This window comes from Peromyscus eremicus, chromosome 7 (assembly GCF_949786415.1).
Source record: "Peromyscus eremicus chromosome 7, PerEre_H2_v1, whole genome shotgun sequence".
NCBI lineage: Eukaryota > Metazoa > Chordata > Mammalia > Rodentia > Cricetidae > Peromyscus > Peromyscus eremicus.
The window spans coordinates 68,992,045-69,136,223 of record NC_081422.1 but is presented as its reverse complement, the minus strand read 5'-3'; positions in this window follow the sequence as shown (position 1 = coordinate 69,136,223).

Below are 144,179 nucleotides of genomic sequence, written 5' to 3'. Positions count from 1 at the left end.
GTGAAGGCAGCTAATATTTTCTGAAAATCAAACATTGTACTGGGGTTAACTGCCCTTTTCTTTCATCCTTCCTTCCTCCTCTCCCTCCTCCTTCCCCCTCTTCTTCCTTCTGTCCCCCATCTCTTTCTTTCTTTAGACAGAGACTCAGGCTGACATTGGACTTGTTATATTGATGACTTTAGGATGACTCTGAACTTCTGATTTTCCTGGCTCCACCTCTTTAGTTCTGAGATTACAGGTGTGTACTACCATGCCTGGTTTATATGGCGCTGGGAATCTAACCCAGGCTTTGTGCATGCTAGGTGAGCAGCCTACCAACAAAGCCACACCCCTAATTCCTTAGTTGCTTTTTTTCCCCCCTGATGAGGGAAGGAAGGCTCAGAAAAACTGAGTGACTGCCTGAGGTCACAGTGTCAGTGATGGCTGATTGATTTCTCTTAGCGGATCTTGGGGGAAGACAGACCCTGTTTGGAAGGCTAGCAGTACAATGGGCCACATCTTGTCAGCATTTTCAGTTAAAGCATTTCAGAATGGGGATGGGCAAGCTGTCTGCCTGGGAGTTTGTGTGACCACATACAGCTTCAGTATGAGAAGATGCTCACGTCCCCTCCATTGTTTGGCCCCAGTAGGCTGTTTCTGCTTCTTGTTACCTCAGCTTCTGTCTCATTCCCTCTCCCAGGATCCATTGATTTGGGGGTGAGTGAGGTGGGTTTCCAGTCTCACCACTTGACGAGCCTGAGTCTCACTGGACACAGTGCTCCTGGGACACAGCAGAACTCTGCCTTTATCCTGCTACAGGGCCACCAATAGGTCCTGTTATTACTAGGCTCTCCAGAGCTCAGGCTCTGATTTAGGCAAATTGATTCACATTGTCTGGGGTTCTCAGGCTTTACCTGAACTACTGATTGCACTCTGTGCACTCACTCCATTTCAATAAAAGCAACATGGGTCATCTGGACACTGAAACATTTACTACCTTTGCGCCCTTGAATTTCAGATCCAGGGTAACTGGATCCACATGGCCATGTAAGGATTCCTTACTAATCTGGATCCCTGTCTGTTCCTCTTCCAAACTCATGAAGCATGTTTGGTTGCACAATCCATCTTATCTGTGGCTTGGGGTCTCTAGCAAAGCAAGACTGAAGCTGGGCAGGCTGGAAAGCCTGTGCCTTGACTGTCACCTGCTTTTCAAGTATGATGGAGCTTGCAGGGAGGGAGTAGGTGTGACAGCCTGCAGGGACCCAGAGGCTGGTCCTTGCTCTCCCTTAACTGCTGCACTCTTGCATGGCTCCAGGGATTGACCTGACTCAGATGGTGAGAGAATGAAGAAAGGCTGAACACACAGAAAAGGCTGGCATTGGGTGGTCTGGGCTCTCTGATGGAGAAGCCTCAGCACCATGGCCAGTTAGGTTATTTATTATAAACAGTTGAACAGGGTGGCAGGGTTATTGCATGCAGCTGAACAAGGAGGTGGAGCTATTATATACAGATAGACAAGGAGGCAGGTTTATTATATACAGCTGAACAGGAGGCCAGTTTAGTTAATCTTGGTAGGATCGGTCTCTGAGATAGATTAGTCTTCATGCCATCAACATACAGGGGGTGAAAGCTATGGTGTATATCTTCTGCAAACACTGTCAACATCTACATGTGAGCCCAGAGGGAAGGTTTTGGCATTTGCTGTGAGTATAAGGCATTGGGGTCAGTGACATGGCCATGCCCATGCCAACACACATTCACTCAGGTTTTCACTCACTCACTGTGGGAGTTTGAATGTAACTGGGCCTCATAATCTCATAGGGAGTGGCACTATTAGGAGGTGTGGCTTTGCTGGAGTAGATATGGCCTTGTTGGAGGAACTATGTCATTTAGGGGGTGGGCTTTGAGGTCTCATATATGGCCAAGCTATGTCCAGTGCTTGAGTCTTACTTCCTATGCCTTCAGATCAAGATGTAGCCAGCACCATGTCTGCCGCCATGCCGTCATGCTCCCGCCATGATGATAATGGACTGAACCTCTGAAACGGTAAGCTGTCACCTCAATTAAATGTTTTCCTTTATAAGAGTTGCTGTGTCTCTTCACAGCAATAGAAACCCTAACTAAGACACTCCCTATATGTGACATAGATGTTGAGTAGAGAGAAGGATAAGGCTCTAAGCAGTAGCATATATATCATGGCTTCCAGATGCTAGGCCAATCATGCTGGCTTGCTCTCATGTATTGATTTCTTTCGCCTTGTAGTTTAGAAATATATATCACTGGGCGAGTGGAGGCTTCTCTGGTATTCTCTGGGGGCAGCCACTCTTCCGATAGACTCATATTCTCCTCCATGATAGGTCTGTGTTCATGCTAGGAGATTTGGGACCTGGGTGAGGAAGAGAAAAACAAGATGGCAAGAATGCAGAATTTTAGGAGCACCCATCTCGAGCAGGTGCAAGAATAGGGTCAGTGGTTGCATGGCCCAGGGATGATCTCTTCCTTATATTTTGTACTCCGGGTCCTTCCCTTACCTCTCCCTTCTCCTGGCATTGCTAGGAATTTATAAATCATAGAAATGGCCCTCTGAAAAGGCACACATTTCATTAAGACAGGGAGAAAGCCCATAGCACTTTAGCTCGTTGACAAAGCCGGCCTGTTTCTGTTGTCCCTGGTATGGAAAATAAACCCTAATCATCTGCTCGGGTCCCATTGGAATGTATTAGTTCTCCTGAGGGACATGTCAGCAGGTACAACCCACATGCCAGGGACCGGGGAGGCAGCAGCGACGAGGCTAATTTGAAAATACTTCTGTGGCACTTAGCAGGGTGTGATTTTAATTCATTTTTTGTCCCTTGATAATCATAAAGTGCTCTCAGGCTGTGAATATCCATTTTGACCAGCATGCTCATACCTCATCTGGGGACGGCATTTAATGGCATGGCGATGATGGGATCCACAGGGGAATTGTGTAAGGAACAGGCGTTTACTTCATGGAGAGAACCACCATTGATACTAATTCACATGGCTATTTCATACAAAGACTTGTAGACCCAAATAATTGCTAATGTGAGAATATTGTTTGTACACTCACATTGAGCGAATATTTGCATGACGTTTTGAGTTCGGCCAAAGTTTGACTCCCGTGGTGTAGTAGCTACTTTTCTAATTTCTGTGATGAAATATCTGACAAAAAGCAACTTAATGGGGTGGGAGGGTATAACACAGATTTCTAAACGGTCTTATTAATAAAAAACCCAGAGCCAGATATTGGGGTGAAAACTGAGAGATCAGAGGAATAGAACAAGCCAAGCCACAAGTTCTTACTGCTAGGAAATCCTGAGTCCAAGAGAGAGCTACTTCTTGTATATTCACACCTATACACCTTTCTGTGCCCTGCCATCTTACTTCCTCTCTCTGCACAGCTACATCACTTCCTCTTTCTGCCCAGCTCCATCACTTCCTGTCTGTCTGTACAGACCTCCAGACCTCTATGGTTAACTAGTGCTGGGATTAAAGGCATGCGCCACCGTCTGACTCTGTTCCCAGTGTGGCCTTGAACTCACAGAGATCCGGATGAATCTCTGCCTCCCGATTGCTAGGATTAAGGGCGTGTGCTCCCACTGCCTGACTTCTATGTTTAATATAGTGGCTGGCTTTAGCCTCTGATCTCCAGGCACGCTTTATTTGTTAGAGCACAAATAAAATATCACCACGGGAAGGTAGAGTTTGGCTCCTGTTTTGAGGGAGCAGTCAGTCTAACCTGGCAGGAAAGGTATGGAGTCAGGGACAGGAGACAGCTGGTTACACTGAGTCCACCGTCAGGAAGCAGAGAGAGACGGAAGCTGGTGCTCAGCTTGCCCTCCTCTTGCCCATCCTGGACTCTGGCCCACAGGAGTGGTGCCCACCATGCTCAGAGTGAGTGTCCCCCCCCCCCATCAGCTAAATCTCTCTGGAAACACACTCACAGACACACCCAGAAGAGTGTTTCCATGTTGAATCTAAATCTAATCAAGCTGACAGTCAACAGGAAACTGCCTACTGTAGCAGAGGGAGCATAAATCATGTCGGACTGTTCAATTCTGCCCTAACCAGGTATGCCACCTCGCATACATTCATCTCTGAGTCTCAGTTTTCTCAGCTGTAAAGTGGGGGCCATCACACCTGCTTTCTAGGGCTGCTGGAGGATGCAATGGACAATATACATATACATATAATAACACAGGTACATGGGGGAGATTCACTAGCTGTCCGTTCATTCCTCACTGTCTCCAAGCTGAGGCTGGCATACTTTTCACCACAACCCATGTATCCCCGTCTTGTCGGCTCTGCCGGCTTTCTGACAGTGCTGATGGACTGAATCTCAAAGGGGGAAAACTGTCTGTCACTGATTTTGGTATGGATTGAGGTCTAGAGGTGTGGGAACGAGCCAGGCTAGGACAGGACTCCAATGTGCTAATCTAGGCTAGCTCCACCTTCCAACCAGCTGGTGCCTGGTCAGGCTCACTCAGACCGTTGGCGACTGTACGCTGTCTGAAAGCCCACTCTGCTTTCTGCGGCTCCTCCATCTGAACACAGCCCTCTTTGACTCTTGTTCACTTCTTCACCTCTTTCCTCTTGTCTCTTTTCTTGATAGACAGCTGGAAGCTGCTTCCTGGGAGCCTGGACTTTGCACTGGTGACCACCCTCCCCGCCAACTCTTAGAACTCACGGTTAGAAGCAATTTCTCATGGTCTGTCTCATAGCTTCACGAGTTGGGGAGCAATTGTGTAATTTTCCAGTGGGGGCCAGAGAAAATGATACAGATTTTACTATTAGACAGCTTTTTGCTTGGTGCCATCTCAAACCTAATAGGGATTTACTGTTTGCTCTGAGGGCTTCCTCACCCTCTAAGCAGTCCTGCCTTGATTCTGGCCAATGGGACTTAGAATCAGATCATCCAGTGTGTGTCTAGCTTGGCTTTGCTGTTCACACCCATTTACCTTATTGGAGCCTTGATTTTCTTCATGTGCAATATGGGGGAGACAATAACAAACTCTATAGGATTTTTAAAGAATTTATTTTTATTTATGTACATACATGTGTACATCTGTGTGAGTGAAAACCACATGCGTGCTGGTGCCCCGGGAGGCCAGAAGAGGCATCAGAAGCCTTGGAGCTGGAGTTACAGGTGGGTGCAAGCCTCCTGATACGGATACTGAGAGCCAAACTCTGGTCTTCTGGAAGAACAGGGCTCTTAACTGTGCAGCCGTCTTTCCAGGATGCTGCCTCCCCCCAATTTTTATTTTAAATGAATAAAGAAAGAAGGGAGATAAAAAGCTTCAGTACTGAAGTTGGGCCCATATGGAGCAGGGCTTCTGGCCAACGCCAGTGATTGCTGTTTTTCCCCCTGTGTGTGTGTGTTTAGGATATAGGTTGAAACCCTAATGTTTTCTTCAGTTGCTTTCAACTTTAATTTTTGAGAAAGGGTTTCTTACTGAACCTGGAGCCCACTGATGCAGTTAGATTTGTTGGCCAGAGATCCCCAGGGATCTGCCTGTCTCCTCCTTCCCAGAGCTGGGGTTACAGACTCTGGGGATCTGAACTCAGGTCCACGCGCTCGTGTGGTAAGCTCCTTACTGACTAAGCATCTCCCCAGACTCCCAGCAATTGCTTCTGGAAACGGCCAATTCAGGGACCCGGATCGGCTTCTTCTGTTCCTTCACGTTCCCTCCTCTGTCTCCGATTCCATCTCTTTCTCTCCCTGCCCACAGACATTTCTCTTACGCGTTGGAGACATAACATCTTTGGAAAAATGTAAACGAAGAGCAAGCAAGGCATCTCTTGATCCTGTAAACATGGCCGATGATTTAAATAAGGCTCCATTTATAGGTGAAATAAGAAGATGTAAATTATATCAGACTTTTTTGGTGACACAACTCAAAACCGCCGGCATATTTGGAAATAAATGCATTTTCCTTCATAGTATGACATGTTTTCGAAGTCGAGTAGCTATTACATATACACGCACATTTTTCCCCATTTGTCCCCCTTCAGAAGCATGGCCAAAACAGCAAAGAAATTGCCCTACCTTGACCTTTGTGTGATTTCCATGGCTGATCTGAGCCCTTAATGACTGGTCATTTGGGAGGGGTCAGTCCAGTCCCCTGCTGCTGTAGGGGTAAAAGGACAAGCTGAGAAGCCATTTGTATCATTTTACAGAGAAAAGGGTTATCGATGGCAAAGTAGAGGGCCTTTTAAAGACAGCTCCCAGGAAGATTAGGACCCTGAATATCTGGCCTGGCCCATGACTCAAAACCTCACCGGCTACCCTCTTCTCATGACAATTGGTGCCCGCTGAATACTCCTTTAAAGCGATCATTTTGTAGCTTGGGTTTTTCTCTCACCTTTGTGTCATCCCACATCTGCATTTCTGCAGCATCCGACCTTTCCTCAGCTTTCTCTCACATTCCTGGGGCCAGTGGATGGATGCAGCTTCCCTGGATTTGACCTTTGGTGTGCTGCTATTGGGCTTGTCCTCCAGGTCTCTCTTGTCCTGGTGGGTCTGATCACATGATCCAAACCCCCCCCATCCCCTCAATAGGCTGGTCAGAGAGTAGGGATGCTATTATCAACCATCTCCATTAATTAATTAGTTTATTTAGTGGTGACCAGAGGCCCGCTCGTCTCGAAGCTCACAGAGGACTTTAATGATGAGTGATGGCCCATCTGTATTCCAGTTTGCCTTTGTGTGTATGCATGCACATGTTCATGTGTGCACTTAACTATATATGTGTTCATGTGCAGTGCGTGTGTATGTGTGCATGTTGGAGCCAATGGTTGACATCAGTCAGGTGTCTTCCACAATCATTTTACATCCTGCTTTTTGAAATAGGGTCTCTCACTGAGCCTGGGGCTCTCTGCCTGTTCAGCCCGACTGGCTTGCCAGCCAACACTGTTTCTGCCTTCTCTCCACAGTGCTGGATTACAGGCAAGAGGCACCATTCTGGTGACTTCTGGGAATAGGAACTCAGGTCCTCATGCCCGTGTGATAGGAAGTACATGGCCGACTGAGCCATCTCCCAAGGTTCCTCAGTTTACTTTCTTTTTGTGCCATGTTGCAATCTGACAGGCTCGTGACAAGGACGAGTTGGCCCAAACTGGCTCCTGCTAATAGCTACGAGGTGAGATCTAATAGCTCAGAGATCCAGCAACACAGATCTCAACTTCCTGTTCTGTGTTTCCTCCCGCTGTTTTGCGAGGGTCTCTGGATCAATCAGTGAGGTGTTTGCAAAGCTGTCCTCTTGCCGAGGTGACAGGCCATAGGTTGTAATGTGGAACTGGCCTTCCTGGCTCTTCTGGGTCAGAAGGAACAGATTCAGTTGTGATTTGTCACCTTGCTGCAAAGCCTTTACACTGTGGCGGAGAGTGGTTCCTCATTATTTAAAACCCTCCCAATTCTGTCAACTAATGTGTGTCCCTGCAAACCTCACACAAGCCAGTTGTGTTCCTGGGAAAATGAACCAGGGAACTTCTTGCTCAACTATTGTGGCATTAAAAAATATATCATAAGTGAGAAAGGAGAAAAATATTGTTTGCTAAAGGGCTGCTGGGTGAACTGCCTCTTGGCCTTTTGATAGTGTCTTTGAAATGGAAATGGCCAGCTGCTTGACCTTCTGTTCGGTGGCCCTTTTTGTACAAAGTCCGATTGCGGCAGCTTCACAGCAGCAATTCACCTATGGACACAAACACCATTTCCATTTTTTCCTACACCTCCCCAATTGTTACGACGAACATTTTTTTTCAGTATTTGCATGCAAAACATCATGCTTAAAAAAAAATAAAATGCATCGAGACATTTGTAACTCATAGTGATTTCAAAATATCGGTGACTTGTCTGTCTTCAGGTCTGCTCTCTGAGTCTTTAGAATGTAGTGTAATGTGAAAGAGCCCAGGGAAAGATAATTATTCATAAATGGAGCTAGGGGGATACTCAGGTTCTCATTCTCTTGCACTTGAAAGGGGAGAGGGGAGAAATCTCCCCCTTTATTGTGAATGAAAGGACAAACAGGGAGTAGACTCTATTTTATGTATTAGGAATGGGAGAAAACAAATAACTGCCTTTATGCACTCCTCTCGGTGGAGGAATTCTAAATTGGAATTAAGGGTCTTTCAACAAAAGGAATTAGTGCTAGGATGTGCTGCACGCTGGACTGGGCTGAAGCCTGTGGCTCAAGAGACCACACTGGAAAGAGCAAGCCTTGGGGCTACCCCTCCCCATGCTGTTCTCTCTTCCTGTGCTCTCTCTGCCCTAGTGGACAATACAGAATATCTCACAAAAGACTGGAGTTGAGCTGAGAGAAAGTTCAGGACTGTGTTTAGGGAAGTGGCTGGGCATCCAGATGCTGCCCTGCCATGGGTACTGCTGCTTTGCTGGGCTACAGGGCCATGAAGCAGAAAGCCTGGCTTCTTATCCCCTGACCCACACGTGTGTGTCTGTGCTTCGTGCCGAGATGGGGCAAAAGGGCACTAAGTGGCAAGTGGGCAAGGGAGTGGAAGAAAGAGCTATGGATCAGAGGGCTGTGATGGGAGTAGGTACTGAGGTTCTGACCCTGTGCCTGCCTGCCTGGTTAGCCATTCTATTTTATTATGTTTTTAGTGAAGAAGTTTTAGGGTCAGTGATAGGGCTCAGTAGGTAAAGGTACTTGCTGTTAAGCCCGATGACCTGCTTTTGATTCCCAGGTCCTACGTGGTGGAAGGAGAGAAATGACTCCCACAAGTTGTTCTCTGATCTCCACATGTGGGTTGTGGCATGCGTGAGTTTCCTTGTGTGCATGTGTATGTGCACACATGACCCCCCCATTGTAATAAAATGTATGTATTGTATCTGTAGAGTATGGATGTGGATATGCGTGTGCATGCATGTGTGTGCATCTAGGTTAAGTCTTTCTTTGATTGCTCTCCATGTTTTTTTTGAGACAGGCTCTCTCAAAAGACCTGAAACAATCCAGCCATGCTGGCAGGCAATGAACTTCAAGGATTTCCTGTCCTCCCTGCTCCCCATGCCCCGACTGTTGGGGTCATAGGCATGTACCACCACATCCAGATTTTTTTCTGTCAATTCTGAGGATTCAGCCCAGATCCTCACTCTTGCATGACGTTGTACCCACTAAGCTGCTTGCCCAGCCAACCAGTTGCTTTAATCCCAGACTAGTTCCATGGGGCTGGATGCGGAGATTGACAGGAACAGGTTCTGGGCATGGGCAATCCTAGCTTTAGATTCTGGCTCAGCAGTTTACTAGGGAGCCATTCTGCTGCAGACACAGGGTTTTAAAGTCTGGAAGTCTCACTATAAACTGAAGGTTGCTATGGGGATGATCAGAAATGATGAGCTCGGCACAGTGGGTGCTCAGGCTACCACACTCCTCCTCCTTTCCACTTACCAGAAAAGGAAAGTCAGGAAACGACCAGATTCAGACTTAATTTAGCTTTTCTTCCCTTCCCAATGGTAAGTTCATGGCCCTGCAATGTTTCCCTACGCAAACAGGGACTCAATGGTGCTAATTACCCCTTGTGAAGATTTCTTCACTACTCAGGCTTCAAGTCCATGTCTTCTGTTTCGATCCTAGCTGTGACTGGAAAATGAGGACAACAGACGGAAGAAACAGTGTTAGCATCCCAGCTGACGCCTGCTCTACTGAGCCACTGTTTTCTAACATACTGGGTTTATACCTGTCAAAGCATAATTAAGAGACCCTTTAGCAAATCACAATAAAAAATCCTGATTTTCCTAACCATCAGTGTTTTCACTTCAGTTTAATACACGTGCAAGCAGTGTTTATCTCACTGAATGCAAATCTATTTTGACAAATCACAAAGCACATGATATAACCATTTACACACATGTGCTGGGTGTCTTGTATGTGTGTATACATGTTAATGTGTGCATACGCATGAACACATGTTGAGGCCAGAGGTTGATGCTCAGTTTCTCTTTTTTTGAGACAGGGTCTCTCACTGAACCTGGAGCTCACAGGTCCAGTTGGACTGGTTGGGCAGCAAGGTCCAAGAATCCTCCTGGGTCTGTCTCCCCAGGACTGGAACTGTAAGCCTGCGCCTCCATACCTGGCTTTTTACACTGGTTTTGAGGATTGAACTCAGGTCCTCATATTTACACAACACACACTTTACCAACAACTGTGCCTTCACCCAAGCCCAGCATTTCTATTTATAAAACAAATCCAAATCCATAATTACTCTCAGCTAAATGGAAGAGTTAATAGCAAGTCCCTTCATTTATGTTTTTTTTTTTCCTCCCAGGGATTCACCCACTCGTTTAACAAACACAAATTGTGCATCTATCACATATTAGGCACAAGGCCAAAAATAAAGGTTGACATAAACGCAGACATTAGTGAATCCAAGGACCGGAGCAAAGGGTCGGGCAGCTGACACGTGCAGTTTTGCAAATCCAATCAGAGTTGTGGAAATTAAAAACAAGCAAGCAAACCAGCCCACCCACCCACCAAAGGTAGACTCCAAAGATCCATAGAAGAATTCATTTCCATCAGATGACCTGTCATCATGAAGTCAGAGGAGGCACAGCGGCCCAAGAAGCAATCAGGATTCGATTTTAACCGAGGGCAAGAGCACACAGTATGTTTGACTCGGGCCTCTTTCTGCCAGGCTTCCCCACACGGGATCAGAGAGATTGTGTTCCACCAGTAACAATGGCCCTGCCTCACCAAGGTCGGAGATTTAGTTCAGAGAGGCCTCGGAAAGCTCAGATCTCTATCAGGAGCAGCCCAGCGTGTTTGAGGCCCTTTGATATCTGGTTATCAGGATGAAAACAGGACTTCTGGTACTAGATACTGCTGATGAACCCGAGTGTGCCAGGAGTCTTTACTGCTATTCTGCCTGGAGTCAGCTTTGAAAAAGCTTAATAAAAGAGAAGTGCAAAGGAAAAAGATTAGCCGGGGCTTTCCTAAGCCTTACCATTCTGGTTTGTGTTTTGCACAAACTTCAGGTTCTTTGCTTCTGTTAAGGCCCCTGCCTGGGACGCTGGACTAAGTTAGGATGAAAGGCAAATTGCAGCGTTCATACTTCTCCAAGTGTGTTGTTTTTTTAAAATACTTATTTTTATTTTTATTTTATTTTATTTATTTATTTATTATGTATACAGCATGTATCCCTGCAGGCCAGAAGAGGGCACCAGATCTCATTACAGATGGTTGTGAGCCACCATGTGGTTGCTGGGAATTGAACTCAGGACCTCTGGAAGAGCAGTCAGTGCTCTTAACCTCTGAGCCATCTCTCCAGCCCCTTATTTTGATTTTTAATTATGCATATTTGTGGGTGTTTGTGTGGATGTATGTGCTCTCTCTCTCTCTCTCTCTCTCTCTCTCTCTCTCTCTCTCTCTCTCTGTGTGTGTGTGTGTGTGTGTGTGTGTGTGTGTGTGTGTGCATACCTGCAGAGGCCAGAAGATGGTGTCAGATCCCTGGGAACTGGAGTTACAAGTGATTGTATCCCACCTGATTTGGGTGCTGGGAATTGAACTCCAGTCCCTTGGCAGAGCAGGAAGTACTCTTAACCACTGAGCCATCTCTCCACCCCCTGCTTCAAATGCTTTTAATCTTTTCCATCTGTACAGACTCCTTCCATGAATTGGGGAACAAACAGGTAATTTTATCACATAAAATAAATGTGATATTTTGCAGTCATGAAAATTATTTTTGAGGTGTAGAGAACAACACAAAGATCTTATGATATATCATTAATAAGACAATGGAACCTGAAGTCCTGCTGCTATTTCCTTACAAGTGCAAGGACCAAGTTGAACCCCCAAACTTACCTCAAAAACATCATGCTTATAATCCCAGCACTGGAACAGTGGAGACAGAACCCTGAGGCTTGCTGGCCATCCAGTGTAGCCTAATTGGTGAACCCCACACCAGTGAGGGACCAGGTCTCAGAAAAACAATGTGGGGACTAGAGGGATGGCTCAGTGGTTAAGAACATGTACTGCTTTTGCATAGGACCCAAGTTTGGTTCTCAACACCCATGTCACACAGCTCATAGAAAGCTCCAGGGGCTTGGACACCCTCTTTGGGCCTCCACAGGCACCTGTATTCATGTGCACATACCCCTACATACACATGCAGGCATATACACAATTAAAATCTTAAAAAATGTAACATGGATACTGTCTGAGGACCAACATCCAAGGCTGACCCCTGACCTCCACATGCACACCACCACACATGTACACACAACTGCATACACATGTGCTCCCTCACACATGACTATGTGCTCATATTTAAGTGGAAAAATTACTGAAAAAAATGGAAGCCTATAGATTTAAATCTCAACTAGTTTACTATGTGAAATGGACAAGATATCTTTTTTGTCATTTAAAAATGTTTTCATTCATTCTTAGAAAACTTCACACAATATATTATGATTGTATTCACTCCAACTTCTCCCCTAAACTCCTCTAAGCTCTGTATTCTCCTCCTTACTGTCCCCCCCAAACTTTGTGTCCTCTTTTTAATAACACTTAACAATCCATTGTCTTCTTTGGTTTCCATCTTTGTGATCTTGTTTGGTTTCTATTTTTGTGATAGACACCACGACCAAAAGCGACATGGGGAGGAAAGGGTTTATTTCATCTTACAGCTTATAGTCCACCATGAAGGGAAGCCAAGGCAAGTATTCTATCTAGCAGGAATCTGAGCAGGAACTGAAGCAGAAGCCATGGAGGAGTGTTGCTTACTTCTTTACTCTCCTGGCTTACTCAGTATGATATATATATATATATATATGTATACACTCCAGGGCCACCTTCTTGGGAGAGTTCTGCCTGCAGTGGGCTGGACTGCATGAATCATTAATCAAAAAAATGCTCCACAGGTTGGCTGCAGGACAATATAATAGGGACCTTTTCTTGTTTGAGATTCCCTCTTCTCAGATGACTAGCTTGTGTCAAGTTGATAAAAACTAACCAATACACCCACTGGCTCCAGTTTGTTCTGCCTGCATACTCGTGGTCACGGGGCCAGCCACCAGAGCATAGTCAACCTACCAGGGGCCACTAAAGAAAACTGACTCTCCCTTCTCTGGAAGCCATCAGTTGTCCATATTTAGTTCTCTCCTAATTCGCTCATTTTTTATATTTGTAAAACGAGGCCAGAGTGGGCAAGGTATCGCTTGGGTGCTCTTCTCCCACATCTGGCTTCTGCCCTGTGCAGGTTGCTGTACCCCAGCTCATCTCTACAGTGACTATCAGTTTCTTTTCCTTCTAGATAAAATGCTGCTGTGGTTGCAGGATCAAGTGTCACAGCACCAAGCATGTGCAACAGCCACAAGTTCAAGTGTTCTTGGTGTAGGTAGGTGTTTGGGTCAATATCAGTACTTTTGTAGGGGACTCATGTCTGGCCTGGCCTGGCCTGGGGAAATCTTCTGGTCTTCTCTTCTCTTGGCAGTCTTGGGTGGTGGTGGGCTTTTGGGAATGTGTTCAGGCATTGATTACATCAGCAAGATTGATTTTGGAGTTTGTTATTTCATCTTTAATTTGGATCCTTGTTACTATAAATCTGACTAACATTCTTATTTGAATTTTCACCTGTAGAAATCTGAAACCAAACCAAAATATAACTGGTCTTTTACAAAATGCTTTATTTTTTATTTCAGTGTATGTGCATATCTGTGTGAGTATATGTCATGTGTGCGGGTACTTGTGGAAGCCAGAAGAAGGCTTCAGATTCCTGGAACTGTAGATACAGGTGGTTGTGAGCTGCCTTACATGGGAACTGGGAACTGAACCCAGGTTCTCTGGAAGAGCAGCAGATGCTCTTAACCTCTGAGCCATCTCACTAGCCTTAGCTGGTATTTTTTGATGTCTGTTGTCTCAGTTCATGCCAGAACTGTTTACCTGGAAGGTTAAGCCAAAACTCTAGGAGTCATCCTTGAACTTTCAGTTCAAGTGCTTGTCATGGTGACATAAGTTTCTGTATTTCTTCTGCTTCCCTACTCTCCAAGCTACCTCCTTAGTCTGCGCCTACAGCTTTCCTCCAAAGCATGGTGGTAGCATCCAATCTGCTCTTTTGATATCTATGTATATGGCCACAGGAGACAGTGGCTGTATTTTTTAGGTTAGAGAGTGATAATTTCTCCCACCTTGATTGATCTTTCTATGTTGAACTATGGAACTTTGGATCTTGATTACAATTCTTACTCTAGTCTAAAAATCTTAGGCAGCCTGCCTTTTCCTGCATGACCTCGTGGGTCTTCTCTGATGGATCCTGCTTCCTCCTGTGTGGAGAGAGTGTCATCATTTCCACCTACATCTCAGACCTGATGCTGTCTAGGAAAGCCTTACCTCTCTTTAGATCTGGACATGCCTCTCCTCCTCTTAAGCTCTTATAGGCACTTGTGCTTTTCTTCTGAAGAGGAGATGGAGAAACCGAGGCTCATAAAACCTTATTCAACATGAATCAGTTACTTAATAACCAGCAAAGCTGGAATCCAGAGCCCCAAGGCTCTTAATGAAAAGACTGGCATTTAGAACCATGTCTGATTCTAAACCCTTTGCTGCTAACTGTATACCAGAGACATGCAGTAAGATATCCCTCTCATGGAGATTTTGACTGACAGTCCAACCTGTGGTACTGCGACAAAAAGGATTCTGAGTTGCATCCTTGATTAGTGGAGAAGTGTTAAGTGACTGACTAGTGATACCTGCCAAAGGTAAAGGGTTGGAGAAGGAAAGTACACAGGATTGTGTCCTATGTTAATGCTGCAGTGCCCAAGATTATAGTGCTCATCCACTCTTAAAAAACCAAAAGCAGAACCTTCTTACAGATCAGAGCAGTCAAAGGCAGAGTCAAGGTCTCCTTAAATTGACAGGTTCCCTAAGACTAAGATCCCTAAGGATCTAGAAGGTGCCAAATTGAACAATAATAAAAATCATGTCTGGTCTAGTAACAGTCTCCTTTACTCTGTCAAAAACTTTGATTGATGAGCCACCGGGTATCAGAAGCAGATGGTGAAGGTGGCGTTTCCTCTGACGTCACCGCCATGATTGGAACACACTGGAAACCCTGCCTACTGTTTACAGTCATTAGCATTCCAGGAAGGTGTGAGCAGAGGGCAAGACTTTCTCACATCTCAGTGCCAGATGTTTGGAGTCTTGGCACTTTCTCTTCAAATCTACTGGGCTGAAATTTATTTGAAGATCTGAGATTGGTCCTCCACATCTCTGCACCTCCCCTGTAACACCTAACGAAGGGCTTGGCTCCTGATATTTATGATGGCTGGGTCTACTTTACCTGCCAAAGGCCCCACTTGCCTGAGGCAAAGTCATTGCTTGATCCTGCATCCAACCAGCTCTTTCCCTGTTTTTTGTCTGTGACTGTGGTTGGGCATTAGGTATTCTAAGGACCGGACAGGGAGAGGTATACCTCTTTCTATGGCTTCTGCTTGTGGTTACCCTGCAGAAGAAGACAGGAGCTAAAGCTTTCAGATTCTGTGCTGTGGTTTAAGGTTCCATGTTCTTGGTTTGAGGTTTTGCTTGCTATTTGTGTTTTGGTTCATCCCTTAAGTTTTTTTTAAATTGTGTGTGTGTGTGTGTGTGTGTGTGTGTGTGTGTGTGTGTGCATGTATGTGTGCATTTATGCACAAAAGTACAGAGGGTGCCTATGGAGGCCACAGGCATCAGATTCCTCTGGAGCTGGAGTTACCGGCAATTGTGAGCCACCTGACAGGTGCTGGAAACGGAACTTGGGTCCTTGGCAAAAGAAGCACATGTGCTCTGGCTTTTAACTGCTGCATCATTTCTCCATACAATAAATGGGTCCCAAGCCTGTTTTTAAGAAATGATTTTTATTTTCTTCAGGGGTCTCATTGTAGCCCTGGATGGCCTTGGACTCAATATATAGACCAGGCTAGCCTCAAATTCAGAGATCTGCCTGCCCCTGCCTCACAAAAATTGGGATTAAAGGAACGCACTACCATACCCCCTGCTCATCTCTTTAAATTTGCATTGCCAAGAATGATGTGTGGACTTATAGTCAGTATCTTGTTGTACTATAAACCCTGGTATGTCCTGGGGTGATGTGTGATGTTGTGCTTTATGTTGTGAGTATATGTTGCTCTGATTGGTTGATAAATAAAGCTGTTTGTATGTTGGATCATCTGGGCCTCTCAGGGGCTCTTCTTTATATTTTATTTTATTTTTCTTAATTAAGAAATTTTCTACTCCTCATGCTATCCACAGACCTACCCTCCTCCTTCCTCCCACCCCCAGCCTTCTTTCCCAAGCCACCCCGCATCCCCACATCCCCCAAATTGAGGTCTCCCATGGGGAGGCAGCAGAGCCCAGCTCACTGAGCCTAGGCAGGTCCAAGCCCCTTCCCACTGCACCAAGGCTGTGCAAGGTGTCACACCACAGTCACGGGATTCCCAGAAGCCTGCCCATGCACCAGGGACAGATCTCAGGGGGTCTTCTTGATCAAACCATATTAGCCTGGAAGCAATTCATAGGTTCTAATTTTCTGTGGAAACAAAAGCAGAACTTCTTTTCCAAAGCAACGTATCCTTAGACATAGATTTTGGAATCAAGATATCTTTAAAATGTATATATTGATTTAATTCAGCAGCTTTTACAATCAAATGTCTTTCTGCAGTTAAAAATCCCAAAGACAACATAATCCAGATTCTTTGTGTGATATCCATCTTCATGTGGCTTATTTTTTTTATATTACTTTTACTTTCTGTGTCTGCTATCCCAGTATTCCTGTACGGAGATGAGACCCAGAGACAGGAGAGTCCCTAGGAGCAATGGTGGATAGTGAGGACCAGCACCCATCCTCCAGACCTTCATACATGCTGTGGCCTCCATGTGATGTGGTGTGGCATGTGAGCACCACATCCACAGGCATGAGTGTGTGTGTGTGTGTGTGTGTGTGTGTGTCTGCGCGTGCGCGCGCGTGCGTGCGCGCACAAAGGAGGTGGGGGGACCTTGCAGACTGAAGAATTAACCTAAGTGAAAACGTATTACTAGAAACAATCTACAGCTTCAGTGTTAATTCTCATTGAAATTCTTACAACAGTTTTCACAGAAATAGAAGAGAATTGCAGAAGTCACGGGGATCCATAAAAGATGACAAATAACCGGAAAGCAATGTTGAGCAGAAAGAGGTTTTAAAATTAAACAAGAGTTTATAAGAAATCTGTGTAGTCCAGTAGCCAGTAATGCATCTCTGAATCAGTAACTAAGAAGTCCCCCAACAAAGGAAAACACAGGGTTAGATAGAGTCACTGCTGAATTTTGCCCAACATTTGTTCTGAGGATAGCTAGGCATTCGCATTCTTTCATGATTTTTAAGAAGGAGTTGACATGCTGAAAATACCATGTTTGGGACAATCTCTGTACGGTCCCTGCTAGAATTATAGTCCCTGACCGCATTGTGAAGTACTTTTGCTATTACATACTGAAGTACCGAACTCTAGAATATTCTAGGTGTCAAAAGATTGTTCATTAACAGGTGTGGTGGTGCATGCCTTTAATCCCAGCACCTGGGAGGCAGAGGCAGGTGGATCTCTGAATTCGAGGCTGGCCTGGTCTATAAAGTGACTTCCAGGATAGCCAGGGGTGTTACACAGATAAACCCTGTCTCAGAAAGACAAAACCAAAAACAAAACAAAAGAAAGATTGTTCATTAGATGCAAATGGGGGAAGAAGCTGAGTCTGGAAGGGCTGAGAGGCAGACCCTGTAGGCGCTATTTATTGCCCTAGTTTCCACACACTGCTGTGATACGACACTCTGGTGGGATGGCCACACGTATCCAGTTCTTCAGCTGTGGCTTTGACTTGAATAGTAACATGCATGCTCAGCATACAGACACACTTGTATGCGAGTCTTCTCTGGAACTCATAATTACCACATAATTCAATCTGAAGTTTTCTCCCACAAGGAATCAGTATTCTAGTCAGTAGCCACCCAGTTTCTAAACAGTGAAATCTCACCATCAACAGCTTGATTGAATGACCCACCTGGAATTGCTTATACTTCATTAACGCTTTCCATAAATCATGGGTTTGACAGGCTACTGGCATGGACTTCCCAAATCTCATAATTGTGTTTTGTTTTTCTCTGGCTTCATCAGTTTCTTTTTGGAGGCTGACAGCTTAGCAAATGTTCTTTTTTTTTTTTAAGTTTATTTTTATTTTATGTGTACGGGTATTTTGCTTGTATGTATGTCTGTGCAACATACGCATGCTTTATTCCTGAGGAGGCCAGAAAAGGGAGTCAGATCCCCTGGGATTGGAGTTACAGACAGTTGTGAGCTGCTATGTGAGTGCTGGGAGTTGAATCTGGGTCCTCTGAAAGAACAGCAATCTCTCTTATCTGCTGAGCCATCTTACCAGCTCTGCAAAAGTTCTGAATACTATTCCCTACTCTAGTGACTTCTGCTGGGAGTGCCTGTTGTATGTCAAAACTACCCTGAGTGTCTCAACACCTGGATTGTATGTGACCTTGGCGTTGCTGTGTGTGGGTGTGCGGCCCTGTCAGGTCTCTGCTACCATATCTGAAAGGAAAAGAAAGAGGTCTGATCCTAAAGGGGGCCGTTGGGATGCCATGAAAAATACAGGTAAAGAATTCAGCACAGAGTTTGGCAGGCACTAAACATAATGTTAGTGATACCGTTTTTTTTTTTTTTTTTCTAATAGTGAGACCCAAGAATACTTGAGTAGATACAGGCTGGAGGGCTCCCCAAAGATCAGTTGGGAAGTCACAGGGTACTACCACATGCCCACCCATGAGAGCAAAGTTTGGGGGGAAAAGAAAGAACTCCATATCTAGTATTACATGAATTCTTTATCTCACTTGGTCAGGAAGCCAGCTCAAGCTTCTGGGTGCTAAGGAAGGAGTGGCATTTCCCATCGCAGGATCAGCGCCATCAGAGCCCTGTGGGGGCTTGTTTTAACATTATCAGGACCTAGGACAGAAACAGTCTTGAATGGATGAAAGGACAGAGAAATGAGGTAAAAGCAGGAAAGAATTCCATTGTGTTTAGTATGCTATACTATATATTATATACATTATTATAACCATTTATCCACACAGTACTTATACACTTTCAGATTATAAAAATAATGTAAAGGGCTGGAGGGGTGCCTTAGTGTTTAAGAGTATTTGCTAAGGGACTGAGTTCAGGTCCTAACATCCATGTTGAGCGGCTCACAACTCCTTGTAATTCCAGGGCTTCGTATGCCCTTGGCCTTTGCAGACATATGCACTCACATAGGAATGCCTGCCCCATAAACATAATTAAAAAATAATAAGGTAATTTTTATTATGTGTAAGAAATAAATTTCTTGTAAGAAATTAGACGGAACTGGGTGTGGCAACATGTGCTTGTAATCCAAGCACTCGTGAAGCTGAGGCAGAAGGATCACAAATTTGAAACTCCTTGGGGCTGCATGATGAGTTCAAGGCCAGCTTCAGCTACACTGAGACCCTTTACAAACAGACAATCCCAAAATCAGTGAAGAAGAAAATTGTCCCCTCAAGTTCCAGCCCTAGAGATAAGTGTTGCTAAGAATTTGCTGTCTACCTTCTCTGATCATCATCATTATCATCATCATTGTCATCGTCATCTTCGTCATCGTTGTTGTCATCATCAACAGCGGCAGCAACTACAAAAACAGCAGCAGCAGCAACATCAGCAACAACATCAACATCAGCAGCAGCAGCAGCAACAGCAGCAGCAGCAACAACAACAACACACACATTCTAACTTGTGCATGTTATCAAAATAGGTTCATCCCATTCAATCTGTAACAATTTGTTTCTAAATTTAGATACAGCTCAAATATTTTCCTGAACCCGCTCACGTAGATCTACATTTGTTTACTAGGGCTGCACGGTTTCTTTCACAAGTTCTCATTGTGTATTATTTATCCGTTCTCTTGGTAAATGCCCAGATTGGTTCTACTTTCTGTATGCTCTGATACCTATGTGATATTTCAGGAAGTGTCACATGCGTATCATTGTCTTCTTGGGTTCCTTCTAACCCTGGGATTGCTAGGTGACATAGGAACACATTAAAAATATCTCATGTTACACGGCCCTTTGAATTTGGAAACGTGCCCTCCCCCAGCACAGTGGTTCCCCTCCCCCGAACCAGAGAAGCAGAACCAGCCACTTACCTGGAGTTTCTCCACTGAAGCCGTAGACAAGGTTGCTGACTGTGGGCTCACCAGCGGTTTATGAACTGGAGCTTCAGAACGTTCCTTTCCCGGGCAGCTCATCCTAGGCAGACTATGTAGTGGTTTTATGGGGTGAATCACCACAGAGGGAGAAAGGAGAGGCCCATCAGGTGTCAAATAAGATGATAGGCAAAGGAGTAACTATGATATGCTGGTGTGGTGACTAGTTTCCATGATGTGTTGATATGAGTGAGGGTCGGGAAATGGAAAAGACCGTTTCCATTTGTGGGGCAAAATAATTCTGAGCTGAGCCACAAAGCCTCAGCATCCTTTCCTACTCACTCGGACCCCAGCCCAAGGCTGTAAAGTTTTATGCCCCGAAGAACAAACACTGCACAAAATCATTACGAACCTGAACATCAGAGGCCTGCCTGCTGGGGTGAGGACGGAAGGGTGAGGAGAAAGGCTTGAGTCAGGCTGGCTCTGCGACTCCGTGGAGCAGGCAGGGATTTTCAGGGTGATTTACTGGGGATTGATTTGCAGTTCGTTCGGCGGCCATTGTTTGTAATGTGCCTTGCCAGCTCATGTATTCTGAACCTTAATTGTTCTAAATTAAACTATAGGGACCAGACAGCACACATTTCCATCAGAAGAACAAAATATTGTACCCAAATCCCACAGGGACGCACCAGTCCCTGCCGGGAAAGGCTTGAACTTGAGGGAATTGTCAGAAGGAACGCACAGCAGGGCAGTGCGTGCGTGCGTGCGTGCGTGCGTGCATGTGTGTGTCTGCTTGCATGCACGTGCACATGTACTCGAGTATAAGTACACACGGATGTGCCTGTGGGGTCAGAGTTTACACTGGGTGTCTTTCCCTACCACATTCTACCCTATGTTTTGAGACAGAATCTCTCAATGCTCTTGGAGCTCACTGATTTTAATAGGCTGGCTGGTCAGAGAGCCTCAGGGATCTGGCTTCCCCATGCATACACATCTATGCACCAGCACAGGCTTGTGTGACTACGCACACGTGAACATGCCTACATACATGTGCACATACCACACACCGACACGAATGCAGAAAATGGACCAGGTTCAGTGATAAAGTTACGTAGGGAAGAATATGGAACAGTATTCACCATTGTAAAACAGAAAGATAGGATCACACATTTAGATTCACACAGTAAAACAAAGACATGTTAATAGCAAAAGTCAATGCTAACCTTAGGGTAATGGTTGTCTAGAGTGGCAAAGGAAGATGAGTCAGATTTGGAATGAAAGCAGGCTTTTCAACTGTCCCTGCAGAATTTTATTTCTTTAAAAGGATGTAATCAAGCAAGGCAAAATATTTCTATCCAGCAGATATGAGTGGTGGGCACACTGATGTACTTCAAACACACAGCACCTTTCATTATTCTCTGCAAGTTTGAGTTTGAAGAATTTAATAAAAAGAACGAGCAGGGGCTCACTGGGTGGATAAGCCTGGGTTACATGTGCTTGTTGTAAAGATATTTGCCATTGTAGATTAATCTGTGTGGATTTGGTGGATTTTTGCATTCTCCCTGATCTTGTACAAGATTTCCTTTCTTCTTCCCAGGCATCCTTGGATCCTTTTTTTTTCTCTTTCATTTGAGCATTCTTTATTCTTTGAGAATTTTATATGTGAACAGGTGTACTTTGCATATCCACCCCATATGTCTTATCTCCATCTCCTCCTGGGCTGCCTCCAATATACCCTTTCCCTCCCCCAGCTTGGTGAACTTCATGTCTTTTTTTTTTTCAATCATACTGAATTCAAATTCAGGTAGAATTGCCTACACACATATGGTTGTGGGGCCATCCACTCAGAACTGTTACTTTTTAATTTTTAAAATCTGAGAGAGGGGTCATTTCTTTTGAGTAACATCTGTGGTTTTAAATTTGCTTTAGGGTCCCTTTGAGACCATACAGAATCTTTTCATGAGTCCCTGCTGAGGTTGGAGGAGGGGATTCAATGAGTTAAATATTCCTACCTGGATGCTCCTTGACTCACAATGAGGTTTTGTTGTGATAAATCCATTATAAGTTGAAAACACCATAAGCCGAAATGTGTTGAATACATCAGACGTGCAGAACATCACAGCTTAGCAACAAGATCCAGGCATTCCTCTGAATCTGAAGGGGACAGGCTCCAGGACCGAGCATGGACACCACAGTCCCTGTATATCCTTTATCTAAAATGACACAGTATTGGCATGTAACCTGCTCACACTCTCCTGTATTCTATGCCTTAAGTCAGCTGCAGGTGGTTGATGATACATTGTAAACACTATGGACATTATTGTTTCCAGATGAGTGCAATGAAAGTCTGCAGATGTTCAATAACGATACAATTGCATGTCCTGTCTGCACCATTGTAAGAGTTGGGAAAACTGTAAGTCAAGGCATTGCAAGTACTGGGTTTGTTTGCATATTTGTGTTCTGAGGCTAAAGAAGAATTTGAGAAAACTGACTTAGCAACCCCTTGCCTGGGTAGGTGTTTTCCATCTTTTGACTCTGCTGCAATGGACTCCACATTGCACTGTGGAAATGGCTACCTCGGTCTGTTCTTCTGAGCTCTTCTAGTTTGGCATGCTCAGCTGGTCTGTATCACAGAAGTGGTCTCATCTCAGGGACAAAACAAGCAAAATCACCCTCCACTGCTGGCCATCTGTGCTCTTTCTCCAGTGCTCTGTCTGTCCCCACCTGCTCTTGCTAATCTGCAGAATGACCTTCCTGCTTCTGGCTCTTGCTTTTTATTATCTGTTGACCCCACTCTTGCAGAGCTGTTTCGTTTAAGTGTGTGTTCCCATCTAAAAACTATCAACCATTTTCATCTCCGAAATAAAATTTTGTTCAGAACAGTGCCTCGACTAGTCTCATTGTCTACACCATGCCTTCTTGATCTGTTTATCTATTTCATTCTCCTTTAGAAGCTTAGCTTTGTCTTTTATTTAACATCCAGCAATTTGTTCTGTGACAGGTGGATTCTTGTACAGCATTGACTGAGCCTCCTGTATCTGTGTGTCTGCTAAACTATATTCTGATATTTGCCACACAATGCTCTTACATTCAGAGGATATTGAATTAGTAATTTAATTAAATTGTTGTTCACAGTTAGCCATTACACCATTGTATACTCTTTTGTCTGTATGCATGCAGCCTACTTAGATCATAATCTCTTCAGTGTTGGATAGCAACGATCATGTTCTGAGGGCCATTTGCTTGCGGGGACTCAATAAGCAGTTCAAGTAGTGAAAATTCATATTGTGCGTGAATTTTGCTGCTCTTCAAAGTCTTAGAGCTCCCATTGAATCCCAAGAATCAGAAAATGATGCCTCAGAGTTCACATAAGATAAACACAAATGTTCCATTGCCTGTGAGTGATTGTAGCAGGCTTTTTCTTTTGGGCCACCAACCAGCTCCCAAATCATGACATGGAGACTTCTTATTAGTCATGAATGCTCAGCCTTATCTTATGCTTGTCCCACTAGCTCTTACAACTTAGCCTGTTCTCTTCATCTATGTTTTGCATGGAAGGGCTTTTTACATTTCTTTCCATCTGTATATCTTACTTTCATTGTTTCTTGTGTCTGTCTGTCTGGCGGCTTCCTGGCTTCTGGCCCCAGGTATGTCCCTGTCTTTCACCCTTGTTCTCTCCTTCCTTTCTTCTTTTCTCTCTCTCTAGCTTAGATTTTTCCTCCTACTTATTCTCTTTGCCTGCAACCCCACTTATCCCTCTCCTGTCTAGCTATTGGCCATGGAGCTTTTTATTAGACCAATCAGGTGCCTTAGGCAGGCAAGGAGAAACAAATGCAGCACATCTTTACATAATTAAACAAAAGCAGCACAAACAAATGTAACACATCCTTACATCATTAAACAAATGTAACACTCCTTCACATAATTAAAGTAATATTCCATAGCATAAACAAATGTAACACATCTTTGCCTAGTTAAAATAATATTCCACAACAAGTGATTTGACTATTTCTCTAATGAATGAAGCAGGTGATGAGATTTGGGCTACTTTTAAATTTTTTTCTAAGCATTTAATAGTTGCTGCTTAAGTTACAGGTTACAAAAATTGCATTATGTTTTCATATTTAGTGACTGGAGTATGTGGTCCATTGGCCCCCAGGAAAGACTCCACATCTGCATGATTGGTAAGTTAGGAGTCTTAAAAAGGGATGTGGGTCTTTCTTTCTTTCTTTCTTTCTTTCTTTCTTTCTTTCTTTCTTTCTTTCTTTCTTTTTTCTAGACAGGGTTTCTCTGTGTAGTTTTGGTGCCTTTTCTGGATCTCGCTCTGTAGACCAGGCTGGCCTCAAAATCACAGAGTGCTGGGGTTAAAGGCAGGCATGTGCTACCGCTGCCCAGCAGGATGTGGGTTTCTATCAAGCACCATGTAGAACAAACTTTATGGCTAGCATTTGTATATTCCTTAGTGACCAGATGGTCCATCTACAGGCGTACTTTACATCAGTCATGCACATCAGGCCCTTTCTTCCCATGTCCTACCCTCTTCATTCTCTTTCCCATTAGGCAAAGAGGAAGAGTTTGAGCATCGTGCTTTTTTTTTTTTTTCATTTCATAAACATGCATTTTATCTTATGGATAAATGAAGTGGTGTTGAAGCCTTCGGGTTTGACTGTGGTTTTCAGTCTCTTCATCAATGACCACTGGCATAGGTGCTGTGGAGGAGATTTTGGTGAGACTCTGTCTTAACAAACCCAGACACACAACAAAGTCCAAAACAAGTTCTGTGCACATACGTGTGTACACATATAGTCAGATGGGAAGAGATCCTGACCAAATAGGATTCCTCTTGGGGAATGGAAGGGAATCAAGTTTTCTCTTAGCATCTGATCCAGAACACACTCATTCCCTTTCAATGTAGACATGTCTAAGGTTTCAGTATGTGGGTGTTTATTACCCACAACCTCACACATATATGTTTTTTCTCTTTCATTTTTTTCCAGCTGCAGTGGATCTTTGCCTGTACCCAGAGTCAATTTTCCTCCAACAGTCTCATGTTCTTGTTTCCCTGGGCACAAAGGAAAGAAGACTCTGAGCTGGATTTCATGATCTTTTTGTAGGTGGAGTATTCCGTCTTTTTTAGGTCTGCATAATAGAGAGTGTTTTTCTCTCGTCTCTTGCTTCACCCCTTGTAGAACACTCAGTAGGAACCTTTAACAACTGTGAATGGGTATTAGCCTTTCACTCCTGTGACGGAATGCCTGAGATGGGTCCTTTAAGGGAATGAAGGTCCTTTCAAGCTCACTGTTTCATAGGTTACTTGGCTCTGTGTTCCTGAGCCTGCGGCAAGGCATAGAAATGTGGGGAAGAGGAGAATGATAGAAGCTGAGCTGCTGGCCTCATGGAGTCCAGGAAGCAGAAAGCAAATGAAGAATGGTTTAGGACAATCCCACCTTTGAGAGGCGGGTCCTTAGTGACCTACTTCCTCCAATAGCCTCATCTTCTTTTTTAAAATTTAAATTCTTTGGTGTGTAGAGGTCAGAGGATGACTTGTGGGAGTTCGCTCTCTCCTGTAATGTGGGTTCCAGGAATCAAACTCAGATTGTCAGTCTTGGCAGCAAACACCTTCACCCACTGAGCCCTCTTACCAGCTTGAGGCCCCACCTTGTTATAATCAATTCAGCTATGAATTTATCAATGGAGGAAACCATTGATGAAACCAGAGCCCCCATGATCCAGTCATCCCTCATAAGCCCTCCGAATTAAAAACCATCAGGGACATCTTTCAATTCAAACCACAGCAGGAGGTCTGGATTTCCCTTTATGTAAGCCTGTAGGGTCCTTGTATTGCACATGTGTTTCCCCTCACCATTTAGGAATTGTTTAAGATTTTAGGTAAATTCTTTTTACAGTTTGCTGGTGCCCTGTGTCTGTGCCAGGGGAACCAGTGGCACGCTCTCCTTCTTGGCAGCCCCTGTTTTTCCTGAGGCTTCAGGTTGCTCATTTGCTTTGCATACTTCAGCAGACTCAGGGGTTCCGGAAGAATTACGATTCTAATTATGTACAATAATATAATTTTATTTTTGTAATAGAAAAATTATGATTCAAATGATTAAATATTATCTTTTTATTTTCATTTTAAGCCTGGTGAGAATGTTCTTTTTAGCTTGCTACATCTTCAATGTATGCTGGATTTCAGCAGATTTTATTGATGAAACTTCAAACTCTCTTCTATATAGCCCTTACTTAGTGCTAATTGCTCATACTTACTATAAAATTGTTTTAAGAATTTTGTGGCTTTCTTGCTAAGAGAGCCAAAATTCAATCAATCTACAGAAATGGATTAAAGCACAAATGTGTCTTTATTAAAGTATTAGGTAGTGGATTTTAAACTCAAAGCCATTTCCATCTGATTGGATGTTGTTGGCTGAAATGTTGTGTTGAAAAAGATTAGGAATCAAATTTGAATCTGGCGTTTGATTGGTGATGTCTGTCATGAGCACAGCATGGTCAAGAGGGCGCTCTGATGGCAAATATCGGAATGGGGACAGTCAGGGAGAAGAAGGGAGAAATTTCTGTAGAGCAACAATAGCTAATACTTACCATCCCAAACCTTTGTAGTCTACCTGGAACAATGTGAATCAGTGAAAGTGGTGGGTAACAGACCCTACAAGTTCAAAGGATGGTACTGGTGAGATATTTGGGAAAGGGAAGCCTTGAGGGCTTTGGTGGTCTTAGAAGACATATTTTCTTAGGGAAAGCCAGGAGCTCCCCTGTACCCTGGAGAGTGTGCAGCTTTGGGTGAAGGAGCAACTATCAGTAGCTATTTCCTATGCAAGGGAAGGTCCCAAGAGGAGGGCTGTGCTCCCATTATTGTCAGACAATTGCAGATTAAGAGCCATGAGAGAGTCAGGCCTGGCAATACAGGGTTGTAATCCCAGCTGTTTGGGAGGCAGAAGGAGGAAGATTATAATTTCATAGCCTGCCTGGTCTGCATAGCGAGTTCAAGGCCAACATGGGAAGCTTAGTGTGTCCCCATTTCAAATCAAAAGGAGGACCCAGGATGTAGCTCAGTGGTAGCGTTCTTTCCCAGCAGCTATCAGGCTCTGGGTTCAATGCTCAGGCACCATCACCAAAAAGAGCGATATGGAGAGATGTGAGCAGTGAGGTGAGAAGTGTGGATGGAGAGTGAGGAGAGGTGCCTTGAGGAAGGGCAGGAGGGGCCGCTGGCAAAGCAGGCAGCAGAGGTGGCTGCATAGCAGTCGGCGTCACAAATCCCTGCTCATACTTCATGGCCGGGACATGCCGTGCTGTGTCTTTCCTTGGGGCAGGCTTGGTTTTTCTCCTCAGCTCCTCAGTGCTTTGCGCCATGCTTCCCTTACTGCATTAAGTCATAGTTTGTGGCATGTGCGTGTGCACACGTGTGCTGACTTGTTATTGAGTAAACAATCCGAGGCCTTGGCTTGCCTCTCTCACTGTTTGTCACCCTCGTGTTCCCTAGAGGTTTGCAGCCATGTATGTGGTGGCCAGGACGATGACCTGTAAGGGGTCAAGTGAGAAGTTTGCATTTGACGGGAAGGAAGTGAAGAGACTTTCAAGAGACCCGTCTCAGGACCGTGACGGAGAAAGCTGTGGCCTTCTGGTATGAAGCTTACGGATTTTAGAAGTCACAGCGAAGTGGCTACTGGTTTGAACCATCTCTCTGCCATCTCCCGACTAAAGTAAAGAGTATATACAACTGGATAGAAAGTGCTGCTGTTTAGCACACTAAGGGATTACAACTTTATCTTTAACAAGTGTGGAAAATTAAGACGTAACTTTTTTATGCTGTTATGAACAATACGGTGAAGATCCTTGAGAGTGAATTCCAGTGCATGACTGTGGAGGAGGCAATGTGCTCTGCTTGCCAGGACTGAGGGGAGCACAGGGCAGAGATGAAATGCTTTCTAAAGTTAGTTAAGCCCAGGAGTTTTCTCTTCTTTATAGTGGTTTCAGGGGAGATAATCCCATAGTAATGGGAAATAGAGAGAGCAAATTTTGAATCTCCTTTCTCTCCCACCTGTTGTCAGGTGAATCCTTTTTTCTTGGAGAGGATGAATCTCTGGGTTTCTGGGGCTCCTTTCCCTCCCTATTCCTCAGAAACTCAGTCTTATTCTTTTCCTTTGTGCGGACAGTCTTTCTGTGATGTTGACTCTTCACCCTCAAACTCACACATATCAAATTTCTTCCCATTTTGCTTTAAAAAAAAAATCTTTTTGACAGGGTCTTATGTGGTCTAGGATGGCCTCAAACACTTGTTAGAGTCAAGGATGACCTGAATCCTTTGATCCTCCTTCGTCTACCCCACCAGTGCTGGGATTACAAGTATACATTGCACACCTGTTTATGTGGTGTTCTGCCTTGAATCCAGGGCATTGTGTATGCCAGGCAAACACTCTACCAATTGAACCACACCTCTAGCTCTCTGAGCTTTCAAAACAAAAGCCCAGCCACCCCAGGTTTTCTTCCTCTATCACTTTTCCCCTTTCCTTGTCAGATTTTGGAAGGCATGGCCAACAAGTCTTCATTTTACGGGCTGGAGAATGCTGGGCACTGTACCTGAGCCTTATGAATGCCAAGCCAAAGTCTTCATTTTCAATGAGAAAAAAAAAAAGAAGTGCCAAGTACACACCTGTGATCCTAGAACTTGAGAAGCTGAGGCAGGAGGGTTGTGAGGGTATGATCAGGCCGGATTATCGAGTAAGGTCTGTGCAAAACCTGTATGAAACCAACAGACAGCCAACACAGGGGAAGCCTCATTGATTTCGGGTATTTATTCAAGTAAAACCAGTTTCTGGACAGCCATGGTTTGAATGTGAAGTTCTCCCATGTGTTTGAACACTTGATCCTCAGCCGTTGGTGTTGTCTTGGGAAGGTCGTCAGAACTCTGGGATGCAGAGCCTCCCTGAAGGACACAGACTTCTCAGAGCCAGGCTTTGAAGGTTATTCTTGTCTCCTAGTCTAACCATCCTGTCCAGTACAATGGGAGACTAGCAGTCACAGCCTCCTTACTGTCATGAGGTGCTTCCCCAATTCCTCTTCTGCCATGATGGCATGTCCCATTGGAACTGCGAGCCAAAGTAAATGTTCCCCCGTTATGTTGGGTCTGTAAGGAATTTTGTCATAGCAACAGGAAAAGTAATTAGTGCACTAGACCAAATAATCTCAGAGATGTTTGATTTTCACAGTTAACTGATTTTTATGTCTCTATTACGTGACATGAAATATTTGGATATGGAATGATTTTTTTATCAACAGATTCCCAACTTAGGTAGCAACAAAAGATCATCATGTATATTAAAATATGAAATTTCTAAAATTTGGCGGCTCCCTGCTGGTCTAGTTTCACAGCTGGAGCACTGCACCTAAATTCCATGTTCAGAACAGATGGACACCTGAGCGCACTTGGAAATCCTTAGGCTCAGGGCACGGCGTGGCTTAACAGAGTGCTATTGGCTTAAGATATTTACAATTAGGCCATTAAACTAAGAACTTGAGAAACTGCAGCTCTTATAAGTGAATTAATGTGGACAGCAAAAGGATATACAAGGAAATAAATAGAATTTGCATCTGGCTAAGTGATAGAGTGAGGCTGAGTATTGAAGGAAAAGCTGTTCGCTGCAAGTGCTTTCCAACTGAAAAATTGATGCTCTTTGGGCCTCAGAGAAGCACAGGTTGGTGTTTTTCAGGATCAGAAATGCTACTGCCGAGACTCGTTCAAAGACAGGGTGGCATAGGCAGAATACCATAGTCATGGGAAGACCCTTTTCTTAAGTTGTACAGAGTAATGGGCTCATTGTGACATATTATACCGAAAGGAGTGGGATACACACCCATGGGTTTTAGGAATGCTTGTCTCATTGCTGTGGCAAAAAAATCTGACCAGAGCAACTCAAGGAAGGAAGGGCTTATTTCGGCTCTCTGAGGGCAGAAGTCTGCCATCATGGCAAAGCCAAGAGTCTAACTTGCATAGACCACGATGACTGTAGTGTCTCTGGAATATTCAAGGTTGTGGCTTTGCAGAAAGCTGTGCAGTGAAGCCTCAGATGGAGGGTGGGCTCCTTAGGGTGGGCTGACACACACAGTAACAGAACAGAATTCAGCTCCTAATAGCTTCTTATGAGTTTAACTGTCAAGTGGAGGGACTCTGAAGGCTAATTGTCAACTCCATGCACATGCTTCTTGACAACTCAGCTGAGGAGGGTGGGAATCATCTTCAAGGCTGACCTCTAGCAGACTGCTATGCATGTGTTATAGCTTCAGTATTTATTTGCTGGTCATATACTACATGCCCACGGCCGTGTTAGCCATGTTTAGATCTCTCACTGAGGGGATACAGTACTTACGGTGTCATTGCTTCTAGAACTTGGAAAGTTGTAACAGAAGAATCACTGTTAAAATACAAGATTGGCACACGCCTTTAATCCCAGCACCCGGGAGGCAGAGGCAGGCGGATCTCTGTGAATTTGAGGCCAGCCTGGTCTACAGAGTGAGTTCTAGGAAAGGCATAGAAGTACACAGAGAAACCCTGTCTCGAAAAAAAACAAAACAAAACAAAACAACAAAGCCAAAAACTAAAAACAAACACACAAACAAAAAACAAAAAACAAACAAACGAAAAAAACAGAGTGAATGACCCAGTATGTCCTTTAGGGAATCAGAGACTTTGTCAACTGTAGGGAGCATTGAGGAAGCTGATATTTTGGGAGGAAGACATCTTCATTGGCCTTATAGCTTCAAATAATGGTAATGGTAAGAAACTCCTTCCACTGATAACAGAATTTTCTTCAGACTATAAATAGATGATGCCAATGTGTTTTGTAAACCACAAAATCTTACTGAAATAACAATATGATTCTCTTTAGGTCTTTTCTTGCCGCCCTTGCCTCTCTCTTCCAACTTTGATAACATAATGCATATGTGAATATGCTTGTGTTAAGTGTAAAAACTGAATATCAAGGGGCTAGGGAGGTGGCTCCATGGGTAAAGTGCTTGATGGGCAAACACAGAGACCTCCGTTTGGATCCCCCTGCACCCACATAAACACTGGGTGTAGCAGCATCCTTCTATAACACAGGCCTGTGGTAGGGGTGGGGGTCCTGGGTCAGCCAGTCCAGCTGAAATGGTGAGTTCTAGGATCAGTGAGAGACCCTGTGTCAAAAAACAAGGAGGAGAGTGACGGAGGAGGACACCTGACATCAACTTCTAGCTTTATGTGCATACACACATACACGCATAACCCCCTCCCCTGACAAATGTGTGCAGCTCACTGTTATCCGTAATGGCTGGGTTTTTTAAGGAGCACAATTAATGTCGATCTCCTCAGCATGCCTTGCAGAGATTATGTAGCTGCAGTGTGCTTCTCTTTTCAGGAGATGCCAAGTTGCTGAGTGGAGGCAGAGGACTTCTATCCCTCTGGATGCAGAGGGCTTGAGTGACCTCTACAAATCCTCCTGGTTAAACTCAGAGGTTTAATGGTTCTTTGGCTGAGGACCAAACTAACATAATGTCCACACCATAAGTCTCCGATGCTACTTTTAAATTTAGCTCAGACTTGTGGAGTCATTATCAGCCCTTCTTTCAATTCCTAAAGCACGGATGATACTCTGCTTGAGATGTAAGTCAGAAGTCCACGAAGCAGACAGGAATATAGTTTAGTATTTAATCAATAAGACAATCTCTGCTAGGTGTCATGCATGGCTCATACCTGTAATCCTAGCACTAGAGAGGCTGAGGCAGGAGGATTGTGAGTTCTAGGCCAGCTTGAGCTATAGAGTGACACCTTAATACAACCATTCAGGCAAAGAAGTAAAACCATCGAGTTAGAATTATTATGATGTGTTAGTTGATATGTTGGGTAGATGTCTTGAATTTGGAGTGCTCCTTTCTAAATAGTTAAACTATTTTTTTTAAAAAATAGTATTTCTTTCTTAAAAAAGATTGTAAGATCTATTTATATGTATGTGTCTGTGCATGTATATGCAAGGCTTACAAAGACCAAAAAAGGGTGTCAGATCCCATAGAGCTAGAGTTAGAGGTGGTTGTAAGCCTCGTGGTGAGGGTGCTGGGAACTGAACCTAGGTCCTCTGTATGAACAGCGAGCAATCTTAACCACTAAGCTGTCCCTCTGGCCTCTTGCTTTTTCCTGTTGATGGTTTTCTTGTCTAGACTTTGAAGCTGGAGAAAATGGCTTAATTTGTGATTTCATGGCTCACTGGCTTCATGGGGATAATAATGATTTTAGGAAGCTTATTGTGGGTCACTCAGCGAGATATGTGTTCTACATTCTATTTAACTTATTTCTCACTATGACTATGAGATGGGTCCTTTCATCATCCCTATTGTATATATGAAGAAAAGAAGGCCCTAAACCTGCCCCAACCCTTCTGCGACACTGGACTCTGACTGGAACACTCTCCATTCATTGCTTCTGGATAAGGACCAACACACACCACACAGAAGAGTTAAGGTCTTGGTGCCACACAGCCTCTGTTGACATCTTGTCTTAGCCACCTATTAGCTGGGAAAGTTGCTTGGATTCTTTTGGGCTTCGGTTTCCTGACCTGTACAACAGCAATGTTAAGAATGGTAGTGATTTTACCTCTGAGGGCAGCTGAGAGATTTAACAAAGAAACATTTACAATGTATACACCAAAACAGGACAACTACTACTAAGGTTGCAAACCACAAGTTGAGGATGATAGCTTCTGGGATTAACCACTAGGAGCTCTGCTTGGGCACGGACATTTATTTATTTACATTAAACTGTGAATGACTCGTGTGGAACTACCTGGATTGTTAGGCACCGAGTGAGTTGGGGCTCAAAGAAGGTGAAGTATTTTTTTTTCCAGCTTTGATGTATTTCTGTCCATTTTGTCCAGGACATGATTTGTCTGGTTTTTGCTTTCCCTGGGTTGAGTTTGCAGGCCTCCTTCTCCTATAAGCACGTGCTTGTAGAAGTGGGCACAGGAAGGTTGGAGTGTGCCTAACCAGGCTTGAGCCATTGCTTTCCAGCGTAGTGGACTGATCCCCCACTGTCTCTATGGTTTGTTTTTTGCATTGATGAAGGCACGGCCACCTGAGAAGGCTTCTGCTTTTTCTTTTGATCCTGTTTTCTCAAGTTTAGAAGGAAGGAAGGGACTGCAGGAGATCACAGGGACATAGGTGGGAAGGAAGCAGGAAGCAGGCTCCCAGAAGTGACAACATCTTGTTCCCAGAAGCCTCTGCAGGGAGAAATGGCAGGAAGGCATGGTGACGTGCATCTAAGCAGGACCAGAGGGGAAGGGCTCAGCTGGGCTTCTCCTAGATGACTCCCAGCACCCTGTCACAGAACCAGCACCAGAGGAGGCCTACAGCCCCGAAAGAATGACTCTCAGTTTTGTTCTTTATTCCCAGCATCCTTTTCTGAGGCTCTCTTCTCCTTAACTAGGTCCTGAAGACCCTTGGCTGAATCTTTTGGCTACTTTATTGAAAATGAAAGGGACTGTTGTGGGCTGGGGAGATGTCACAGTTGGTGAAGTATTTGACTAGTAAGCATGAAGACCTGAATTGATTCCTGGAACATGTGTTAAAAAAAAAAAAAAAAAAAAGCCGGGAGTGGTGATACCCAGTTCTAATCTCAACACTGGAGAGATGGAGACAGGTGGATTCTTGGGGCTTGCTGCCCAGCAAGATCAGTCTTATGGGTAAGCCTCAGGTTAGTTAGAGATTATGTCTCAAGAAACAAGGTGGACAGCTTACACACACACACACACACACACACACACACACACACACACACACACACTACTGGGGGTCTATCCTCAGCTACCTCTTTGTCTCTGGAGGCAGAAGTGAGGACAAGAAACACAGCCTGGAGGGAAGGAGCTGGCTTTCTTAAGACTGCAGCTTTCCCAAGGATGCTTCGGCTTTCATTGTGCATTTGTGGGGAGATGTGAGGTCCAGCCCAGGTGGCTGCTTGAATGTGGAGTATAGTGTGAAGCCTCTCAAATTTTCAGTGTCACCATGGACAAGGTGAATCTTTGTGGTGGGGGAAGTGCTGTCCTGGGCTGTGTGGGATTTTTAGCAGTCTCTCTGGTCTCCACCAGTTGAGGGTAGGCAGCACCACTAATGGTTGTAACCAACAAAGATGTCTCTAAACATTGTCGGATATTCCCTGGGGACAGGATTAGTTCTGTGGCTGAGAACTGGGGCACAGAGGGGTCCCACTGTCCTCCAGGAAGTGCTCTGGGGGCTTCTGTGGCTTATAAGAAAATGGGTGGGTTACCTTGGTCTGACATTGAAAGTTTACCCAATGAGTACTTATGAGTACTTATCTATAAGCTTTTCTTCTTGTGTGTGTGTGTGTTATCATGCTCTCTGGTAAGTACCACACATTTTCAGGCATTGCAACTTCAGGTAGTCTACTATCTGAAGCTGCTTTTTTTGTGTTAAATGTGGAAATACACTTGACTGGGCACCAAGTGGGCAGGTGCCAAGCCTGACTGCTTCCAGCAACTGTTGATTATGGCATCTGCTCTGGTTGGAGTACTGTCTGTCCCCTCAGAAAATCTGCACTGAAACTGAATCTCCATTTAATGTACTAAATGAGTAGGGACTTAATTTGACCTTTGGGGTGGGTGGTGGTTAAGATCATATAAAGTCACCGGGTAGAGTCCCAGCATTGAATACTGGTGGCTTTATAAGAACGAGGGAGACCATGATTCACATGTGCTTCCTGTATTTGCCTTGGGACTGTCACAGCAGGAAGGGCACCAGCAGATGTAGCTGCCTGACCTTAGGCCAGAACGTGAGCTAAATAAACCTCTTCTCGGCATAAACTTACTCAGTTAGTGGTGTTATGCTATTAGCAACTGGAAAGAAACTCAGCGTCTTTGCAAGGAAAACAGGACCATGGTCTCCCTGTAGCTTACACAGCTCCACCTCTGCTCCCAAAGTATACAGGGTAGTGATGGTGCAAAACCTTGGAATAAATATTTCAGTTGTCTTTGACAGTGTCTGTGCGTGGTCCAGGGTGTAGTGTGGCCAGGAAGTGGTACTGCCAACTGGGACTGAACCTATAGGGCTAATTTGTGCTTGTGGTTGTAGCTGGTACACTGTTGGGGAGGATCTGGTCTGAAGTGAGGAGGGGCTGCCACCTGAACAGCATCCTGGGAAGTGGTGGCAGCTATAAATGGAGGGAGCTTGAAGGAGAAGATAGAACTGTACTCAGGACCGATTGGGAGCTGCAAGATCAGACAACCACTCTGCCTTGGGTCTGCAGCTGGGATAGCTGTGGCAATGTTATTCTAAACTCAGAGACAGGAAGACCAGGCTTTACAGAGGAGCCAAGCAAAGTGGAGGAACAGAAAGTCTCTCACAATTCCTACCGAAAGCGACTCCTTGCTTGTGCAGCATGCTTGAATGTGGGTATGATGGTAGTAGAGGCCTTCTGGGAACCAAGAGATGGGCCAGGCAGACTGCACCTGGAGCAGAGGCTGGAGGTTTCTGCTGTGAGTTTTTAGGCCCCTTATCTTTATTCATTCATCCAGTCCTTCACCAAACATTTGGATGTCTACCAGATTGAAGCACAGAGCCAGGTCTGCAGGCAAGGGCAGCCGGGCTAAGCTGATGGAGTTCAGAGCTCATCCTTGATTCATGTGGACTGAAACAGACAGAGGGTCACGGTTCATGGGGCCATGCCTTATGGGTTTCAGTGGTTGGCTGTGGCCATCCAGGATGCACTTGCTCGCAACAACTCTTGAGGGCTTGCTGATGCTTTCTTAGAGACTGAGCTTGGGCTGGGCCTTAGTACGCACTTTCCTTGCCTGACTTTGGAGCCCCAGAACCCATGTAAGAAGCTGGGTGTAGCCGGGTGGTGGTGCCGGCGGCGGTGCACGCCTTTAATCCCAGCACTTGGGAGGCAGAAGCAGGAGGATCTCTGTGAGTTCGAGGCCAGCCTGGTCTACAGAGTGAGTTCCAGAACAGGCTCCAAAGCTACACAGTGAAACCCTGTCTTGAACCCCTCTCCCCAAAAAGGAGAGAAGCTGGGTGTAGTGGTCCACACTTGTAATCCCAGATGGGAGATGGGAGGCAAAAAGGCAAATCCCTAGGAGCTCTCAGACCAGTTAGCCTATCATACATGGCAAAGTTTAGGTCAATGAGAGACCTTGTCTCAAAAACAAAATGATGGAAAGTACATGAAGATAGACTCCTGAAGTTGTTCTCTATCTCCACACATACATGTGCACACACACCACAGGTAAACCTACACATACATGCACACACACATACCACATCTGCATGCACACCTGCACACACTCAATAAAAGACTGAGTTTCTCATTCAGTGGATCAACCCTCCCCCCCCATAAGGCCAGAGCTTGGGGGTCGATTGCAGTGTCTGCACAGAGACCTCCGTGTCTTTGAACATTCTGCCCCAGCCTCCTGCAGTGACAAAGACCTCCCCCCCCCCCCCCCCGGGAGCGTCTAAAGAATTTGATTCCATCCTTTCTCTCAGCCCTCACTCTTAATAGCGTTTGTCTAGACTTTCCCAAGCCATCTTTCCACAACATAACAAAAATATTGACAAAAATAATGGAAAAGATGGCTATTACCCTGCTTCCACCTCCCACCCTGTCTCAAGTTGTCAACACGGCAGATAAAGCTTATTTTATGGGACAGCGACCCACCCCTGCCATGTCTGAAGTAAAGTTTATTTGCACAGAAAAATAAAGGCAACTTTTTTAACCTGCCACGTTGCTGGGAGGAAATACAATCCCCTCCCCTTGTTTTGTATTAGCCTTCCTCTTCCTGGTGCGTTTCCACCCCACACTGTCTTGTTACTTCACGGAAATCACGTTCTGTGCTTTTGGCCTTCCCTCCCATTCTTGTAACATTCCAGTTTTCAGAAGCTCTGTCACTGTCTGTCATTTTAGGGGGGATGGAGGTGGAGACACAGTCACAGGCTGGAGTAACCATGGCTCTGGCCCATTTTTTTTTTTTTTTTAACAAGGCTCGTGGGCAGCTGGCTTTCCTGTGTGACAGTGGCTTGTCCCATAGCCACTCTTTCATGTGGCAGGGGCGCCAGCATTGATCAGTGGAAAGTTCAAGGTGGCTTCGACAGCGGGTTTCAGACAAGGTCTGCAGTAAATAAGGCTCAGTAACAAAGAGTCATACGTCCTTCCTTCGTGTGCACACCACCAGATCTAAATTTCAGAGTCTAGGCGTGGGTGTGATCTCCCTGCCCTGCATGCCAGACACAGGATGGCTTCTCTCTCTGAGAAGCTGCCTCAACATGCATCTGTAGCTGTCTTTTTCTTAGAAATAGTCTAGAAGTGATGGGGAATTGGCAGACTGGAAATATTTTGTTGACCGTTGATAATATTAAGGATGTGCTGGAATCTATTTCTCACGTATATTTTAATTGACTCAATCTCTCCTTCATACCACTTTCCCCTAGTAATAATTCTGAAATTTCTTTGTAAATATATATAGAGAACAATCTTTTGCTTTAAGTTATGAAGGGGACATTTTTTTTTTCCTTCTTCAAATGGCAGTGTGATAAACCACACACCCGATGAGTCCCTCCAAGATTATTGCTATTGATTTCTTTCTTGGAAACGTGGGAACGTTACCAGATGGGGTGTGAGGAATAGGTGTGTGGGTGCAAATGCAGTTTATTGCTTGTTGACTAAAAATCCGTGAGCGCCTTCACCATCTCTGTGTCTGTGCTGCATGCAAAGATGGATTTTGCTCCCAAACCTGTCCTTATCCAGGGAAAGTTTATCTTTGAAGGACATAAGCTTCACGGCAGATTCAAAATACGCATAGACCCCGAACGTTTATTCTGTCTGGTTTGTTGAGACCCGGTGGTATTTGGAGTTCATACCATCGATGGAATTTACTTACCACAACCAGACTTCTATTGTGTCTGTTTTCCTCTGCACACCATGGATGACGGCTCCTCCAGCTTCCCCCAGGTCCTTCTCAGCAAAGTGTTAATCAAGTCACTGCAGGTTGGAGGAAGCCAGCGCCTGGGCCTCGGGGAGGCGCCCATTAGGGAAAGAAGCTGACCTTCTGCCCGTCTCCTCCTCCTTTTAATGATTCCTTCTCGAACCTTCAGAGGAGATTTTTCATGCCCTTTGACCCCTGTTGGAAGAGGAAAAGCTTAAACAGCTAAAAGGACCTCAACATGGAGGCTTGTCTTTCAAGCTAAGCTCCACAGGCCTTTTAGCAAAGGCTGAAAGACGGAAGCCTCAGCTCTCAGTGCGTTAAGAAGGCAGATCCCGAGCCCAACACCATTTTCTCCGTTTATTTCAGAGACGAACCTGCGTTTCTGTGGTGAAACCCTCCCCCCACCCCCACCCCCACCTTGCCATCGCCTGTCAGCACTTTTGGCATCCACAGGTCTGCAATTGGCTTCTAATGACAGTCCTCGGCATGAGAACTGTGTGCTCTTTGAAAAGGAGCAAGGGGAGACTTATCTTAGCTGGGTCTCCAGTATGCCACTCTGGGGATCACAGACCCACTACAGTAAGCATAGAGAACTATGTCCGGGGAGGTTGCTGCTCTCCCCCGGACTGGTGAGATGTGGAGGGCTGACGTGCAGATTCGCACACGGGTTTTCTGTAGTCAAGATACGGAAATTAATGGTATCTAAAGAGCTTAGAGTGATTTTATTTTTCCTTCACCAAAAAGCTGACACACGGCCTTGGACTTGGTTCCATGTCAGGGGTGAAAGACTACCCAGTGTCTGCTGGAGGTAGCCACATCTAACTCAGGCACAGAACTAACGCGTGGCTTGCAGTCACTGAATGGTCTTTTTGTATGTATGCACACACTTAGTTTATTTTTTTATTTTTATTTTCTGCCACACTAGGCATTGAACCCAGGGTCTTGTGCACGCTGGGCAAACACTCTACCGTGGGGCTACACTGTTGACCCATTCTTTATTTTTTTCTTTTGAGACAGGATATTACTGAATTGCCAGTGGCAGTCTTAAGCTTATGCTGTAGCCTAGGCTGACTTTGAACTTGTGATCCTTCTGCCTCAGCCTCCCCAGTACTTGAGCTGATAGGTCTGTGTCAGCCTGCCTGGTTTAGCCGATTGTTCACTTCACATTATAAGGTTGAACATTTCTCTTTATCATTAATGCAGTCATTACTTGTTGATGGATTATGACTCTCTCACGGCAGAAAGCAACTGAATGGAGTTAGAACTGTCCTCTTTAGGGGTTCCAGAAGTTGGCTGTGTGCAGCTTAGCCAGTAGCAGCTGCTCAGATTTTCCTTCCTGATGGTTTTGAATGTGTTATGTATAGGCAGTGTATTAGTTACCTTTCTGTTGTCGTGGGTAAAATACCAGGGACAACGGCAACTTAAGGAAGAGAGGGTTTATTTTCACTTCCAGAGGGACAGAGTCCACCATGGCAGGGAAGGTATGGTAACAGACAGGAGCAGGAACATGGCCACCATATTTTCACCCATCACAGGAAGAGAAGAGAAGAGAAGAGGAGAGGAGAGGAGAGAAGAGAGAAAGAGAGAGAGAGAGAGAGAGAGAGAGAGAGAGAGAGAGAGAGAGAGAGAGAGATCTCAAAGCTTGCCTTTAGTGACATACTTCCTTTTCCAGGGCTCTACCTAATGGGTCCATTACTTCCCTAAACAACATCACCAACTGCGGACCAAGCCTTTGGGGGATGATTCTCACATCATTCAAACCACAACAGGCAGCATGTTATGTAGCAAGTGTCTTGAATTTTTTCATCATGTATAAATTTATAGTCATTGAAATAATTTTCCATTTCTTCCTTATGGCATCTCAAAGCAGCCACTGTTCTGTTTTCTGCCCTTGTAAGCACAATTATCTTAGATACTTCATGTAACTAGAGCTATGTAGTATTTATTGTTCTATGACTGATTTATCTTATTTAATACATTATTTTTCCCATCTATTAATCTTATTGGAAGGGGTCAGATTTTCCCTGTTCTAAAGACTGAATAATTTTTCTTTCTTTCTTTCTTTCTTTCTTTTTTTTTTTTTTTTCGAGACAGGGTTTCTCTGTGTAGCTTTGTGCCTTTCCTGGAACTCACTTGGTAGCCCAGGCTGGCCTCGAACTCACAGAGATCCGCCTGTCTCTGCCTCCCGAGTGCTGGGATTAAAGGCGTGGGCCACCACCGCCCGGCTAAATAATGTTTCATTGTGTGTATATACTGCAGTTTCTTACCCCATTTGTTGATGGACAGCTGGTTGTTTCTCTACTGTGATGGTTAATTTTAACTGCCAACTTGGCACAGCCTAGACTCGCCAGGGAAGAGAATTTTCATAAGAAATTATCTAGATCACGTTGGCTTGTGGGCACGTCTTGGGGGGTTGTCATGATTGTTAATTGTTGTAGAGAGACGGAGCCCATGGTGGGACCGTTCCCTCGGCGGGGGCTGGGGGGGGGGAGTTGAACAGTGAAAGAAAGAAGAAGACGGCTGTGCACAAGCAAACGGCATGTTTGCACTCAATTTTTTCTGCTGTTGGCTGTGGATGAGATATGACTAGCTGGTTTGAGTTTCTGCCTCAACTCCCTCTCAGTGGTGTTTTGTAACCCAGAACTGTAAGCTGAATAAACTCTTTCTCCCCTAATCGCTTTTTGTCCGTCCGTCACAGAGGCGGAAATGAAACTACAACACTCATCTTGGCTCTGGTGGCCAGTGCTGCAATGAACAGGGGAAGGCAGATATTCATTTGGGATCCCGGTGCCAGTTCTTTCGGATGTACATACAGAAGTGGATAGGATGGATCACCCGGGAGTTCTGTCTTCTGCTTTTTGAGGAACTCCCACATGGTTTTCCATGTTGTCTGTGCAGTCTTTTATTCTTGCTACCAGAGTGAAAAGGCTCCATTTCCTCACATCCGCTTGTTGCCTCGTTTGCTTGGCCAGGAGCTGCCATAATGTGTGTGTGAGGTGGTATCTCACTTGAGTTGTGATTTAGACTTTCCTATGCATTTGTAACCTGTGGCCATCTGTAGAGTCCACTGGAGAAGTGTCTACTTAAACCTTTGAATTTGTACATGAATAAGCATGTTATATATTTGCTATGGAACTGTAAGAATGCATTAACTCCTTATCAGGACTGGAGTGGGTGTTCTCCATTCTGTCAGCTGTTTTTTCCCCCTTTGTTGATTAACTTCTTTGTTACAGAGGCCACTTGATTTTTTTTGAGATGTTGTGTTTTTCTATTGTTGCATGTGTGTGTGTGTGTGTGTGTGTGTGTGTGTGTGTTTATGTGGTGTGTGTGTGTGTGTGTGTGTGTGTGTGTGTGATATTCAAGACTGACCAGTGTCATGAAGCTGTTCTCATGTATTTTTCTTCAAGGAATTTGATAGCTTCAGATTTACATTTAAGTCTTTAGTCCATTGTAAATTGAGGTTTTTAAAAAAAGATTTATTATTAGTTATGTATGTGTATTTGGGTGCAGCCTGCAGAGGCCAGAAGAAGATGTTAAAATGCCCTGAAGCTGGAGGTACAGGAAGTTATGAACCACCCCGTGTAGGTGATGGGAACCAAACTTGGGTCCTCCGAGGAGCCGTAGTCACTCATAACTGTTCAGCCACCTCATCCCTTTGTATCTGGATACATAGCTACTCATCTTCAGTTATTGAACAGGTTCTTCTGTCCAGTGTGTGTTCATTGCTGAAGATCAGCTACCAGTGTGTGAATTCATTTCTAGGTTCTTGTTAGTACTGGTTCATCTGTCTATAACGCTATTACCATGTATTGTTTTAATTATTTCTGTTTTGCAAAATAGTTTGAAGTTAGGATGCACACTTTGCATTTTTTTCTTTCTGAGGATTTTTGGGTATTATAAGTATTTTTATTTTTCATATGATTTTTTATAATTTTTTTGCAAAAGTCATTTCATAAAATACCATAGAAACACCGCACCACTTTTAGTCCATTTTAGTAATATTAATTCTTCCAGTCAGTGAACCTGAGATCCTTTGTCTTTTTCAATTTATTTCATCATTGTATCTTGGCTTTTAGTGTGCACATCTCTCATCTCTTTCATTAACTTTGTTACTAAGTATCTCATTATTTTTGATGCTATTATAAATGGGGCCATTTTCTCAATCTCATATAGTTCATTGTAAGTGCATAGAAATGCAACTGATTTGATTTTTGATGTTGACTTCATATCCTATAACTTTACTGAATTTGTGTTTTAAATATGAGTTTTGTGTGTGCACATGTTTTGGTGTGTGCACATATATGCATGAGTGTGCACACACCTGTGTACATATGCACATACATAGAGGCAAGGTGTCAAAATTGGGCATTTTCCTAAATTACTTTTCCATCTTATTTTCTGGGATGGGACTCTCACTGACGTGGTGCTTGATGATTGGCTGGGATGGCTCCAGTGAGCTTCAGGGATCCTTCCATCTCTGCTTCTCTAGTGCTGGGTTCACAAGAGGGTGCCACCATGCTGTTTTTTTCCCCCTGTGTTGGGGATTAAACTCAGATTCTTATGCTGCGTAGCAAGTACTTTACTGACTGACAGCCCTCTCCAGCCCCTGAGTGTGTGGTTTTACCTTGGTATGTCTGGAGAACCTGGTCATTCTTCCTGAAGCAATACAATATCCACTTTGGGAGTTTTATGTATCCGTGGACTCTGGAGACGGGACTATTAAACTCAGGGGCTGGTTTTGTGTCTTATTAGGTATGTACTGGTTCATTTTCCCAGTGCTGTGATAAGATACCCCGACAAAAAGCAACGCAAGGGCAAGAGGATTTATTATGGCTCACAGTTGGAGGCTACCGTCCATCATAGCATCCATCATAGCCGGGAAGTCCTGGCAGCAGCTGCTCGGGATAACTGGTTCAATGGCTTCTGCAGGGAGGAAGCCGAGAATGATGAAGGCCTGTGCCCAGCTCAGTTTCTCCTCTTCATTTAGTCCAGTATCCTAACCCAGGGACGGTGCTGTCCAAAGTGGGTGTGTTTTCCCACATCAGCTAATTAATCAAGATAATTCCCAGTTGTGTTGAGAGGCCCATCTCCCAGGTAATTCTAGATCTCATCAGATTGGCAATTGAGATTAACCAGGTCAGCATGCAATCTCTTTGTGCCTCAGTTTCTTTACCAGCTAAAAGCAGGGAGTATGTCTCCTTTTTGGGAGTTGTGGACATTAGATCAGATGGTACATATAAGAATACCCCAACACTGGGGCCTGGAGAGATGGCTTGGCAGTTAAGAGCACTTGCCAGTTTTTTATTTTATTTTATTTATTTGTTTTTTATTTTTATTTTTATTTTATAGAGGGCTCCAGTTAAGGTCGCAGCACCCACATTATGCATCCACAACTGCCTATAACTCCAGTTTCAGGGAAACTCTCTGGCCCCCAAGGGTACCTGCATACACATGGTGCACATAAACTGATGTAGATACACACACATACACATAAATAAAAATAGTAACTAACTAACTTACTAAATAAGAACATCCCAACAGAGTACTCAGGGAATGATAGTTTGACCCACCTCTCCTTTCCTTCCTTCATGTGCTAAATGAGTTCAAGGATGATTTCAGAACTCTATTTTAGACTTAGTATATTTAGGGCTGGGGCAGGAATTTGTTCTATTTGCTACTCACTTATGAATGAACCAAAATAAATCATTTTCCATGAAAGGCATGTTTGAATTCTGTGCTAAAGTGGTGAAGTATTTCTACTTGCTCATTGAATAATGAGCTACTTGTGTAGTAATAACTTCTGAGGTGTGTATATGTGTGTATGTGTTTATATGTGTGCATGTGTGTATCTGCATGTATGTGTGGTGTGTGTATGTGTACATGTGGTTATGTATGCATATGTATGTGTGTGCATGAGGGGAGTCAGAAGGCTAATATATGGAAATAAGTGCCCCACGAGTGATCCTTATCATTTAGACCAATTAGTGCTCTATGATTACCATGAAACTGGCAGGACACAGCACTCAAAAATCACTATGCAGATTACAGGCATGAGCAGGGCGGAAAGAGGTTAGTGAGAGTTCACGGTTGAGTAGCAAGAAGATGGACTGAATTCATTTGCATGCCAGAATCTGTCAGCACAGCTATGTTCTGCAATAATTCCTCTTTCTGAAAGTGAAGCATTCGGTCTCTAGGAGAGGAGGGAGTGGCCCTTACCCCGTCAACAGACCTCGGTTCATGCAGATTCTCTTGTCAGCCTCCAGTAGAGCTAAAGAGGTGGACATGTAAAGTTGATACTGAGTTCCATAAGTTGATGGGATGGAATTAAAATTCTGAAGGAGCCAATGAAAATGACATGCAAACACTGTGGCCATTTGTTATCATTATAAAATGTGATAATGTCATTGCTGACTTATGGAGATGATGACCTGAAAGGCCATGACATTATGACATTACATTTTATCAATAATGAAAAATTGCTGCCCTTGCATGGTGGTTGGTGCGGCTCAGGTGACCGTGGAAGGGGGCTGCAAGCTTTTCTGTTAATGCTAGGCTCAAACTGGAAGATGATCAGAAGTTAAAGACATGCTTGGTGGCCAACACACACACACACACACACACACACACACACACACACACACACACACGAGAGAGAGAGAGAGAGAGAGAGAGAGAGAGAGAGAGAGAGAGAGAGAGAGAGAGAGAGGTTTCCTTACCCTACCTGCCAGGGAAACAGGAGACCTAATCAACCCAAGAGGTTTAATAGTTATTAGTGAGAGGCTTACTTCCAAGTCATTGCAATGGGTGGCAAGGCTGCCTTCATAACATGTTTCCAGACGTGAGAGAAAACGAGTTAGCATTATTTTTGGAAAGGGTCCTGCGGCCTGGCAGATGGCTCTCAGTCCAGAAATGGGATGGGACACAGCTGATGTGGAGACCTCAATTAGCTTATTAGCTTGCTCTCTGATGAAACTACAGTAAAGGTTTCCTGGCTGCTGAGATATCCGTGCAGAGGACCTAACGTTCAGAGCACATATTGGGGCAAAAGGCTGTCCTGAATCGTTCAGGTCTGACATGCCCTTGCTGTACTTTTTTGACCACAAGGAGGGTTAAATATGGCACTTGTAGCTGGTGTGGGAGAAATGCAAGCCCAGGTACTGCAGCTGGAATGCTTGTCAAAGCTGTGGCTTCTAAAGCTTTCTTAGTAGATCACGCCAAGGTGGAGGCTTTTGTGTCTCAAGAAAGATGTTTTTCCACACAATGGGAGGATGGGACCATGTGGTAACTTGGCTTGTAATTTTCTCTCTCATTTGTTCTATTAGAGAGCTATAAAGGATGGACTATGTGTATAAAAATGCCGAGTCTTAGCCTTCATATAAAAACCTGGAAGGAATGTAAAATCTTGAGATTTGAGGTATAAAATAGATTTTCTTGCCTTTTCTATTTTATGCAGGTATTTCATGGCAGACACATAAAAATACCTATTTGCTGTGTTTTTCCTCTTTGCTCCATGTTTCTGCTTAGATTTGAAGGAATTCATGTCAATGTCAACATTTCTGGAGAGAAATAAACTGATCTCCCTGGATCCACTCCCTGTTTCTGAGGTGTGTGTATGTGTGCATTTGTGTATCTGTGTATGTATGTGTGGTGTATATTATGTGATTATGTATGTATATGTGTATATGTGTGTATATGTCTGTGTATTTATATGTACATGAATGTGTATATATGTATATTTGTATGTATGTGAACACATGCCCAGTGTATGTGCATCTATTTGTGCACATTTTGTGCATATACATGTGCATATGTTATGTGAATATGCATGTTTATATGTGTGTGCAAATGTATATATGTACATATATGTGTATTTGAGTGTGTAGGTGCTATTGTGTGTATGTGTGTGCATATTTGTATGTGTATATGCATCTATGCCTATGTACACGTGTGGTATGTGTATATGTGCATGTGTGTATGTGTGTACATGATATGTATATGTATGTATGTGTGTGTGTGTGTGTGTGTGTGTGTGTGTGTGTGTGCGCTCTTCTGCTCTCCCTTCTTGGTTCAGCATGGTGTATCCTTTTGGGCGCTGTCTTTCCAAGCTGGAAGCCATCTCCCTGTGCTGCTGCTGATGTGACCGTCTCATGGTGGGTGAGGTGGAGGTGCAGCAGGGTTGGAGTGGATGTGTAGAGGTTCCAGCCAAGCCTTCTTGCTGGTGCTCACACCTCAATCTGACCTCTCACTAGTAGGCAGTTTTTTCAAGGCCTCTGGGCAGCACTGACTCTCATGTAAGCTGTGGCTCTCAGCTCAAGTCTTAGCTGGATCGCGATACATTAATGTGTTTCTCTTGATGCTTGCCATAATGTCTGGTACGTTTTAGAACTTAATACATGTCAAGGCTGAGAGCAACTGCTGGACAAAAAATTGATAGTTCTCTAATTTAGTCCAAACATTTAGGGAAACTCAGGACATTCTTTCTTGGCTGGAGAAGAAACGGTGTTCTCAGAATGTGATCTGTGGACCAACAGCATCAGTGTTACCTGGGAACATGAAGAAACACAAAATCAGAAGCCCTGATTTGGGACTCAGCAGTCCATGCTGAAGGTCTCTGCAGGTCATTTTAGCAGGAGAGCCACTGGCTGAAGGGAACACTCAAATCTCTTCTTGTTAGTGTAGCAGCAATGGGGGAACTGTCAGCGAAGCTGTACTTAAAAATAGTTTCATTTTCTAACGGTTACAATTCTTATGCTTCGTACTTCTGAGAGAATCCAGAAGGAATGCAAAGGTAGTCTGAGGCTGGAGATTGCTCAGTCTTCCCTCAATCAGGCAGGACCCTGTAGGTGGGTAGACAGATGGTGATGTCATATAGTGAAGTTCAGATAGATCTAAAGCCCACTTTCCCCTCATCAGGTGCTGCCTGCTGTTCAGTGGTTGGCTTCTCACCTCTCTGGTTTAAGATAATATCTGATGGTGTGTTCTACCAGAAGGAGAAAGTGAGTTTTTCAATCAGCAACACACACACTGTTGAGTATGGGTCTATGGCAAAGTCTTGGTACAACAGGACTTACCAGTTAAGCTTCAGTGACTTGCAAGTGATCTTAAAGCTTCATGGTGCTTTGTTTCAGTACACAGTTGTGTAGAATGAAGTTTCTCAGTCCCGGGCAGCAGCTGTTTTTATAAAATAATCACTCAGAGGTTTAGTATTAATTACAAACTGTTTGGTCTATGGCTCAGGCTTATTGCTAGCTAGCTCTTACATCTTAACCCATTTCTATTAATCTATGTATTATCATGTGTTTTATGGCCTTATCTGTGTTCCATTACATCTTGTTCCCCTGGAGGCTCTCAGCATCTTTCCCACTCTTCCTTTCTTCTCCCTGTATCTTTGCTTGGATTTCCCTCCTGGCGATAACCTGCCCTGCCATAGGCCAGAGCAGCTTCTTTGTTAACCAATGGTAGCAACACATATTCACAGTGTACAGAAAGACCATCCCACAGCACAGTTGTATCTGATGGTTGATGTAGCTCTGGAGGATACCCAAGGTTTTTTATTTTATAAGCAACTTTCTTCCTTCCCTTCTCTTCCTCTTCTTTTTCCCTCCATTTCCTTCTTTTCTTCCATCTTTTCAGCTTTACCCCTCTTCTCCTCTACCCCTCCTCTTTCTAGTCATCATTATCACCACCACCACCATCATCATCATCTTCGTTAGTCTGCTATTTAAAAGGGAGGTAGGATAAAATGACATTGACCTAATGGGGTTTCTATGAAGATTAAGTGCCTTGGAAAGAACAATTATGTAGAAGGAGGCCAGATAAGGACATGATACACTTACAGTATCATTGTGACCGAGCTTCTCTTGCTCTTCTGGTGTGAACTCTGTGGTAGTCCTGACTGGGCAGTGGGATGAGAGAGAGTCTCTGTGCTGAAGCTGCATCTTGCTGGAGTGAGGTATGGTAGTCCTCTTCCAGCTCATCGGCAAATACAGCTTCTGCCAAAGGAAGTGTCAGATTTGAGGTGCACACAAATCCAAGTAGTGTCCAGGAATGCAGACTAGTGGGTTTTTAATTTTTATTTATTTTATTTTTAATTTTTATTTTTTGCAGTGGAGGGCCAGATAACAGGTATTTCTGCATAGTAGAGTTGAATAGTGAGATTGCACAGGAGTCTTTTGAAATCTTCAGAGCTCTTGTAGTGATGCTTAGCAAAGCTTGTTTCCTGGAGAAGCAGAATCTCAGGATGCCTGCCAAGATGTATTACTTAATGTCCTCCATTTCTCAAAGGCTCAGTAAGCAGAAGGGGTTATTCCGAGCAAGCCTCTTGGACGACGTCAGGAACAAACACCTCGATGTATAAATCCCAGACCTTTAACCCCTCGGCTGTCAAATTTCAATATTTCTGGTCACAATGTTAAATGCACTCCACTATCCACTTCAGACAACTCTGATAGCAAAACAAATGTGTGCTTCTGTATTTGGACGTGGTTAGGAGCAGTTAAAATCAGTGAGACCAGGTGACTGCTAGCAGGTTTTGCACTCCTGGCTTCCCACTCTCAGAATAATGGAACAGAACCCGTTTCTCCTGTGGCTTGTAACACACTCCAAACAACTGTTCCTGCAGCTCAGCGTCTCCTGCCTTTTAAAGATGATAAACACAGCATGTGAAGGTGACACTTACAGTCAGGACATAAAGGGAGTAGGGAAATACGGGCTAACGAGTGACTTTAAGGCCCCTTTGCTTGAAATCAAATGTATGTGTGTCCATGAAGGACGCAGTGTGTCATTGTCTCCATCACTCAGACATATGCAGAACCACCTAAGGCAGACTGTTGGAATGGAGAGCAGGGTCTGTGTTCTGTTAGGCGGATTCAGCATCGCCTTTTGGTAGCAGCACTAGTCTTTGTTTGGTTCTGTGCAATTCTGTAGACACGTCTTCCATCATAATGACCTTCCTGACAGCGGATGGGCGGGGGGAAAAATGGCTGGAGAAAACCATTTTCCTTTCTCCCAGTGAGTAATTATTACTTGAAGTAGCCAGGCTGATGGGGTGGGCATGGTTACCAAGGACTCACCCTGGAAACTTCCTGTGATTCTAGTTTGTGGTACCCTTTGTCAATGCACTGCAAAGGAGAAGGCTTAAATTTTTACCCTTTTAGAAATCTGTGGAGCTTCAGAATGAGGCAGTTTTACAGATGTTTTTAGGTTTCTTATGGGGATCTGTACACTAGATTGACCAGAGCCCAGGCAGGTTCTACTGATGTTCACTTGACACATTTCTCTGCCTGGCTGGGCACTGCAGCCACGACACCATGGAGAAGGCCACTATGGGCCATTGATGAGAGAGTGGACAGTGACAGAGGAAGCTGGGCTTCCTGTCAGGGCATGCATCACAGGGTCTGGGAATATGAGTAATGACCTTGTGCCTCTTGGGCCCCGGCAACTGAGTGCTCTTTATACACACAGAGTGTAGCACCTGCCTATGGCCATAGCCTAAGTTCATTTTCTTTGTGTAGGTCCAGCCCCAACGCTGGTAAACTGAACATTTAGGACAAAGATCAATGTGGAAAATATGTCCAAATCTCTGACAGTGGATATCACCTGCATGTATCAAGCTTCCTGTAGGGAGATGAGCATGGTGAGGGCTGCGTCTGAGGAAGGGTGCCTCTTCTCAGGGCTCTTCTTCTCTTTTAGATACAAACAGAGTTTGTGGAGGCTGGGAGATGACTTAGTGGATAAGGTGCTTGCCAAACAAGTGTGAGAGACTAGAATTCAGATCTCCAGCACACCTACAAGTGGGGTGGGCATGGCAGTCTAGAAAACCCAGCATTGGAGGGACAAAGACAAAAATCCTAGGAGCAAACAGTCTAGAGCTAGACTGAGTTGGTGGGTTCCAGGTTTAGTGAGAGACCCTGCCTCAGGGTGAGTAAGTAGAGTGATAGAGGAAGACATCAACCCTATGTCAACCTCTGCTCTACACACACACACACACACACACACACACACACACACAAATACATATACACGCACCCCTGACAAACACATATACACATATGCAAACACCACATACATGTACGTCTGCACTTGTGAACATACATGTATACCTACACACATGCATACCTCCACCCACAGCAAACAGCAACAATCTTCATAGTAGTTTATAGAAAAGACATCTTGGGATCAAAGCACACTCATGCTTTTCTAATAGACAATTTCATTCTGTTGTATGCTACTCTAGTAGAATACCCAAGACTGGGTAATTTACAAAGAATAAAGGAGAAGGTTCAGAGTTCTCAGAGGATGTGAAGGTCAAGGTGTTGGGAAGGTTGGATCTGGTGAGGGAGGCCTTTCTCTTGAATGGTTCCTTGAATGTTATGTCTTCCCAAGGGGAGGAATATTGGATTCTTGAATGGCAGGAAGTGAAAGAGCCCAGAGAGAAAGGAGCTGAATTTGTCCTTTTGTACTGACATTAATATCACTTATGAGGGCAGAGCCTGAGTGCACTACTCATCTCTAATGTATCACCTCTTCACACTGTGACAATAGCGTTGAAATTTCAATGTTACTATTTTAGGAAGCTCTATATTCATTCTAACAGTAGCACCCACGTGCTAGTTAGCTTTTGTCCACTTGACCCAGACTTAGACACACCTGGGAAGAAGGGAAGGTCAACTGATGAATTGCCTCCCTCAGACTGGCCTGTGGATATGTCTGAGGGACAATTTCTTCATTGTTGATTGATGTAGGATGGCCCAGCCCACTGTGGGTGGTACCATCCTTAGGCAGGTGGTCCTGGGTCATATAAGAAAGCAGGCTGAGCAAGCCCATTCCCCCAGGGCCTTGGCTTCAATTCCTGCCTTGGCTTCCCTCCACGATGGCCTGTAACCTGAAGCTAAATAAACCCTTTCTTCCAAGTTGGTTATGGTTAGTGTTTTATGACTGTAACATAAAGCACTGTAACAGAACAACCCTCAAATACCTTCCAGTCCATGCCGCAACTTCCTGGTGTACCAATCATAACAGCACACTACCTGCTTCTTTAGGCTAACCCTCCGTGTTGGCCCATTCTATTCCCTTGATAGAAAACACAGGGCTCTCCTTCATTTGCCTATACAAAGGGACGTCAGTCACCTTTTTCTTCAAATTCTTGCCCTGGCCTTGATCTGATCCAAATGTCTATACTCATAATCCTTGTTAGACCAGCTGCTTTTGAGAGCACTGGCAGTGGAGAACACTTAGCATCCACACTGCCAATCACATCAGGTTTAGTCCTGGGGGATAGACTTTAGATTTGTGCTTCATGGGCTTTAAACTGGTGTCTCAGATGCCAAGACATTTACGTGTTTAGTTAACTATAAAAATCCACACATGCATGAGAAGACATTCCTTCGTTATCAATGATCCGCTGTTGGTGAGTCTCTTCAAGACTTCAAGAACTAGGCATAAGGGTTGTGTAGATTGTCTTGATGCTAAGAGGGGAAAAAAGTGTCGCCTAGAATGGCCTTTTAGAGTTGTTTAGGAATTTCTTTCTAGCTCCATCAAACTTTTATATGACGATATTTAAGTGGGTTGTACAAATTACTTAGTGAAATTTCATTCAGATTTATCTCCCTCATGTGTGTATAACTCGGTGTCATGTTATTATGCATTTATTAGTCTTCCTTTGGTAGACACAGAACCCAGGGATATGGAGACTTACAGCTAAATATTCTTTTTGAAGGTTTATCTTAGGTATTTCTAAGCATGATAGTGCTTGGCACTTAGCTCATGTGTAATACACATTTGCTAAAATAACCAGGTTATAAGGAGGGCCCAAGAGGGGATGCATGGATCTCCCTGGGAAGGGGAAATAGAATAGATTTTGTGGTTACACTGGGGCAGATGGGTATGGGAATAGGATGGATTAGGTAGGGGAGGTGGAGGGAGAGAGTACTGGAAGAGACCTGGAACTGGGGACATTTTGGAGGCAAGGAAGAAATCTGGTCCAATGGAAACTCCCAGGAGTCTATGAGAGTAACACTAGCGAAGACTCTTAGTAATGGAGGATATGGAACCTGAACTGGCCATCTTCTGTAATTAGGCAAGGCTTCCAGTGGAGGAATTGTGTGACACCAACACAGCCCCCAAACCACTGACCTATAATTAGTCCTGCCTGCAAGACATGCTGGGGTAAAGGTAGCACAGAACTTGTGGGAGCTGCCAACCAATGACTGGTCCAACTTGAGACCCACATTACTAGAGGAATGAACAAATGTGTGCATGGGTACTCACCTTGCTTTCCTCACTCTCATACAGTTCAGAATCCCTGCCTAGGGGATGGTGCCATCCACAGTGGGTGAGTCTTCTCTCCTCAATTAACCTAATCAAGACAACCTCACATAGACATTCTTAGCTCTGGCAGCACAGCTGGGAGCCCAGCTCCCACATTTTATGACAAAGTACTCTTGAGGAATGAGGGATAAGAGATATTAGATAGAAAAACAGAGGGGAGAGAAACAAATAGAAACACAGGATAGCCTCAGGAGGGCCTGGATCAATATCTACCAGCCCCTCCTGTCTCTTCTAGAGGGCTATTTATAGGAATGCCAAGGGGTGGAGCAAAAGACCTCCCCCAGCTCAGTCAAGTGTAGACCTTTCTAATCACCTAGTAACAATGCACATGGTCAAGCAATCCTCTAATGCAGCTCTGCTGGGTGAAGCAAGCTCAGATCTCACTAGAAAACTTTTGTGGGCCTCCACAATTCCTCCTTGATATAATAAATTCCCCTCCCTCTCGTCAGATATACTGTGCCTGTCTTAGGTCATTCATCTTGATTAATTTTACATACATGCATTTAGGAAGCTATTAAGAAAGTTGCCCATCTTTGGCTACCAGCCTCTGACAGGAGTGGGTACAGAGCTCTGATCCAGATTCCCTATAGAGCTTGTAAATATCCACAGTGATCTCCATAGCTGCCACTCCTCCCAGTAAAGGAGTAGAGGATAATAAAGATGGAATATCCTTTTTGGATTAGGTCTAAGATGACTACAGCAGTCTTAGCTGCACCAAGCCCTTTTCTAAATCAATACTCTCTCCTAGCAGATGTTCAATAAAATTTTCAAGAGACTATTTTGATTCCCAGGAGAAAACAGTCATTCCAAAACACTTCAAAGTATCCACTCAAGTAAACAAAAACCCATGCTAATTATAAAGACACTTTTAGCTGTTTAAGTAGCTCATATTCTAAACAGAAACAGAGGAGGAGGGGAAAATTTTAGGAATAAGACGGAAAAGCTCCCCTAATTATGACACCTTCACTTAAGCTTTCCAGGGGCCATTGAGAACATAAAATTATATTTTAAGCTATCGTAAAATGTGTTCAAATATATCTGAAGGTAAAAGAGTAATAAAAACTATTCTAGTATGAGCATCACTACTATACAATTCTCACAAACTTACATTCAACATTTACATTTTTTCCATTCATTATTTACTCTTTTTCCATTCAATATTTACACTTTTGACATATTTACAAATAGCATGAATATCACTATACATATTTACACTTTTTTTTACAAACTTTATTCAAAAGGAAACTCTACAGAACCATTTTACAAACTTTAGCCCATATCTAGAAGAGATTTCTTAAAATAAATATTTATATTATTTTCCAAGAAGACAGAGTTCACAAATCATGAGTAATTACCATACTGAGCTGCTGTAAAGCTCTTAGAAAAACTTCCTGCACAGCTATTAGGCCTCTGGAGGAGTGTCATTGGAGCTGATGTTCCTCTGTTCCACACTCCTCACCAAACTCAGACAGCCAGCAAGCTTCTGAGGGTACATTTTTCCCCTTCTTAATTTTTTGAAACTACATCTTAAGATTGCTATGAGCTCTTTTAATGATGCCAATGTTTTTCTCTCGCATTTCAAGTACAACCCATGTTTTTAATTTGCCCATAAGTTTTTTCCACACCCAAAACAACTTTCCAGTGTTTGGACTGCTTTTCCTTGCTTTCCAAAGGGTTTCAAAATGACTTGAGAAGTGTCATTAGCATCTTCATTGCCCTTTGACAGATATCACCTGTTTCTCGATTTTGGGAAGTAAAGCTAGCAGCACTTGGGAAAAAAAACCAAACAAACAATGTTTTTAGCTGAAGAAGCAGAGTTTTTTGGGCAGCATTTGAAAGTTTTTGTCTCAGTCTATCTGCCTTTTCTCCAGGCCTGCTTGTCTATGCCACCTCACTTTTATGAACTACATTTCCCAAGCTGCCTTTCGCTATAGCATCACACTACTACAAACTAAATTTCCCAAGCTGCCTTTTGGGTCTGCTACAGTCCCCTTTTCATTTACACAGTTTGTGTTCATACTGAAAATCAAGATCAAGTGAGCTTTTTCACCATGGGAGGATTCTGCTCTCCCTGAGCTGGCATTGACAGGTGTACTTCCTTCACCTGATATTTTTCCCAGAGTGAGCTGCACTCGCCCATACACGCACTTACAGATTGGCGCTTGTTTCCTGCCTTACCAGGTCAGTGAAAGAAAATGAAAGTACTTGAAATAAAAGCTTTTCAGAAAGATTTTTTTTTCCCTGATAGATCTCCTTTGTCCCTGCTTGTCCCTTCCCCCAAGATGCAGAGTTACTGATGCCTTAGCTCAGTTCCTCTGCTAACTGCTTTCTGTTCAGGGGGTAGGAGCTTGAGTCCCTGATCTAGGAACTTAGACACTGTCTTCCCCATTGCAGGGAGGATTTCAAAGCCCCCATTGCTGCCTTCATGCCAGCAGCCCCTCCCTGGGTCCCACACCACCTCTGCTGTGGTTCCACCCTGGATGAAGCTGTCCCTGCTGGGCTTTCTGCCTGCACTTTCTCAGGCATGTTTTTCTAATAATGGTTTGAAGTAGAGACAGGACTAACAGAGAGGATTCACCATATTCCAAGAGGTTTTTTGTTGTTTTTTTCCTAGGAAAATTACAGGTGATTTTCTCAGTCTGATAGATTTTCCAGGTGAGTTTAATTTTGCCTATGCAAGAAGAAAAAAATCTGAGGAAATACCTGAAAAGCTTTCTGTTTTTGAAAGAGAGACTACTAGGCTTTCCCTGAGACTTCTGTTCCCTAAACTCAGCTTTTTCTGAGAGGAAACTGACTCTGATAATATGATGCTATCAGCAAGTGTTTTCATCCAGTGGCACTAGAGTGGAGGGTTTTGTCTCATTTTTGTACACCTCAGGGAAAATTTTTTCCCCTGACACTCAGGGCTTAAAGCTAAGCTATCCACAGGCCAAAAGCTTCCACAGGAATCTTTTCTCTGCCTGTTTTCCTCAAGGTATTTTTCATGACTTCAATTCTTCCCCAGGAGTTCATAGTCCCATAGTTGGAAAATCAAGGACCTAGCTCCTCTGTCTTGTTGCCTAAGTTATTTCTTACCCAATATTTCTATGTTCTACATTACCCTAAGTTTTTTCTTATACTATATTCCTACATTATATTTCCCCCCTAATTTTTATAGATAGAAATTGAGAGAGAGAGAGAGAGAGAGAGAGAGAGAGAGAGAGAGAGAGAGAAACCTAGATAGGGAGAGATACTCGCTGCAGCCTCACTTTTAACTTTGGCATTCAGCCACCTTACTTTCAATCCTGAGAATAAAATACCATCACCTTTATTTTTAATTCATTATTAGGCATGGCCCCTGACACCCACAATGCCCTATAACCCTCCTTTTGCAAAGTCCCTGTCCCTGTTCCTGGTGCCATTTGTGGGAGCCCAGCTGGGAGTCCAGCTCCCACATTTTACAACAAAGTACTCTTGAGGAGTGAGGGATAAGAGGTATTAGATAGAAGGAGAGAGGGGAGAGAAACAGATAGAAACACAGGATAGCACTGGGAGGGTCTGGATCATTACCCACTGGTCACTCTTGTCTCTTCTAGAGGGCTATTTATAGGAATGCCAAAGTGTGGAGCAAAAGACCTCCCCAGCTCAGCCAAGTGTAGATCCTTCCAATCACCTAGCAACCATACACATGGTCAAGCAATCCTCTAACGCAGTTCTTCTGGATCTCACTAGGAAACCTTTGTGGGCCTCCTCACTTATCTAAGTGTAATATAGACCTGTATCCTAGACAATCCCTCACTGGTGTGCTCAGAGGCCTGCTTCCTAGGTGTTGACTTGACAACATTGACCATCATGCTCTTTGATGTCATTCCTTTCTCTGACCTACCACAAAACCTTCAGTGAGATGAGATCACTCCATGCTTGGTTTTGAGTGAACTGGGTGTGTACATGTACATTGGTTTCATGAAGGCTTACTTCTTGGATGATATATGAACTGAAACAAACAAAAAGTGGCACACGAAGCATCTTGTGCCTCTGCTGGATCACAGAGGGAGAGCAGTGCACGGTCAGGGACTCATTTGGAACACTCCTGATACAGGAGGTAAAGGACTGATGGAGCCAGCTTTCTGAGGGACAGTGAAGTACTTGATAGAGGGAGGGGCCTACATTTAAAGAGATCCTTTGAGAATGAATTCTTGACTGGCTTAAAACACAAATATAATGACTATGTAGTTCTTTTTCACTCTTTAGGACAAAGCTGGGGTTTGTCAGTGGTCTACAACATCCAATGCAATCCAGGGACAGTCTTCTGTCATATCCATCCTTGTCTCTGTCACTTCTCTTGCTTTCTGAGTTCCCACACATTGTCTCCCTTCTTATTTTCTATGTACTTTGAACATACCCACCCTCTGCCTTTGCATGAATATGTCTGTTGTGAGGCTCCTGAGAGTGATGCAGGGCTTGCTCCTTGCCCCCTGCAGTGATCTGTGCAAAAGGGCATTTTCCAGGAGCATCTTATTTGAAATAGCTATTTCTCACTGCCACCTTTTATTCTCTCTCCATATTACACTATAGTTTACTATCCATCCATCCATCCATCTATTTCATCTCTCTATCATCTGTCTATATCTATCTATCTATCTATCTATCTATCTATCTATCTATCTATCTATCTTCTATCTATCCATCCATCCATCCATCCATCCATCCATCCATCTATCTATCTATCTATCTATCTATCTATCTATCTATCTATCAATCTATCAATCATCTATCTATCTACCTATCATCTACCTATCTTCATCTACCTATTACCTATCTACTTGCCTAGCTGTTGTATAATTTCCTCCACTAAAGTTTTAGGTTTAGAAGAAAAGAAGTCTTGTTTCCATTGTCATAGCACTAGCACCTTGAATAATGCCTGATACAATCAGTACTTAATACACACTTTCTGAGTTAGTCAAATGATTTTAATCACACCGGTCATGGAATACAAAATTTAAGAGCTCAAGTACAATGTCCATCAAAGGGTGTATCTCTTGCAGCCAGTTCAACATTAGAAAGTTTTAATTCAAATGATGTTGGTGATCACTCACTCTGCCTTGATCCTGGCTTGCATTCCCTTCTGAGCATGGCTGGGTGAGCACTGAGAAAAGTTGGAAAATTAGAGTTGGGTAAGCCCTCCATATCGTTAATTTTAGGAGAGGAGGTCACTGAAAGTGAAGTTGAATGTCAGAATAGCTTTGTTCTTCACAGACCTGCAGCATCTAGAGAAGATGGATGGCTCCCATCCTTTTTTATTGTAAACTTGCTTTTTTATTTTGATACTCTTTTTTTTTATCAGTCTGGTAGAAAATGTCAGGCAGCAAATACCACTCCTGACAAGTTTCTTATGCACTGCACACCAGTCTGCTTGGTTGATGGAGAGGAATTGAAGCCCCTGGGATAGATTGAGGGTGTGGGAATAGATGAGAACTGAATGGAAGTGGGTTTGTACAGGGAAAGTTACTTCATCTCTCTGCCATTTATGCCTGATAGAGCTGCAAAATGAGAAGGAATTGCCTGAATTCTGTCCTCCTTTCTCATTCTCTGCCTGTTTCCAGCAGACAGTTGCTCAGTTCTTGCCGGTGGTTTCATGGTTCTCAGGCCCCAAGGCTCATGGAGAATCTCTGGCCACTTAGGAAGACTTGGTAATAGGAAGAATCTGGCAGCTTCAGGGAATCCACATCTTATTCACCACCTGGATGGACTGAGCTTGGAGTTAGGGCTCAGACATGGCAGGGCCTCCCTTCTCTTTTGTCCCTGTTCCCTAAATGTGTCAGAGGCCTGTCCATTAATTTTATCTGAGACTAGTTTCTGATTCTTCCTTGTGCTCATTAGATCAATATTCCTCAATGAATCTGGTCTTTATGAAAAATAGGAAAATGCTTTTCAGAGTAGTTTAACAAGTGTTTTTCAATATGTACTTCTGTTGTCAGAAGTTCTCATTCAAATGATTTTAGCAATTCAAGAGTCTCAGTCCATGAAAATCATAGCATTGGGGTGATCCACTTCAATTACTGAGATAGTGAAATTAACCTGAGTTTTTATTTTATTCAGCTATTATTTGTGAATAATATAATGGTTAGAATTTCAGTGTCCCAAAGTAATCTCATTTGGCATAGGGTCTCAAAAGCCTTATGAAACTCGCTGTGCTCTGTGATTTCTATCACTGAAGGGTTAATCATATCCCCTTTGTCCACCCGAGAATGCTCTCACCCATCCTCATGCCTCTGTTCTTCTTATTTCATGGTGCTTGGATTGCCCTTTCTCTCTCCTCTCTTCTGGCCTCCAACAGAGATATAAAAGCAGTCATTAAAATTGTATTTAGTTTCTCAAGAGTTGGCTCAAAAGCCACCTCCTCTGGGAAGTCTTTCCCAGTATTTCAAGTTGGTTATCTAACTAGAGGTGTTAGGACCAGTCCTTTAAGGGATATAGACAAATTGAAAGTGTGACAAAGTTGCCCAGTCAGTCATAGAAACCTCACTCTGTATCTTAAATGTATATAATATATAAAATCATTACTTTTCAAGGAGAACAAAGAGAAACAACCAAACATCGACTTTCTTGGGTAAAGATCAAGGCAGTTGCTACCTTTAGGCATCCTCTAAGGTCCAGAAATAGTTTAACTCTGCCCAGATTATGTCAACAGAGGTCAAGGTAGGCAGAGAGGATGTACAGTAGAGGTTGAGTAGGTGAACACTCACCTCTGAGGGCCTTCCCAATATCTCCACATGGGATGTGTCCTAATTAGTTTTTATTGTGACTATAACACAATCTAGAGCAGTGGTTCTCAGCCTTCCTAATGCTGTAGCCCTTTAATATGGTTTCTCATGTGGTGACTCCCAACTATAAAATTATTTTTTTGCTACTCCATAACTGTAATTTTGCTACTGTTATAAATTGTAATGTGAATATCTGTGTTTTCTGATGGTCTTTTGGGGTTCATGACCCACAGGTTGAGGACCATTGACCTAGAGTCACCTAGGAAGATACAAACTTCAACTGAAGAATAACATCAATCGGATTGGCCTGTGACCATGTCTGTGGAGCATTACCTTGATTGCTAATTGATGTAGGAGGGTCTGGGTCCACTGTAGGAGGTGTCATCACTAGGCGGGTGGACCTGGGCTGTAAAAGAAAGCTAGGTGAGCAAGGATGAGTGATCCAGTAGGCAGCATTCCTCCATGTTCTGCTTGAGTGCCTGCCTTCACTTTTCTCAACAATGGACTGTATAGTATGCAAGTGTGAACCAAATAAACCTCTTCCTCCTCAAGTTGCTTTTGGCCATAATACTTATCACAGCATCAGAAAGGAAACTAGAACAGGGTCTCACTCATCATGGTGGTCTGTGCTTCAGTCATAAGTCATTTCAGTTCCATCTTTATTATTGTGGATTGTAATTGCCTTGAGAAAAGGGACAGCCTCCTGAACTACTGCTTTGTTACTGGGTATCCTTGTTTGCTTTCTGTTGATGTCACAAAATGTTGACCCAAACCATCTTAGGGAGGAAAGGACTTACTTCATCTTACAGCTTATAGTCCATCATGAAGGCAAGTCAAAAGAGGAGCTCAAGGCAGGAAGCTGGGGGCAGGAACTGAAGTAGAGGCCATGGAGGAACATTGCCTACTGGCTTGCTCCCTATGTCTTACTCAGCATGCCTTCTTATGTATCCCAGGACCACTTGCCTAGGGATGGCACTGCCCATAGTGGACTGGGTCACCCACATCAATCATCAATCAAGAAAATGTCTCACAGGCTTGCCTACAGGCTAGTTTGATAGGTTATTTTCTCAATTGATATTTCTTCTCAGATGACTTTAACTTGTGTCAAGTTGACCAAAAACTGATTAACATACTGAGTTTCATTCCTAGTCGGTATTCAGGGTTGACTAGAAAGAATGTAACTACTGATAGCCAGGACCATATAGATTGCTGAGGTCCTTATATCCCTGCTGGATGGCTGAGTTCACCCCCTGGATTCCTGATCTGTTGTGGACTTGCCTGGTGTAGTGTTGAGGCAAGCTTATAAAATATATTAACTTCATATTTAGAAGCTTAGCTTCTGAGGTGTTTTTTTTTTCTTCAGAATTTGAGACTAGGCTCTGAATAGAACAGAGGCTCTGTGAAGAGTGAGAAAAATCAATGATCGAATCAAGCCTTAGAATAGACGCAGGACCATGGAATGAAGATGGGGTCTCAATGTAACCTTTTGGGCACATTTAATGTGGTAGTCCCAGTTTCATGGATCGATATGAGGAGACCCCTCCACAATAGCTAGAAGATGATGCCTGATTTCTTTGGTGACCTTGGACATCAAGATACCAAAGCTCAGGGCTTCTTTGGCCTATACAGTTATCAAGTTTGAATCAGTCACTTCTTCCTCTGCTCTTCCTTACACTGTGCAGCTCTGTCACAGACCTGAGGTTCACTTTCTATGCCCTTTCCCTCTCCTCCTCCACACCATTGCTTTTTAATTCTTATAATTGCCCCATTAACACAAGTCTGGGAAAAGCTTTTGTACAACTTACTGCTGGGAAGAAACATCTTATCTAAGGTCAGAAAACCAGACCTCAGATATGCGTACTCCCGAGCGTAGGCTTCTTTGACTTCTAGTATGGGATTTTGGGGGCGGGCTTTATTACTTTGCCTTTTTTTGAGACTGTGTCTTGCTAAGTGTGATGATTACTATTGATTGTCAACCTGACAGGGTCTAGAATCACCTAGGAGATGGGCATGTGTGGGAACTTCTAGATTGGGATCATCGATGCAGGAAGACTCGCCCTAAATGGCACTGCCCTACGGATTCTGGACCAAATGAAAATGAGAGGTCAGCTGGACACTAGCATTCATCTGCTTCCTGATTACGGATGCAGTTCGATCAACTGGTCCAAGCTCCTGCCAACTCACCTTCCCTGCCATGGCGTCCTGTGTATCCTAGAACTACAAGTCCAAATAAACCTTCCCTCACAAGGCTGCTTATGTCTGGCATTTGGCACAACAATGAGACACACATATACCTCATATTCTGAGCATCCTAGCCAGGTTTTGAACTGGCCATTTAGTTATTCACTTCTTTTCCAACTCCCGGCATTACAGGTATATCCCATCACGCCAGCTGACATGAATGTTCCTGAGGCTCCCATTGCCTATGGGGGCAGGGGGGGGCGTGTTTCAAGAATGGAGAGTTTTGAGTCTGCCTATGTATAATCACGTGGTTTGTGGCTTTGGATAAACTTTTGGGGTTATGTGTTGGAAAAGGAAGGCTGGATAGGGAACAATGCCTCTTCTAAAGGCCTACAGACTAGAGGTAAACGATTAAATTGAAATTTAACTTTGTAGAAAAAAAATTGTTTAATTAAAGCTCAGCTCTAAAAAAACCCTTGCAAACAGCAATTCATTTCATTAAAAGAACTTGCTGATTTTCAGTGTCTCAAGTTACTGCAACATAAACTTCCTTGTTCTGTTTTCACCCAGGATAAAACATTCCATTTTGCTTGAATAAGGTCATCTGGAGACTCAGGAAGGGCAGCATCACTGAAAAGGGCTTCATTTTGTCTGTGGGTTTTGCTTGTAGAGGAGGATAACCCCAAGGCAGAATTGCTTCCTGAGATCATGCAATTAGCTGGGAAGATGAATGCGTGGTTAGAGACCCTCTCCCACCTCTAGTTGAGAGCTTTTGTTAATGGTGTTCCAGGTGAGGGTCTTGTTGGCTTCATAGCTTTTCTTACTACTTAGTGAAATGGATGGCAGCTGTGTATTATCCATATGGAAAGAACATGATTTTTGTAATGAGGATTGTAACACGAATCTAAAGTGATCTTATTAATAAAAAACAAACCAGGAGCCAAATATTGGAGTGAATTCTGAAAGATCAGAGAAGCAGAACAAGCCACAGCTAACCTCACTTTGACCACTCCTCATCTGATCCTGTTTCCTTAAACTGGAAGCCTCTTGAGTCCTCATCCGAATGGATCTCAGCTGAACTGCTACTAAAAGCCTAAAAGCTTAAAAAGCCTAAATGCCTCTAGTTCCTGGTCTTCATACCTTATATACCTTTCTGCTTCCTGCCATCGCTTTCTGGGATTAAAGACATGTGTCTTTCCCAAGCAAGACATGAGATCTCAAGTGCTGGGATTAAAAGTGTGTGCCACCATGCCTGGCTGTTTCCAGTGTGGACTTGAACTCAGAGATCCAGATGGATCTCTGCCCCTGGAATGCTAGGATTAAAGGTGTGTGCTACCACTTCCTAACCTCTATGTTTAATATAGTGGCTGTTCAGTTCTCTGACCTCCAGATAAGTTTATTGGGGTGCACAATATATCATCCACAGAGGATATTTGGGACCAAGATGCATCTTCAATGCCCCTTTTCTTCCCTTTCCTGTGGTGATATATTTCATACCCGAATAAATTTGCCTGAAGATCAGAGAACAGAACAAGACACTTGATTAAACATAGAAGCCAAGCAGTGGTGGCACACACCTTTAATCCTAGCACTTGGGAGGCAGAGATCAGTCTGGATCTCTGTGAGTTCAGAGCCACCCTGGACTACATGAGATTGACTCAGTCTAGGAGAGAAGCAGAGCCAGGAAGTGGTGGCACACACTTTTAATTCCAATACTTGGGAGTCACACGCCTTTAATCCCAGCACTAGGAAAGTTGAGACAGGAAATGATATGGTAAGCAGAGAAAGGTATATAAGGCATGAGGAGACAGGAACTAAAGTCTTTCAGCTGAGGAGTCCTAGAGGTAGGAGGTGCTTGTTCCTTTGTCTCTCTGATCTTTCTGAGCATTCACCTCAATGTCTGGTACTTTTTTTTTTTTTTATTAAAAGACCTTTTAGAATTCAAGTTACACTTTTCTCCTTTAATGAGTGGTTCATTGGGTGGATTAGGCCAGCTCTTCAAGACCACCCATAAAATTATTCTGGAGCCAACGTTTGTACACATACCTACAGGTGCTGGTTGCGTCAGCAGCAAACTGGGGTCACAGGAGCTAAGCTTGTTCTCACATTTGACTTAGGGAAGGTAGAACATGTGGGTTCTGGGATGTTCTGAGTAGCTGGAATATCATTTCCTTTCCCACTTCCTGCAGTGCTTTCTTATTTAGCCTTTTCTTTTTGCTCTGGGGGCATTTTCACAAGTGACAAGTTTATTTTCAAGTGCAATTTTAGTGCGTGATAACCAGAAGCCCCTAAGAGGTTGAAAAATAGACGAAGAAAGAAGAAAATGAGCACAATGGACCTTGACTACATTGTATTTGTGTAAAAAACTATTTGCTTTCAGTCATTGCTGATTATTTGTGCCCTTGTTTTCCTTATTCAGTTGATATCTGTACTGATCAGTTTTAAATGTCTACTTTGTCACAACCCAGAAATGCCCGAGAATAGAGCCACAGTTGAGGAGTTGTGTGATCATGGGGTCTGTGGGTGTGTCTGTGGGGGATTGTCTTGACTGTTAATTGATATAAAAGACCCAGCTCATTGTGGGTGGCACAGTTTCAGGTGAACTATCTAGGATAAGAGGAAGCTAGCCGAACAAGAGGATTAAGAAAGCAAGCAGGCAGCATGGGCATATTCATTCATATTTATATTTCATTCATTTCTTTCTGCTCTTGACTGTGGATGTACTGTGACCAGCTGCTTGAGTTCCCACCTTGACTTCTCCTCAATGATAGACAATAATCTGGAAATATAAACCAAAATAAACCCTTTCCACTGATAAGTTGCTTTTAGTCAAAAGCTTTTTTTAATCAAAATGTATTAGTTACATTTCTATTGCTGTGATCAAGGCAACTTATAGAAGAGAGAGTTTATTTCAACTTACAGTTTCAGAAGGTTAGAGTCCGTGATGGCAGAGCAGAGGTAGCAGATGGGTGCTGGAACAGCAGCTGAGAGCTCATATCTTTCACTAAAAGCAGGAAGCAGAGAGGGTGAACTAGAGATGACATGTCTCTAAACTCTTGAAGTCTGTCCCCAGAGCTGTACTTCCTCCAACAAGGCCACACCTCCCCAAACAGTGCCTTTAACTGGGGACAAAGCACTCAAATGCCAGAGACTATGCAGGACATTTTCATTCAAACCACCACACAAGGTAACAAGGAATTGCCATTAATGCTTTTTAACTTTGTAGTCAGTTTTTCTGGAAGGAATGTTAGTCCTTCATGGGGAAGCTACTGTATTAATCTGTCAAACCAACAAGAAGTATGGTTTTGAACTAGATGTGGTTTTCATGATGGGAGGTGATGATGTTTAATGAAGTAATGGCCAAAATGTATAATAAGTTCTGGGATGATGAACAAGCATGAAAGTTATCATCCTGGTTTGGGGGTTCAAGGTGGGAGGCAGTGATCACATTTCTGAGGGGTAACCTTTTCATTGTTCACATTTCCTTTTTCATGGCTTTTCTTAACCCCTTCCTTTTGTGATGTGGAGGGCTGGAATCAAATGTGGACTCTCTGTTTCTTTTCTGAGGTCAACTAGCCTCAAGAGCCTCTTAGTCAAGTTGGAAATCTGTACATCAATTTGTTAGTTGATGGGTACTATGAGACAGTGGAAGGGGACATTTGGAGCCAGACAGCCAGGGAAAGGCTTTGTTCTAGATCACACTGTGACATCCTCAAAAATCTCTCAACCCTATAAGTATTTGCTATCATTGTCCTTTCCAGTATCAGTGTCAACATTTTTGGAGCCCAGTCTAGCCTAGAACACTCATCAAGACAAAGAACATCAACAGTCAAGAAGGAAAAGACATGGTTCAATTATATTCCACCTCCAGGATCTGAGCTAAGTGGCTGCCATGTCTTATTTTCAGCTTCCTCTCTGACCCCTGGTGATTAATCTCTGTGATTTAGTTGTTGTTTTTAACCCTTTGGCAGCCTGTGCTGCTATGATTAGTTTTGTTCTCTGGGTTATTCTACTTCGAGGATTTGGTGGACATTTTTCTTTCTTAGTTCCAAATAAGAACTTGCAATGATTAAAACAACATGGATATTATTATCTCATTATTCCCTCCTCAAAGTGCTTGTGGTAAGTTTGTATTTAGAAAAGTAGATGTGATGTAATTTCCCTTTATGTCAAGGTTGTTTTAACTATGTGTTCTTTTTCGTTTGTTTGTTTGAGGAAGGTAGGATTTCTCTGCACAGCTCTGGCTGTCCTGGATGCTGCTCTGCAGACCAAGCTGGCCTCCAATTCAGAGACCCACTTGCCTTTTGCCTTCTGAGTGCTGGGATTAAAGGAGTGTGCCACCATGCCTAGCTCTATGTATGCTTTCTTTTATTCATTTATTTTCTTGTTTTTGAGGAACAGTCTCTCATATAAGGCTGGTCTTGAACTTGATATTTAGCCAAGAATTGTTTTGAACTCCTGATTTTTCTGCCTCTACCTCCCAAGTGCCAGGAGTACAGATGTGTGCTGTGGGATGGTCTGTATGTCAAATTACTCTGATTGGTCAATAAATAAAACACTGATTGGCCAGTGACTAGGCAGGAAGTATAGGCGGGACTAACAGAGAGGAGAAAAGAAAGAACAGGAAGGCGGAAGGAAACACTGTCAGCCGCCACCATGACAAGCAGCATGTGAAGATGCCAGTAAGCCGAGCCACAAGGCAGGGTATAGATTTATAGAAATGGATTAATTTAAGATGTAAGAACAGTTAGCAAGAAGCCTGCCATGGCCATACAGTTTGTAAGCAATATAAGTCTCTGTGTTTACTTGGTTGGGTCTGAGTGGCTGTGGGACTGGTGGGTGAGAGAGATTTGTCCTGACTGTGGGCCAGGCAGGAAAACTCTAGCTACAAATGGCACCTAATGTGTTGGCAAGAGTTTCCACCTAAAACCTGAGAAAAAAGATTCTAAAATGAAGCTAAAAACAGTTCCTAGTTGTTTCTCTCAAGTTAGTGGCAGCCTGCGTGTTTGAGCTACTACGGTGGGTTCCTCATGTGTGTGCTTGACCTGCAGTATGGCAGGAATGAGGCCTCTGCAAGTGGCACATTAAGCTGCATCGTGGATTTAGCCTTTGCTAGTACAAAACAAAAAAAGAGGTTTCTGGGCTACATGCTGCTTGGATAAAAGCATAGATCCATGATGGCTCCCAGAGCCGGCAGTAAAAGTACCACCGCCATGTTGGGAAGCTGAGATGGGTGGAGCCAGCAGCCATAGCGCCTTTTCAGTCTTAGAATGCTGCAGTTTAAAGCAATAGGTTCAATTTAATATAAAAATAAGCCACGTAAAGATGGCTATCACACAGAGAATCTGGATTACGTTCTCTTTGATATTCGTAACTGAAGAAAAACTTTTGATTGTAAAAGCTGTTGAGTTATGCCAAAATGTATACTTTAAAGGTACCTTGACTTCAAAATTTGCATGTAAGGATATGTTGCTTTGGAAAGGAGACTCTGCTTTTGTTTCCATAGAAAGCCAGAGGCTATGGATTTGTTCCAGATTAAGATACATCAGGTTTAACCAGCCAAGACCCCCTGAAAGGTCTCGGATGACACCAAGGCCCAGATGATCCAACATCCAGAACCGTTTTAAGGCAACTGGCTCAGATGATACACCCTCACGGACTACTCCATAATCCTAAAATTTTCTTTGTGTCCCCATAAGATACAGCGCCCCCCTTCAGCAGGAAGTAGTAAGAGAAGCTACACCCAAATTCCCAAATATACCAAGCTGGCTTTGGAGATGTATAGAAGTTAAAACCTTCCTCTTTAAAAAAAAAAAGAAAAGGGGAAGTGCTGTGGGATGGTCTGTATGTCAAGTTACTCTGATTGGTCAATAAATAAAACACTGATTGGCCAGTGACTAGGCAGGAAGTATAGGCGGGACTAACAGAGAGGAGAAAAGAAAGAACAGGAAGGCGGAAGGAGACACTGTCAGCCGCCACCATGACAAGCAGCATGTGAAGATGCTGGTAAGCCACAAGCCATGTGGCAAGGTATAGATTTATAGAAATGGATTAATTTAAGATGTAAGAACAGTTAGCAAGAAGCCTGCCATGGCCATACAGTTTGTAAGCAATATAAGTCTCTGTGTTTACTTGGTTGGGTTTGAGTGGCTGTGGGACTGGCGGGTGAGAGAGATTTGTCCTAACTGTGGGCCAGGCAGGAAAACTCTAGCTACAGATGTGTGTCAATATTCCCAGTTTATGCAGTACTTGGGATTATGCCAAGGGTTTGGTGTGTTCTGTGCAAGCAAGCTACCAATTGAGCTGAGCCCCAGCCTCTGCTCCAGCTTCGCATTCTTGATTTAGAAAATTCAAATCTTTGAATTGTCAGTGGAAATGTCAATTTATTATGGATTCTTAAAATTATTTTCTACATACTCACATAACTGAGGCCCTCTATCAGAAGTGCCCTGGTTAAAGTAATTTCTGTACCTAAAAGCATAGCTGAGAATGTTGGCTGCTGCTTGTAATGCCTTCAATGTGCAACCTCAAACCATGCATTATTTTATTTTTTTCTTTAAGTTTTTTAAAAATTATTAATTCTTTGAGAATTTCACACAGTATGTTTTTGATCATTTTCACCTCCAATCCCTCCCTTTAACTCCTGCTAACTCCACTTTTATCTCTCTACTTTCTATCTTTGTGCTATTTAAAAACAATGAACAATAGACTCCAATTTGTCCTGTGCATATTTTCCTGGCTATGGGGCCAACCACTGGAGTGTGGTTGACCTTCCAGGAGCTACATCCTTAGAGAAAACTAATTCTTCTGCTCCTCAGTTAGGCATGTGGGCTTGTGGACCCTTTACTACTCCAAAGCTAGAGTTTTGACTGGCTTGGTCTTGTGTAGATCTCGTGCAGGCAACCATAGCTGCTGTGAGATCATGAGTGTAGCCGTCTTGTTCTGAGGATACTGTTTTACTCTGGTCCTTCCTGACTGCTGTCTCTTATGATTCTTTCATCCTGTCTTCCAAGATGATCCCTGAGGCTTGAGTGTCAAAGTACAGAAAATTGGTGTCAGTGGAACGTTAAACCCTACTTTAGACTTACAAAACATAATCTGCCTGATTCCCCCAGTGATAGATATTTTCATTAAACCATTAAACATCGGTTAAAATGCAATCACTTATAGCTGAAGATACAGGCATAAAGGAGGAAATGGCTGGGTTAGAGGGAAATTTGGAACTGAACTCAGCATCCCTGGTTCTCAATGGTGTATGTCCACACTGTTATTGCTTATTAGCTGGGATTTCAGAGAAAAACAATGAGTATAAACTGTGTTTAGTTCATTGAGTACTAATAACCATAAAATTTCTGCACTTAGCCAGTTCAGAGGATCCAGCCTATCACAGGTACATTGCAAGTACACATAGCTTTAAATACTACTTCTCATTAATCAAATCAACACTATGTCTGATCCAGTGTGACACAGAAACTTTTGCTAACACCAAAAGGAACTTTACCTCTGCAAAAGAAACCCCAGGCTAGACTCCACTTCTTACTATAAATTAATTCATTATCACCAGTGGGAAGCAAGCTCCAAAACTCTTGGGAGAGGGTGAATGGGGTCACCTGCCTGTCTGTGGGGTGGATTCCCTGAACTGAGCCCTGTAGGCTGAATGGTGGGCACAAGAGTAAAATGAGATTCTAGTTTTGGAATGAGCCTATGTCCTAACAGATATAAATAGTCCTCTCCAGCTTTGGTAGAGAATTCACAGGGTTAATGACTAAAGAATGGAGTTCTTGTAATCAATACAGTCCTCTGGCTTTATTGATTAGAATCACCTGCTTATTTTGCAGCTAAGATTTTTTTTTTATCCCATTCAAAACAAAGACACCCTAGGGGACCATTAAGTAAATAGGCATTTAAGACTTTTTTCATTGCTAAGAAAGTAGTTAATTATTATTAGTGCCTAAAAGTCTCAATTTAGACAGAACACCTGAATGAGCACACTGCCAAAACAGTAGCGACATGTCTCCCATGAATGGATGCCAATTTGTGGGTTAATGAAAAAAATTGATGCTTCCTTCTTGAGATTGCTAGGGAGGGGTGTGACTCCATATTTAACACCTGCAAAGCTTCCTTCTTGGGATGGTTGGGGAGGGGTGTGACTCCATATTTAACATCTGCAGAGAAAGGAGATTTGGCAGAATGCCTCCATGAAGGATCTGGGAGCATGCAGCCTTCCTCAATACTGCCTGTATCTGTACCTGGTGGACAGCATCGTTGTATCTAGCACACCAGAGGCTGTTTAAGGAGCTAGGTTGCCAGTATGGAAACCCTGAAAGACACAGGTAAATTTATTTCATTTCAGGAAAACATTCATTGTTCTGCTTCAGGAAAATAAATCAAACACAGATTCATGGTCTTCCTTGATTCTCTTGCTTCTGTTTGTCAGGAGGCAATGCTCAGGATCCTTAACACCACTTAATGATTTGTTTCTTTTCTCATTGTTTGATAATTATAGAAATCCTTCTGTGGGCTTGTGTTTCTTGAGCACCTACTGCGTGTGTGTGAAATGCCCTGTTTCTTGCTTTTGAAGTTTGATGCTATTGAGGGTTTACTCCAGCTTTAGTATGCATAGAGTACTATTCTTTGTTTTGTTGGCGTGTGTGTGTGTGTGTGTGTGTGTGTGTGTGTGTGTGTGTGTGTGGTGTTCACATATATAGGTGCACATGTGTTCATGTGTGTATGGTGGTCAGAGACTAAACTGGGTATAATTCTTTAGGAACTACCAATCTTTATGTTTTTCTACATTCTTATGAATTTCACACATGTAATCAATGAAACATGATCATATCCACACTCTCATTTATTCACTCCAACTCCCTCCCATATCTCCTCCAATGTATCCCCCTCCCAACTTCGTGTTTTGAGACAAGGTCTCTCTCTCACTGTTTGGAACTCACCCTCTAAGCTAGGCTGGCTGGCAGGCGAGCTCCGTATCTCTTCAAGTCTCTGTCTCTCCAGTGCCATGACTACGAGTGTGCACCATGCCAAGATTTAAAAAACAAAACAAAACACATGAATTCTGGAGATCTACCTCAGGTCCCCATCCTTGTATGGCAAGCACTTTACTGACCAAGCCTCATTGATTATTTTAATACTTGATCCCTATAACATCCCCCTGGGGTGCATTATTTTCTTATTATGTTTTGATAAGTGAACTTGAGAAAGTTCTGTGAAGCACAGAATTGCTTATGCCACCCAGCAGTCCCATTCCTAGGTATAGACCTAAGAGAACTGAAAACACATATTCACAAAAACAGGTGCATGCAGGTTTGCAACTGTGTTATTTCTAACACTCCCAGATGGAGGCAACCCAAATGGTAATTGATGAATTAATGGCTAAACAAAATGAGGTATATAGTGGGATCATGTTCAGCAATAAATAAGTATTGATTTAAGTTTCAGCATGGATGAACTTTGAAAGCATTGTAGTAAGTGAAAGAAGCCAGACACAAAAGGCACGCACTATATGACAACATTTGAATTGTTTAGAATAAGTAGATACACACAGAGAGAAAGAAGACAGATTTAGTGATCAGAAAGATGGAAGTGGGGTACTCAGGAGTGAATATGGAGCTTCTCTTCTGAAAGATGAAAACATCCTGGGATTTGGTAATAGTTTACAACCTTGGTGAGTGTTCTCAATTAAAAATAATTTTTAACAGTGTCTCACCCAGTGCCCATGTTTCAGAACACTAGACTTGTGTTCTGGTTTTGTGTTCAGGCTCAAGATTTAACACCGGATTGTAATTCTACTGTGTATAATTAGTAAATATTTTCTGAATTAAAATAGAGGTAGGGCATTTATCCTCAGGGAACTTGAATAATGAACATGAAACAAAAAACATGCCTTTATCTAAAGGCACCAGGCAATAAAGAGTGAATAATATGAATGCATGCCCTCAGAGCCAACTCCTAAGTAAGATCCCTAGGACTCACACCCAGAGGCTCCTGTCTTTGATGTATTCCCAGGACTCTGTAGTTTTAAAGGACTTTAGATGTAGAGAAGACTCATCCATAGCATGCTTTTTCTGCTCCTTGGGAAGTTTATGCTTCCTCAGTCCCTCTAGTTGACTGTGTCATGGGACTAGTTCTGGCTAGTGGGTGAAATGTAGAATGTATGCCTACTGCTCCAGGGTGGAAACATTTCATTACCCTGTCAGACCATCCAGCATTTTCTTCCATTGCTGTATCAATAGGGCAGGTCATGTGATCTGACAGTATAGGTGTAAGGCCTGGAGGCTCCATCATCCTGAGTCTTTAAGTCACTTTATGGAACAAATGGTTCAGATAAACTGCCTAGATGGGACAGTAACAAATAAACCTTTCATGTGTTAAACATTGAGATGTTGGGATGTTTGTTAGTGTGATGTAAATTAGTTCATCCCTCCAATCAAGTGATTATGATGGTTGGAAAGGCATGGGAAGCAATCAGCAGCAGAGACAATACATTTTCATGCGCTGGGAATGGGCTGTGGAGAATAGTCACAACTATCTGGATGGAAGATGTTCCACGAATTAAAACACTAAAACCCAGAATTCAACTAATTTTCTTCTCTCATCAACTCTCTGCCTTTCAGTTGGATAGAATGGAAGAGCAGTTCACCTGTAGGATCACCAGGCAGGTCCCATGTGGAGTCAGCTCCGTACTTCATTTGCTCTGATGGACAGATGTCCTGACTTTCCTATGCACAAGGCATGTTGGCACATCATCTTCAGTGAGGTCAGGGAATGGTCTCTGAGGGAAGACTCAGGTGCCAGACTCCTCACTACCATCTCTGGAGAAAACGCCATGTTTTCCCCTGGGTGCTCAGCACCAGATGATGTACTACCATCATGACTGATTTCCTCTTTGAAACAGTCACTTTCCCCGCGTGCAGGCTGGCACTCTTCACTTTTGCCCAACTGTCTTTCTTCCTTTCCTGTCTGCCTTTAGCTACTCTCCATCTTCCAGCCTCTAGGACAGGACTGGGAGGGATGGGGGAAGGGAACTTAGATTAACAAGGGCTCAGTGCACATCACACAAATACTCACCAGGTTCCTTCTCATTGATGAGAGGGCACCCTTCTCCCTGTTTTGAGAAGATGCCCAGGTTGTCAAATGGATTTCCTAGATGGACACAACTAGAAAACCGTGAGGCTTGTACTTACATTGATGACAGACACTCACGTTGTTAGAGACCACACTGCCCTCAATCCAAAGCATTGTAATTTATTAATCTGTTTTCCTTTGGACTAATACTGTAATATATATTTTTTTATTTTAAACATATATCTTTGTTGATTCTTTGGAAATATCACATCATGCACCCCAACTCCACTTACCTTCCAGTTCCTTCATATCTGCTCCTCACCCCTTAAGTATACCCCACAAATTAATTAAAAATAAAACAACCAAAAATAAAACACCAACCCCACCTCACTCCTCCATCTTTCCCACACCTCTTCATTCATCCTAGTGGCATTGGGAGCTGTGGCATGTCACACAGTATACCCCTTTTGTCCAATCAGCCCACCCACAAAATGTTCATTGCAATGAGTCATTGGTCTGGTTCAAGGCCTCTGGTTTCTGGTACACTATCATCACTGGGCTGGGCCCTCACTGAAACTCCTCTTGGATATGTTGTTGCCCTAAGTCATGGAGATTCTATGGTAATCGTTCTTCAGGACCAGTCCCTTTGCGCACTCCAGCAGGTCAAAGATGGGGCAGATGATGATGTAACAGTCTTAATTGGAAAGAAAGGGTAAGCTTTCCCGTCTCTTATACTCGCCAAGAAATTGTTATTTTACATAGTAAGAAGTTGCTCAAGGAAGAGGGATTACGAGCGAAGCTTGTTTCTGGTAAATCCTACTGGGGACTTTTCCTTTAGCGTGAATGAAGGAGTGTGAAGTTTTCAAATACTTTTTTCTCATTAAAAAAAAATCAGCTCTTTGAGACTTTCATACAATGTATTTTGATCATATTCAGACTCACACCACACATCCCAGATCCATCTCCCCTTCCCAACCCACTCAACTTTGTGTCCTCTACTTTTTATTTATTTTGCAACTCACTAAGTACAGTCGGTGCTGCCCATGTACTCTTGGATGTGTGCCCTTCTGCTGGAGTGTGGCTAGCCTGCCAGGGGCCACACCCTGAAAGAAAACTGACTCTCCCTCTTCCAGAAGCTATCAGTTGCCAATAGCTCCTCTCTCCATACTAGGATTTGGTCTGGCTTGAATTTGTACGACTGTTTGCACACTAAGTGCCTACAGGAAGCTGCTCTGCTGGATCCTGACAACATCATTTTCTTGTAGTCATCTACCATCTCTGGTCCTTAACAGCATTTCTGTCCCCTCTTCTGCACTGACACCGGAGCCTTCATAGGAGGGGATGTGATGTTTAAGCTGGGTATTTTCAGTCTCTTAGTCTTATACTCTGCACCTTTTAATTAAAGTGCTCTTACCCTGCTTGCAGTCTTGAAGAATTATAGTACAGATTTATTGTAAGTTTATAAAGGGCATTTTAGGTGAAGCAGAAATACTTTACAGATGATCAAGGACCACCACAGCACAACAAATACCAGAACAAATAAACTGTTCGGTGTTCACTTGTCTCACAAAAACCTTTCCTCAGTGGCCACATGTACCTGCTGCTGATCTCTGTGCTACTTAAAAATGAGACAAAGTCCTGGCTTCCACCAAGTTTTCAGCCTGTGGAGTAAGTTAGTGTTGTATGTGGTAAGTAGGCAGGATAATACTGCCCTCTAACCTGTCTATCCCCTAATTTCTGGGCCTGTGAACATGATCCTTATGTGCAAAATAGACTCTGCAAGTGTCTTTAAGTTAAGGAATTTAGTTTTATTCTTTCTTTGAAGATTTCATACATGTATACAATGTATCTCGATAATATCCACTTCCTCTTCCTCCCTCCAACTCCCCCTCAATCCCTCCTAAGGCATCTTCTGTTGGAGCCCATTTTTCCTAGTGGCTTTCCCCAGAAGGTCAGCATAAAGAGGATGATTGGACCATGGGCCTGAGTACAGGTGTGTGAGATGGTCTGCACTTGGCTGTTCTGGGGGGAGGTCTTTTGCTCCATCCCCTGGCATTTCTTTAAATACCCTAGGGCAGAGGCAGTTGAGGCTCAATGGATTAGGGTCAAGGCCCTCCCAAGTCTATCTCTAGCTAGAGTTCTATCTCGTATTTTCTATCTGTTTCTCTCTCCTCTATCCTGCCAACTAATATTTCCTGCTGCTTCTACTCAAGAGCACTCTGAGGAAATGTGGGAGTGAGGGATGGCCTCTCACAATCTTCCTCCTTACTTCATCTTTACTTAAAAAAATAGTTCTCTGAATCCAATTAATGCCGCTCAGGTGCACATGGGTATGGAGTCACCCACTGTGGCATGGACAACCTACCAACAGCTCTCTCCTCTGCCGAACTGACTTCCTCCTCCAGTGGCCACTGATTGCTAATAGCACCTCAGATGGAGTGGGGCCTTGGTAGCCTTTCTCTCATCCATGCTGGAATTGTGCCTGGCATGTTGTTATGCAGGTAGCTGTAGCTGCTGTGAGTTTATGGTGCAACAGCGATGCTTTGTCCGGATGACAGCATTTCACAGCTCTCCTTCTCATCTCTTGGCTCTTCCATTCCTTTTCCAGTACCGTTGAGATGAGATCATCCTAGAGGATCAAGGTGGAGCTAAGCTAATCACAGGGGTCCTTAAAGTGAGAATACTTCTTGAATGGGGCCAGAGGGAGATGCTACCATGAAAGAATGACTGGAGAAATGCAATACCTGGGGTTTTGAAGTTCGAGGCATAGGTCAAATGCCAAAGACTGTGAGTGGGTCCTGGAAGACACAAAAGGTTCTGAAATGAAGTCTTCACTAGAGTCTCCAGAAAGGAACTGATGCTCAAAGATACCATGGTTTGATTATAGCTAGAGTTACATCAAACTTCTGAACTATAAAACTAGGATAAGACTTGTGTTACATTCAAGCCATTAAGATTATGGTATTTGTCAAGGCAGTCTTTGAAAATAAACACATGATATAAATGTATTTTATGAGAGTGATAATTACTCTGAAGAAGGTAACAGAGGTATCTGGTGTCCCCTTGTGGGCAGCTCCTTTCCCTCTAACACAGAGTGGTCATGGAGGGCCACTCTGAGGATGTGATAACTGACAGAAACCTGATTAAGAGGAACCAGCCAGGAGGAAATCCAGGAAGAGGGTTGTAAGCAGAGGATACCAACTGGGTCTGGAGGGATCTGTCAAGAGTGTCATACTAGTGACGTGGTGTCAGAAGGGTTTGGTATGAACAAGTTCATCAGAAGCAAGGCATTCCTTCCCCTCTCCCCTCCCTCCCTCTTCCTCCTTCCCTCCTCCCTTCCCTCCCCCTCTCTCCCCCTTCCTTCCTTCTTTCCTTCTTTCCTTCTTTTCTTTTCTTTCTTTCTTTCTTTCTTTCTTTCTTTCTTTCTTTCTTTCTTTCTTTCTTTCTTTCTTTTATCATTCCTTACTAAGCAGATATTTATGGTGGCTCTGCTCTGCTAGGCATGGTTCCAGGCACTGGGGACACAGCATTGAACATACTGTGTGTACTGTGAGGTTTATCTTTGCTGGTGGAATTCTCTATTCCAGATGAAGGCTCCAGATGTTTTTGTCTTAAATGTTCCCTTACCTCCCTAGTGAGAGAATCCAGCCTGTTAAGATTTGTGGCAAACCTACCCAAAGCTGGGTATATTTCTCCTTCAGATGTGGGGTAACACTTAGGCAATTTTACCTCTAAAAGGACCTATTATAAGAATACTGGTTTGCATTTAAATTTTATGTTCATCTTTCTCCAGATACTTAGTTGCAGTAATCATATTAATGATGACCTTTCATTTATTTTAGGAACAATTTGCTTTTTGACACCTAACGTGCCTGGCAGACTGACTCTTTAGATGACTTGAAAGTTTCCTAAAGAGATATGAAATGATTTTTGTGGACACACACACACACACACACACACACACACACACACACACACAGTGAGCATTCTGATCAGTCTTCTTTGATGCCTATGATTCTATCCAGACATCTTCTGTCACCAAATCCCCAAAGTTTTTCTTTTTCTTGTCATCTTTGTTAAATTTACTAATTTAGCCAGTGAGAAAGATAAGCAGGGATGTATTGGAGAAGTCACCTATCTCTTCAGACAGCTGATGTCCCAGCAAATCAGAATTGATTTGAATTAAGGTGAATGATAACCGGGTGCTGTCGGGCCACCTCCTGAGAGCCTGTTGGGTGAGTTTTCAGGGTAAATTTTCTTTGTCCCCATGGCTTCAGACTGACTCTGCTTCTGCCTCTGTCTCCTCCCCAAAGCCAACTTCCTCTCCCTCTGCCTCATTCTCCTGACTTCATTCCTCTCTCTAGCTGTTGAGGTAAGTGGAAGCTGAGACTGGTTCATCCTCAGAGCCCTAGATGGGTCCTTTCTTCCAGATGCCCAGTTGGCCATTGCTAGAATTCCAGTAGCATGCTGAGCAAGGCTGAGTTTCTGGAGGGGGGGCAAAATCATGTGGTGGTCTGAATCCTTGAGATTCTGACCTGTGAGAGAGGGACTCTTCATGATGTTAGAGGAAGCAACTATAGGTTTTTGTCTAGTCTCTCTGGGGAGAAGGCACATGGTATGTGGCCCTTTCTCTTACACTTTCCTCTCAGGGATGCTTCAGCTAGCAATATTGTCACGTTTTTGAATTTCCTTCCCACTGTCTCAGAGGCCGTCTAGGATATGCACACATAAGAATAGTCTTGAAGGGAAAGGGCACATTCCCTAGATGCTTAGGCCCCACTGTCCTTCCTGCTCTTGCTGTATTGGCTTCAACTCCCTTTACCTCTTCATCCTGAGCTCAAAAGTTCAGCTCAGCTCAGATATGCCAAAGAGGCATTCAGGCCTTTGCCTCTCTCCGCAGATGGGATGGATATTTGAGACCCTCACACCCTTGGGCATGCCTCTGTCATAGTCATGTGACAGTAGCCCCTCCCTACTGGCTAAATCTTGATTTTTTTTTTTTTTTGGTATTTGTTTCTCCAGGATGGCAATGAGCTAGACCCTGACTCATGCAAGCTCACAAGGTCCTTATTGAATGAATGCACATTCCTCAAGGCCCAAGTGTAGAACTGAGCAGAGTAGTTTTTTGGCTCAAGTGATTGTAGATACCTACTTTAAATCAATCAGCAATCTAAGTACAGGGGAGTCTGGGATTAAGAAGCATGCTAACTTGATGTATGTGCTTTGTGTGAGGAAGAGCATTCATGAATCAGCCAGATCCCTTTCTGAAGAGCAGTGGGCACATTTTATACATATTAGCATTTCATCGGTCTTACCACATAGGCTTATAATTCTGGCTTAGTCATTGGGATGACATCATATGTAGAGAGTCAAATGAATTTTCAAAAGGGGGACTTTTCACTACACAAATGCAGAAAACCAGGAAGGGCCATTCAAACCACAAGTGGAGGAGCTATTGGTGGTTGATCGCTTCTGGGGTGGGGCAGAGTCAGTTTTCTTTAAGGGTGTGGCTTCATACCCATGAGTATATATGGAAAACACAAATGAAATGAGTATAAAAATAATAAAAAGTAATAAAGGGGCAATAAAAAGGGGATGGGACATGAAGCTGGGAGGGGATGGGAAGGTGAGTGGTGGATTTTAGAGGAGTTGGGGGAAGAAATGGGGTAAATAGGGTCAAAATGCATTGTATATATGAACGACATTCTCAAATAATTAATAAAAACATTCTACTTAAAAGGTTAGAAAACCTGTACCCTTTGGTCCATGATTTTAATTCTAGAAATATCTCCTACATTTACAGATTTTGTTAATAGAGGTTTTTTTTTAACCATCTTATATATTATAGCAAATAAACCAAGTACTATTAACAAAAAGCCAACCAAGAAACCAACTTCAAGTATTTATTCCATCTGGAGGGAGAGACATAGATGTCCTTTTTTTAAGATTTGAAAAACAAAATAAAGACCAGAGTTTTCTTGGGGACAATCTGAGAAAATCCATCAACAGCAAAGAAGAGTCTCACTTGCCCCTCTGGCCTCAGAGGGTACAGGGCAGAGATGCCAGCACTTCTGACTTCCGGAGCCTTACCTGCCCCCGGGGTTCCTGTACGCACACTTCCTGAAGCACAGAAAACTACAGGGGCTTTTCCTGATCTCCAAGTTAGGCCTTGACATCTCCAATTATAGATGCATCTGAGCACTTTAAGGCCAAGTATGCCACAATCAGCTAATTCTTAGCTGTAGTCATTTACACTGGAAAATAAAGAACTCTGTGGGTTTTTTTTTTTTTTTTTTTTTTTTTTTGGTAGAAGATCTTAAACAGATCCTGAGGGTTGGGATGCTGATGACTGACATTCAAATGAGTGTAGTTTATATGGGAGACACCAGAGCTGAATGAAAAGCTGGGTATCTCCAAAACTTTGACATTACAGAGAGATGCTGAGGTACCAAAAGTGTCCTGCACTACTTGGCATCATCACACGCCTGTCCAAAGTCAAGCTTGTTAGTTGTGCTTATCATATTTTCAAGTTTGGGGGACCTGGATTTGATGGGTTATAGAAACTATTTTTGATATTAATATATTCTTTGGGGCTTTAACTTGCATTGACCCTCATTTTTGTCTATTTTTTTTTTTTTTTTTTTTTTTTTTTTTTTTGTCAACAACACAAGCTAGGGTTATCTGGGAAGAAGGACCCTCCAATGAAGAGATACTTCCATCACATTGCCCTTGGGCATGTCTGAGGGTTATTTTCTTGATTAATAATTAATGCAGTGGGACAAAGACTATTGGTGGCAATGCCACCCCTGGGCAGGTGTGGTCCTGGGCTGTATAAGAATTTGGGATGAGTGAGCGATGGAGAGCAAGCAGTTAGCGGCTTTCCTTCATGGCTTTTGCTTCAGTCCATGTCTCCAGGTTCCGGCCTTGAGTTCCTACCTTGGCTCCCTCCTATGGATTGTGACTCAGCCTATGAAAGTCAAATAAACCCTCTTCTCTCCAGGTTGCTTTTGACCATGGTCTCTATCACAACAACAGAAGCCCTAACTAAAATACCTTATCTTCCTTCTCTGTGTCTCTCTCCTCTGTGCTGAGGATGGAACCCAGGACCTCAACTTACATTATAAATTATACATTAATGACCCATTACTTTGAGTTATTGATTGGGATTTGGCAGAATGGAAAACAAATAAGCACATACCTGAGTTTTGAATGGTTCAAAAATTGGCCATAGGAAGCGAGTCATTTTGTAGACAGATTTGTTTAAGTACAAACTGTTCCTGCAGATAGTTATACATACACTTGCTTACACATGCAAACACACACAAGTTATTATTGCTCAGATGCATAGAGGTTCATTTCTAAACTACATAGCTACAGTGAAGGATAATAATTATAATGCAGTAGTCTTTTGAGCATTGCTGTATGTGGAATGCCCACTAGGTAATAGTCTTCAGGGGGCAGGCAGCTGTGCTGTCTAGCAATGTATTTCTGTGCCAACCTTGGTAATGGCACATCTCACACCTCACATTTGTGATTCATATTTCATAAAAAGCCCCAGTTTCCACACCAGCTACTGACATGCAGCAACCAACTGAACCATCAAAAGTACCCATGGTCATTGTTACCATTTCCATTTTTCAGAATGAGGAAAGAAAGGTCAAGAAAGGCAGAGCCTGCTCAAGATGATGCTTTGTGATTAATGGAAGAGCAAGGATGAAAACCCAGGTCTCCTGATTTCCTGTATCAGAAATCTTTATTAACTATCCTACTGTCTCTGTGAATATGCACTCTTGTGTGTGCTGAAGATCAAATGCGGATTAATCTCTATCAACAAGGTACAGTTATCACCGAATTAATTACCAAAGGTCATATTTACACATCACAGCATGGTGTTATTTGTTTGAATGAAGATTTCCTCCATGTTTTTTTTTTTTTTTTTTTGTTCAGTCATTGCTGGCCCTCTAACAGGGATGACTCTGAATTTCACATCTGGGTGAAATTGCCCTTGTGTTTCTTAGCAAAGGTGGAGTCTCAGTCAACATTGTTATAGAAAGACTCTGCTATTGGAGACTCTGGGTGTTACTTAAGCTAATAAATGAATATTCATCAATACCAAATCACAAGTAAAACCCATTCATGAAGGTGGTCACTGTGACTCTTTGTTCACATTGTTGCTGTTCCCCAACTTTGGTCATTGGCTGGACTGTCTATGTCCCCAAGTGATTTACGAATCCAGAGCGAAATGGGGAAAACATAAAATTTATTTTTCTGCAATTTGAGGCATGAGCTTCCCTAGCATTTCAGAGCCCTCCATTTCTGTGATGGGCTTTGATTCAATCCAGCCTGAATGAAAGACATTTCATCACCCCAGAATGCATTTCTTTATTTGCCTTGGATCTATGATTCTGTCAGTATTGAGAGAAAAGAAAAATCAATGCGGCACTATAAACCCTGGGCCGCCTCTGGCCAACGTGGTCAGCATGGTGTGAGCAAAGGAAATGGCACGGGAAAAAATTGACCGCTCAGCAAGAGTGTGGCCAGTAACGGACACAGCTCAGGGCTAATAACAGCTTGCAATTACACATGGAAAAGCCAGAGCGTGTAGGGCACTCGGTACGAGGGGGATGTAATACAATTTATTGAACTGCCGGTTAGAGTTCTGTAGCTCCTCAGTAAAAAAAGAGTGTTGGACCTGCACTCCTTAAAATATGGACTTGCATGGTGCCAATAGGTGAAGGGGATTTTGGAGAAGTGGAAATCAGGTGTCTACCAGTGAGATTCGGTGTACGCATGGAGTTTTAGCATCTGTGGATCTGTCTGTCTCCATAGTATTCCAGTCTAAGATCAGGGTCTAACTATAGGGAAAAGCAGGGTAATGATAGTGAGCTGAACAAACAGATGCCAGGCATAGGTGTTTTGCAATAAAATGCTCAGGACACTGGCTTTGAGGAACACCAGACATGAAGAACCCCTGCTAATCAACCTTTCCTTGCTGTCTGTTTTCCCAGCTCTCCTCTGAAGGGCTCCTTTCTCGATGGCGATGGCCTTTAACTCAAAGTGTTGCAGAGGAACAGGGTAAGAGTGTCAGTGTGTTCTGATCGGCCATTGGGATCCCCCAAGGAAATAAAAGGGAAGCAGTTTTGGGTACCAGCCTGCTGAGTCCTGATTCCTTGGCTCAGATGGGGCTCATTGTCGGTACACATTGAATTCCCCAGCAGGAGATGTTCATGGCTGGTTCTGAAAGACTCCCAGGGCTTGGTGGCTGTGTTTCTTTATTTCTTTAGCTAAAAAATATTTTATTAATTCTTTGATAATTTCAGACAATATACTTAGATTGTATTTACCATCTCCCTCAACTCCTTAAAGAAAATGGACTCTTTTCCCAGCAGCTATCAATTGCCAATAGCTCCTCAGCTACCAGTGGGACTTGATGTCATCTCCTCACTCCATGCTTGGATTTTGTCTGGCTTGAGCATAAGGTGGTGGATAACTATAGTGGGCCAGTGTTCTTCAGCCATAACAAGCCTGTTGAACATATGAACTTGAAGTGGTTGTGACAGCGTTCACAACCTGGGTAAGCTCAAGGCAGACATTAAAAAAACAAACCACACTGATATTAAAGGCTTTACTTTAATAAACCAAACATACATATAATTTATACAAATGTTTAACTAATAAAAGTACAAAAATAATCTCAGGAGATGCGAAACCAAGAAACAAGTCCATTGGAGACATCACCACTCTATTTAGTACTCAATGCAAGGTGAACTGCAAGGAACAGAGAAGTCAGGTCCATTGGGCAAGGCCTGAACATGAGTGACAAGTGCCCCAGAGTGCGGAGGCAGGCAGCCACTTTGGCTCTTCCACCCCACCCCACGGCTTCTGTTCTTGGTGGGTGGACAGGTAACAGTTGATAGACTGTACATCTCCTCCTCCTAGACTTAGGGTAGTCCTGTGTCAAGGTTTGGAAACAGGGTTCTCTGGGTTCTTCTTCTTCTTCTTCTTCTTCTTCTTCTTCTTCTTCTTCTTCTTCTTCTTCTTCTTCTTCTTCTTCTTCTTCTTCTTCCTCTTCTTCTTCCTCTTCCTCTTCCTCTTCCTCTTCCTCTCCTTCTCCTCCACCTCTTTTTCCTCCTCCTCTTCTCCCTCCTCCTCTTCCTCCTCCTTCTTTAAAGCTAGGCCTTTACTATTCCTCCAAATTCAAAACATTTGACCAAATTCAACTGTAAATGTAAAACAATATGGTGTTTGTAGTAGATGATTTCACACACTGTAGCCTCTTTGTCTCCAGAACCAGTGACTATGTATTTATCATCCATAAATATGTCACAGCTAAGCACTAAAGATGATTCCTTGGCCTGGGTCACACTGGCTTGGTGACAGGTGTGTCAGGCATTGAGGAGGTGCGGTCTTGTCCAGGACTCACGAACCACTCAACACAATAAGTGAACTTTAGGGACAGCACACAGCTTTCATGGAGATGCAGAAGCTACTCAATAGGTTTGTTCATGCACATTGCTTCTGTGTTGCTGCACTCCAGGCCTACAGAGAGCCACTCCCCAGTGGGATAGCTTCTTATGGAGTTCCTCTCTTCCTTGCTCTGACCTCCCAAGGGTGACTCATGGAATCTTTTGAGTTCTGCTTTCTGAGATGAACACAGGAGGTTTGGGGGTTCTCAGGATAGCTCTGCAGCTGCTAAGCACCTGCCAAAATCGGACTGTCCTGAGTCCTAGGGTTTTCTTTTTCTTTCTTTAAAAATGTTTTATTTTATTTATTTTGGGGGATTCTCCAAGGCTTATTTGTTATTATAAAATTAATGTAATGTGTTATATTGCCAGAATACATATACATACATACACACATATATATTATGTGTATATTATATATACACATACACATATACATAAGACAGGGTCTCTCTAAGCCCTTCAACTCACTATGTAGAATTCAAGGCTGGCTTTGAACTCACATAGATCTACTTGCCTTTACCTTCCAAGTACTGGGATTAAGAGTACGCACTACCATACCTGGCATAGCAGAATATTTTTATAACATGATAATTTCAGTAAGGAAATAAAACATATATGATGAATTATTACATCTAATTATGATTTTTGTATTCCTTTTTTAATTCTAATTTTTTCTTTTATTCTACTCTCATACATTACATTCTGACCACAGTTTCCCCTCCCTCAATTCTTCCTAGTCTTCTCACTATCTCCTCTCTCCCTCAGATCTACTCCTATGTTTCCCTTCAAAGAAAGAGCAGGACTTCCAGGAATATCAACCAAACACGGCATAACAAGTTACAATAAGACCAGGCACAAACCCTCATATCAAGACCAGATGAGGGAACCCAGTAGAAGGAAAAGGGTCCAAAAGGGCAGGTAAAAGAGTCAGAGACATCCCCCGACTCCCACTGTTGGGAGTCTCACAAGAACACAAGCTACACAACCATAAGGTATATGCAGAGGGCCTAGCTTGAACTCATATGGGGTCAGGTATGTCACGTCAGTCTCCGTGAGCCCCTACGAGCCCTGCTTAGTGGATTCTGTGGGTTGTATTCTCATGGTGTCCTCAAACACTCTGGCTCCTGCATCCTTCCTCCCCCTCTTCTGCAGGATTTTCCTGGATCCTCCTCATGTTTGGCTGTGGGTCTCTGTTGCTCCCCTCAGTTTCTGGATAACACCTCTCTGATTTTTATTGAAAATAGATTTTTTTCCATATAATATATTCTGACCATGGTTTTCCTTCCCCTAAGTCCTCCCAGATTGTCCCCTTCTCCCCACTCACCCAAATCTATACCCTTTGTTTCTCTCTTATTAGAAAACAAACAAACAAACAAACAAACAAACAAGCTAACTAACCAGAATAGGACAAAACAAACTGAAAAGAAAGAGAACCAAAGAAAAAGCACAAGAAACACACAGGCACACACACACAGGTGCACACACAGGTAGAGAGAGAGAGAGAGAGAGAGAGAGAGAGAGAGAGAGAGAGAGAGAGAGAGAGAGAGAGAGATTCCATAAAACATAAAATCAGAAACAATAATATAAAATATATAAACAAAAGACTTGTAAGGTTGAAAAACTTCCCATTCAAAGCAATACGAGACAAAAACCCTACAAAAATACCTTTGAGTTTGTTTTGTATTGGTCATCTACTGCTGACTGTATTTTAAAATTATTTTTAAATTAGTATACAAAGAAATAAGTTTCTTTGACATTTTCATTTTTTAAAGCTTTAAAATCGCATTTATTTATTTCTTCATTTATGTTTATGTACGTGGCACGGCATGTAGGTGAGGTCAGAGGACACATAGGAAGCTGGTTTCTCTTTTTTACTGTGTGGGTCCTAGGGATTGACCTTAAACACCTTTACCTGCTGAGCCCTCTTGCTGGCCCCTCAAGGAATTTCATACTTAGTTTTGGTTGATCCTCCTCATTCCCTCCTCTCCATCATCTCCTCCTCCCCATCTCCTCCTCCCCATCTCCTCCTCCCCATCTCCTCCTCCCCATCTCCTCCTCCCCATCTCCTCCTCCCCATCTCCTCCTCCCCATCCCCGTCTCCTCCTCCCCATCTCCTCCTCCCCATCTCCTCCTCCCCATCTCCTCTTCCCCATCTCCTCCTCCCCATCTCCTCCTCCCCATCTCCTCCTCCCCATCTCCTCCTCCCCATCTCCTCCTCCCCATCTCCTCCTCCCCATCTCCTCCTCATCTCCTCCTCCCCATCTCCTCTTCCCCATCATCTCCTCCTCCCCATCTCCTCCTCCCCGTCTCCTCCTCCCCATCTCCTCTTCCCCATCTCCTCCTCCCCATCTCCTCCTCCCCATCTCCTCCTCCCCATCTCCTCCTCCCCATCTCCTCTTCCCCATCATCTCCTCCTCCCCAACTCCTCCTCCCCGTCTCCTCCTCCCCATCTCCTCCTCCCCATCTCCTCTTCCCCATCATCTCCTCCTCCCCATCTCCTCCTCCTCCCCATCTCCTCCTCCCCATCTCCTCCTCCCCATCTCCTCTTCCCCATCATCTCCTCCTCCCCATCTCCTCCTCCCCGTCTCCTCCTCCCCATCTCCTCCTCCCCATCTCCTCTTCCCCATCATCTCCTCCTCCCCATCTCCTCCTCCTCATCTCCTCCTCCCCATCTCCTCTTCCCCATCTCCTCCTCCCCATCTCCTCCTCCCCATCTCCTCCTCCCCATCTCCTCCTCCCCATCTCCTCTTCCCCATCTCCTCCTCCCCATCTCCTCCTCCCCATCTCCTCTTCCCCATCATCTCCTCCTCCCCATCTCCTCTTCCCCATCATCTCCTCCTCCCCATCTCCTCCTCCTCCCCATCTCCTCCTCCCCATCTCCTCCTCCCCATCTCCTCTTCCCCATCATCTCCTCCTCCCCATCTCCTCCTCCCCGTCTCCTCCTCCCCATCTCCTCCTCCCCATCTCCTCTTCCCCATCATCTCCTCCTCCCCATCTCCTCCTCCTCATCTCCTCCTCCCCATCTCCTCTTCCCCATCTCCTCCTCCCCATCTCCTCCTCCCCATCTCCTCCTCCCCATCTCCTCCTCCCCATCTCCTCTTCCCCATCTCCTCCTCCCCATCTCCTCCTCCCCATCTCCTCTTCCCCATCTCCTCCTCCCCATCTCCTCCTCCCCATCTCCTCTTCCCCATCATCTCCTCCTCCCCATCTCCTCCTCATCTCCTCCTCCCCATCTCCTCTTCCCCATCATCTCCTCCTCCCCATCTCCTCCTCCCCATCTCCTCCTCCCCATCTCCTCCTCCCCATCTCCTCCTCCCCATCTCCTCTTCCCCATCTCCTCCTCCCCATCTCCTCCTCCCCATCTCCTCTTCCCCATCATCTCCTCCTCCCCATCTCCTCCTCATCTCCTCCTCCCCATCTCCTCTTCCCCATCATCTCCTCTTCCCCATCTCCTCCTCCCCATCTCCTCCTCCCCATCTCCTCCTCCCCATCTCCTCCTCCCCATCTCCTCCTCCCCATCTCCTCCTCCCCGTCCCCGTCTCCTCCTCCCCATCTCCTCCTCCCCATCTCCTCTTCCCCATCTCCTCCTCCCCATCTCCTCCTCATCTCCTCCTCCCCATCTCCTCTTCCCCATCATCTCCTCCTCCCCATCTCCTCCTCCCCATCTCCTCCTCCCCGTCTCCTCCTCCCCATCTCCTCCTCCCCATCTCCTCCTCATCTCCTCCTCCCCATCTCCTCTTCCCCATCATCTCCTCCTCCCCATCTCCTCCTCCCCGTCTCCTCCTCCCCATCTCCTCTTCCCCATCTCCTCCTCCCCATCTCCTCCTCCCCATCTCCTCCTCCCCATCTCCTCCTCTCCATCTCCTCTTCCCCATCATCTCCTCCTCCCCGTCTCCTCCTCCCCGTCTCCTCCTCCCCATCTCCTCCTCCTCCCCATCTCCTCTTCCCCATCATCTCCTCCTCCCCATCTCCTCCTCCTCCCCATCTCCTCCTCCCCATCTCCTCCTCCCCATCTCCTCTTCCCCATCATCTCCTCCTCCCCATCTCCTCCTCCCCGTCTCCTCCTCCCCATCTCCTCCTCCCCATCTCCTCTTCCCCATCATCTCCTCCTCCCCATCTCCTCCTCCTCATCTCCTCCTCCCCATCTCCTCTTCCCCATCTCCTCCTCCCCATCTCCTCCTCCCCATCTCCTCCCCCCCATCTCCTCCTCATCTCCTCCTCCCCATCTCCTCTTCCCCATCATCTCCTCTTCCCCATCTCCTCCTCCCCATCTCCTCCTCCCCATCTCCTCCTCCCCATCTCCTCCTCCCCATCTCCTCCTCCCCATCTCCTCCTCCCCATCTCCTCCTCCCCATCCCCGTCTCCTCCTCCCCATCTCCTCCTCCCCATCTCCTCTTCCCCATCTCCTCCTCCCCATCTCCTCCTCCCCATCTCCTCCTCCCCATCTCCTCCTCCCCATCTCCTCCTCCCCATCTCCTCCTCCCCATCTCCTCCTCATCTCCTCCTCCCCATCTCCTCTTCCCCATCATCTCCTCCTCCCCATCTCCTCCTCCCTGTCTCCTCCTCCCCATCTCCTCTTCCCCATCTCCTCCTCCCCATCTCCTCCTCCCCATCTCCTCCTCCCCATCTCCTCCTCTCCATCTCCTCTTCCCCATCATCTCCTCCTCCCCATCTCCTCCTCCCCGTCTCCTCCTCCCCATCTCCTCCTCCCCATCTCCTCTTCCCCATCATCTCCTCCTCCCCATCTCCTCCTCCTCCCCATCTCCTCCTCCCCATCTCCTCTTCCCCATCATCTCCTCCTCCCCATCTCCTCCTCCCCGTCTCCTCCTCCCCATCTCCTCCTCCCCATCTCCTCTTCCCCATCATCTCCTCCTCCCCATCTCCTCCTCCTCATCTCCTCCTCCCCATCTCCTCTTCCCCATCTCCTCCTCCCCATCTCCTCCTCCCCATCTCCTCCTCCCCATCTCCTCCTCCCCATCTCCTCTTCCCCATCTCCTCCTCCCCATCTCCTCCTCCCCATCTCCTCTTCCCCATCATCTCCTCCTCCCCATCTCCTCTTCCCCATCATCTCCTCCTCCCCATCTCCTCTTCCCCATCATCTCCTCCTCCCCATCTCCTCCTCCCCGTCTCCTCCTCCCCATCTCCTCCTCCCCATCTCCTCTTCCCCATCATCTCCTCCTCCCCATCTCCTCCTCCTCATCTCCTCCTCCCCCATCTCCTCTTCCCCATCTCCTCCTCCCCATCTCCTCCTCCCCATCTCCTCCTCCCCATCTCCTCCTCCCCATCTCCTCTTCCCCATCTCCTCCTCCCCCATCTCCTCCTCCCCATCTCCTCCTCCCCATCTCCTCCTCCCCATCTCCTCCTCCCCATCTCCTCCTCCCCATCTCCTCCTCCCCATCATCTCCTCCTCCCCATCTCCTCCTCATCTCCTCCTCCCCATCTCCTCTTCCCCATCATCTCCTCCTCCCCATCTCCTCCTCCCCATCTCCTCCTCCCCATCTCCTCCTCCCCATCTCCTCCTCCCCATCTCCTCCTCCCCGTCTCCTCCTCCCCATCTCCTCCTCCCCATCTCCTCTTCCCCATCATCTCCTCCTCCCCATCTCCTCCTCCTCATCTCCTCCTCCCCATCTCCTCTTCCCCATCTCCTCCTCCCCATCTCCTCCTCCCCATCTCCTCCTCCTCATCTCCTCCTCCCCATCTCCTCTTCCCCATCTCCTCCTCCCCATCTCCTCTTCCCCATCATCTCCTCCTCCCCATCTCCTCCTCATCTCCTCCTCCCCATCTCCTCTTCCCCATCATCTCCTCCTCCCCATCTCCTCCTCCCCATCTCCTCCTCCCCATCTCCTCCTCCCCATCTCCTCCTCCCCATCTCCTCTTCCCCATCTCCTCCTCCCCATCTCCTCCTCCCCATCTCCTCTTCCCCATCATCTCCTCCTCCCCATCTCCTCCCCATCTCCTCTTCCCCATCATCTCCTCCTCCCCATCTCCTCCCATCTCCTCCTCCCCATCTCCTCTTCCCCATCATCTCCTCTTCCCCATCTCCTCCTCCCCATCTCCTCCTCCCCATCTCCTCTTCCCCATCATCTCCTCCTCCTCATCTCCTCCTCCCCATCTCCTCCTCCTCATCTCCTCCTCCTCATCTCCTCCTCCCCATCTCCTCCTCCTCATCTCCTCCTCCCCATCTCCTCCTCCCCATCTCCTCTTCCCCATCTCCTCCTCCCCATCTCCTCCTCCCCATCTCCTCCTCCCCATCTCCTCTTCCCCATCTCCTTCTCCCCATCTCCTCCTCCCCATCTCCTCTTCCCCATCATCTCCTCCTCCTCATCTCCTCCTCCCCATCTCCTCCTCCCCATCTCCTCCTCCTCATCTCCTCCTCCCCATCTCCTCCTCCTCATCTCCTCCTCCCCATCTCCTCCTCCCCATCTCCTCCTCCTCATCTCCTCCTCCCCATCTCCTCCTCCTCATCTCCTCCTCCTCATCTCCTCCTCCCCATCTCCTCCTTCCCATCTCCTCCTCCTCATCTCCTCCTCCCCATCTCCTCCTCCCCATCTCCTCCTCCTCATCTCCTCCTCCCCATCTCCTCCTCCTCATCTCCTCCTCCCCATCTCCTCCTCCTCATCTCCTCCTCCCCATCTCCTCTTCCCCATCTCCTCCTCCTCATCTCCTCCTCCTCATCTCCTCCTCCCCATCTCCTCCTCCCTATCTCCTCTTCCCCATCTCCTCCTCCCCATCTCCTCCTCCTCATCTCCTCCTCCCCATCTCCTCTTCCCCATCATCTCCTCCTCCCCATCTCCTCCTCATCTCCTCCTCCCCATCTCCTCCTCCCCATCTCCTCTTCCCCATCATCTCCTCCTCCCCGTCTCCTCCTCCCCATCTCCTCCTCCCCATCTCCTCCTCCCCATCTCCTCTTCCCCATCATCTCCTCCTCCCCGTCTCCTCTTCCCCATCTCCTCCTCCCCGTCTCCTCCTCCCCATCTCCTCCTCCCCATCTCCTCCTCCCCGTCTCCTCTTCCCCATCTCCTCCTCCCCATCTCCTCCTCCCCATCTCCTCCTCCCCATCTCCTCCTCCCCGTCTCCTCCTCCCCGTCTCCTCCTCCTCATCTCCTCATCTCCTCCTCCTCATCTCCTCCTCCCCATCTCCTCCTCCCCATCTCCTCTTCCCCATCTCCTCTTCCCCATCTCCTCCTCCCCATCTCCTCCTCCCCATCTCCTCTTCCCCATCTCCTCCTCCCCATCTCCTCCTCCCCATCTCCTCCTCCTCATCTCCTCCTCCCCATCTCCTCCTCCTCATCCCCTCCTCTCCATCATCTCCTCCTCCCCGTCTCCTCCTCCCCATCTCCTCCTCCCCGTCTCCTGCTCCCCATCTCCTCCTCCCCATCTCCTCCTCCCCGTCTCCTCCTCCCCGTCTCCTCCTCCCCATCTCCTCCTCCCCATCTCCTCCTCCCCGTCTCCTGCTCCCCATCTCCTCTTCTTCCCCATCACCTTGCATCGGCCTTATGCCCTTCCACTCTCAGGATTTCCCTTTCTAGTTTCCTATCACATGCTTTCCATTACTGTCCCCACACTCATCCTTTAAAGCTCCTTTCCCTCTTCTCATGGGTCCCTTTCTGGTTTCCTGACCTTTACATCCACACAAATACACATACATAAATATTAGAAGTCAGGATCTGCTCAGGAGAGAGGACATGTGGGGTGTGTCATTCTGAGTATAGGTAACATTACTTAACACAGTCTTTTCCAGTTCCATCCTTTCCCTTCATAATTTCATTTTCTTTAATGGCTGAATTAAAATTTAATTTGTATCTGTGTATCACAGTTTTATTATCCATTTGTCTGCGGATGGTCTTCTGCTGCAGAGTCAGGTGGAGCTGGTGGGGATCTTGTGTAAATGATGCCCTTGTGATTCCAGGTAGAGCTCCAAGGCTCTCAGCCTTTCTGGTGCATGTTTGCACAGATAGTGGTAAGTGAAGAAGACCTTGGAGCAGGGGTGGGGGAAGCTGTTTACTTGGTAATGAAGAGAACACCCTTTAGACATTCTTGCTCTAGAGATCTAGAATTTAAATCGCTACTGAGTTTGGGGGAATGGAGTTGTGCTCCAGTGATTACAGGGGCAGTGGGTCCTGAGGCTGTGCTGAGGGAATCACTTAGTTTGGTGCATTTACTAAACACACAGTGTGGGCTTGGACACAGGGCAGAATGTCAGCTTTGGGTTGAGGGTAGGCACCGGGGAGTTGGCAAAGAGCCATCTTTGAACTCCACATTTGCTCTGGGTGATTAAAGGCAGAATGAAATTAATGGCACAAAAACTAGGTGACCTGTGAGCTCTCTGTCCCCCTTGCAGCAAAGTCAAACAGGGTGGAAAGAGTGGATAGAGAAAGAGGGAAAGGCAGGGAAGTGGCGCTCTCAGTCCTGGCCCTCAGATCCCCCCCCCCACTCCTTGTCACACCTTGCTGTCCTCCAAGGAAGCTAGACACTTTCCTTTCCATCATGTCCAGCTTAGTCAGTCTCACCCAAACACACACTGTCTTTTCTTCTCATTTTGATTTTTGTCTCATGGGGCTCATGTGCACACACACATGCACGTGCAAACACACACACACATACGCACACACACACACACACACACACACACACACACACACACTCACATGCATGAGCCCTCACAAACAGCTGCCGACCTGGAGGTGTTAGCCACTCTGCAGCTGCTGTCCTTCTCACATTAATCTATAGGATCAATGGACATTTCATTAGAGTAATCAAGTGCGGATGCCTCCTGCATTTATATTCTGTCCCCCCACCCCGCCACTCTCACGGGCTAATTGGTCCTACAGCCAAGAGTACATGGATATTTCTCCCTATAGATGAGTGTCGAGAACGGTTTTTTTTACTGCTGGTTGAAACACCTATCAATACGGCGTGTGTATAAAAGCCTTCGCCTATTGAAACCACAGGGCTGTTGATAATAATACATTATTCGCTCGTGTTCTATTCGCTTCCTCTTCTTACACCTTAGCACACATCCATGCACCATTCACGTTTGTCTCATCAGAAGAACTAACCAGTCCTGGGTTACCTTTGTTTTAATGGTTAGCCCTAGAAATAGCCCCTTCCACACACACACTGTGCATGTTGTCAACGATTCAGAAAGAGCGGCCGTGAGGAGCCAGAGAAGGATGGTGTTTGCTAGCGTGGGGGTGGGGTGGGGGATGGGGCACATCTCCCATTTCTGTTTATTCCTATCTCACCATTAAATGTACTTTTTCTTCCGAGGACCACGTGTCTGGTGAAGGATACACACAACATCTTTGTTCGGAGCAGACTTTCCGTGACTGTGGTTTGATAAAGCAAACAAAGAGACTCCTGCTTCCCTCCTCTGCAAACATGTGGCCGGGCATAGCGATGGCCAGAGCAGCTCACAGGACGAGAAAGGTCATGCATGAAAGAGTCTAGGCTCTAAAATACGTGCAGGGCCAGGCGGTGACTGAGCTCCGTGGAATCCCCTCCCCCACCATTCCTAGTGAGTCCCCAGCCTCATCTGACCAGGGTGTGGCCAAGAACATTTTGGAAATGGTAAAGAGGGGTAAGAGGGGTGCACAAAAAGTCTCCAGCTGTGAGGATGGCTTGGGTTGGAAAGTGCCTCTCTTTTCTAAAGGTGAGCTTGCCATGTGATTGAGGAAAAGAATATGGGTGCCCAGATAATTATAATGAGTACACCGAAGGCAAATATGGGGTGCGTTAGGGTCAGTGGAAGAACAGAGGCAGAGCCCCGTTCCGGTACTTACCTTTTCCGGGTGTCGTTCTCTGCACCCTGGACTTGGCACCCACTTCATTCACTGTCTTCTCAAAGTCAGCCATGCTCTCAAGATCTGTTGCTGGCCCACGCATATAGTCCCCTCCCCCAGTTTCTGGAAAGGCTGATGGCTTCCTCCTGCCAGCACCTGCCACCCTCTTTCTGCAGCCATCTGTGGCTGAAGGAGTGTGCTTTTCTGCCACACAGGCAGGCCAGAGGTACTGAGGAGAGAACACCCTGCTTGTCTCGTTCCCAGCCATCACATCCGAGAAGCCCTGGGGGACACGGGCCTCAGTTTCCTTCAGTAGCCCTGCTTGTAAGACATTTTGAATGGCATTCTTTCCCCTCTGTCTCCCTTCCTCTCCACCATCATTTCAAGAGAGGATCTCCCTAGAGAACCACCTGGACTTCAGTCTTTGTCTCAGGCGGCTTCCCGCAAAACCTAATAGGAACAGTTAAAATGCAGGCATTCATTCACTCATTCACCCATTCACTCATTCACTCACTCATTCATTCATTCTTGTTGATTGACGACTCACCGTGCCAGAGTCTGTGCAAGATGTGGAGCTGGCAGAGTTTTACCTTACTTCTCCTACATCTCTGCAACTAAGAGTCCTGTCTGTGTACATGCATGTGTGTGTGAGTGTTTGAATGTGTGTGAGTGTTCATGAATGTGTGTATGTATGTGTGTGTGTATGAATGCTATATGTGTTGCATATGTGTGAATGCGGGTACATAAGTCTACTTATGTGTGTGTATGAATGTGTGTGCACATGTGTGATTGTATGTGTGTGTTGTACATGTGTGTCTGTGTGCAAGTAGGTATGAGCTGTACATGTGTTTGTACATGTGTGATGTGCTTGTGTGTGCATGTGTGCACATGTGTGTGAGTGCATGTGTATGAGCATGTGTATTGTTCATGTGAGTGTGCCGTGCATGTGTGTATGTATGTGTATGTGTGTGGGTATGCATGCAGATATGCTTTCTGGTCTGTGCAATTCTGGGTCAGTCTTAGTGGTGTCATGAGCTCAAATGGACTTACAGGCAATTGTGAATTGCCTGGTGTGGGAACTGGGAACAGAACTCAGGTCCCCTGGAAAAACAACAAATGCTCAGAACCATCAGTCATCATCTCTTGTCCCCTCAGTATAACCTTTTATAATTTTTTTGTATTTATTTATTTTAATTAAGAAATTTTCCATTCATCCTACACATCAATCACAGATTCCCCTGTCCTCCCTCCCCTCACCCTCAGTATAACCTTTTAACAAGACACTTTGCCTATGTGGATGCTAGTTTTCACATTTCAAAAATAAAAGAGGAGGGGGTTAAATAAGTGATCTGTGACGTTTCATCTACAGAGACACATGGAGCCATGCTGTGTAGACGGCCATCTCTAACATGTGTGCTTTTGTCCTCTTGTATGGAAATGCCAGCCTGTGGCTCTGGCTGGATTCAGCTAATTTATTTCGCTGCAGAATCTATTATGTTCAAGGGGGCAGAAGACATAATCCAGTAACATTTGATTTGTACACTGAATATTCAAAGGCTTGACTCTGGTGTTACCAGTTCCTTCTTTCTATTTAGGGTGATGAACTGAGAGTTCATATAAGTGGCATCCATCACTGGGAACCTCTCATGTCTGGAAAAATGGAGACAAATCTGGGCTAAAGTCCCAGTCACGATTTTAAACTTCCTCTGTCCCTAGCAGAGGTGATGGTAGAATGAGACGGATTGATGTCCCAGAACGTGATGAGGGACACCGGGGCTGCTTCACACACTGGAGCTGGTGCCCTCCACTCTGACCTGGAGGGCACGGTGTGAACGGCTTGGGCTCTACATCCATCAGCTCCTCTGATTTTCATTTGAAACTGACAAGGTGACGTGGGCAACTGTCCACACGGCTCAGGACAGAGACCATCAAGTCATTCCACATGGGCCACCAGACAGCACCTAGAGGTAATGGCCTCTGTCAGTAGTGTCCTGGCTTGGATTCAAATCAGTGACTTAGGGGTGAAAGGCTCTGGATTCTATTAGGAAGTGCCCTGAGCTGTCCAGGGGCTGAAAATCATCCTTTACCGCACTTAATGATAGAATCTCAGCAGCTGCTCTTGCTCTTCTCCCTCTCTCTCTTTCTTCCTTTCTTTTGCTTTTGAAAACTTACACTCAAGTTTAGATCAAACAGAAGATAGATCTGGTACTTGACATGGTGGAAAGGATCATTTAATATGCTTTACGCTGAGTATATTAAAGGTTAGAACGTAACGTATTTCTATTTCTTCCTCTCTCCCTACCCCTCCCTTCCTTCTTCATCTTTTTCTCTATCATATATATTATCTCTATATATTATTTATATAGATAATTATATATTATATAATATAATATATAAATATATATAATATATAATTATATTATATATTAATCTATCTATACTTCTTTTCCTTTTCCTTCCTTCCTTTCATCCTTCCTCTTTCTTAGTACTGCTTTCTTTCTGAGCTGAATGTAAGTACAGCTCATTTGAGTCAATTTGTTCTCTTAAGGTTAAATCCATGAATCCAGACAGACAAGCCTATTTTTAGGGGCCCACTACGGTCTCAAGAATAGGACATGCCTATGGTCAAGAACAAAGAGATAATCCTTCCAGAATGAGACCCAAAGGTGCTCAGCCTGGGCAGGTGGGCGAGCCGGCTAGAACCTGCAGCGGGGGCTCCCGTGGGGCTGAGGGTGAAGGGCCTATTCTCGCACCTGTTTGTTCTCACCATTAGCTGTAATGAAACCCGTGCCTTGCAACCAAAATGCTTGCTAAAGGTCACAGGATCCATTTTTCTTGCTAGCAGCTAGCCTTTTCTTCTCCCCTGCCCGTTTGAATCTTAACCTTGTAACTAACGACATGATCTTAGAAATAAATGAACAATTCAGCGAGGACTGCTTGCAAATTAAGACAAAATAACTAGAAAAGCCGTGGTTCTCTCTTAAAGACTAGAAACTAGGTCGGTAATAATGTTTTAAGCTGCACATTAGGGCTTTGTAACCCTTTGTTCTTAAACTGTGCAATCCCTTTAAGCTGGGGGTTTCAAAGCCTTTCTGAGACAGACTTTGCTGCCTTTCTGCAAGGTTCCTTACGGTAAATATGTGGTATCAAACACCTTCTCTTCAGGCGAATTTGGGGGAGGTGAGGGAAGAAAGCTGCTCTCTGTGTTTTCATCCTTATTTTTCTAGGACCATGTTTTTACGGGGCTGCTGGATCAAATACTACGTTGGAGACAATTCTAGCCTTTTGCATGGCTATGCATAGAAAACTGCATCTACAAAGTGATGGAACTGGGACCCCAGCACAGGGCAGGAGAGTGATGACCTCCTTCAGGGCAGGTTGTTCAGCAATGCCAGAAAGGCTGGCACGACCTGACATTCTTCCATAATCCAGGTATGAAATATGTGCAGTTTCGTCTCTTTAGCACTGATTCCCATTAAAAGATAACTAAACCTAAGGAAGAAATGTTAGATTTTAGTATCAACAAGTAATGTAAAAAGGTGGAAGTGGAGGAGTGAGGTTTGGCAGAGTGAGGAGACCAGGGAAAGATTTGATAAGGAATAAAGGCAAATGTCTGGGTCCCAGTGCAGCAGACAAAGGCTCTGTGACTTCCTTTGTCAAAAGAGAATCATCACCTACTTTCCAATTTTTCCTAAACAAACTTGAAAACATCAGACTCCTTAGACTTGCATTCAGACTCCCAAGGCTGTATGAATCCTAGACTACCACATAGTTATTTCTAGAACATTCCTCTGGACTTCTCTACCCACTGACTTAGCTCTTAGTTAAAGACATAGCTTCCATGGGAAATGCTTGGCTAAAACAGCCCTTTTCTGCAAATGAATAAAGACATGGAGTCCATGAGTTGAAGACTGAACTACAGTGCCCAGAGGCCCCCATGACAGAGAGAGACTGCTGTTTTGCCATAGGCTAGTGAGAAGGCGTATGTGGTAAGAAGCCATCTGTAGGTGGGTCTCGTTGAGGCTATTTGTGTAAGGCAGTCTTAGAGTGGGGCACATGGCCCTGGCTTTCTACCATCTCTGTTTATGTAGCATGTATATTCACAAAATACACAGGCACACCGTCTTCCTTCAGCCACACAGCTTTCCCATAGAACATCGGGAGAGATTTTAGGAACAAAAAAGTGCGATTATCTCTTTCTTGCTTGCTTTGTTTCCTCATAAAGGGACTGGATCTATGTTTCTGAAGCCAAATGGATGTAATTAGGTGAAGAATCGCTTTCTCTCTGTGTCTGAGCAAATATGTTTTGCAGTATACCAATTTCTCAAGGGCAGTGGGCTGGGACGGCCAGTCATTGCTGGAGGATGGCTGCTGACCTTCAGGCCAGGCCGACTTTAATTTGCACAACACTGTTGGTCCCAGGAGGCTCTTCAGGCCAGGCCACACAATCAACACAAACCAGAAGCCTCCCACTGCCCAGCTGCACCCACCCACCACCCTGCAGGACATGGCCATGTAGTTAACTAGACATTGCTGCTGCCCAGAATTTGGAACTGTGCATTGGGAAATTAAACTCTGTCTGAATCTAAGCTGATAGGCAGAAGCCAAGATGCCTTGGTATCTCACTGGGGTCTCTTTCCAACTGCATTATTTAGCAGGAATCAAGAGGCAGCATCTACCTTTCAAGTTCTGATTGCATACCCTGTGCCCTCCTTTCAAAACAAGATGCTTAAAGGGAACTTGGAAAATAGATCCAAATTATGCAAATTGTCTGCGAAGGAAATGGTGACTCAGAGCTGTAGTTTACCCAGGGATTGCAGACTGCATTGACTCTGCAGTTTTCTGTCTTCTCTGGACTGAAACTGGACTGGGGAAGGTCCCCTAGCAGTTAGCACAGCTGTCTTAACGACCGGGTGGAGTTGCTACTAGATCAGTACAGTTGATTGCTGCACAATGGATCAAAATGAAGAGGAGGAGGAGGAGGAGGAGGAGGAGAATAAAAGACAAAAACATTGACTAGATGGGCGAGTTGAATTTTAAGGGTATGTGTTCTTGGACTTCTTTGAGTGAGAAAAGTGCAAGCATTCTGGGACTGAAATTTTGTTTTCACCTAGGTAAAATTAAAGGGAGATAGCAAGTGAAGGCACTTGTGATTTGGGGGCCCATTTAAGCCACATAGTGCTCCAGTAACTGAAATGTCAGACATGAAAAACTCTAATTGTGGGCTGGGGAGATGGCTCAGTGGGTAGAAGGCTTGCTGTGCAAGTGTGAGGCTGTGAGTTTGATTTCCCCAAAAAACATAATAAAAAAGACTGAGGAAGGAGGGGTGCATTTATAATCCCAGCACTGGGGAGGCAGAAGCAAGATGACCCCTGGAGCTGATGGCCAGCCTGTCTAGCCTGACCATGCCCCCCAAAACAAGAGAGATGGCTTCTGAGGAAACAACATGTTAGGTTGATCCTGGCCTCTACTAGCAAGTGCACATGAAAAACTTGAACACATACACACATGTACATAGACACATACAAAACCTAACAAACATATAATCGTCACTGTGACACACGAGCAGTTAAATTCAATTCTAATGAAATATTACTATCACATGTTGTTAGGTGAGGATTTGAGAAAAAGAATGTTCTTCAATGCCAATCACATGTAGTGAATGACAGGGATGTAAATGAAACAGCTGGCAGTATATAATTTTTGAATGAGGTGGGTGTCAAGTTTGATTTGGGGTAGCACTGGTTACCTTACCCCCCAAAACAATTGGAATAAAAAAAGCCCTGCCTAATACCCTTATGGATCTGTCTAGCTTCAGACATGGAGACTGTGAGGGCCCAGAGGCATGCTTCCTTTCGTTCTTTATGATGGCGATCCTAGATAACCAGGCACCTGCTCTTACCTGGCAGTTGTCTGTAGATACTAACTCCCTTGGCTCTCATGACGACCTCCTGAGAGAAGAGCTGCATGTGCTCTACACAGATTGAGGAAACAGAAGGACGGAGCAGCCAGAGAACTCACAGTACTTCTTAGTGATGTGCCAAGGATTCAGACTTGAGGGGTCCACCCCCAGAGTGTGTCCTCGGTGTTTGTGCCCACTTAATATTGCTTCGTGAAAGAGGCAGGTGGCACTGCCAAGCTTAAGCCTTTAGTTTATTCTATTAGAATATGCTCTGAACACTCGTTTTCACATTCCAGGTGTGATTAAAAAAACTGTTCAATTTCCCCTTTTTTCTTGATTGTCTTACTTTTGACTTCAAGTCCCTGGCATTTGATGCAGCTTTATAAAATACATAGAATAAAGTTCAATTGGAAATCAGTGTTACTCCAAACATGACTTCAGTAGACAATAAAGCACAGGAGAAAGAGCACAGAGTATGCTGGTTTTAGAATTTTATAACATGTTATATTTATTCATTAAAGTTGACAATGAGCTTCCTAGTAGCCAAGGCAAAAGGATACCTTTTGTTATACATCACTGGGGTCTGACCCAGTGTTTTGAGATTCTTGGCCTCTTATCCAAAAAAAGTGAAATCATATGGTAGTTTCATGTTTAGTTTTCTGAGGAACTTGTATGCTGATCCCCATAGTTGGCTACACCAGTTCACAGTCCCAAAAGTATTGGACATATGGAATATCATAAACCCAACGAGATGGTGAAATAGTTATTACTTCCATCTTACTGAAAAAGAAACTGGAAATGAAGAGTTAAGTAATTTATCTGAGCGTCAGAACTCAACTAGAGTCAGTGCCTGCCAAGTACAAGGGTGGCTGTGCTAACCACTGGGCAACGTGCTGCCAAATACAAGGGTGGCTGTGCTAACCACTGGGCAACGTGCTGCCAAGTACAAGGTGATGGTGCTAACCACTGGGCAACATATTCTGTATGAAGAGAACAAAGTCAGCCATCACATCTTGGGAAGAGATCCTAGAATCTATTTATATGGCTCATCGATGTATCTCCCACAGGGAGAGGGGTGTCTCTCAGTCCTAGGGTATTTTGAATGAGATAAATTGAAGGAGAATTCAGGGGAGGAGTCTTCTCCTTATCGTCAATGCATTTTTCATCATTTCCCTGGTCTAAAACTGCAGAAAGGGTATTGGGAGGAAGAAGGGAAAATGCAGAGGCAGTTGAACACACTTCCTATGTGCTTTACAACTAGGCACTGGGACACACTCCAAAGTGCATTATGACATGAGACACAAATTCAGCCACATCCAAGATGTAGGTCTGTGTTATTGGTGAAATTATTAAGGCCACTCCACGTAGTTAAAAGGAAGATTTATTTAGTGGGTAACTTACAAATGAAGGGATAGGTAGGTGGCAGGTGCTGGAAAAGACGCAGCACAGTCCGGTGGTGTTCTCTGGAGAACTCCTCTTGGTCTACCTCTAGTGTCCAGGTCTAGGAAACAAGAGAGCATGGCGTGTCCCGATCTCGGGTCTTCAGGGCCCTCCCTTGGCTCCGCCTTGTAGGCGTGATAGTTACCGAAGCCTCAATGGGGGTTGGAACTTCCAGACCAAAGCTGGAATGGCTACCCACTACACTGTGTGCTCACTTTTGGACCTCAGCATCATGCCTGCCTTGAAGGGTCAGCTCTCTAACACCTTAATCTCTCAAGGTATGGGTCAGCTGTGGCCTTTCAGAAATTTCCTTCGCCACACAGGTCCGTAAATAAACCCATCACACATTGTGTCCCACCTCCCTTAACCAGCGTGCAGGGGGATAGCTGGATGCCATGGGTGTGGTTGTTATGGAAACCAGCAGCTATTTCTGCAAAGGTTTCCAGGTCAATAGGGAGTTTCTGTGAAAGCTCATGCAGTTCTGCAGTAGATGTGACTCATTACATCCTGGCTCTGTCTGTCCCTCAGACAAGAGCATCAGGTTCTTTCTCTTGATCGCAAACTTGCCCAAGAAAGGCAAATGGCGCACATACCCACCGTTGCAGGAAGCAAATACATGTTAAAATGCACTGGGGATGAATGAGACCCATCTAAGGCTAGCGTTGTGGCTGGCAGATGAAAACATTTTGAAGGAAGATTCTAGAAGGAGCAGTAGAAGAGGCACACATTATTTTCTTCCCGTTTCATAGACCCATCTTTGCCTTCAAAAAGGTATTTGTGAATGGAAAAGATGAATGTATTTGTAACTCGGGACCTTCTAAGAGGCTCTTCAGGGGCCTGGTTAGGAGCAAATGGATCTGGTCCCTTTCATCTGCGTTGACTCCTCTTGTTCTTCTGTGAGTGTGAGGGGCTGCGGATACACTAATGGCAAGAGAGCACCGTTCTTGGAGACACAAGAACCAGGCCCTGCATCTTAATGCAAATACACTCAGGGCAGGAGCCACATCTAAAAAGCAGCCTCAGATAATAAAAACCTTTCATAGAAGGTTTCTGGAGAAAACACACAATTGAGGAGGGAACATATTACTTGTTTTCTTTTAAAAATCCTCTTAAGAACCCGTGATCAACATCCATTTCAGATCTGAAGTGGCCAGAGCTTTATGAAAGCCGATGGGATGAACAGTTAGTCCGCAATTTCTGGCTTGGTGCTGACTGCCATTTAATTTTTACATGATCAGAGGGATAACACCAAGGGAGACAGAACTTGGGTCTGGGAGGTGATGAAGTGTGAAATTTGTAGGATCACTTTGTCTTCCCAGGCAGAGTGCTGGCATGGGTTTCTTTCTCTCCCAATAATGGAGTATCTTCGCTGACTAATTCTGTACAAATATGAATATACACATGTCTGGTGGCAGACACACAATTGGCTGCTTTCCGACTGATACCAGACATATGATAGATAGATTCTAAAACACCCCTCTTGGGACTTCTCTTCACCTCCATAGTATCAGGATATGAGTGGACAGTGGAGTATAGGAGGCTGAAGGGGATGAGTTGGTTGGGCACTTGATTCTAGGCAGCAGAAGTGTGACCCAGAGTGCTGACATGGACTTAGAATCATCCCTGCTTCTCTGTGAGTTCGAACCCTGTATCACCATCATCTCATCATCATTGTGAGATAGCAGTAGCCTCCTAGGTGAGAGAAGTTTCTGCTTTTCTTCTCAACGGCTTCATGGCACCAAAGGAAGCATAAGATGCACAAATGCATTCTCACTGCATTTAAGGGAAAGGCCTGGATCTTTACCCCAACATTACTTAGCATTGCAGTTTAGATTCTTGTGGTGGTAATGGCAACAGCGGCTGCTCTTCTTTTCCCTCCTTTTCCTCCCCCTCTTCCTCCTCTTCCTACTCCTTGTTCTTTGTCAATGGAGCTCTTTTCTCAGTTTCTCAAAAAGGCTACCCTTTCTTCAATCCCAGGACCCCAGTCCATGATACTCTGTAGGTATTTCCTACCCCCTCTTCTGGTTCCAGTGAAACTAGTCAACTGTCTATTCTTTGTTGTTATTCAGTTTAAATGACAAATCCTGAACATTCCAGCTAAGCTGGGTCTGGCTGAACCCTGCAACAGGTTCTGTTTCTTCTAGTCTCAATCAAAGCGATTAGTTCAGGTTCTTTCCCAGTGGACCAGAAGCTCAGAGGATAGGTACCAAACCTGTGTCAGTTCCAGTGCCTGGCACACCAGGAAGCATCCAGCAAGTGTTTGCCAACTTAGTGTGTGGCTGACCATAGAGGCAGCATCTGAGATGTTTTCTTGCTGATCTGTGAATCAGCCATCAAGCTGTGCCCCTTCTCATTTTCAGAGCTTGCCTGGGGCATATGGCAGGGTTGACTTGATGAGCCATCAAAAAGCGACTTCTTTTAATACCATTTTGCATTGTAGATTTTTCTGTCAGCAGAAAAACCGAGATAGAAAGCAAACAGTGCAGTCAAACTTGCGACTTGGTACTGCATAAGAGAAAAACACATCCACTCCATTTAATTTACTGAATTTGTCCCTTAAAAAAAAATCCCCTGAATTCAGGCAATCCAGTTTGTGCAGCCCCAGTGCGACAGGGATCAATATCTGGCTTCTGAGAGATGAGACGGTACATACTGCAGATTCAGAACTAAAAATCCATATGGCCGGCTGTGATTCAGGACAGTGCTGTAGGGCTGCAGGCCACAGAGAGAATGATCCCTACCCTGGCCTGCAGGAATGAGAAATGGAAGAAAAGGCAGCCTTCCCATGCATTATCTTGAAACTGGGAAACTGTAGTGAAGGAGTTAGCCAGGAGACAAGTTTTGTTAATCCTAGGATTACAATCATGATTTTCTAACGTTTTCTCAGGCGTTCATCTTTTATAGAAACCTTCAGGATGTATACAGTTTATTTTTGTCACTGTGAATATATAGAATATACAAAATGTATCTAGGTTTTGGACCTTGACTCTGATTATCCTGTCAGATAGATTCTAAAACAGGGGTATCACTGAGCCAAAAATATGAAAAAAGTGAGTGAGGTTCTTCATGTGCATTAAAAAATTGTAGCTCAATTTATATTCTATAATTTTATGTGCCATTTTTTGATATTTGGCTTCCCAAAACGTTAGTCAACAAAGTTGTGAAATGCTCCTTTATAGGTTCTATTCTTATTAATTTTCCTGTATATTCAATATTTTCCTTGGTTTACGAATGAGGGTTCTTTTTTTTAAGAATTATTCTTTGATAATTTCCAACAGGTGTATAATGCATTCTGGCCTCACTCACCACTGCTCTCTCTATCTAACGCCTATTCTTGTCGTATAAGACCTTATAGGACCTCTGCCTGCTAGTGAGCATGGCATGGAGCTACCCACTGTAGAACGAGGGACTTACTGATGGCTACACTTCTGAAGGAAATGGCTCCTCCTTTCCCAGTAGCCATCTAGAGCTAATAGCACTTGGGGAGGACTGAATTTTGACAGGCCCACAATCACAACTGCATCCACTGTGAGTTCCTGATTACACTAACCATGTCATGTCAATAAGACAGTCTTTCACAGGTGTCCTTCACATCCTCTGGCTCTTATATTCTCTCTTTTCTTTCCTGTGATGTCTCCTGAGCCTCAGAGGAGTTGATATCAATGTGCTATGGGTGGCCACTCTACATTCACTCATGCTCAGCACTTGGACAGCCATGAGTCTCTATATTCAATCATTCAGTGAAAGAGAGGCTTCTTTGATTAAGTCTGAGAGTAGAACTTGTCTGCAGGCATACACATAAATATTTAGGAGATAGTGTGACAGCGTGTCTACTTAGCAGAACAATAGTAGTAAACTCCTTTCTAGGGCCTACGACTTCCTTAACCATTGGCCTTTGATGATGCAGGACACCAGGCATGAACAGCCTGCTGCAGAGCAGGCTTTGGACCCAATCATAATGTAGTTAGTTACTCCCATAACAGTTATGCCTTTATTGCAGCAGTGGGCACATCTCGCCTGGTAGTCAGTATTATTGCATATAAAGTCTGCAGATGGATAAGACCACCAGTGACTTTTCTCTTCTTGTGGCCTGCATAGAACCTTCTGGCACCCGTAAAGCTAGTCATAGAAAGGAGGTTCCTAGTATCGTCCTGGCTTGATTTCTCAGTATCCTGCAGCCAGGGCATGTGGTGTTTTCAGCAATGGGGTCTTACTGTCTAGTTTTAATGGACAACCAAGAGCAGTATCAGTAGCTTGTGTTGTTTGAGAAGTGATGCCACTGGAATGTGCTTGACCAGCAACTCCTAAAGAATTTCCCCACATTAGCCCTGGGATCTTTGTTTAATGACTAATGGCTTCCAGGTTTGGCATCCCACCCATGGAGGTTTTCTCTGAAGACTGCTTCAGAAACGGTTTGCTAAGAAGAGAAGGAGGACTATGGAAATGTATTGATAAGTGAGGTCTCCCTGAGAATTAAGGTACCCACATGGGAATGTTAGTGGGTATTCAGCAACATAGCCAATGGAGATGCTTGATGAGACCTGACAAGCCCTTGACCTCCATCTACTATGAACTGACCAAGAAACGTGGAAATCATAAGGAGAGGGTATTAGCCATAGAGCAAGAGTGGGGATAGGGACTGTAGGGAAGGATGGATGCTAAGACAAATGGGGGCAGGGCAAGGAAGGGTTGGTGAAGCAACTCAAGTTCAGCAACATGGAATGGTGGCTGGGTGTGGATGGACTGTGGTCCCGGGCCCGTGGATGGTGGAAGGATGGAGAGTGAGCGCCTGGGCACCATGAAGAGGTCATCTCAAAGATCCCCTCACTGAACCTTGTGTCTGTTGGGAGTCTGCCCAGTGCCATCCACTGCTGAAGCTCTGACCTCAAAGCCAACAACAGCAGAATTGATTTCAGTGAAAATAGAACGTGGAAATGGAGCTTGTGCATTAAACGCTACCAGATATCTGGAAGGAAGCTGAAAAATTCATGTCACTGTGGTAATGCCTCAAATTAGCAGATGTTAGGAAAGTGGAGTGCAACCTAAATTTGTCATTGTTTTCCTATGGGAATTAATGGTGTGTGTGTGTGTGGGGGAAGATGCTTTTTAGTTTAGTTTAGTTTTTTTGTTTTTCCTGGATTATGTTTTTTCCCCTCATCTTGACAAATCTTTTTGTAGGAAAATAGCTGATGAGTGTAAAAGGCTCTTATTGTGGTGAGCACTGACATCCAGCACCTCAATATTTAATTGGTACAGTTCCTGTTAATGTTTTATTCATGCTCACCCTCAGACAGGGTATGAGGACATTGATAATTACATAATTTTCCCTCTGTGTAAATTTGTACACCCTGCTTTGCTTCTGTCTCTGAGAAAACTTGTTTCTTCTCTTCTACCCCCACCCCGTTTCCCTTTCCCAGCTTTTTAGTTTGGGCTCATGTCTCAGAATTAAAGTTGAGGGTCCATTAGGTATCACTCATCTGTGAGATGGTTTCTGTATCTTTTCACTGATTCCACTGTAGAGAAGTTTTTCTAGCTTAGCTGGTACATGGGAATTATATTATTCCTTCAATGTAGAATGGGAGTGGAGGGAAATGCCTTTATTCCAACAGCTCAGGGAGAAGTGCTTTATATAGTAAGACCTGCTATGTCTAATACATATAGTTTTCTGATATGTGAAATGAAAATCAGAATTCTTTGTGGTGTTGATTTAATGACATACATTTAGTAATTCCAAGTCCATTTGCCTTGGAATGATGCCTTCTGGGATATAGATATTTTTCAAATATTGGACATTTTGTGCCTATACATAGAAAGTAGATATATATTTTTTGTAGTAGAATTTCTGTAAATTGTGAAAAAATAATGTTAAGGGATGATTATGAATCACTTGTAGCCCTGAGAAGAACCCATTAAGTCAGTGTTCTTGCAGACATCTGTACCTTAGGGTATCTTATTTACATGGGCATCTATTATTAGTAAGCTATTTACTAACCATCTATATATACTTTTTTGTTTTTTTTTCTTAATCATAAAACCCACTGGACTTCATTTGGTTTTGATCTTTTGTTTCACTGTTCATTTGGCTAGAGCTCCTTCCTCCCATGCTCTGAGTGACAGTGAGGTTTCTGAAGTTCATTCTTCATTTCTTCATCGTCTCCACTCTGTTCTCTCAACAGGAGTATTTCTAGGGCACCTCAGGTGGTCTTCTGCCTTTTTCCTTTTTATTTGTCTACCTCGCTGACTTTCCTCATTCTCTTGACCTCTATAAATATTCCACACCTCTTGGGAATTTTCTGCTGGCTCTTCTATCCGATCTCAAATCTAACTTGTTTCAAAGCCATTGTCTTCTGCCCAGAGACATCCTCATTTGTTTGGTCTCTTAAGTTTCAGTGCTGTGCCGGCTCTGGCTTCCCTTTTCCCGTGGTTCTTCTGCATGTAGCCGATGATCTCTGTTTTCATTCCATCTCCACCCTCCTTTCTCTCCCTGCTCTTAGCATTTCTCCACGTGGGCTCAGAAGATGGAGAACTAGGATTGCTGCAGCTCCACCACGTCCTTCCATTAGAGATAACCTTTTCTCTCATTACAAGAGGACTTTTTCTTCCCTCTCCAAGCCAGAAGGAAATCTGAATTTTGTGTTCTTTGCCTGTGGAACTTCTATAAAAAGTTGTGAAGATGACAAAAAGTGAAGTTTTCAGATAACTGTCAGCTGATTCCATTTTCAAAGGCCTCTGATCACTGCAGGGAATTATTTTTTTGTCATTCCAGGGAAAGCAGGGCACGTCGAGGGAAATGGCTGAAATTGAATGGTAGAAGCAGATAAAGCTAAATAGTATGGAATCTCTTTAGAGGATTCCTTCTTAGACAAGAAAATGGAGTTTTGTATGTTTTGAATGGTTGGGAACTTTGCTCTGCTCTGTTTCAGTGGGGTTTCCTGGACTCCTGATGGATGAGGCTGGCAATGAGTTAGCCAAACCTCAGCAGCTACTGTCTGGGGACCATAGGTCTTCTGGGAACCACACAGACTTGGACAATGAGCGCTCAGCTATGAAGCCTTCGGAGACCTTTCCTGAATGTGTTGCTTACCACGGTACCACAGCACTCAGAGAGGACATTGCAGCCAGAGCTTAGGGTCAGATGTTGTGACACAGAGACTTCAGGATATAGAGGTTCGTGTTAATTAATAAACTCTTATCTTTTCTTTCTTGTTCAAAGCATCTGAAAACCATTCACTGTAGCTGGAGTTTTCTTCAGTCCTGCCTGGTCCTGCAGCCACTCAGACCCAAATAAACACATAGACGCTTATATTATTTAAACTGTTTGGCCTAATGGCTCAGGCTTCTTGCTATTCAGTTCTTATATTTTGAATTAACCGATTTCTATTAATCTATAAGTTGCCACGTGGCTTGTGGCTTACCAGTACTTTTACATCTCGCTTCCTCTGTGTCTGGCTGGCGACTCCTGACTCAGCCTTCCTATTCCCAGAATTCTCCTCTCTTTGTCCTACCTATACTTCCTGCCTGGCTACTGGCCAATCAGCACTTCATTTATTAACCAATCAGAGCAACACATTCATAGCATACAGATATCTGTAGCAATTCACATTTGGTAAGCATCTCTGAATCATTTAGGGATCCATAGTCCTTCTTTATTGATACCTTACCATTTGTTAGAATAGGACCTTTGAATCTTATATCATAGCCCTATTGGGCAATCTGGAGGAATGTATGTACTCTGTTCATGTAAATGGTTTTACATGAATTAAAAAAAAAACCCTCATGGAAAATGATAATATAATGCAGTGACCACAATCTTTTTTGTTTTGTTTTTTGTTTTTGTTTTTTGGAAAGTAAAATATTAATTTAATTTCAAGCCAGAAAATAGAAAACAAAACAAAAATTAAAAATTCATAAGTAGTAAACACCATAGATATGGTAGAAATAATAAATGATAAAAATAATGAAATGTATATAGATTCAATTTGTATTCACTAAAACATAGTTTGGCTATTGGTGGTCCACAAGACACTAGAGTGACCACAATCTTAAAAGACAAACTTGTGATGTTATAATATATATGATTTCTTATTGATTATTAATAAGGAGTACTGGCATGTTCAATAAGTCCTTCAGATTCAGCATAGTGATGAGCATCAACATTTTCATGACTCTATGTACTTATAACATGACACAAAAGTATCTATGATTTTTTTTTAAGCAGGAGAGGGAGATGTATCTCAGTGGTAGAGTACTTGCCTAGCAGACATAAGACCCTGGGATGCATTAGAAGTACTACCCCCTCAAAAAGTTATAAGAAAATGTCTGATTTCTAATGATGCTATTCATTGCAGACACTGATTATTTTTGTGGCTTTTGTTTATCAACACTTGAGTAAAGAAAATTCTGAATTTAGATTATGGAAAATTGCAACTTTTCCTGCCCAAGTTTCTGGGATCCATAAATTCTACCCATGGGCTGTTTGAAGACTGGCCAACCCTGAGTTGGTGGCCCTGTCCTCAAGTGAGTCTGGCTTCCTTCCATGTCTGTATTCTAGTGCTACAAAGGGAAAGAGATAAGTCCAGGGCAGGTGATCAAGTCATGTTCATTGTTTCTTCCATTGGCTTTGAACTTAGTCCTATGGCCACACAGATCTTCAAGGGAAAGTAGACTGGGCCTGTGCATGCATGTGTGTGTGCATGTGTGTATATGCACATGGGTATAACCATATGGCCATGAGCTCATCTAAAGCCGAGGGCTTTAATCATGAAACAGGAAGAGTCGACGAGAGCAATACTTACTCCCTACTACGTGAATATAGGATTCCCTAAAGTATGCCAGAAATCCAATTTCCTACCAGCCAGGCTCAGATGAGATTGTGTGATTTAGAAAGTCTTATTGTGAGGATTAATCACCGTGTGTTCAAGTGACAGGCGAAGAGGTAGCACTCAATAAATATTTACTGAGGCTGACTGTCATATGACTGAGATCGTAAACCCCATGAGAGAAGATACCGAACTCCTTGTGATGTGAAGGGATTCATGCTTAAATTCATTCATTCGTTTATTCAACACATATTTAATATGGCTTGAGCTTGGATTATATGTCTGTCACTTAGGTACAGCTTCAGGTGTTCAGGAGATAACAATAAGCAATGCAAAGTCATTGTTCTAAGTCTCTTCCATTTTACTTTGGGGAAATAAATTAATAAATAAATCTTATGTTCCAGGAGGCAAAGGACATTAATAAAAAGGTTTCAACAGGAATGCTGTAATTATTACCTAAAACATTTTTTGTATAGGTATATATTATAATTGAGCATATTCCTCCTAGTCTCATTTTTCATTCCATCTTTTTTAGCCACCTTTCTTTCCTTAGACAAATTTACTGCTAATTTTATTTAACATATACACACATACATACATACATACAGACAGACAGACGACAGACAGACACAATTTTATGTGACTATAAAAAATCTTGGAACCACAAATGAGAAAAAAAAAACCCATGATATTTATCTTCCTGAGATTGGCTTAATTCACTTAAGATGATTGTCTCCAGTCTCATCCATTTTCCTGCAAATGATATGATTCCACAGTTGTCTATGACTGAAAAATAAAAACCAATGACCTCAAATGCATGCTGTTTTGTGCCTCTAACTTTTCAGTCGTCTGTTGTTTAATACACATAGAAAATGAATACGAATGATTTTGGCAAAAGGTGACCAGGGAAGGAGTTCCTGATAAGGAAGGACTCAGTGGAGGCAGGAAGGGATGAAGAGCAAAGAATAGCCATGTACATGGAGGAGCAAAGGAGGACTGTTGGGGGGGGGGTGGAGCACATCCCAGGGGTGGGCCAGGGTTGGGGAGGTGTCAGTAATGTGGAGAGAAGAATTTGAATAGGTTGCAAAGAGGAGAGCTGACTGTGGACATTGGGCAGTTGTATAGCCAGCAAACCCCACTAAAGGGTAGGAGTCAGAACATCTAAAGACGAAGACAGACACAGAACCCCACTGTGTACTGGCTGTTGACTGTGAAGTGAAGAGTGGTCAAGGGTGAGAAAAGGTGGGACAAACAGGAGCAGAGGAGAAATAAAAGTATGGGTTTGTATTTGTACAGTGTAAGATGCCACCCAAGTGACTTAGGCAAGGGTATAGTTTTATGTACCTACTTATTTATTCATTAACTAACTAACTTACTATGTGGTATATGCATGTGTATGTGTTTGAGTATGGGTTCCAGAGTTTGACATTGAGCATCTTCCTCAATCACTTTTTTACTTATTTTTTTTTTGTGGGGGAGGTGCGTCTCAGTGAACCTGGAGCTCAGTAATTAGACAAGATTAGCTGTCAGCAAGCTCTAGGGATTCTATCTCCGTCTTTTCAGCTTTAAGATGACAAGTCCAACCTACCATTTCTGACTTTTATATGGGGTGGTGATCATCTGAACTCAGAACACAACGCTTGCACAGAAAAATCACTTTACTAACAGAATCATCTCCCTAGCCCTGGGTAGTTATAAGTCTACAGTTCAGGAGAGAGTTCAGGGATGGAGATAGTAGAATGTTCTAGCATATAGATGGCAATTATGTTTTGTTTTATGTTTAAATCTCTCTTTTTCTCTATCTTTGTCTTTGTCTCTGTCTCTGTCTCTGTCTCTGTCTCTCTCTCTCTCTCTCTCTCTCTCTCTCTCTCTTTGTGTGTGTGTGTGTGTGTGTGTGTGTGTGTGTGTGTGTGTGTGATACACATGTGAGTGCAGGTATCAGAAGACTCCAGAAGAGGGCACCAGATCCTCTGGAACTAGACTTATAGGTGGTCATGAGTTGCCTGATGTGAGTGCTAGAATCTGTACTTAGGTCCTCTGGAGGAGCAGCAAGTACTCTCAGCCCCTAAGCCATATCTCTTGTCCTGTAGATACTAATTAGATAGTGGTACTGGGGGAGAAAATACAAAACTGAACACTAAAATATTGAGCTTGAAAGTCAACTTGAGGAACTGGCATCTTATAGAGGCAAATACTCTGGTCCAGAAGTTGAGTGATACCTGGTGTGCACCTCAGTGCATAGACTTCTTCTGATTTTTTTTTCCCTCGAGACAGAATTTCTCTGTGTAGTTTTGGTGCCTGTCCTGGATCTCACTCTGTAGACCAGACTGGCCTCGAACTCATAGAGATCCGCCTGGCTCTGCCTCCCGAGTGCTGGGATTAAAAGTGTGTGCCACCACTGTCCAGCTGTACACAGACTTCTTGCAGAGCTTGGTAAACCAGAGGCTTGCTTTCTAAGTACCCCAGATGCTTTTTCCTTTATTTCCCATACTTGATAAAGAATCTTAAAGAATTATCAGGCTCAACTATTTTCTTTTTGTGGGGCTACAATCCCAGCTACCGACTTCAGACATATTCTCCCTTCCTTGGGCATCATCCCACAAGATGCTGATTTGATCTGCTGGCAATGGGTGGCTGGGCTCATGTGACAAATGCTATGTATGCTGTGTTGTCTATAAACCTCATGCCATCAAATTAATAATGAAAAGCCTCCCATCAACCCCCCCCCCAATCCCTGTGCTCAATGGCCTGCAGCACATTTGGACTCATCAATAGGTGTTCAACAATATTACAACTTGTTTAAATCTTAGTAAAGTAGTGTTGTGCACTACTGTTATTGACTTCTCTTTTCTAATTACCACCTAAAGGTGACAGATGATGGAGCTCTAATGACCACATTCTTGGAGAGTGAGTGGTTCTGGGTTTCAACTCTTAGTGTCTTGGTTGTTCCAAGGAAAGAGACCTTCACTCATGAAAGCAGGCCATCTGGCATCCAGGCAATATTGGAGACCCTCCACTGGAAAGTGTCTGGAACTGGTATGAAGCCAGAGAATTCTCTGTGTGAACAGGTATGGTTACTGCAGGAATCCTAAGGTGCAGGGAACTAGCTTTGGCCAGCTTTTATAATGGCTTGTAATACAGATGGTCAGAAAGCAGTTTTTTTTTTTCCTGTAACTCAATCTAATTTTTATTTCATGCTTCTGTTTTGCTGGCATGGTGGAAACATAATCCCCATTCTTTTCTTGCCATGGGGTCAAGTTTGGCAAGCATGACTTTGTAATACCCAGGTTTGGCTAGGTTGGGTCTGGACAAAATGTTTGCTTCTTGAAGTGCCCATTTCCCCCGAGCTGGTTTTATTTAGAAAGGCATATTACTGAGATTTCATGGGTACAGCTCCCTGCCATATATAGAAGACACTGCCTTGAAGCAGACACCCTGGTCCTCAGTCTCTTGCAATCTTCCTTCCCTCTCTTCTGCAGTATTTCTAGTCTTAGGTATAGAGCTTGTGTTGTAGACCTATCAATTGGAGTTCAGGTTCCTGAAGTCAGTTCTCTGCATTTTGACCAGTTGTGGATTTTTGTTATGGTCTTCGCTATTTTCTATCTAATATTTTCTTATCCCTCTCTCCTCATAAGAACCCTTGAAAAGGTGGGAGCTGGTCTCCCACACTGTTCTGACTTCCTTCAATGATGGACTATCATCTGGAGTTGTGAGTTAAATAAACCCTTTCCTCTCCAACTTGCTCTTTGGTCATGGTGTTTTGCCACAGCAATAGAAACCTTAACTAAGATAGGTGGTGTTCAATTAGTAGTTCTCCCTAGCTTTAAGTTTTCTTAAATATCTTTTTTAAGAGATGGTATGTCAAGAAGTAGGGTATGTTTCTGATTTGCCCTTGTGTATCTAGAATAATGTGTATCATATAACACACTTAACAAGTGTCTGGCCAATCAATGACTAGGGTCCTGAGAGAAGAAAGTTTTGGAAGAAGTACATTGGTAAGGGGCCATGGTTTGAGTTGTATCATTTATTCAATCATTATATTTACTCTTTTATTACTCAAATACTTAGATAACACATATAAAATTTTATGATCTGTGCTAGAGCATTGAAATTAAAAACCCACAACAAAACAGACACCCACCCACCAAGACATATCTGATCTTTGTATAATTTGTGTGCATGGAATTGACATGTGTTCTAAATGACCTTAAGACTTTCATAGAATCCATTATGAAAATCTACCACAGTTTATCAAGTGCCCTAAAGCCCCTTGGGTTGTTTCTCATCTTTGTTTCAAACAGGACTGAAATGCAGAGCTATACATGAATATGGAGCTTAGTAAGTCTGTGGACATCTGGAGGGTATTGGCCCTTCTTAGACCAGTCCCATTACTTATGTGTCAGGAGTCACATATGTTTTTAAACAGTTCAACCTTACTTCTAGGGTACTTTTTTTGGGGGGGGATCTTTCTACTCTATTTTTAATCCTAAGATTCACAGACTTTGTCCATTTCTATTCCCAGTAACCTGAAATTATAGGTTAAAATCACCATCATCCAAAGCATATTCTGAGGAACACTAGTCCTGAAAGGTATTCTTGGTCCTGAGGTTCTTTCTCCATTTAGGTCTTTGGTGCCTCTGTTAATGGTCAGTTATCTGAACATGCATGGGTTTGTTTTTGTGATCACCACAGTGTTCATTGGTTTCAGTGTCTGGGTTGTGCTAGCACATGCTGATTTGGTTATTATAGCTCTGTAGTATACTTAACATCAGATACTGTGATACCTCCAGCTTTGTTATTTTTTTTTTTTGCTCAAGATTGCTTTGGCTATTAGGATCTTTTACATTCCCATGTGAATTTTAGAATTTTTTAGTTCTGTGAACAGTGTCATGCTCCATTCCCCTTTTGTGGGATTGCAAAAAAAAGGTTTTTTTTTGAGTGACATGGACATTTTAACATTATTTTTAAAGCAAAACTGGAAGCCTTCCTATTTTTAATGTATTTCCTCCAGTTTCCTTAATCAGGAAGAAAAGGTCCACTTGACTGTTTTCCTAGGCATTGTGCTTTGTTACTGTTTGGTTGTAACCATTGCAGCTGGGATTACTGTTGGGATTTCTTTCTCAGCAGGGTCATTTTTGAGGTATAGAAAGATCGCTGATTTCCAATTTTTAAAGATTTATGTTTTTTTGAGTATGTGTATGTGTAGGAGAGTGTAGTGCCTGGAGAGGCCAGAAGAGGGTGTCAGATGTCTTGGAGCTGGAGTTGCAGGTGAGACACTAGATGGTGCTCAGAATTGAGCTCAGGTCCTCTGAAAGAGCACTACACATTGAGCCATCTCTTCAGGACAATGTTCCTGATTTTTGGATGCTGTCTTTTCATCCTGACACTTTACTAAATTTATTTCTTAGTTCTATTGTCTCTGGTGGAGTCTCTAGATTTTCCTATCTACTAAATTATATTTAAAAATGGGAAAAGTTTACCTTTCTCCTTTCCTCTTTTTTCCTGGCTAGATTTTCCAGAATGATGTTTCCCCTAGTTCAGCTGTCAACTTGACACATCCCAGAGTTAATTGAGAGAGTTTCAACTGGGGAATTGTCTTAATCAGATTGGAGTAGGAGCATATCTTTGGGGTACATTTTCTTCATTGATAAATGATGTAGGAGGGTGGTACCATCCCCAGGCAGGTGGACCTGGGTTGTATAATTAAGGTAGCTGAGCAAGGCAGAGGGAGCAAGCCAGTAAGCAGTGTTCCCCCATGGTCTCTGCTTCAGTGCCTGCTTACAGCTTCCTGTTTGAGCTCCTGTCCCCTCTTCCCTCAATGATGGACTGGAACCTGGAAGATGCAACAAATTCCTCCCCAAGTATTGTTTTTCTCAGGGTGTTTATCACAACAACAGAAAGCAAACTAGAAAAATGTTGACTAGAAACATTGAAAATAGACCCCTGATGTTGTTACCAGTCTTAGAGAAAATGCTTTTGACATTCTCTCATTCGCTCCAATGTATACTATGTGCTGCTTATATAAATTTCATTATGCTTACTTACCATCTTTCTGTATTTAACTTATTAAGGTTTTATTATTTTTTTTATCACAAAGAACTGTTGAATTGTATTTTAGGAATGTTTCTATGGGCCACAAATTTGACTGCAATACCCCCTTTCTCTGCTCCTCAATTTTAGCATAGCAAACTGTATTTTTCAAGGTGCAGTTTAATGGGTCTTCCATTATTAATCAAAACTTCTAGAACCTTCTTCCAATGTTACTCTCATACAAGTAGCGCTCCTCCTATGCCATGCATACTTTCTCTCTTCTTGCCCTTGGACTACAGTTTGGTGTGTTATTCTGTTTCTCACAGTACACTGAGTTCTTCATGGTCCAGGAGCATGCTTTCTTCTTCTCTCCAGGACCTTCCCTGTCCCTGTCCCCTCCCACCCATGTGCTGTTGTGACTGCACCACACAGCACTAGTGATTGATTAGTTTATTGACTCACATAAACAATACAGGAGTTGCTTCAAAAATGCTTATGGAGCTGAAAGGCCCCAGATAGGAGGATTTATGGTTGAGAAGCAGATGACCTTACAGGTAAAAAGTTAAGGAACTGAGGAAATAAGTGGGCATGCAGAATCATTTAAACTATCTTATGAGGTAAAAATAAACAGATCAACCCACCAAGTAATAGGAATGCCAACTGGGAGCTTCTCATCCTTAGTTGGCCATAAAAAATCACACCACAGTTAATTTCTGAAAATATTTTCAGTTTTTAAGATTAAAAAGTACTTCTCCTTCCTTTCTCTCCTCTCTCTCTTTTCTTTGCAGATAATATGCTTATTGAGAATCCTTTTAGACTATTTAGTCTCTTTTCTCTTTATGGATTTTAAAATTTATTTTTATTAATATTATTTTTGAAAATTTCTTACACATATACATTCTGTTTTGGCCATATTCATTCACCATTCCCCTTTTCTAACTCCCCCATATACCTCCCATCTCCCTCCCAACTTAATGTCTTAAAAAAATAACCCACCAAGTCCACTTATCTCTACCCACACAAATGTGCGTGTGGGGTCAGCCACTGGATCCAGATGCCCTACCCTGAGCTGGAGAGCTAATGGCAGTTGACGGCTGCTGGGGGGTGGTTTCTTTTCTGAAAAAGCACCTGTGAACTGCCTCCTCTCAGCTTTCAGTCCCTCCTTGAATGCAGAGAAATTTGGTGAGTTGGGTGTTAAAGATGAATAAAAAAAGAACAAAATGGACAGTCCTAAACTAGCCTCACATCCTTGGGAGGGAATTTTATTTAATCTATTTCCTCTGACTGGGTCGGGATTTCCCTTCTTCTCTCCCTAACAAAGACTCACAAGCCCTCTGATGTCTGCTAGCTTCATCCCAGATTGAGTTCAGCCCTGTGCTCATAGCTCTTCTTCCCACCTTCCTACGAGCACAGGAGGGCATTTCCAAGGCTAGGTTCATACCTAGAGAGATGGTGATTGCTCTGCTCTGTGGACCCTCCACTCATTGCTTTGTCTCTCTTTGCTCCTTTCCACACTTTGGGCACAACTCTTTTGTTTTGCTAATTCCTCCCACTTGGAGGGACTCAGACACAGCAACTGAAAGTGAGAAATTCCCAGTGTCAGAGAAGCTGACCAGAAGCAAATCCTGGGGCCAGAGTTCGGTATGAAGGGAGCTTGTGGTTGGAGAAGGATGACATACACTCAGTTTTATTATTCTTGTGTTTCCAGGTTTGCATGTGTTCAGAATAATAAAACAATAAAAAGGCAGCACACTATTTTCTTCATAAAAATCTACCCAAACTCCTGTTATATTGGGTGGAAATTATTCCTATGACCCATATATGTTTAGGAACTTTTGGTACATTTTCTTTTAATAAATTTCTTAGGTTAGCATACAGCAATGGGTTTCATCATGGTGTTTTCTTATGTAGATTTCACTGTGTTTTGTTAGCAATCATTGTCCTCTCCCACTGTCCTTCCCTTGTCCCCTGTCTCCCTGCTCTGCCTGATTCCTTTCCTTCCCCTGAATAGTACCGCCTCTTGCTTTCCTAGCACATGGATTAATCATTGGAGCAGTTCTAGGTAGTTAAACTGACTAGAAAATCAAAGAGTAATCAAATTACTTCATATTTGGGGATGTGGTCTTCTGAAGGTAGCTCACTTGGATTTCACAATGATTATATCCTAAAATGGTCAAGTGGCAGGCTTGAGTTGCAGCATTGAATTTAGTATTGGAACAGGTTGGCTAATTAACACCCTACTCATTGCAACACCCTAGAGCCCCATGGTGGACTAGAGTCTGCCTAACTCAGCTAGTCCAGATACTGGAAGCTTCAACGATTGTTCCCTGAACCTTAAGGGAAGCTCCAACCATTGAAGATTGTTCACATGCTGACTTTGTTTGTAAAGCAATCATTGCCAAAAAAGAAAATTCAGTCTACTTGTGTTCTTTTGTGGACCCATTTTCAAGGGAACAACTTCCCTGAAGGCAAAAACCAGGTCAATCAAACCAAACCAGACCTGATCAAACCAAACTGAGCTGAATCAGCACAACCAAATGAACTAAACCAAACTGAATCAAACCAATCCAGACCATATCAAAGCAGACAAATCAGATCAGATCAAACCAAACCAAATCTGGATGAGCACCAAGTCTGGATCTAGGTGGTTATTGCCAGGGTTTCTCTGAGTTCCCTCTTTCCTTCTGGGCATGAGGGAATAGCATGTTGTGATACAGACCAACCCTAAGTCTAACATACTCTTCCAACTTTGTGAATCTGTTGCATTCTCTACATACTGTATACCCCAACCCTCAGGACATTTTCTATCCCAAACAAGGGCAGTAGAACTCCATTGGTCAAATCAAGTTTTTCTGTGTTCTGAAAGCCTCTGCCCAGTTATGGACTTCTTTCTTTTTCTGGTAGTGGCATTGGGGAATTAAATTCAACGTTGAAGGGGCAGCACCAGCTCCTGTATGGGACACTAACTGTGTAACACTTGGTTTTAAGTTGGTGGACTGGAAGCTGCTCAGAGACCATGCCCTTTGTTTAACATATTGTGGGAGGTAGGTCAATGCTGGGTAACTAACACATCAATTCAAGTGCTTTCTCTTGAGTTTGGCATTTGGACTCTAATTCATGGAAAACATTGATATTTGCTTTCTGGTGAAGAGGATGGTACCTTAGACTTTTGGCCACTTTCAGATGTTGTATTCGTGAAATGCTTGGATGTGACTCATCATCATAAAAGTGCCCAGGGAACAAATTGTGTCCAGTGTTGACTTAACCTTGGTAAAGCATGCCTAGATCCAACCTTTGTTCCTGGTAGAACATCTGGGCGTACTGTTCAGTTTTGTTTTCTCTTGAAACCTAGCTCTCACATGCCTGCAGGTCAATGAACTGGCCAGCCTGGCTTCCTGTCACACCCCCATGGTGGCCCGTGCTATTGGCCCACACTCTCTCTGAAGAATGGTTCACCATCAGCTTGTATATCCATGCTGCCACAGAGGACTGCAATGTCTCCATCAGGACCACTGAACAACAAGTTTGAGGGGCTATAGTATAAAGTGTCAGTCAAGCCAGGGAAATAAAATAATTATTATTCTAGAAAAAGAAGCCAGAGCAAGAACTTAGCAATGTCAGTGGTTTTGTCCATCCAGCTACCTTACAACATTATTCTTCATGGTCCACGGATTTGAAGTGGTTTTTAAAATTTATTATTGTGATTATTTGAAAGATAATTATGTCTACTTATCTGATACATGTGATATTTTGATATACACATTCATCAACTACTGGAATAATATATCTATCATCTTCAATAACTAGATACTTTTTGTGGTAACAACATTATATGGATAAATATATTTTTGGGCTGGAGTACTAAACAGTACTTGTTTAGCATGCACAAGAATTAAGCTTCAATCCCAGGATGAAAACAAATACATTTACTCTTTAGCAAATTTAGAATTTAAAACATGGCCTCATTAACTGTGATTGCTGTGCCACACAATGGATTACTGAAATATGTTCTTTTGACCTAACTGAAACTTCACCTCTGATTGACATGTTCTCTTTGCCGTCCATTGCTCTCCTCCTAAGCCTCTTCCTTTCCACTCTGTTTCTGTGATGTCAACAAGCCGCAACAATTAGACAAGAAAGAAAATAAGAGGGATCTATACAAGAGGTGGAGAAGTGAAATCTCTGCTGTGAGTACAGGATCTTATATACAGAGATCCCCAAATGGCTCACAAAAATGGACAATTAGAACTGATACGTTTAGTAAAGCTGGAGGCTACAACCAGCAGATAGAATTGGGAGCATCTTTATGTACTGACAACAAACAATAAATGAATAAAACTACCTTAGTTAGAACAGCATACAGAATGCTCAGAAACTAATGTAACAAAAGATATGAATGACCTGGATGGCAAAATCTGCAAAACATTGATGAAAGAAATGGAGGAAGACAAGTAAATAGAAGTATATCCCCTATTTATGGACTGGACAAATTAATAGAAAAGTGTCCACACTACCCAAAGTGAGTTATAGATTCAATACAATCCCTAACATTCCAAAACTTCAATGATGTTTTTCATAGAAATAGAAATTTACATGAAACAAAAAATGCCCCAAATATTCAAAACATTTATACCTCCAGATTGCAAGATATATTTTAAAGATGTTGCAAACAAAGTAACATGGTATTCTTTTGTAGGAGGGCGTAGGGGTGGGTCGGGGGGGGGGAGCAGAGGGGGAGTGGGAGGAGGGATGAGAGGGGGATCTGTGGTTGGTATGTAAAAATAAATAAAAATTTAAGTAAAAAAACAAACAGAGCTGGGTGGTGGTGGCGCACGCCTTTAATCCCAGCACTCGGGAGGCAGAGCCAGGTGGATCTCTGTGAGTTCGAGGCCAGCCTGGGCTACCAAGTGAGTTCCAGGAAAGGCGCAAAGCTACACAGAGAAACCCTGTCTCGAAAAACCAAAACCAAACAAACAAACAAACAAACAAACAAACAAAAAACCCAGAAATAATTTGGTATTGGTGCAAATCGGACATACTAACCAGTTGAACAGAAGAGAAAACCTAGAAAACAACATTTATGGTCAATTTGAGTTTTGAGGAAGTGCTGAGACACAAACTGAGGATTGGCAGCACCTTAGCAATGGGAAGACTGGACATCTCCATGCAGAAGGGTGACACTGGAGCCTTATCTCATGCATCATGAGGAATTAACTCCAAATGGATAAAACACTTACCAATAGCATAAGCTGGAGAGACAGTGGAAGGAAACTGGTAATCTCCTTTAGTTGCTCTGGGCGATGATTTCTTGATTAAGACTCCAAAGGGTAAGAACAGTATATTTCAAGCAACGCAACATTAAAATTTTTAAAAATTTGTGTGTGTGTATGAGAGTGTGTGTGTGTGTGTGTGTGTGTGTGTGTGTGTGTGTACACAACTGAGTGCGGTGCCCATGGAGGCCAGAGATGGTTGTTAGATCCCTTGGAGGTGGAGTTGGTGCTGAGATCCAAACTCTAGTCACTACGATTGGGTAGGAAGTTATCTTGTTTGATGAGTCATGTCTCAGTCCACAACATAACATTATTGGAAAAAAATATAGTTTTGAAGAAATGTGACTTGGGTATCCCATGTCTAGACCAATATAACATTTTCCTTTCTGGAAACCGTAGCTCTACAAGATTACTAGAAGGGGGTATAAGATATCTTTCTCTGAAAACTCTCAAGGTGGAGAGGGACCATTGGATACAGATGTGTGACTTTTGGATCCCGCCCGAGATGGCCTGGGCATGACTCCTACGGATGATAGCTGTGGGGTCTGGCCACAGGACAATCCAACTATCCTTCAGATACCTTCTATTAGTGCAGCTTATACCCAGGAGATGTGTGGCGATTTATGAGGTGTTTGTACCTCTGTCTCTCACTTCAAAGAAGGGGTTTGCTTTGTTGGTTATTCTGCAGGTTAAAAAGTTCAGAGCAAGCCGGGCGGTGGTGGCGCACGCCTTTAATCCCAGCACTCGGGAGGCAGAGGCAGGTGGATCTCTGTGAGTTCGAGGCCAGCCTGGTCTACAAAGTGAGTTCCAGGAAAGGTGCAAAGCTACACAGAGAAACCCTGTCTCCAAAAAAAAAAACCAAAAAAAAAAAAAAAAAAAAAAGTTCAGAGCACCATACAGAGTGCTTGCTCTGTATGTGCTGAAAGATGATTTTTTTTTTTTTCAGAATAGATACTGGTGCAATAGGAATGCCTCAAAATTGAATTATAAATGACCCAAAGCAACCAACTATTGCTTATTCGAAAGGAGAAGGTGAGGAGAGGTTCCTTAAGGCTTGAGAGCAACATGCTCTTTTTCCATAACAAGATGTGACAGCAAAAGACAGCAGGGGGATTGTCTTCATTACTCTGTGTGTTCCAGATTGGGCCTTAAGAGAGGCGAGTGGGAGGAGGGAAGCCCTGGGGAGGTGGGCTAGTTCTCAGTGCGGGGACAAGATGAGGAGCGGGGACAAGAAAAAGGCTAGCAGACCTAAGACGTGGGCGCCGTCTCAGTCAGTAATGGAGAGTCCCACAGGTTCTAATTTCAGATGTGCTCCAGACCTGGAACATGCCTTAGATTAGCAGGAGCAGAGAGGAGAGGAAAATTCAAATGGGAGGCTGTGGGGTTCAGCCTCTGTAAGCTTCCTCCAAAGGCAGGGACCCATCATTGAATCACTGAGAGTGCCCACTGGTTGTGGAATGGATGTAGCTGCTCCAAGATGGATGCTAAAGGGCCAGAGGTGACAATCACCTTGAGATGAGATCCGTGACCTATGGCCTAATAGAACTTTGAACTCTAAGTCTATGATGGAGGACCTGGCCGTGGCTTAAAGCAGTCCTAGTGTGACCCTGGTGACCTCCCCTTGGCGGTGTGCACCATCCCCCTCCATGCACCACTCACACCTCCTGGCAATGTTGATGCCGGGCCATGCGGAACTTGGCGGCTGTCTGCCCCTGGCCTGCTGTGCCCTGTCATTGAAGTGAAGGCTACAGGTGACAGGATCAGAAATTACTAGATGCCCTGGCAGTAAGGCCCATCGATCAGAAGGGGTGGAGATTTTCTGCACAACAGTTAGAGCTCTTCTTTTCCAAGAAGGGGTTTTAACATAATGCAGGCAGTGCACTCTGCCCACAACAGGATGTTAACCCTTTCTTTTATAGACTTAACCTATGGCTGCCACAGGGTGGTTACAGTAGGCCTCTGTGTATTTCAGAAAAGCACCTTCTGTCTGAAGGACATTCAGGTCAGGGCAGCCTGGCAGTCTGGGGAGGCCACTGCTGCCCTGGCCATGTGCTATCTCTTTGAGCAGTGGGTAGCGTTGCTTCATCTGTGACTCAGCCAGCATACTTGACCACGGCTGGGTTTCATTTCAGTACTGGCAGTGGGTACCTGGGCTCCATGGTCCCTGACGCTGAGCAGACAGGAGACGGTTCATTGTTTGTCCTTTTTGTAGCTCCAATTTATTCTCATGTTTGAGGGGGAAAGATCCTGAACTTCTTAACTGAGACCGAGTTTTCCCTTGGGTTCAGACACCCCACAGTCAGCTTTCTGGTTAGTTCACAGAATTCAGCTCTATCTAGAAAAAGCAAATGGCTCATTCTATAAAAAAACCTACCCTCTAAATTCTAGGTGACATCTTGAATTATTATATAGATAATTTTTCATTATAAATTATAATCATTGGCCACATGTATTCACTAAATGATGTCTTGATGCCCTACTACTCATTGTTATCATTGTGTGGCAGGCTGTGTACAAGAAGATAAGGAAGAGGAGTGGTAGTTTGTGAGGAATCGGAGGTCTCAAGAGTGAGTGTGCAGACATGCTAGAAACATCTACTCATTTTTCAAAAAGTGTTTTTATTCAATCTTAAAGATGTTTTTTTCATTAGTTATTTTGAATGGAAATAAAAGATTTGTTTGTGATGGATTTTTCTCTATATATAAATAAATTAAGACTATATACAGTAATGAGAATGCACTGTGAGGAGTTCGTATATTTGTTCATTCACTTGTTCACTTACTTATTTCATGGATATTTATGGGCCATTCAGTGCCTGACAAGTTACCAATTCCGTACAGTCCTGGGCAAGAGTGGATGTCACTACAGAGCACTGAAAACAAGTCTACAAGGCATGATACTGAGGGTGAGTAGGAGAAGGGTCTCCTTTCCCTGGGGAGGTCAGGGAGGCACTAAATGAAGAACTGAAGATAAGGTGGGACGTAGAGTGGATGAAAAGACAGGTTGGTTCTGCCCTCTGTCTGCTGTGTGAGCTCAGGCAGGTTCAGTTCTCTTGGGCTGTGCTTCTCCATTTGTCAGTTACGGGGCTTGAATTCCTTAGTTTGGCTCTGAAGCATTGTGCCTCTTTGAAAGGCTCCACAGAAAGATGCCTGGGTCCATTATAAACACTATTCCCAGGTTATACCCAGATTACTTCCAAAATAATACCATCAGGTGCTGCATAACCGTACTGGGACTCATCAGATTTCAAACGTCTACCTGGTTCTATTGATCATGGCTCTTTCCTGTGGCCCCCAAGATGATGAAATGAATTCCTGTCTATGTTATTTCCTTTCCTGGTTACTGTAACAAAATAGCTGACAAGAAGCAATTAAAGAGAAGGGTTTAATCAAGCTGTAATATGAGGGTGTACATTCTATCCTGGTAGGGATGGCATGATACAAGGGCAGGAAGCAGGTAGTCTCATTGTATTAGCAGTTAGGAAGCTGAGTGTGAGCAAGAAGTGAGGCTAGGCCATCAGATCTCAAGGCCCACCCCACAAGTTACCTACTTCCTCTAGAAAGGCTTCTCCTACTCTGAAGGTTCCACCACCTTCTTAAACAGCGCCACCTGCTGGGGACCAATTTTCAAACATGTGAGCCTATGGGGAACATTTTTACCCTCTGAGGAAGTTGTAGAGCTATGGAGAAAGAATATGGCAGGTTGGATTGTATGTAATTCAGCCATGTGGCTTGATTATCACACTGATTTATGGTTTAGACAAAAGGACAAAGGTAACTGTACATTTATAAAATCAATGTTTTTTTTTTTTTTTTTTTTTTTTTTTAATTTATCAAGACCAAATTCAGTACCTATTCTGTGCCAAGCAATGACTGACAGGTGGGAGGAAGGATGAATCAGATTTGGATTCCATCTTTTTGAAACTACTGAAGCAAGTTTAGGGAAAAAAGTTGCATTTCAAAATTGAATTAAGGGTAATATTTGATGTATATAGTCCAAACACAGAGTTTATCCAGTAAACACTTGCATAAACATTTGCAAATACATTTATGCAAACACTTACATAAAGATGCCAGTGCAGTTGCCTCATTTTTTCCCATGGGGGACCTGTCCCCACTTTCCTCTACAAATGAAGACTACTTGTTCAAGTTCAGAGGTGAGTTTGTAGCAATTATTTCACAGGATATCAGTGTCACCTTGCACCTCTACAGTTTTGGTTTTCCCAGCCTGGAAAGTGATCTTGTGTGTTGGGAAAGTGTTATGACGAGCTGGGAGCCTTCAGGTGCAGAGCACAGATATTTTTTGAGAAGCCATTGGAAGATGCCACTTGAACCCCTGTGTGTCTCTCTAGCTTTCCTCCAATCCCAGCCGATGTGACATGCCACAAACACAATCACCATTAAAGGTCATGATCTGGGAATCTGAAGTCCCAGGACCTGATAGTACTAGAAATTCCACACCAGGATATCTTCAGAAGAGTGGTGGAAGGAATCACCCTGAAGCATGCTCCTGCTGGTTTTGTGAAGTCCGTCCCAAGTCTAGGAAGCTCTTTAAACAGCCCTTTGCCTCAGGGTGATCTTTCAAGCTGGATATTTCCAGGGTTATTCTACTCAACACTGGCTTTGAAATCGATTGACTCCTCTTTTTAGTTGTGGCTGATTTAGAAATAGCTTGTTGGTATATCTGGGTAACCTCAAGGTAAAAGACACCCTTGGAAAAGAGGCTTGAATTGTCACTTGACTTCTAGATAGTACCTTCCTCCTCCTGGCCTTGCAGAACCTTGTTTCTTTTCAAGATTGTTTTGTTATTTTATGTGTGGGGTGTTTTGCCCACATGTGTGCTCATGCAACATGTGTGCTTGGTGCCTATGGAGGCCAGGTGTTACGATCATCATTTAAATGTTTTTCTACCCAAACTGGTTTATAGATTTGAGATTATTACCACGAAAATCTCAATGGCACTTTTTACACAGAAAAGACAATTATAAAGTTCATATGGAGCCTTTAAATTTCCTCAGTAACCAAAACAGCTGTAAGAATGAACAAAACAGGAAGCACTACACAACCAAATTAAAAAGTATACTATAGAGCTAAAAGGATTAAAACAGTATGGTATTGCCAGATAGACCTCTAGAACAAAGAACAGGATGGGGAGCCTAGACCCAAGCCCAAGTATGTACTAACCCTTGACAGGAATGATAAGAGGACAAAATGGGAAAGCAAAACAGTCCCCAGTAATCAATGCTGGGAAAACTAGATATCTACAAGAATTAAAGGAAAGGAAGATAGGGAGGGAGGGATGGAAGGAGAAGGAAAGGCAAAGCAAAAGAAATCACATCCTTATTTTGAACTGTACAGAAATCTCCTGAAAACAGGTTAGGGATTGACGTTTCAACAGGAGCTGAAACAGTAAAGTCCTGGGAGGAAATGGGAGAAACTTTGGCCTTGGCCATGGACTTTGGATATAACAAAGCAATTCAAGCAAGAGTAGTCAGGTGGGCGGACATCAGACTAAAAAGCTTCTGAATAGTAAGAAAAGGATCAAAAGAATGAGGAGGTGATGGTGATGGTTGGTGCCATTCTGGCTTTTCAAGGTGGTGACTTGCCAACTGAAGATTGTAATAATAATAATAATGGATTTTTATGATAGCTCTCCTGGCAGTGGCTTGATGTGTTTCTGTTAGCTAGTTCAAGCATTCATCACACTTCCCTGGCTACAGAGAAAGCATTCAATGTCGTAATTACCAACTCATTTCAATTACTAGCGCTTCAACAGTCAACCATCACAGCTGTTCCAGGGAGCCTCAAAAGGAGAGAATGCATACCCAGAACACTCAGGGCACTTTGAAAAGAGGACTAAACAAGTAGGCAAATGGAAGTATGGCATTTTATGGACGGCCATTTGGGGGAAATGTGTGAAAGAAGGCAGTTTAATATTGCAAAATTAAACACCAAGGAAAGATGTTTTTGTGGGCCTCATCAGTACTCTGGATTCCAGCATTCCCAGTGAAGTATACTCAGGATGCCCTTATGTGCACTTAGAATACTTTAATCCTTTACTTTGCTAGGACAAGAATTCCTTAACCAAGGTTCTGATGTGAATTTATGAGGACATGTAGCCATGTAAATATCTTGGATCTAAAATAATGAATGCATTCATTATAGTTAATGGCTTTCAAGTGCTCATCATGTTCATTTGAAGATGGCAGGACGAATGAGATATCATCAGCTACAAGTCCATGGTCATTTCAACCCCTATAGACAGTGAATCTGATCAGATCTAGTCTGTCTAGGTAGTAGAAACATAGATGAATGAGATAGCGGTGTAGATGTCAGAATCAGACAGACATTGATTTATCCACTGTCTCTAGCACTTAGCTGGTGTCATCTTAGGTAATTGCTTCATCTTTTGTGCAATTTTGAATTAGTACTATTTATCTTGTAGGCTTGTTCTGAGGACACATGAAATCAGGCTTGTAAAGGTGCTAGGCATAGAGAGCCCGGTGTACATAGCCGACACTCAGGAAAGAGAAGAGAGGCTGCATGATTTTATCATTAGAGAAATGGAAGCACATTGTTAACAGTCGTGACAGGTCTAAGTCTACTGGGAGCCTGTTAGGAGATGGTAGCCACAGCTCAAGAGGATTTCTGCTACTTGGGTAAATAGGATCCACAAGTACAAGGCTGGGTGTGTGATCTTATGGGGCAGTCTTGGAAAACTGGCCTGTTTATACTTCTTCATCCTCCAAAATGATAGCTGCTGGGCGGTCCTGTTGATCTTAAGGACGGGGTGACTTCCTAACAGCGTCAGAACTGACCAATCACGTAGCTCCGAGTGGCTATGCTTTGCCTGCCAAAAACACATGATGTCAAAGTGTTGGCCTCCCAGTCTGTTTTATTGAATTGATTGAGTTTATTTTTGTGGGTTGAATTGGCTGCCAGAACGTAGTGGTGACCCTCACCCTGAGTCTGTGTTTATAAAAGAAATGTATATTTAAACTTCTAATAAAAGAACCAAATACGGAATTGTAGTCAAATGACAGTCATTAAATTCACTTCAAAGGCCATGGGACAACAGATGGGGTATTGATATCAGAGGGAAAAATGCATAAATAAGCAAAATGGTCTGCTGGTGCTCCCAATCTCAGTCTATCGGGTTTATATAGATTTTGAATCCCATAAATCTATCTCTTTACCAGTTGTGATGGGGATAAATAATTGAACATGTTAATTGGTTGCTGTGGCTGTTTCCTGGTTCCAGGATTTTCTCGTGTGAAAACAAACAGCCTTGCTGCGTGACTCCTGTTTATATCCTTCTGGGTATCATGTTTCTTCATCACTTTTATTCAATAGAGGTGGGAAAAAGTGAAATAATTTTAGGAAATACAGCCGGCTCAGGTGAGGCACAAAAATAAATCACCGCTCAAGGCTGCACAGGACCCACTGATACGATGTGTTTAATTTGCTCAGTTATGAAAGTGCCTCAAGGGTCCTGGGTTATGAAAAACAGTGGATATTTTGAGAGGAAATGGAGCCAAATTGGGAGGATTCTAAACACTTTCTGACGTGTTTAGTGGTGGATGTGATCTCAGGTTGGGGTGGAGGCAGAGGGCCCTGCAGATTCATTGTTTGCTCTGTCCACACTGGGGACTTGCTTCCCTTCAACTGAACGGGGGCGTGTCTAGATTGCCTTCTTGGAAATGGCAACAGAAAACAGTAGCAATCACAGGTAGTAAGGTGCTCAGTGGTGAATCGTTCCATTTTTGTAAATCCGTCTCCTCACACTTTATTTCTTTGCTGCGAGATAATTTGGACGGATGTCGCTGGGGTAAGGGAGAGCGGCTGGTGCTTCCACCGCACCCAATAAAGAAAATTCCTAATTTTCTGCCTTTTATCTTTTGCCATTCTTTTGTGCTCCTCCTTGGCCTTGTCAAAACATATCGTTCAGTTAGAGACTAAAAATATTTTCCCATCGATTGGGGTTATTGATTTTTTTTAATCTGTACTTTGGCTTGAAGAGCGGGGGTGAAGGGTGAAAGTTCAGCGGCTTAGTCTGCCGTTTTTATCTGGACAGCAGAAGAATGTATTGGCAGCAGATTTGATTTACCTCGTTGGTCAATGGTAGACACTTCAGCCACTGAAGTCCACCCTCCAGCAGGCCCTGCTGCTGTCTCTTTCTCTCTCTCTCTTTTCATACCCAGGGACTCTTGAAAGACCCACCTTCCTATTGATTTTCCTGCTCTGTTCCTAAGGCATGCCCCACCCCCCTTTCGGTTTTTTTTCCTTGCCTTCCAGAGCTGCAGTGCTTCCTGGGTACATGGTGAGTGGAACAGGATTGCATACTTCTGCCGGGGTTTGGCTCCTCTGCCCACTGGGTTTATTGTCTGGGACTGAGTCCAACTTATGAGGTCCCAGCAGGATCTGATGTGGCTGGAAGAGATCTCACAGTCACTGTTATCAGAGCTGGCCAGATGCTTGCACCCAAGGCACTGGTTGAATGCCAATATGAATCCTGAGATGGTACTTAAGTTTCCCAACAGCTTTATGGTGAGGAGAAGAGAACAGTATCTATGGACAGAGAGGAATCTCAGAGCCTTGGCTCAGCATGTAGGCATGGAGACATAATTTTAATATTAGAATTGATTTTTCTCACAGAGGTGTGATTCCAGACCATCTCATCTCTGGGCACTTTGGTTTTCACATCTGTAAAATGGGGATAGAAAGTGAAGCTGCTTCATCTGGCAACTGACTGATAAGCCCATGTCAGAGTTCTGGACCAGGGTCTTACGTGCTGGATGTTCAGAGTGAACACATATTTATTATGATACTAGAGAAGGCTGAGAATAGAAGAAGGCTGAGAAGCAAAGCGGTTCACCCAGAGGATGAGAGCTGACTCACTCATCAGGGATTTAGTGTCTACACTGTGGAAAACAACTGACCTCCACTGGGTGCTGGGGATTCTAACTTAGGCCATGTGCTTACTCTTACCCACTGGATCGTCTCCCCGGCCCCAACTACCCTGATTTTCTTTACCTTCTTGGACAGAATTTTACAGCCTGTTGGAATGAGCTTGTCTGGATTTGGCTCTTCCTCCGTAGTCAAGCATGTTCTTACCTCCTCTTTGAATGGTGCCTGTCCTTTGTGTTTATAGAAGGTGGACTTTGCTCCCACAAGATTTTTCTCTTTCTCCTTAGTTGTCTATCCAGTGGCAAGTTGGAGACATCCCTTGGTTTGGGCCTCCTGTGTAATTTCTCAGCAGAGAGCTCTTCCCTCTTTTCCTGGGTTCTCCTGATGCTGAAGATCACATCTCACCTTTGCCTTTCTGGGCAACCAAGACAGAGATTTCCTGAGCCCCTGCTTGTTTACGGTGTGTACACTTCCTCGCCAGATTTCCTGTGATATGACCAAAAAAGGAGAAATCAGCTAACCACCTTCTTTATTAGATGCAAGAGCTTAGATTGGGGCAGCAGCTATTTTTTTTTTTAAAGTTCCCTATCTCGATCTGACTAGTCAGTCAAGGCTGTGCTTTATGCAGAACTGGAAACCTGTGGTTAAACTGATGTTACAGTAGTGTCTTGGGGCTGGAGAGATGACTCAGCAGTTAAGAATGCTTGTGTTCTTGCAGGGACCTGGATTTGGTTTCCAGCAGCCATGTCAGGTGACTTCCGACCTTGTGGAACTCCAGTTCTAGTGGATCTGTCACCTTCCTCTGGCTCCTACTGCCACTGAACTCATTTGCATATGCACACAGCAACACCCATGCATAACATAACCAAAAAATAAATAAATCTTGAAAAAACCATATTTTATCAGCTTGGTTGATTCTGAGGTTAGAGAAATGGCCTATCAGTTATTTGGCCAATTTAGCCTAAATGGTGGTTTCCTAAAAAATATGTTCATTAGCTTTAATGACGCTAAAAACTTGCTGGCTGTAACAAAGATTCAAGAAGGGCTGTTTTTAGGGGTGGACACCCTTGTAGAAATGCTGCTGACGTGTCAGAGTAAAAAGCAAGAGACCAGGAAAGGCTGTGTGAGCAAAGTTAATAGCACTAAAACAAACTGTTTACTAGCAAAAGAATGAATGGAAATCCAGGAAAATATCCTGGAAAGATATTTCCTGTGAGAGGACAGAAGAAGGGAAATATGTGTCACTAGATAGATAGCAATTTCAGTACGTCCTTGTTATTGAACCAGCCTAACCCTAAGGTTACCTAACCATGACATTCTTATCAAATTTTGCCTTTGAAGGTTCCATTTCTAGAGAAGTAGTCCTGAAGTTCATATGCAGATGCACATTTTGGGGGATACTATTGGCTCATTACATCTCATGTAAGCAGTAATCTGGGTGCAGTTCCTGGGTAGGGTGAAATCTAGTAGAGGACATAGTTACATGGGCAGCACCTGACTTCTCTGTACTTCCTCCTTTGCTCGGTTCTACTCTGAAAGTCTGAAACAGGGACATTTGTAGAGTGACTTAGATGGCAAGTGCTTATTGAGGGCTTTCTGAAAAAGGAAAGCAGAGATGGCAGGACACAGTCCGTAGAAAGACCTGTAAGAATGGAACCAACCCATCACGGAAGAATCCATTTCCAGCTCTTCTATGACCATTTCAATATGCTCTGATGATGAAAGATGGAAGTTAACATTCAGGGCTGGGTTCCATTAAATCCCAAATGTTTAATATACTACAAAACCAGTTACCCCATTGTAGACAGGAACATAATTGCATGAGTTTGGTGGTATTCTGAGAAGATGAAAAAAAATCTAGCTCATGTCTTAGTGAAAACCTGCCAAGGACAGTACAAATATAGTAAAGGAGAGGGATGTCATATGATATTGTGGAGAGAGCATGATTAGTCAGACTCATAACAAATTTAATTGATGGGCAATAGTTAGGAAGGAGGTTCAAAATGAATACATTTCTTCACTGCCTTTTAACTCTTTGAAAAACCAGACAGATAGTTTAAAGCTATAGGAACACACTGTTACCAACAGTTCCATAGAGACAGAAGCCTTTAGTCTATTTGGGTATGGAAACTTTTAGTGGTTCCAGAAAAAACTGACTTATTTTATTTCATCCTTTATACAGCCAATTCCAGATGGCTGGTTGAGTATATCTGTCACTCTGACTTGTTACCTTCTGGCCCATTAAGGCAGCCAATCCAATTAGACGGGGCATTTCTCTAGCTTTGCCTTCTAACAGAACATCTGATTGGCTGGGAGCTCCTACTACATGCCAAGCATCCTACAACTTGGCTGTCTTTCTTAAGAGATGGAACCTTCTGCTCTATCTTCAAAATGCTTTTTTTTGAAGGGATATGTTTAGGCTTAGATTTTAGGGTATTTTTCTTTCAAATCCTTGAGTTTGTCTGCTTGTTTGGAACCCAAACTGCTGATGAGTCAGCAGGGTTAAGATGAGCATTTTGACATTGATCTTGGATGATCAACCAAAGTACGATGAATAATGTTCTCTCCAAAGGTATGCACACCTGAAAACCTGGAACCTTGGGATATTGTCTGCCTCGAACCTTAGTTTTGCTGTTATGATTAACCCAAGGGTCTTAAGAAAGAAGTGAGGAGAGCCCTAAATGCAACCACAAGTATCCTTAGAAAGGGAAGATGTACACAATCAGACAGACAGACACAGAAACAGACAGACAGACAGACAGACACACACACACACACACACACACACACACACACACACACACACACGGAAGTAGAAGAGAAGTCAGAACCAGAAGAAGGTGGTAGGCCATTAGTTCTGAAGGTTGAAGAGAGCCATGAGCCAAGGGATGTGGCTTCAGCAGATGGAAAAGATAGAGGAGCACACTGGTTTGGGCCCTGTGTGTAGCTTGAGTTTTCCTGCCTGGCCCACAGTCAGGACAAATCTCTCTCACCTGCCAGTCCCACAACCTCAGACCCGACCAAGCAAACACAGAGACTTATATTGCTTACAAACTGTATGGCCGTGGCAGGCTTCTTGCTAACTGTTCTTACAGCTTAAATTAATCCATTTCCATAAATCTATACCTTGCCACATGGCTCGTGGCTTACCGGCATCTTCACAAGCTGTTTCTCATCGTGGCGGCTGGCAGTGTCTCTCTGACTCAGCCTTCCACTTCCCAGCTTTATTCTCCTCCTTGCCCCGCCTATACTTCCTGCCTAGCCAACGGCCAATCAGTGTTTTATTGATTAATCGCAACACATTTGCCATACATCCCGCAGCACCCGTGGGTTATGATCTCCAGAATTATGAAAATAAATGCTGTTGAATCAAATTCTTATAGCTGGACTGGAAAGGCAGCTCTATTGGAAGAATGTGTGTGTGTGTGTGTGTGTGTGTGTGTGTGTGTGTGTGTGTGTGTGTTTGTGCAGACGCATGCATGCATGTGTACATCAGTGTAGTATGTGTGAAGATGCATGTGGGTCTGCATATGTGTGTGCAGGTACAGGCACATGTATTTTGTGTGTAAATATGGAAGCCAGAGGTTGGTTTTAGGTGTCATTCCTCAGGTGGCCATCTACTTTGTTTTTGGAGACAGAGTGTCTCACAGGGACCTGGGGTTTGTCGTTTAGGCTGCCTGGACTGGAGTTTGCACACAGTCCTCTTGCTTAGGTCTACATGGTCCTCTGTGCTTCTCCAAGTGGACACATCCAGCTCACTTAGATTCAACCTAGAAAAGCACGCCAGAACTTCCATCCTTCCATCCTTCCAGACCTGAAACTAACCCTTAGTCCTATCGTTTTGTGAGAACAGTTGTCACTTTATTATAATTATATAACTGCTAGCTCATATTCTCTGTTAGAGTATGTTGTTAATTCTGAGTGGTGGCAAGTGTGAGTTTGACAGGGCAGTGGTGGTATCTAATCAATACCAGAACATTACCTACAGACACCCTTCCTCCTTGAGGATGAAGCCAGTTACCCACCCACCCAGGCTGCACTAACAGTGTTCTTATGAGAAAGACCTTATCTGTTCTCTGAATTGCCTCCAGCAGCAGAGAGCAGTCCACATCCAGTGAGGGCTTGATGGACAGGACAGAAGTCTGGCATCTTGCTTCAAAACGGCCAACTCAGAAGGGCTGGTGCATTTCAGATCTCTCCATGGGAAGAATGAGCCCTTCCCTTCCGGGTCACATTTACTTCCTCTTCTGCCAGGTTACTACCTGCCCTGCTCTACAGGTGTTGGACTTGTTTCCAATGATCCCTCTGCACACAACCCCCACCACTTAAGCTTTTTCTGCCTGGAAACCTGACCTGTGACAAGGGGACGAGGCCTGGCTGTCAGCAGTGTCTCAGATGAATGACTCGTGGAGGGTGGAGGTGTCTGCTCAGGATGCAGACTCTTCCTGATCCGTGTCTGCGCTCACTGCATTATTCTTGCTATACCTCTGTGGCACAAGTCTGGGGTGTTTTGGGTCATTTCTCCATGAAATGAACCTGTTGGTGGGATAAGAGAGCTCTGGCTGCTTGGTTGTTGGGACGGAGCCAGAGATCCTCATGCAGACAACCATCTGGTCTCAGTGACACGGCTCCTTTCTTTCTAAATCTTGAGTCTTCTGCCACTGTTGGGGAAACCGACTCATCTCCTTATTTGCCTCTGCCATGTGTAGTTGTTAATTTAGGTCTGCTAATCCTTCTACTTTCTGCCTTCCCCAAATATGTTGTTATCTCTCTTTTGTCCTCTTCCAAGGTATGCAGTTTTTATGTTCTCTTACTTGAGAGTTTCTGCAGAAACCAAGCTTGAGGACAGGTGGACTGTGCCTATTTCCACCCTAGGTATGTGGGAGGCTCATTTTAATGGCTATTAGGAGTATTTTGATTATTTTTTTTTGAGACAGGGTCTCATGTATTTCAGGCTGGCCTCAAGCTTTCTATGTAGACCAAGGACAATCTTGAACTTAAGATTCTCCTGCCTCTACCTCCTGCACCTTGGAATTACAGGTGTGCTCCACCCACACCTGGATTATCTAGTACTAGGGCCTGAACCCAGGGCCTCATGATTGTCAGGCAACTGAATCCCATCCCCATCCCTGGTTTCATACTTTAAAAGCAAGGCAGCTGTTCTTAAGCAAGTTTGGCATTGTCATAGAACCATACCCTTATTCATTTAGGAAACTTATGGAAGTTTGGTAGACTGTGGGATCCAGCTTGTTTTAATCCACTAGAATATTGTAAAGAACACAATTCCTGTTTAGCCCAGGGACATGAGATCCAGGTGCTTGTTTTTCAATATGTGTGAGCAAGTAGAGAGCAGTTGAACCCTCTATAACATGTCACTAGATGTTTTATTTATATGTTAAGGACTATCCAGTAACTCCAAGCAGCTACACGTTCAGTGCTCACAGGCAACATGTTTGTGTGTCTGCCTGAATTTCTGCCATTTCACTCTGACAGGGGGCCTCATGGAGATGACTCCAGGCTGACCAGCTGCATCACTGGCTGTGCCAATTAAAGTCGGATCTGGAGGTTGTACATAAAGATCATGCCTTCTTTATCAGACTGTGTTTGATGCTCACAGCCACATTTTGCTGTACATTTAGCCTGTGTTTGGGGATCACAGGAGTGTTTTTGAAAAGATAAGGGCTAATATCTGGAGAGTGTTCCTGTGTACGGGAGGTGGTCTGCAGTGTTGTAGCCTGCCAATCAAAACCTGCCAGCAATGTCATTCAAGGTCAGAGACTCAGTGAACCGCCAATCAAAGTCTGCAGGGCTGTTCCTGCTCACTTGTCAGTGGGGGAAAGAGGTCACCCTCTCCGTGGTGTGGCTAGTGTGTAAACAATGAGAGTGTTTCAGTGGCTGGAAACACATTGTGCTGCATACCCCCTGGAGTTTGGAGGATGCTTGCCTGGATTTTTCCTTCCTACAGGGATAGAAGACAGAATGGAGGTGGGGGGAGGGGGACTAGCAACACTATTTAAAAAAAACAAAGAAAGGAACATGTAGTGTTAGGTTAGCAGTGTTGCTTAACACTGTTTGTTTAGCATAGGTCTTGATTAGGAAGGATAACCTATTGGAAATTTAATTTTAAATATCTAAAAAGTCATCTTCTTTGACCTTTGCCCTTGGCATTCAGTTTGCTCTCTTGCCTTAGCTCAACTAATTTTTATCTTGGTTAATTTTCACCAGCAAAGAAGCTTTTCATTTGTGAAAAATTAGCATTTTCTAGGATGTGATAACATCATACAATAGCGCTCAGAAAACTCAGGTTTCTGAGTCTGGAAGGCAGAGATGATGGAAACATGTGTTCTGTATCTCCGCAGGTTCTTCATGGAGTTTTTTTCAAAACAGCACCCTCTAGGGGTGGGAGGATGACTTAATCACCATTAAATGCATTTGCCATTCCAAGCTGTTTCAGCAGCTGTGAATACTGGAGTGGACAGATGTTCACACCTCAAACAGAGTCTTCCTGATGGCAAAAATTTAAAATGTGACATGCTCTGGGTGCTTTGGTTGGCTCTGATACCATATATGAGTGTTTCTGTTCACCCACATGATCTGCATTATTAGCCAAGACCTTTGGCTAAAACTTTCAGAATCTACCTGAGAATCCCAATAATATAAGGTCAAGAAACTGTGTTAGTCTATTATTTTTTAATTATCAAAATACATAAACAACAGGATTTCAGAGGTCTACTAAAATCAAAGGCAAAATTAGGGCATGCATATATGTATGTGTGACGGTTAGTAAGTAGAGTTTTTTTTTTTTTTAAATTGGTAGGCTAGGGCATGGTACATGTGTATTTAAAGAAGAGACATAGGGGATGGGCCTTTAGGATTGAAAAGGCATTTTGGATACAGACTTCTTATTTTGTGAGTAGTGGCATAGGGAGATCTGTGGTCCAGGAGATGGAGATGTGTAGTGCAGTGGCAATTCCTAGGGGATCTGCCTTTGTGTCCAGGTTCCCCTCTCTGCCAGGCTTGTGGCATCTCATCTCCTTTCCATTCTACTACAAAGGCTTTTGGTAGAGATTTTTTTTTTAAACCGACTGATAGATGAAAGAAAGACTTGACATAGAAAGGGGTTGCTTGATGGAGGCCAGAGGCACTTGGGGAATGTACAATGGGGAATGTACATGGGGGATCCAGGAGCTCAAGGGTGCAGAAATTAGTGGTAAGAAAGGATGTTTCCAATTGTACAATAAGACAAAGAAGTTTCCTTTAAGCAGTTTGCCCTGCTCTGAAGTTTGGATCTGGAATATTCTCGGCTCTGAGTAGCCACAACTTTTTGATGGCGAGTCAATGTTAATGGCAACAGACTTGAAAGATGGAAAACACCTGATCTGAACTTTCAACCTTGGCTGGCTTGTTTGGTGGTAGAATCTGGAAGTGGGATGGGTGAGCCAGGGAATAGAGAACATATTTTCCTTTCCTTTCTCTGATGTCTTATAAACACCCCTAGGCTTAAAGGGGAGATTAAAATCCATGAAGACAAAAGAGGAGTGATTCAAGCGTGACTGGTTTCTTTCACAGATGTGCAGGGTTGGCCAAGAGGCACACCACGGCCAATTTCCAGCTCTGACAGATGCCGAGGTCATCAGCTTCCTAATGGTACGCCTTAATTCCTCAGAGGCTAGTGTGTCCTTTGAACACAGCAGTTGTTACACTTGCAAAGCTGAGTTGAGAGACAAGAAACCTGAACATTTGTGCTGGTCCCTGAGTGTACAATTACCTGGCCAGCAAAACCCGAGGCTACAATGCTGCTCTGACCTACAATGCAGCAGGCCACAGATGCTCTGCATATACATACAGTCATATGCACATGCTTATATATGAAGTGTGTACATGTGTTCCCATACACACACAGAAAGGGGGACGGAGGGGACTCACAGATGAGACTTTCTAGGGTGGTTGCAGGATTTTGGTGAGAAAGCCCAATGGTATGATTCAAAGAATGCTGTGATTGGGGTAGGGACTATTGGCTGACCAAGTCATCCACAAAGGACTTTAGTTATGGCTAGTTCGAAGGTCATGGTGAGAGTAAGAAGGTTGGCATGTGCAGGTAGGCTTATGATCCAGGTTTCAATATTTTGGGCTTCAGCTACAGTGAATTATGGAGCAAAGACTGTTCTTATCATTATACCTTCTAGAAACTTGGCATGATTAATGGTTGGGTGGGGGACTGTGGCCTAGGAAGTATGTGTCAGTCAGAATCCTTGGCAGAGCCACCTGAGCAAATCCAGTGGGATGGGGCCTCAAAAACGAAGGTGAAAGGTGCCTAAAGAATGATGTCAAAGGTTGTTGTCTGTCCTTCCCACGCATGTTTACACACACACACACACACACACACACACACCTGCACATACATAGGTGTACACATATACATGTTGGTCATAAGATAATACCCAGAACATCTAAATAAATGTAAATCAGAATTTTTAAAATCCTTAATCTGGTAAGAGTAATTGGCTTAAGTTCTAACCAGTTCATATGAAGAAATATAAAGTACACTTGTTCAAACTTACTTGAAATTTCCCCTTTTCAGTATTAGTGACCCATATTTAGCTGTGGCTTCAGATGCAATTTATTTCCTATGCTCTACACAAAGACACATTTGGGACTCACTCAGAAATAAAAAGAGATGAGAAGAGCTTCCTGGATTAGAGATCATCCTCTTTCCCTTGGGCCCATGTCCAGGAGTGCCTCTCCTAATATCACCCCTATGTAACTCTTGAGGGGGTAGGGTAATGACAAATAGCACTTTACAAGAACCACCTTGTCATAGTCTTCTTCAGACAGCCCAGAGTCCCCTTGATAAGGGGGTTGCTGTTTCCGAGCTGCCTAGAACGTTTTCCTCCTCACACCATCTCTTGTTCCATCTGAGCCTGAGGCCCCTGCTGTTCAACACAGGTGGTCAAGGGCTTTCCTGGAAACACACCAGGGACCTAGCTCCTGGATTAGGGCATAGCAAGGGATTCATCACGTTAGTGGTTAAGCCAAGGCTATAATCAACCTTGCGACTGGCCAGTCCCAGGAAGGAGCCATATGAGAAAAAGCAGTGGACACAGGGCTGGAGTGATTGCCAGAAGCCAAGGCTGGAGTCTTCTGAAGTGGCACAGCTGACAAAGTCTGTTAAGAGAGATGTGCCGGCTTAGGAATGGAACCAGCACAACCATTCAGGACCATGGACAGCCCCCTGATGCCGGCCTGCAGCCCCATCCTTGTAACCCTAATGGCTACACAAGGGGTGGCCTTTAGTGACTCACTGTCATTAAGAGCTCCAGTCCTGTGGCCTGACCTGGAGCTCTCCAGTTTTTCCATTCATTTATTTATTCAATCATTCAGTATAATTTAATAAATCCTACGAAGTGCCAGGCTCTTTCCTGACTCAAAAAGATATAACAATGAATGAGACAGATTCATTCCATGGGATCAAATAAGTGTTTGGACACCCAAACAAGTAAATAAAAATGTTTATAGCAAAGCAGGGATGGAGAGGTCTACATACTGTGAGAGCTTTTGCTAGCCACACAGAACCTAGACTCATGGGCATTTGCTGAAGGGAGAGATGTCTTTGTAGTGGGAGAGCAAGAAGTCTTCCTTCAGAGGAAAGAAGGGAGGGAGTGAATGCAAGTGAATCATATAGACATGCAAACTCAACATAGATGGTGTACCTGCTTCCTTGTTTTGATCATGCTTAATCTGAGATCAAGACACCAGTGCTTAAATTGAGACATTGGAATGCTGTTTGAATCTTAGGGCATTGGTGAGGTGGATGGAGGCTGCATTGGGAGGCCTCATGTGTTTCAGCATCCATTAACAGAAACTACACATATATCCTGAGAAGTCTACTGGTATCTCCAGTTACTTGTAGGCACTCAAAAGCTCCACTGCCTTGCTAGTTGGGCTGCAGGAAGTAGAATTTCAGGTGGACTTTGGAGGATAGGTCAGAGATTTTTGACTAGAGATAATAACTGAGAGATTCTTTTAAAGAAGATATATTGTAATAGTTAATATTGTAACCTTGACAGTGACTAGGATCCCTAAAAAATGTGGGCATGTCAGTGATGGGACATCTAGACTGTGGTGAAGAGGAAAGATCTGCCCTAACTGTGGGCAGCCTCATTCCATAGGCTGGACTCCTAGAGTGGATGCCAAGAGAACACAGGCTGAGCACCAGCATTCACCTCTCTCTGCTTCCTGACTAAACACAGTGTGGCCAGTTGCCTTGCACTCTTGCTGCCATGCCTTCTGCACCATGATGGACTGTAGCATCAACTGTGAGCCAAAAATATACCCTTCCTTCCTTAGGTTTCTTTTGTTGTATATTTTGTCTCAGCAACAAGAAAAATAACGAATGCACATATGAGCAAAATAAATCACAGAGGAAATAAAGTGTAATGATGAGGGGCAGTTTAGCCAGAGTAGAAGAGCTATCTAGTGCTCTATGGACAGAGAAAGTCAAAAAGGTGCATTGGGACCAGATGAGTGTGAACCACCTGTTCTAGACAGCACTGAAGCTGTTAAAGGAAACCACCTACTGGGGAGCCCAATCCAAGCATGCTGTTTCTGGTAGTATTATCTTGCTACTTAAGCTGTTTCTTTCCCTCTGCCTGATCTTAGCCCCCAGGTACATTTGGTTATTCATGAGTTCACTTGTCTGTCTACTCACTTGGGCTCCTGGAGAACACTGTTAAGCCACATCAGAAGACTGTTGAAAGGGAGACAACTGGAATACCGCACTGTTCACAAATTTTCTTTATAAAATGTAACACTTACCTTCTTTGGATGTTTTATTCTTGCACCAAAATCAGTTTGCCAGTGTTCTTCAGCTTTAGAGCAGGTCAAGTTTGCAACCAGAGCTGCAGAAGAGCCATAGATCTTTCGTCTATCCCATCTCATCTATCTCCCCGACCCACCCACAATCAGTTGATCAGTTGCCCAGTTAGACTATATATCATGTTGTTGTGGTTTGAGTGTGAAATATCCCCCACAGGCTCCTGTGTTTGAAAACTTGGTATGCAGCTTATGGAGCTGTTTGGGAAGATTGTGCTACTTTTAGGAGATGGAGCCTAGCTGGAGGAAGTGGGTTGCTGGGGACAAGCCTTTAAGTTTGATAGATTGGCTACACTTTTCTGTGTAGTTCTTCATGGTAGATGCAATGAGACAAGCTGCCTCATGCTCCTACCACCATACCTTCACTTTCAACTGTGAGTCAAAGAAAACCCTTCTTTCTTTGAGTAGCTTCCTGTCAGGTATTTGGTCACAGCAAGACTATACATGTGACTATATACGTGACTAAGCACAAAGGCTCTTGCTTATAATCTCTTTGCTTTTGCCCACTTCATGGTCTTGGGAAATTCTTCCTGAGGACCAGGATGCTAATATGACCAGATGACACCATTGTGTAACAGGAATGAGATAATGGATGCTAAGTTCTAGCCTCATTTTCTTAGCATTTGGTAAGGGTGAAATGAACAGTGGCCACTCCTGTTATCAGAAAAGGGTCTTGAGCACAGCCACAGAACAGAACCTCTAGGAGCCTCTGAGATGATAGGCAGAGGCAGAGCAAGAACTAGAAACCATGACCCAGTCTGACCTCCATCATTGCCCAGGGCCTCATCAATTGCAGGGTTTTGACACTGTTGCCAGTGATGTGGGAAGCCTCTTTTGTCATATGTAGACCTCTAGTCTAGATATTATGTAGATCCACAGAGAGTTAAACTTGTGCCCCAAATTACGGGAAGGTGGGATTAAAAGTGAGCCATTGTAAGATACACAAAAACCACAAACTTTTTCATCAGAACTTCATCATAAACTCCCATATTGTTAGCAATTCCACTGTTATCTCAGAGGGTGTGAAAGAATGTGTGAAGGCTCACGTTCCCACTCAGGGAAGCTAAGGGAATTTTCTTTGCCAGTGTCTCTGTTATCATTTCTCTCTCCACCATGCTTTCTTTGTGAGGTTAAATGACTTCTTTTCTGGAGGAACACACCTTTGAGACAACCAGTAAGTCCTAGAGTTGAGGCTGGTCCAGCTTTGAGAGGTGTGACTTAAACTCTCCATGGGTATGACCACTTCTGATGCTGGATCTTAAGATTCCATAATGTAAATCTGTCACTTTAAATTAACTGCCTGGCAAAGTGGATGCTTCTCAAGACACTTGGGACTTTTCTTCCCAGTGAAATTTCAAGTTCTTGAAAGCCACAGGCTTTGACTTCTTGGTCCTGCATTCATTGTCTTCACTACTGTCCTGCTTGTTCTGGGGTCAGAGCCTGGAGGGTTGGTTTAGATCAAGACAGTTGATCACCCAGCCATTGGGATGGAACCAAGAGCACTCCATGGCAGAGCCATGAAGATACTCTGCTGAATCGTTGTTTACTAGCATCAGGAATGAAAGTCTTCCTCAGTGTCCTTGTTAATCTTTATTGTCAACTTCATACAATCTATGGTCATGTAGGAAGAGAGAATCTCAATCTGATCAATTACCTAGACCAGGTATGCCTATGGGGCACTTGTCTATGGACCATTGTCTTAATTGCTAGTTGATGCAGGAACACCAAACCCACTGTGGGTTGTACCATCCCTGGAAGGTAGTCCTGGACTGTGTAAGTAAACTAGCAAAGCAAGTCAGAGAGTAGTCCAGCAAACAATGTTCCTCCAGAATTTCTGTTTCAAGTTCCCGCCCTGACTTTCCTCAACAATGGAGTGTGACTTAGAGGTGTAAGATGAACTAAGTCCTTCCTTCTCCAAGTTGCTTTTGGTTAGTGTGTTTTAGCATAGCAACAGATGAAGCTAGAACACTCAGTGTAATAGAACATTTGACCTACTCTGTGTAAGGGGATCAGTTCCATCCTGTAAAGAATATAGTCTTGTAACTTACTTCCTTTCCATCTCGTCTATCATGAGAGGCAGTTAGCTACTCTTATGTCTATTAACAAACATGACATAAAATTCATTCCATGCTCCTCTCTCCTCTGGGATGTTTACACTGGTGGAAAAGATTCTGCTAAGTTCTGACAAATGAGTGGTAATTATGGAGATTTCAGACTTCGGCAATGGTATGTGTGTGTCTGTCTATGTGTATGTGCACATTCATGTATGTATGTATTGGTGTATGCTATAAGAGAAGCAGCTGCACAGTGTGGCCCCACAAGGGGACCTTCTCGTGACTTTTGAAGTTATTCCTGTGATGGCTACTTCCTCCAAAGATACCCAGAAATCGCTCCCATTAATGGTCATGTATTTCCTTTCTTTAGACCATCTCCCTTTCAGTGAGAACTTTTACTGGCCGAGTCAGGGATAGAATGGGAAACAGGGTAGAGCTTTTCTGTAGCATCAGTTTAATCCTTTTCCAGGGCACTAGTGAAGACCCCTGGATTCTGCTTCTTCTTTGACCCCTCCTTCATCAGCTCTCTTCAGTATTTGGCTTTCTCTTCCTTCTTCCTTCCTGATGCTTCCCTGGACAGGCAGAGAGCACTGGATCGGGTCTTGGATAGCAGTTGACAAGGCATCCTGGGAAGAGTCAGTTTATTTTAGAGTTTTAGTGACTTTGGTGGCCAGCCTGTGGCAGCCTTCCTCGGCAGGGAGCTCACTCTCTCCATTCAGTGACTTGCATTTCATTCCCTTCTCCCTCTTTCCCAACTCTTCTCTCTGTTGTGTAGACCGTGGACTCTGGAATGACCTACCGTGTCTCGGTTTTTATTCTTGAAACTTCACAGTGACATCGTTTATTTTGATATATGGACTCCTCTATCTTTCAAAGATTTATCTGGCAAGCATAGCCTTTTCTGTGGCGTGATCCTCAGGACTCCCTTTTCTTTGTCCACAAAGCTTTCTCAAACGTGTCTCTGATGGACCTGCCAGGACCCTTGTGCATTTTACCTGACTAGTGACCACATCTCTACCTCATTACCATATTCTTTTCACCTCCACTCACTTGATGGGAGCCGTACTCCTGCCGTTCTGAATTATTCAGGGATCCCTGGAAACACCATGCCATTCATACCTCTGAGCAGGTGGTCTGTTTACCTGAAACTCCTTATAGCCCCCTTAGTTCTTTCTTCTATAGACATGGCTTCTTTCCTCACCTGATACCTGGTTTTCTTTATCCAATCCCTTTTTAAGCTCCCCCACCCCCCCCACGCACTGCAAATCTTAGGTGGTGGCTTCCTCAACTTTGACCTCCTCTAATGTCATACCATTTCCTTCACCTTTTATCATTGCTAGAGGACGTTTCTGCTAGCACTTGTCATGAGGCATTTGAATTATGTGTCTTTTTTAAACCTCAACCCCTGGACACCTGGACCATCCAAGTGCCTGCATGAGTGCATGTGGTGGTATTGTGTCCCCTCTCCCCCCCCAAAAAAAAATCTAAAGGGAACCATGACCACGCCTAACAGCGACTTTGGAATCTTCAAAAGGATGGACCAGATCCCACAATGATGATTCCACATGAACTATGATAAAGCCATTAAGCTGATTAACACCAAGGAAAGATCGGCTTTGGACTACAAACTGGTCAGGACAGTTTTGAGATGGCTAGCTGAGATGATCCAGCCTGACAGACTACTTGAAAAAGGACTTGTGACAAGCCCTGAACTTTCCTATTATACAGAGACTGGACAAATTATACAGGACTTGACAATTAACCCAAAAATTTTCTTTTCAAGATTCCCTAAAGATGTCTTTATCCCTAGAAAGCAGGAAGTAATTTTAAGAAAACGACGCCCACATTCCCAAGAAGTGGGATGGGAGGTTCTTGGTCGTTTGAGTTATGGATATTGTCATTGTTTATGATGGTTGGTTACAAGTTGTTAATTGTTAATGGTCAGGAAAAAAGCTGAACAAGGAGATTAGATTCAGAGGTTTTGTTTAAAAAAGAAAGAAAAAAGAAAACAATATAGATATGAAATAGATCACTGAGTCTATTCCAAGAAAAAAGATAAATAATAGGATAAATGGGTAGATCACTGAATCTACACTAAAAAGAAAAAGAGGAAGATATAAAAATGACAAAAGGTAGATTACTGAATCTATTATGAAAAAATACTTTTAAAAAG